We start from the raw sequence: 144179 nt of genomic DNA on the forward strand, positions 1-144179 counted from the left end.
CCATAGTCCACTTTGGACTGGATGAATTTCATTTCATTTAATTTCAAACCTTTATTTATACAGATAAAATCCCATTGAGATCATTGATCTCTTTTCCAAGGGAGACCTGTTCAAGTAGTTCCACATGAAACATAAAAGCATAAACAGAACAACAAAAGGACATCATACAGCATCATTTACATAATTATCCACATAAACAGGTACCAATAGCTTCCGATTGACTAGCATCCAACCGAGCTTTAAAAACATTTAGTGGCACCAGATTGTTCAGTTTCCATTTAATTTGCAGACTGTTCCAAGACAGAGGAGCTGCGCATCTAAAAGCTGTCTTCCCTAAGACAGTCCTAGCAGTTGGCACATTTAATAAAACCACTGCATTCGATCTCAGGCAGTAGCCACTTACAATTTTCCGTGAGATCAGGGATCAGATATAAGATGGAAGTTTCCCTAGCATGGCTTTGTATATAAAAATGTACCAGTGACTGAGCCTCTGTACAGTTAGTGAAAGCAAACCAGCCCTTGCATACAGGGTACAGTGATGGGTTAATGCTTTACAGTTTGTCACAAATCTTAGTGCACTGTGATACGCAGCATCTAACTTGACGAGGCAATTGGCAGGTGCATTCATATAGACCAGATCCCCATAGTCCAGCACAGGTAAAAAGGTCACAGTGACTAGCCTTTTCCTGGCCTCAAGCGAGAAACAGGACTTGTTTCTGAAAAAGAACCCTAGCCTAACCCTCAGGTTTTTTTTGCAGGTTATTGACATGAAGTTTAAAAGAGAGACAATCATCAAGCCAGATACCAAGGTATTTGTAACAGGCAACAACTTCAAGTTTTGTTCCTTGCGTAGTTACAATATCTAAAACAGGCTCTGGTGTCTTTTTTTGCTGTTGAAAAGATTATTACCTTGGTTTTATCCACATTTAAAAGAAGCTTTAATTCAGAGAACTGAGTCTGAATAGTGTTAAAAACAGCCTGTAATTTAACAACAGCCTCCTTAACGGTGGGACCTGCACAATACATCACAGTATCATCCGCATACAAATGTAAAGTAGCTTCATCCACATTATCACCTACGCTGTTAATATATATGGAGAATAAAAGTGGTCCTAAAACAGAACCTTGTGGTACACCATTAGAAATGTTTAACCACTCAGAAGACAGTCCATCAAAATGAACACATTGGGACCTTTCAGAGAGGTAGTTCACAAACCACCCCCCTGCAAGGCTGGATATGCCAATACTGAGTAGCCTCTGCTTTAAAATGCGATGATCAACGGTGTCAAACGCTTTGGAAAGGTCAATAAACAGAGCTGCACAACTCTGCTTATTATCTAAAATACTAGTAATGTCATTCACCACTTTCATTGTGGCAGTGATGGTGCTGTGTTTCTTTCTGAATCCTGTCTGATGCTTAGACAGGATGTCATTTGTACATAAAAACTCCTTTACCTGTTCACTCACTAGGCGTTCAAGAACCTTAGCCAGAACTGACAATTTCGAGATTGGCCTATAGTTATTTAAAATAGTTGCCTCCCCTCCTTTCAGTAAAGGCAAGACATAAGCAGACTTCCATACTTTTGGAATTGTATTTGTGCTGAGGGAGAGGTTAAAAAGAGAAGTGAGAGGTGGAGCAATAAAATCTGCAGCTATCTTTAAAAAGAAAGGTTCTAAGTTGTCCGGGCCAGCCGGTTTCCTAGGATCTAGCTTAGATAAGGCTTCATGAACAACATCAACAGTAAAAGGGGTAAAACTGAAAGGGTTTTCCAGACCACGTTGTTCAGAGTCACAGACTGTGGTGTTTACAGAAGCAGAGTTAGTGACAGAATCAAATAGAGAACCACAGGACACAAAATGCTCATTAAAGCAATTTAGCATAGTAGCCCTGTCCGATATAGGGCCAGATGCTGTGGTAAGGCACGGAGGTAGCTCATTACGGATCTCACCGGTTGATATCGATTTTATTGCTTTCCAAAATTTCCTAGGATTATTTAGGTTTTCTGTGGTAACTGACAAATAGTACTTCGACTTTGCACTTTTGACATTTGAAGTGAAGCTATTCCTTAGCTGCCTAAAACGCAGCCATTCTATCTCTGAGCCATGAAGGATTGCACTTTTAACACACTTTAAATGTTCTCACTTGCTTGGTTTCAAAACATAACAAATGCTACAATCTGTTCATTGGGGACCATAACATCAATGCTATTTTTCATTGCTGTTGCCGGCCGCTATTGCTCACCTAACCCTACTACTGCTGCACCCCCTGTAATCTCAGATGCACCCCAAAGTCATTTTGTTCCGGGCCTGCAGCTAACCAATCAGAGCAGACTGGGCTCTGGTTTCAGACAGAGGGGGGAAAGAGGTGCTGCAGCACAGGCAGTATGAGAAAAATAAAGAGCTTCTTGAACATTAAAGCATGCAGACATGTCACAGTACAGGCACAAAATACAAATATGAAACCTGAAAATGAGCATTATGTACTCTTTATGCTTCAGTATTTGTTTTTCAGCAATTGCTATGAGTTATTTATCAAGGTATGTGATACAAATTGCCACTTGTCCAGATGGATTACATTGCAGTAGAGGGCGCTAAAAGATGAGGCAATTTAAAGAGCGTGAAAACTATTTTGAAAGTCAAAAAATATATTAATGTTTGTTTTACGTATTAAAGTGACCAGATGCAATCTTTCATTTTGTTCAACAGACGTTTACTTGTTTGCTAGATCTGTTTGAAATGCACTTTGTTGTATCTAACTTTTGTCGATACACCAACTTTTTCACCTCAGTCGAACAATACCAAACTTTTATTTTATTTTGTATGCACATAAACTGTCCAACTGTCAAACACAACATAGCCACCCACCCTTTGAGTGTTCTGCCTGGCCACGGCCTTACTGTCATCTGAACCTGAGCCTCATTAATGTCACAACAGGTGAACCCATGAAAATGTTATACACGCTGCCAACACTTTGATACCGTTTGCCAGCATATACCTATATGACTGTGCGAACTCACAAAAGGTGAAAAATACAAGACACAGATGCACGTCCGAATATTTGATAAACAAACGCAGGTCTATTACCTGATTGGATGGAAACTATGGTGGTGAAACAACATAGGGCTCTTGAGGACAATGCAATTCGGTCTGAGAGAAAAAAATCTGAAAGGGGGATGAATTTTCAGCCAACAGAGAAACCTTTTATATTCGGATATGTGTAACCCCCCTAGTACCGCTACATGTCTCTGCTTTCATCAATGATGCAAGACGTTTTTTCAACCGCTAACATTTGTGTATATGCTGCTTCATGATTTCCCCTGACTATTTCCTGGTCAGCAGGACATCTGTGTGTGGGTGTATGAGTGTGTTGCTGATAAGGTTAAAGGCTGATTAATAGAAAAAAATGGTAAACTGCAGCCCTACAGTAGTAATAAATAAGATTGCAAACTGTTAAGAGTATTTACTCTTACATTTACAAAATAGAAATAGAATATCTTTATGAAAAGTACATATTTCTTTCCCCTTCCTGCAATTTGTTACACAGCTTTATCATTTTAGGGCTTAGGAGTCATGAACAAAATACTCAGACCTTTTAATTTGGCAATAATGTCAGTCCTTTTGAAATGTCACTGTGAAGAGATCATGGGCAAAATGTAATTAGATTATCAAAAGTCTTCATAGCAGAAAAATGAATCCTGGGAGTCTGCCTCACCCGGTACTGCACTTACCTGCACTATATTTATACTTTCACACATGTGTGTATTTAAACTACTGTATCATACCACCAGCCGTTACCTCACATGTCACTATTGACATAACTTCTATGCTTCTTATCTGCATTGTATATCTGTTTGTTATTTGCTCATTATTCTTTACATAACTATTTTGTTGCCCTTCTGGTTGGATGGTAAACTGATATATTATTTATAAATGTAGTGGAATACGAAGTAACATATTTCCCTGTGAGAGCAGTGTAGAAATATAAGACATAGGAAGTAGCATGAAATGGAAATATAACACTCCATCGTCGGTGCCTATTACTGAGCAGAGTTAGTGAATTAAACCCTTAAATGTGTATTGTGTTACGGAATGCCATTTAATTTACTATGCCATAACAAAATATGCAAAGAGATTTGATTTGATTGCCATATTTATTTATTTCCCACGCTTACAGTATTTATTTATCCGTTTAATTAATATTGACAGAAATGTCATTCTTTATTTTGGACGTTATCTTTCCACTAATCAGGTTTAAGGGGACAAAACAGGCCAAACCCTTAAAATGGACCAATAGATGAACACAAAACATGTTTTTTCCTGAAGTGTCCTCCCTCAATTACACATCATTGAAATTGCCTTTGCTGCTGTAACACTACAAATATAAAGTATTATCTAATCGTGTCTGATACTATGACTAAGGAAATAGTTTGACATGTTTTTGAAGCTATCAGACAGAAAGTATTTTTTTTGTAACTATTACTCTACGATTACCATTATTTCAGTTTCAAAATCAAAGTGATATTGATATATGTTTATTAAGGCCTGTATCTATTTAATTAATAGATATATTAATCTATTCAACTAAGTTTCTCTTCCCATTAATTAGAAAATAGACATGTTATGACTGCCTGTAGTAGCCTCATTTCACACCATGTAGGCTATACTTAAGTGTTTGACAATGTTTTTTTTGGGGGGGGCTTGCATATTGTTTAACACCCCCCCCCCCCCCCTATCAGCCCACACGTGCTACGTGCTCGCCCCCCGACCGTCCCGTGCGCTACGCCATTGGTCTGGGATGATGTCATCCACAGCAGAGACAATAGAGCCCCCCCCACGTCAGTGTCTCCTCACACGCGCACCGCAGCTCAGAGTGACACACGCTCCGACGTGACGCCAGCTGAGTGTGCCAAGCACTCCTGATGACATGAATTAATTCATGTGTCCATCTGAACTCCGGCAGAGCTGTGCACCTTCTATCCGAGCCAGCTCTTAATTTATTTTATTTTTGAAATACATGAGCAAGGCAGGGAAGGTGTCACACATCTGGAGCATCCCATCGCTGCGGCTCGTGGGCTACTCGGGCCACTACAGACATGAGGATTTGTCATTCCGCTGCGCATACATGAGGAGAACACTACGGGACTGCCACGCTTGATGTAAGTGATGTTTCTGTTCAGTATCGGTACTTCTAGCAGCGGTTCGCTCCGGTCGGCCTCAGCCTGAGACCCCGTCACGCTCAACGGCTTCACACAGCACTACGTGTTGGTCAGCCTGGGCTCTCAGCACAGATAAAGCGCGTCCTCAATGTCTCCCTGTGTATGTTATTGTACATACGAGTCCGTGAAGACACGCCAGCTGGGAAAGGGCCCTGTCTGTCGCACACATCAGCTTTAGTTCTCGTCATGGTAAAAGGTTTAAAGAATGTGCAGCGAATATGCGATTTAAAATAAAAGATATAACAGAAATTAGCCAGTGCGCCATCTAGCGACTGCAGAGACACTAGACAGGAACTAATAGCTTTTCCATTTCTAATGGCCCGCAGAATAACAACAATGCAGTGGAAGATGGAAATATTAATACCTGGTTTATTTCTGTTTGAGGTAGTGCTGATAAGAGGCAGGGCAGGAGAAATGTGCAGCCTGAGCACATTACTTTAAATCGCAACAGTTAAGCTTTTAGTATCTGTCGATATTGAAAGTTTTCCAGCAGAAACAAAAGGTGGTGAAATTATAAAGATGCCTGGAGATTAAGGATCTCGCATATGAAGGCTCCATTTACATCAAACATACAGTGTGTTAATGGTTAAAGCATACTCATTTGATTTAACAAACATGATGAGACTATGGTAGCTTCATATCACACACACAGAAAATTCACTGCAGTGCATTTGCTGCAAGACTGAGCAGTGTAAGGACAAATACAAATCTCAATTAAACCTGCATTAAACTATATTTTAAATGCCTCTAACATGACACACCTAGTTCAGATGTAGGTTTCCAGGCCTGAATTACAGAGACTGTTGACTCAATGCTTTCATCAATATCAAACTATGGCTGGCCATTTCCGGTGACGGTGTACGGTTTCATGGAACAATAACTACATTTACTCTGATTAAATCTCAGAGTAAACATGGAACATTTTTAATTGAACTGTTCATAATCACACAAAATGCAATGCTCTCATTCAAAGGGATTGCTCAGGGCAGATTAACCCTGAAAATATAACAAGATATTTACGATATTTAAAATATACAGCTAAAGATATCTCTGAATTCAAGAGAAGTCAAGATCTAACACAGTGCCAATGATTTTACAGAAATTAGCTTGAGTGAATTAGCTTTATTGAAGAGACTCAAGGTCCATTTTAAATGATGGCATTGTGTCTTAATAAGTGAATACAAAAGTCAGGATCAAATCTCATTGGAACACTATTATGATGTGTTTCACCTTTAAATATGGCTCATCAATGTAAGGGATTCTCCGTCAGTCAACTAATTGTTTTAGCTTGCATATTCCACCCTTTTTGTGTAAGACTGGTGGCCTATCCTGTTCCTCTGTCTTTTAAACTTATAGTCTTTGATGACTTTGACTAAGAATGAGCAGATAGACAGTTCTGTGGCGCTTAGTGGCGGAAATTAAAATGTTCCCTCAAGCATTTCATTATAGATTCACTCCAACCTTTAATTATGACAACAGCATTACGCACCCCCCCTTCTAAATGCTGATGCTGCAGGCCGGCTCTGATAGCCTCGGGATGTCCTGCTTTGTTGTTTTCATGCATGCTTCCTAGGAGGTTTTCTTTAAAGGATATGAAGATAGTATATTCCAGAGGGGGAATGGAAACACATTGTTTTTTACCACACTGTTACAAATAACAGATGTTGTTTTTTTCCTGTTTAAGTTGAGCAACCTTGTGTCGCAAAAATCATTTCTGGGGCTATTTTTCTGAGATGAAAGGCCTGCAGGGGGAAATGTATTTTGAGGACTAGCTGGAAAGACAAGATCCTGGATTTCTACAGAGCAGCAACTCCTTCCCTGGTTCAGATCAAAATACACTCTGATACAAACATCGATCAAACACTGCCACAGAGCGCACAGTGTGTAATATTAGAGCACGTTTGTTCAGTTGTTGTCGACACCAATTAATCAGAATGTGTTTTTCCTGCCTGTCTGTCTTTTTGAATGCTGTTTGCAAGTTACAGCTTGTCAGAAAATGACAGTTTGGGAGGACATTTGGTGGATGGAAATGTCTTGCCACGAGCTTCATAAAAACATTTTTGGTGGGATTTACAATGTCTGCTGATTACATAGCCATCAATAACCATGACAATGTGCTTTTTTAAGGAGATCATTCTTCAAAGATTTAAAATATATTCAAAGCCTATTACTGTTCTCTGTATCTGTGTGTGACAGAGAGCTCAATCCCAACCAACCACAGAACCTTTCTCCGAGCTGCTTCTGACACTTTCTATTCTTAGTATTCTATTTCAGGATTTAGTATTTTCTTTGGATTCAATTGAACAGCGGTCTTATTCTTTCGCATTACAATGCACCATAACATTGTGCTGGCATTGGGCTTTTTAAATCATTGTGCTGTTAGAGGTGCTCTAACTGATTAGCACTGGTTTGCTATTTGATTAAAATATTAGATTTTTCAATCTCTAAATTTGGGGCACATCCAGGAAATCTGGGCCACCCTGAAAAGATATGGCCCCGCAGCCAAAGTGCAACTGATCCCATTTTATGTAGGCTTATACAAATTAACAATTGCCTAACTCTGGATGTGGGTGGATGGTGATGTATGTCCTAAAAGTCAGGTGTTAAACCAGTTTCACTGAATCGTGGAGGGAAAGAAGAGATAGCTCAATGTTCCCTATCACGCTGCCATTTGATTGGCCGGTTTGTGCAGTTGCTTCTTTCACTTTCTGTCTGCTGACTGTGGAGATTATGTGATGTAATTATTTTGACTTCCCCGCCTGTAGTGGTGTGAGCTCTGATGACACAGTGAAACAAAGCAGATAACGCTGAAAAAACAAATTCACCAATGTGCAGTTTAGCAGTACAGATGTACCAATCGTAGAATAGGATCCAATGGGAGAAAAGACCAGCGTTCTAAATACAAAAAACAAAGCAACATTAAAGAAGGCTAACTCAGCACAAGCCTCATTCTGGTGTGTCATTATTGTACCATTATCATGACAAAACACTCGTATGTGCGCATCTGAGTCAAAAGCAGGTCATCACATGAGCAGGAAATCAAGAGGAAACTAATTTCCCTTTGTCCCACATTATCCATCATTAGTGTATGACTTCAGCCTGATACACTCATGCTGACAGTCATTTTGTGTTGCATACATAGACGGTATATAGGTGGACATAGTCACCGTGGTGCCTCTCATTTGTTTGTTGACTATGGTTTTAAAGCCTCAAAATTGGCATTTTGGCCATCATCATCAAAAACACAAAGAACACTACGGTAAAGTCCTGTCAATCACAAGGTAGCCAAGCCCTAGAGCACACGCTGCTTTTTCTATCTTCTCTTTCACTCTAAATTAGACCATAGTTTACACAAAGAACATCATGCTGTGTTGAAGAGGACTTTAAACTAGCAATTGGAGATCATAAACTCATTAGGAGACTGTTTACTTAGGTACTAAATCAAGTGAAAAGTAAGGTCATCTTTTCATAGACTTCCACACCATTTTTAATATTTGCTACAAGTGGTGTCCCTCAGAACCTGAGGTTGCTGCTTGGTTGAAACTTAGATTTAACCTTATGTCCCACTCCAATGATTGGGTAATTATAAAACACTTCCCCTAGTTTGTACTAATCATCAAATTATTTCCAATCTGTTTAAAACATTTCTTATGAAATTAGATTCAGATCTTAACAGTTTTGGAGTACTATTCTGTCAGAAACAAAAAAATGAATGGCTCGAGTAATGGCTCGAGTTTAAGACATTTGGCGAGGAATATCTCATTTAAATGTGATTTTTCAATCGGTTTGGCAGGTAGCCATCTCTAAAGGGTGCTTTAGTTTAGTAGATACTATTATTCATATAATATTTATGATGGGCAGGAGGAACTCTCTGCCTGCGTCACCTATCTACAACCCATTCTGCTGCAGTACAAATTACCATTTACACCCCGTCTGGAGTTACAAGGGAGACTACGTGCTGCTGGGACACCAGTGTCAGGTCACACTGCAATGGTGTCCAGAGTATTTGTATTCCTTAGAAGTACACTTGTGAATTTGCTAGTAATTTGAACACCCTACAAAGCTTTTGTGGTCAGACGAATACATTTTCAGTGTTAGGCAATACATCAGTCGCTTGTTGGATGTCTGGCTTTATTCCAAATCATGCCCGATTGTTTAAATCCTGATTAGCTTCATCGTGTTCTGCTTCTCTGCAGATCTGAGAATAAGCCTGTTATTTGATATCTGTGCAGACAAAGAAAAGTATGAACGGGACCGCCATTTTCTTTTAGCTACTTTACTCCATAACATGTATAATCATTTGTCATCTTTGGCTTTATGTCAGAGCATTACATCTGCGAGTCTAATGGTGCACACTCCTGAAGAGTATACAACTACCATCATATGAAAACACAAAGGGACAGCTTGCATTTATTATCTCTTTAAGATCCTCATCGATCAAATGGTCTGAGAGTAGAAAGTGGAATCATCACAGCTCACACAGGTTATTCTGAGTCAGCAGGGCAACACAGCTAACCTGATCAGCCTACCAGCACCTCTCTTATATCATCCAAATAATGAAAAACAGAAAATGGTGCTTTAAATCATGTTTTTCTGTTTTATTCTTCAGTGCCTGTTTCATTCCTATGCGTTAGCTGGGAGTCTGCAACTCATGTCACATTTCTGACAGCAGAATATCCATCAACGTACTTGTTTTACACCCCCCGCGGCGGTCCCGTCTGCAGGAACCTGTTCATTGATTTTCAGTCAGACTAGCTGCCGCATGTGGATGTGTAGTTTCATGATCTGTGGCACCAACTGTTTGAACCTCAATGCTGTTAGGAACATCCTGGTGCCTTTCTCCTTCAAGTGCCCATAGCTCTGGCTGTCCATCTGTCAGCTGGTTATGCGTGTGGACCGATACTGTGTATAAAGAGAGAAGTGAAGCGCCTCCCTTTCATTTTGCGGCAAACACGAGAAAATGTGGAGATGTAAAAAACGGCTTGCTCATCAGCCTCTAGTAACATACAACTGATGACTAATCTTCCTGCCATCCACTATCTCAAGACGCCTTGTTACTGTGGCGGAAAAATGATCATGCAGCAGAAGAAGAGATAGTCTAAACCAAAGCATATTTGCGAGGCAGTAATTGAGTTGCACCTCCTCACATCATTTCTTTTTTGTGTAACTCTGGTGCGGTCCGCTCTGCAGCAGCGTGGGTGTTTGGCTGTCAGGTGGCGTTGTGATGAAGGAGCTGCATAAAGCCGGGGCGGGGAGAGGGAACAGGAAGGCCTCCATCGATCTTGCACAGCCAGACGACCATCTGTTCCCAGAAAAAACATCAGCCTCTTCAACAGCTTGTCCCAAAAGCACTCCCTGCAGCTGGAGACGCCCTGAGCGCCATGAATCTACTGTACCTGATGAGATATCATAAGTCATGCACTGTCCTGTATGCCAGGCCCTTACATGTCAACATCAGCATAATGAAGTTATTTTTTATTGTCCTTCAAGTAAAATGACTTCTACCCTGATTGGATTTTGTTTTATGATATGTTTCACAGTTCAGAGTTATCTTGGTGCAGCTTTGGCTCAGGTGTTTTTGAAAGAGTTAAATCAGATGGAAAAACATTAGCATGTGCTCATTTCTCCTCTCTGCCTGTGTCTGTTAAGCTGTTCTATGTTATTCTGCTGGTGGGGTAGCAGTGCGCGAGGGAAGGCGTCATGATCTCCCCAGTATGCTTGTGCCACTCTCGCTAACAGAATCTGAGTTATCTTCTTTTTAAAAGATATTTCTTTTCCTCCTTGCGGGTTTGCGTTCACACTTTCATGCGCTGAATTCTGAAGCAGCTAAAGCGTATCATACCTTTTGCTTTAATATTAATAGACACCTAATCATGCGCATACTTTTGCAGTCCTTGATCCATCCTGCCACTCATCCTAATATAAGTGGGTGTAATGCCTCAGTTTCTCTGAAATGAGCTCATAACTTATTCACACTTTACTGTAAACATCTGAAGTCATATATTTGCCTGGTAGATCTGTTATGCAATCCCACAGACCGAGTTGTCTGATGTATAACACTGCTGCAGTCATGGTACGCAGCTGTGATGCCACGAAGCCATGACACATCCATTTTGCCGACCGAACTGAGCAGTTTGTTTTCTCTGCGGTGAAGGATGCTGCTACCCCAGTGCTGGGATCTGGTCATTTGAGCATTATATTAACAAGGGGGCAATAATGAAAAATGAAACACTTTGTGGTGTTTGGCAATAACACCACAAAGCCGATTGAGGCAGCTCACGTTGGAAAGACAATCACAGCAAACACGCGGGACAGCACGTGTGCTTCCTGGCAGAGCAGGTAGCTTAGACCCTTTTATCAGATTCCATTAGAACAACCAACTGGAGGGATTTCACATGCACACAGTTCATTAAACACCCATTGAATTAACCTCCTAATCAACAGTGCTCACACCATTTTGCAGTTATATTCTCTCAGGTGATTCCTGTTTGCAGCAGTCTGCCAACAAGACATGGTATTCAAAATCTCAACAGTCTTTGCCTGACCTTAAATAAAACACCAGATCAACTGTAACCCTGTAGAAGAAGTACTCAACTCATTTACTTATAAAGGGAACACCACCTAAATAGAATCTTCCAGTATGTGATTTCCATAGCAGAGGAAAGTTTAATCAATATCTGTGAACATGAGTGTTACAAAAAGGGTTGATGAAAAAAACTAGTTATTAAATAAGATGGCTAGAGTCACAACAAATGTATCCTGAGGTGCTTTTATTAACAGCCAAAATGCTGAAAAAACACAAAGTAACAAGGATCTACAGAAAGCAAACCTCAATATATACAGGTCGAGGACTTATAACTGGTACCTCTCTGTTCTACAGCCACAGTCAGACTAACCTCAAAACACAGAGGGTTATATATGTTAAGCCCCTCCCCATAGGACAATCCACTATTTATTCAATTCAATTCAAAACCTTTATTTATCCAGGTAAAATCCCATTGAGATCAATGATCTCTTTTTCAGGGAGACCTGCAGCAGTAGGTTCCACAAGAAGACATAAAAACATAAACAGAACAACAAAAGGACATCATACAGCAAAATGTACAGGGATTACAATTTACATATTGAACCACATGTACAGGTACCAACAGCATCTGATTGTGTAGCATCCAACCGAGCTTTAAAAACATGTAGTGGTACTAGCTTGGTCATTTTCCATTCTCTTTGCAGACTGTTCCAAGTTAGTGGAGCTGCACATCTCAAAGCTTTCTTCCCTAAGACAGTCCGAGCACTTGGCACATTTAATAAAACCACAGCATGCATAAAGAATGCAGCATGTATACCCTTAATTAATGTTATTCTTATCTACAAACATATTCAAAATGTAAGGCAAATTATTTAAACACAATAAATCAAATATGTCAACATATTCTATATGTCTGACCACAGAAGCCTTAAACAATAAAATGTTTACACTTGGAAGAAAATTGCCACCCGTGCCCATGCACTACATGGTATGCTCCAATGAGCACAGGTGTTTACACTGATTGAGTCTCTACTTAAGGCTGCTTCTTTCTGTTGCTCTGTTTGGCCTTCACAACCTTGAAGGAGAGGGTAAGCAGGTTGCTTTGGCACAGCATAGTTGTATATGACTTCAAATGAATCCGTCTTGAACAAACAATGACTTGGGTTTTATTTGATCAATGTCCAGCTAAGTGTTTCCCTCAGTGTGCCTTTTACCATGCCCCTATGCCAACTGTGATGAAGGCTTCTTCTTCACAATGAGCTACTCTCTCTCAAAGCTGGAAACAAGAGAAGTAAGTCTCAAACGTGTGATGTCATCAAGTATAAGGTCTATGACAATCAATGGAGACTGATTTGATTGGATCCACACAATGCTTTACTCATTGTTTAATACCCAAATGAGCTTTTTGCTTTGACGTGAAAACCCGCAAAACCCCTGGCTGCTCATCTGTAACATCTTTTACAGTTCATTGTCTATGAAGAAGTCCCAACCTTTTATATATCCAAACATCTCTAACACCTTTAAGATTGTGGATTTGAGTGAGAGTTTTTTGAGATGACTAATATTTGAGGACCGTCTTAAACCAGAGGAATAACATGTATTTTTAAAATGGGCATTGTTTAAAAATACATCAATGAAAAACTCCTGTATTCCCAATTCTACTTTCACAATTGATAACTGAAATGATACAAGTTCCCCCAACCAGACACTACATATTTATGTATCATAAATTATATTTTCTGATGTCCTAATCTAAACTAGTTAATTATTCTGCCTGTAAAAGCATACTACAATAACAGAGTAAAAAGTACGGATGCAGTCCTAGCACAAGTAGATGCATGCACCAGACAATTAACCATAAAGACATTAGAAGAAATGTCAAAACAAAAGTATTTCTCAGATTAAGATAATCATTGTAATGTTTGTATTTTTTTCCTCATTTAAACATGTTGTACTGACTGTATGCTGCCAACACAGAAAAGTGTACCGTGGCCATAGCGCATCAGATGGTGTAATGCTTTCAGCCTTGTCTTAAACTTATGAGTTATTATGTCAACATGTGGCAGTGCAAATTCAAAAAGGCTCCTCTCTTGTTATTGTGTTTCCCTTCTATCTGTGTGGCCTTTCCTGTCTGCTGGAGCTGTGAGTGAGTGAGTGAAAAGGCCACTAGCCAGCCTGCAGTTTACAGTGTGTGAGAGAAAAGTGATCAGAGTGATAGTGACTTCCACCATGATAAAACTGGGTCAATGTAACCCCCACCCCCTCCACCACAGGCACAGCTGAAAAAGGAAAAAAAGATGAGGATACCATCACCATACTCTGTGCGAGGATGTAAGCACGGGGACACTCCATGGGTCGGTATCTGTGTGTTGTGCTGGGACTGAAGGCATCCCCAGATTATTTTTGACATGTACCGTCACCCCCTGTAGTCAATGGTGTACAGTGTCACGTTATAATCTGTCCCCCTTTATTTCCTCTCTACCCACTTTGTATCTGTCAGCCAGTGTTGTCCTCAGTATCTGTTCCTCCCACAGTCTATGGTTCCTCCCAGTTGTTTTGGTCTTCAACTCCCTGGGAGATTCTCAATAAATAGGGCTAGTCTTTAAACATTTAAATCCACCCTGAAGTTTAATGCAATTACAAGTTTGTTTGTTTGTTTGGTGGCAAAATCCAAACAATGTTATGTGATATTTTGTAGATTGTAACTTTATTTAAATCAGAACATAAACAATTTGTTTTACTTATACTCATGGTATCTTGCCATGCAAATGTGCTGTGTTTGATTTGTATTAGAAACGTCCATCTCCATCCAATGTGATGGAGCTGGAGACAATGGACTATTTGATGTCAACAGTTCACATCAACAAAAGCATGACATTACTGTTTCTCAACAGGGATTAGCATGCTAACATCCTGCCATTCCATTTGTATAGCCACCCTGCAGCCATAGCAGTAGGTCGGCAAAAACTAAATTAAAGCACTTCATCAACCAAACAGCTGTTGGGCGCTGAACATCTCAGATCGATTGTTTTTAGCAGTGTGTGAACCAGGAGGAGGATTTTTTGCATTAACGATAGCAATTTTCCCGCTTAACGTTTGAGAGCAGCTTTATAATGAATGTACCGAATTAATCAAAAAATGTAAAGTCTAAAGTCTTAGTAATTACCTGTTATTAAAGACATTAATCATAAAGGCAAATAATTGTATTACAAAGTGCATATTTATTAACTACATTCAGTTAATCTATTTTTGCTGTGTCATGGTGAGAAAGCTTTCTCTCTAGCGGAGTTATATTATTGTGTGTGTTGCGATCTTCTGTTTATACCAAGGCCTGGACAAAAATGCTCATTTCTAATTGGCCCAAAGGATTTGGTTAATTTAGTTTTTTCCAGAGGCAGGATAAACAGATGGCTGGGAGCAGCAAGCATTTGAGTCCTCCTGCATTAAACAGTCTTCACAGTGAAGAATCCCACTGAGCCAAAAGCTACTTCAGAGAGGCAGTGGGTTGTTTTTAAGTGTAAATGCAGCAATGTAAGACACTGCCACTTTTAAGGGCTTAACTGTATCACAGTAATATTTTAATACAAGATCAGCAAACATGCGCTGTTCAGTTCATGTTGTAAAGTATATTAACCTTCTTTTCCCAACAGCCATGACTTAACTTATTATCTTAGGTGTCTTTTTAAGAAAGGCAACTCAGTGATGAAGGTTGTTGCAGCTCATTTTCAGCTTTCGTGGCAGAGCTTTTAAAAGCGGCAGTGCCATCAGGATTAGCTGGGATTATGTGCTGCTAACAGCAAACAGGTACACACTCTTGCACCTAGTAATGATATTACTGGGAAACGGTACAAATAAAGTAGAGCATTAAAGCCGGGCAAAGGGCCCTGGTATAAGCAGGTTACAGATTTTGATGTGCATGTTGAAATGGATTGGCAAACGTAATGATTTACAGTGTTATCCATTCAAATCAGACATGCACCTCAGTGGGTTTTCTCTTTATATAAATTCTCCTTTCATTTGCGGTAAATGTGAGAGGAAATAATATTGAAATGCAATATTGTTGCCGTTGGTGGTATTTGTTGTGTTTAGTTGTTTTTTGTAGTTATGTGTTTTGCAAAAGACATCCAAGATATGAGGACATTTTGCAAAACACAAACAAATGTGTTGTGGTGGATTTGGGGTTTTACTTTACATTTCACAAATAATTCACTTGTATTCTTTTTACATTCAATTACACAAAAGTGTGATGTACTATATTAATAAAGCACAACTATACTCCAAATTATGCACTCTATTATATTAATATTGAATAGCTGGATGTTTGTTCATTGTTCAGTTTGATCTAAACTGATGGAATGTAAAGTGTACCACATTTCCAGTGTGTATATTATATAAATTGTTGTGAAATACAATCGTTTCCTAATTTTTCTCTTTCTGTTTCTCTCTCCGTCTTCATTGGACAGCTTTGCACAAACCCAGATGCCTCCCCTTCCTCTTGATGAGCGCATAGTGGTCATCCAGCGCCCCAAACACCCAACCCTTTGTGAGGCTTCCCCACAAACCATCCCGCAGCACTCATCTCAAATATCAGCTTCCTCCAATGGACACGCTCCTCATCTCCACCCTTCGCATTCCCATTTCTATCCACCAGCCTGCAAATCTCTGACTCGGGAATGCAAGCGCAGATCCGCTCGTGTGCCCAAATTCAAGATCGATCAACCGGTCGTCCCAGCAGATGTCAGCCACATCCCTAGTCACTGCCATAGCAATGGGACAGTAACTCTCGGCCCACGACTGCCCTCCCACACACATACTATTGATATCAGGGTGACGGTGGACAAAGGAGGACAGGGAGGAGGAAACGGCAACTCTTTAGAGCGCAGCGGAGGTGCAAAGGGGAGCAGAGGACAATGTGCCTCGTCACAGATAGATCAAGGACAATGTGAGAGAAGAACTGGAACAGCAGGGAGGCCAGGTGGTGCCGAACACAAGTCGCAGCAAAGTCGCCACAGTCAGCTGTCAACTTCCCCTGGAAGCATCCTACAATTCGTCCCAGCTCAGGCACAGCAGCGACGGTTCAGGAGTGAGAAGGAGAACACGAGTTTCCCTAACAGAGACCAGGAGTTTCCCTCTCTCGGTCACAAGAAGAGTTCCAAACTGGGAACTGTCCATCAAAGCCACAGTCTGCCCTACCACCAAAGCTCCGTCCCTGTGCCCCATGCTGCCATACTAAACTCCAACTACCCGTCACCCCCTCCCTCCCAACCCACCCATGCCCCAGTCTCCTTTCAGCAAGTCAGCCAGCCGCACCCTTCCCGCACCAAGGACCCCCGCTCTCACCTTCTTCATGGTCTACCCCTCTCCCCCTGCACCTCCAACGCCGGAGGCTTCCCCAGCCCTGACCATACCTGCACAATCGACTGCACCCGCCCATTCAGTTGTGGCTGCTGGAGGTTGGTCAAATGCAGAGGTTGTAAGGGACACACTGCAAGCTGCCAACGAGGGGGAGGAAGCACGTCCACGTCGTTCTCCTGTGTTCAGAATGCTGGAGCAGTGAAGAGAGGAAGCAAAGAAATGGGCCTGAGAAATCTGGGGGGGTGTCTCTCCACCACCTCCACCTCCTCTTCCAACAGCACTGTGTCCGACTGCCGGACAAGCCTGTTCAAACCTTTCCGCTGTGCCTCCTGCTCTGGAGAGGGCGGGAACTTCGAGAGTCCTGCTATCCTTCGCAAAAAACTGGTAGGGGGATGTCTGCCCTGTACCCCGCTGTCCTCTTCGGCCCCTCTCCGGGCGATACAGAGCTGCGTCACAGGCTGCAATCCCAAAGCCTCTCAGACAGGCAGCTCCACCTGCAGCTACTGCAGCAGCGACCCCATAGTGGTGACGTTTAACCCTCGCAGAGGCAAACCCCCGGGGAGAGCAGCTCATCCGGCAGGTGCGTTCCAAGCCGATGACGACGACGACTACAGCGTGCGTACTATCTGGCCTGAAGAACTGGTCAAGAAGATGACCCATTCTAAGGCCCAGAAGAATCACTGTGCCGGGATGGGAGCAGAACTCGGGAACACCTGCGCAACCCAGGCCCAGGACGGTAGCAACGGAAAAGGCCTCGCCACCCTGGACTGTCAAAACCTCCCGGAATACGCGCATTCTCATCTTACAGACCGCGCTGGCCGACGACGTCTTCAGCAGGGGAAAATGGCTGCTTTAGATTTTATGGGCCGCAGGTCAGGACCTAGTTATGACGAAGGGCGGAACTCGCTTAAGAGGCTCCTGAATAAAGCTGAAGATGTAGAAGCTGAGCAAGACGGAGATGCAGCATATCGACGTTCCCCCTCTCCACGCTCCGCCTCACCGCCGTCACCAGTGTCCTTTTCGCCCCCTCCGTCTGCCCCTAGCACACTCATCAAACCGAGGCCCTGGCAGAGAGACAGGGATGGAGGACATTCGCTGCCCACGGCTCACTCGCTTCACCTGGCCCTCAACTCTCTGAACAGAGACCAGGACGAGGAGAACAACAGAAGTAAGAATATCTCACGATTCAAGTGCAAATGGTACAAATTCATAATTGCTATTAAGCAACTCAATCACTGACATACAGTTGGTTCGTGTTGACTGTTATTTAGCAGTTTCCCCCCATTTATGCTGAATATGTCAATCAAAAAATCCCTGTTAATTAGCTTTTTAAGTAAGAGTAGTGCCTGGCTTTGCTAGGAATATGCTGTCATAATTCCGATCCTGTTCCCTCAGCGTGTTAAATATATTGCAGTTCTTTCTGCTGTCGCATCCACATTTGGTAACATCAAGCATCTTTGAAGTTATTTAATTTAAGTCAAAACAAGTGATAATGGCCAGACCTCTTAAAAAAAAAAAAAATACTGCTTGTTAGTGTTCAGACGAATATCACACCTTTCAATGATTGAGTTGGTAACTTTGAGTGTTATTTGTTAGTTTCTCGCCGTATTATTCTTGTCATGACTTGTCTTTGCAGACCACGTTACAAAACCTTCTCTTCTTCCTTCAGTGCACCTTTCTCTACCGCTCTCGTCTTCCTTGCCTGCCTCTCTGTCCGATGAGACCGCGATGAGTCCCGATGCGGAGAATGCGGTGATCAGTGCCATCTTACCCTTCCTGTTTCTGGGGAACGAGAGAGACGCCCAGGACCTGGACCTGCTGCTGCGCCTCAACATCGGCTACGTGGTCAACGTGACCACCCACCTGCCGCTCTACCATGTCAAGTCTGGACTGCGCTACAAGAGGCTGCCTGCCACCGATAACAGCAAGCAAAACCTTCGACAATACTTTGAGGAGGTTTTCGAATTCATCGGCGAGTCCCACGTCCGATTGCATTTGTCTTGTCTTTGAGTCTTTTTCAGTGACAATTTCAAAAAGGAAAAATAATCTAAATTCAATGTGATCATCTTTTCATATCCACAGTTGATATCCTCTCACACTGCGTTAGTAGAGACTCGTCTTCAGACAAGTTACTTTATTGACTGGCAGAACTTTTGTTTAGTGTTAAAAAAGAATTGTGGTGAATAAAATAAAATGGTGAGATTCTACATCAGAAGGAAATGTTCAGCTTGCATTAGCTGTAACTTTCTACAGCAATTATTTGCTGCTAAAGAAACCCAGTTATTAACAGTGCATATAAACAGAATATAAATAAAGCAATCCTTTGGCAAAATGCTACATCACCATTTTGCGATGGATGGTGACTAGACTAGATTTTAGTAGTCAGGGATGTTTTAAATATAGAAACATGCATGGTAACATACTAAATGTTGGTAATTAACTGGCTTAATTACATGTTTTAGGATATATTTCTTATAGGCTTTTTTATCTAAGTTGTACGTTTTAATGAGTAACGATACCTTCTATATTCCCATGCTCACAGTGTTAAGCCGTTTTTTTTTTTAATTGAGCTCATCGCTCTTGTCGTCTCATCCACAGAGGAGGCATATCAGAGTGGACAGGGAGTGTTGGTCCACTGCCAGGCAGGCGTGTCCCGTTCTGCAACCATCGCCATCGCTTACCTTATGAAGCACACCCTCATGACAATGACAGACGCCTACAAATACGTGCGGAGCCGTCGTCCCGTGGTGTCCCCGAATCTCAACTTCATGGGCCAGCTTTTGGAGTTCGAGAGGGACCTCAACTCCGGGGTGACTCCTCGTATCCTGATGCCTAAACTTAGCGGCGTGGAGACTCAGGTGTGAGGCAGGTCAGGGGTCAGGAGCGTGTCCGGTACCTTCAGGTAAAGAAGACATTAAAGTGGAATGGATGAGCATCAAAGAAAAAGTGCAGCACATTGTAGAAGAGAGACATGCTGAGAAATATTACAATTGGGAAATGGTGGCAATTTGTGCACTTTTAATACTGTGATACAAAAGACTGGATGCTACATGTAAGTGGTCATTCTTAGACATGATCATCATCCAGCACACTGTTTATAAGATGACGTGCCAATATTTTGTATAGACCTGACATCAGATATCTCACTTCTTTTTTTCTTCTCCTCCTTTTTGTTCCCGTTGTTTACATTCACAACCACACACAGAAATGCAATTATTTTGTTGGCATTCATCTCAAATGCATGCAAAGCAGGTACGCAAACAAGACCATACTTCATGAACATCACCACTCTAGTTCCCACCACATGTAGCCGAACACAGGTCATAACAATGCACTTTACCTTTGATGCGTGTGTTTCTTTATGACCTACTGAAATGTCACAAATGTTTGGTTCATATAATTGTGTTTTTTTTATATTTGGAAACTGCAATAGAGCGGCATGGACCGAGCAGAAACAAGAGTAGCATTAACCTAGGCAACTTGTAGCAAAATGGAAATGTGTAAATGTATTCCAGTGAAGTGGCCTGTTTGTTAGCAAAGAAAAAGGACTGCAAGATTGAAATGAGGCTGTGCACTCACAGGGTCAGAGTGATGATAAAACACAGTGTTAATATTTGATTGAATACAGGTTATTACACAAAAATATGCTGATCATAAATACATTTACTGCAAAAGCTGAAACCCCAATGCAACAGTACTTCCAGAGGTTTCTGTATGCAGTATTATTGCAGTATATTTGAACGGAGTTGTGGATTGGTTCCTTTTGTCCAGCTGTAGTGATCTGATTTAAAATAACAGACCTTGTCCAACTGTGCAGTATTTATTTTGAGTTTAATTCATTAGAGAATTGCAATATTTTATTTATTATATAACTGGCGTAAAACAGTCCTGTCATGGTGCATGGACAGATATTGCTCTTAATATACAAAGCACATGGTGTTTTAAAATGGTTGGAGTTAACAGATAAGATGCGACATGTAACATCCTGCTTAACTTGTGTGGTCGGGAACATTTAGATTATAGTTTTGGTCAAAACTAAAAGCTGTTATTTTGAAAAGTGTTAATTTTCCTACAGTACCAGAAAAGGCTTTTCAACCAAGTAATAATTTAGAAAGTGTATAGTATTAAGGCTACACCATACCCAAGTCATGAACACTTGAAATGCCAAATCTACTTATTAGTGATTTAAAACCTTTGTGAATGAGTATAATGACATCACTGTTTTTCAGAGATGGTGATGTCTGGTAGCTGATTGGTTGATGTCTGTTACTTCTTTTGTCTTACTGTCCTTACTGAAATCCTTAGCTGTTCCCCCATACGATGCATGACTTTTATTATGAAGCGTGGTTTTATTAGAGTAGGTGGACTCGCTGTGAACTGTATTATAATGGTCGAGGTCTGATTCCCATTCAATACAGATGTATGTACCTTTAGAAGTCCTGTGTATCCAGTCTGCACAGTCAATAGTGTGGTTAAAACACTGAACATAGTTGATGTGAAAGTAGTTAGAAATCTTTGGCAGATTGAGACTTTAGATGCAGGGCTGTGAAAAAGTATGATACAAACTGCAGCTTTTCCTAGCTTCCAGTTAGGAATTCTATACTATATCCATGTATTCACGCCATGTCAAGAATAAGTGAACGGTGGAGTACTGGTGTTGACTGATCTGGTAGCTAAGGATGACAATTGTTTTGCACATTTTCTAAACTGATGCCATATTAACACATTCTTCAAAGATGCTGTAAATATTTAAAGTCATTTAGGACTTAAGAATTTGAAAAAAAAAGTGTTTTGCTAGCATCAATTCTTGTGAAAAAGAGTTCAGGTGTTGTGAGTTGTTCTTATTTTGTATTTATTTGTTTTCTCTTCAGTTAGACAGAGGAAATACATGGTTGTGCAGGATTTGTCACAGATACATTATTGATTAAATCTAACACATTCGATTAAAGAGAAAAGGTCCCACTCATATGTTCATAAAAACCCAAACAAATATAAATCAGTATGTGTATACGTGACTAAATCTAAATGTATACACCTTTTCCAGATTTGAACAAAATGCCCTGTCCCAAGTTTCTACAACCAAAATGCCTTCAGTTTAGCCTTGTGTGTAATCTGGTCCTGCTGTGGTGTCATTATAGATAAGACTTTGTAAAATGACCCTGAATTGTGCTTGTTGGGATTTATTTTCTGTTTAAGTGACTTTGATATAGGCCATATATTTTTCTACAATCAAAACCTCATCATGTTAGGTTAACACAGTTACTGTAATTGTGCTTTTACAGTGTTTTTTTTTAACATGAATCTTTGTTTTGTATGAAAGGCTGTTTGGACAGAATGCCATCTTCCAACTGTGCATTTGCAGTATTACAGTTTCACTGTTATCAGACCTCCGTTACCGTGGGTCAACATACCGTATTCCTGTTTTTACCTCTCGCCTTTATTTCAGCTGGAGAGACTTCAACGTTTCTTCCTCCGGTCTCTCCAGCTATAAGCTCACAGTAGGTGTGTTATTAACCTTGAAGAGGGCCTGTTGCTATTGCTCCTTGATTTTTATACAGACTTTATATGCAAAATGGCTGTTGTAGCAATTCATTCTACCCTGAATGGACTTGCTGTGCAGTCGAGTCAGTGCTGACCTCAGACGCTTGTTCTCGAGAGACACATCTAAGGAAACGTTTTCTCTTTAATTCAAATAAACTGAAGGGCCAGTCTCTCCTTGAGTGTTTGTGTGTGAAGAAAAAAAATCAGTTTGTTTTCTGCTCTCAAAAAGTTGTTAAAGTGTGTATGATAAGGTTTTGAGGACATTGTATATCCGTGCATTGCTTAATTATTCCTGTTTGTACTTTACTGCTCATTTTTAAAACATTATGTACATTCCTGTACCAAATATTGAATTCAAGGATATTAACTCATAGGACTGACGCTGATGAGACGATTCAAGAAAAAGAAAAAAAGCAGATCACCTCCTTCCTTCCTAACGGGGGTAAGAACTCTTCAGGTATGATTATCATAGTAATGCTGTGCTGTTTCACCCCCCCCGCCCGGCCTTCCTCCAGAGACCCAAAAACTCCTGTTATCTATCCAACCTGTGATGCTCTTCCTTTTCATGATGGATTGTTTCTCTTAAGCAAATGTAATATTTTCATATTGTAGTAACTGGTCCTTGTATCTAGACAATGTTTTTACCTTCATGTACCGATTATACTCTTCATAATTCTTCGAGGTGCACTGTGACTAATACAATGCTGCTATATCACAAATACTTTTATTTTGTAAGTCATGTTAGTGGTGAATATCGCTAAAGGTGTTACAAAGTGGGCTCCGATACAGAGGAACCCTTGCTCAAATGTTTTCTTCCAGTTCTTTCCAGGCTTTATTATTGTGCTGCCTCGCTGCAGTGTGTTTAAATCTGTAGCTGTCCCTGAGGGTCTTCCTTTACAAGCATGATAAAAGAAAAGAGAGAGTATAATGTAGCGGTTACAAAAAAAGCCTAACTCATTGCTTCCTGTCAATATAACTGATGTTGCTTTTTCTGCAACCTTTTTGGCAGAATTTGTTGTCAAGGTATTGACCGTAGTTACAGTAGGCCTATACGAGAAAACAACCATAGGAATATTTAATTAGGCTCTGTATGTATGTATGTATGTATTTGACACAATCTAGATGATGTCCTCTGAAGAAATCAGGAGTTGAACATTTAAAAGTGGTTGGGTTTAAACAGGAATCCTGCAACTGAAGCGAGATGCATTTTTGTATCTCATGTTGCTATGTCAAATGTGGCGTTGTTACATGCAGAGTTTAAACTATTTGATAGATGCCATGGCATTTTGTTCATACATTCATCCACCAGAGAATATTTAAATGAATGTAATTCCCCTACTTCTTCTTCATCTAGTAGTGCAATCTGCAAGTCAAAATGGTGTATGACAATACCTGCTAATGCCATTCAAATAAGCCTTAGTGTTTAGTGCTAATTTGCTAATATTAGCATCCTGTTACTAAATTAGGATGTTAAATAAACATGCTAGGCAATTGATCACAGGCATCGGTAGATTAAGATGTAACAAACATGCTAGCACTATCACTGCTAACTAACATGTTAGGCTGCTGACATTAGCATTTAGCTATTCACCGTTTTTCTTAAGCTAGCTAGCATGGCTGTACATAGTCTTTTTTCAGACCTACACACATTCTTAAGACATACAAAAACTTCATTACAGACATATTTTTCTGTCAAGTGAATGTTGCTGCAATGAATAACACACTTGTGATACAAATCTGCATGTTCTCTCGCGCATTTCAGTTGCAAGATTTCAGTTGATTGTAAGCTAAAACTGCTTGTCATTGTTTTTTTTAGCCATTAGCTCACAATACATGTAGTTGATCTCATGATGTGATGTCAAGTAGCCTATAGGCCTACTTATAAAAAAAAATCCATGGGCTACTAGAAATAAGTATTAGGGGTCTTTTTTATTTTGTATATTTGCTTTTAAGGTAAACTACTTAAAGTCAAAGCCTGTGAAACACTTTATTTAGAATTGATTGGATCTAATTGATTTTTGCTAACAAACTATTTGCTTGTGGCTTTAGACACTACCAACTTTGAAAATCTGATGCCGATCTCAGACAAATAAGCCCCAAAAACATACATCTATAACTCATCTTGTAGCACACATAAATATGCAAAACTTCAAGAGGAGCTTTACTTAAAGTAGGCCTACCTTCAAATAATCTAGCAGCCAGTATAAAGATTATAATCTCAAATATACACGGGCCTTAAATGCATCCATATAGAAGAATTAAGTGTATACGTTTAGAGGGCAGTAGCATCTGCAGTTAGAAGGATGTCAAGAAAAGGAGTGTGTGGGAATTGATTATTGGTTTACATGTGAACACACTCTGTTGGCATGACGTCAAACTCCCATTCAGGCAGAACAGTTGTGCAATACATAGACACACTATAGCTTCATAAAGAGGTTTGAGGATCCGCTCTAGACAAATATGTTCTTTCTCTTCCATTTATACATGTTTGACTCACAGCTGCTCTGAGTTATAAGGTTTCTATGTTGGTGACATGACTGATGCTTTCCCCATCAAGTGATTTGACTGTTGTATTGTCTTCTCTTTTGTTGGTTATAGCTGAATATGATAATGTTACCATAATAGCATCCTAAAGTGTGCAGTACAAAACCTGATGGCTGGATTGTGAAGTTGTTCTCTATGTTCATTTCTAGAAAACACACTGGAACTGGCTCTTTCATTAAAAAGAAAAACCTGAGAAAACAATGACTCGTTATGATTTGTGTCTGTGAGTGAGCTGAAAGCTTTGGTGAACTCAATCGTCCAATAAAAAGCAAGCACTGTGATAGGCTGCAGCTCTCTCCCCCCACAGATCGCCAGCACTCTCTGAATGAAGTCAGGAGTGTCTATTTGGAAAGTATTGAGCCGTTACATTGCCATCAATAGAAATGGCCAGTTTCAATTGACGATTCAGAGGATCAACCCACCCCATTCTGCTTCGCCCACCATTGCATAAGAGCCGGTTTGTGATTCACAGCTGTGTGATCGAGCACCCGGGGGGGGGGGGGATCGATCAGTGAGAGAGGTTAAAACAAAACCCACAGCCTGGCAATGACTGCTGCAAATAAAAATGAACGAGCATCACTGTATTCACTTTCATGTGTGGAGCATGCTTGTATTAGGCTACATATTGACTTCTCAATCTCTAATTATGAAAATCTGTGCAATCTGTTATCTCGAGTTTTCATTTGTAACCATGTTAGGAGCGTCGCACGAGAGGCAGCAATGACACTCTGCCTATTGATCCACCACTTTGGTCCAGATTGAAAAATCGGAATGTTTGACATGACATTTGGTGCAGTTATTCATGCTCCTCAAAGGATGAACCCAACAAAATGTGGTGATCCCGTTTTCCTCTAGAGCTTCAATGAGGTTGACATTTGATTGGTTTTGAGTAAAATGTCTCAAATACTATTGGATGAATTGTCATGACATTTGGAATATGTATGTTCTCCTGAGGATTAACTGTTATAACTTTGGTGATCCCTTCACTTTTTGTCCAGCGGCATCATCAGGTGAAACGATGTACTTGCTTGTACAATCCTCATGCCAATGCTGATTTAAGACCATTTGCTAAACTGCAATGGCACAGACTTCAGACTATCATCATGTAACTTCCTTTATCCGAGTCTGTTAAGTTCATAGGGTTTTAAGTTAAGTTGGAATGTGGAAACAAAATTGACGCGAGAAGATGTGTTGCAATTTCTTGCTCTGAGCTTTTAAACAACATGTTACTATATTTTTCCAAGTAGTTGTTTTCGACACACTTTTTCAGATTATTCCCACAACACATGAATGCAAGGCCTTATCTCACAATTTTACTATAAGTAAACATAATTTATGTATCTGCCAACTTCTGCAAAATGAAATTGGAGCCCATGCAACACTTTTGCCCGATTCTAGAGTGGGGTATTTACTGACAAACAAAAACAGAAAATATTTTTTAAACCACAGACCTTATTTCAGGCTTCTAACCAAAAACACGTTCAAAACTAGACTAGGAAAAGGAACATTTATAAGATGCCAACTGATTTCCAGGTTCTAGGACTCCTACAGCATTTGATACCCTCAGCTGTACACCACACTGCCTCTTTTGTCAGATTTGCAGTCAGACTATCAAACAGCCTAGCTTTTGCCAATTTAAATATGATGACATTTCCTCCAAAGCATATATGTCAAAACCATTGACTAGTATATAGGAAACAGGTTTACATAAACATGAATTTGTCAACAATCTAATTATGAAACAAATCATATTTTGACACATGCATGCCCAAGGGACAACATATGAGAAACTTTGATCTACATAACATCACAATTTCCTAAGTCGAGATCATACTGCACTTTTCCATAGTTACGTTTTGTTGGCAGTGGCACACACCTGGCTCCACTAGCTCATCAGCCCCTGCTGCATGATTGGTTATTCTAGTGGATGTTTCACTGTGGGAATATTAAGATGCAGCAGCAGTTAATTGCATGACTATTGCTCAGAATCACACAGATCATGCATCATCCTGAGTCATGGCTGTGCCTGTTTCTGTGGTCCTGGATCCTGAGTCCTGCATCCTGAGTCCTGCATCCTGAGTCCTGCATCCTGAGTCCTGGATTTCGAGTCGTGGCTGAACCGGTCTCTGCGGTCCTGCCTGACTCTCATCACACTATTTCCCTGATGGCTCCCACAGGATTGTTGACATCCTCGTGGATTCATCTTCTTATTATAAACACATGCATTTCCAAACATTTGGACTACCTATGTTGCAAATGTATTATCTTTTCAATTTACACATGGTATCTATTGCACGTCTGTCCGTCCTGGGAGAAGGATCCCTCCTCTGTTGCTCTCCCTGAGGTTTCTCCCATTTTCCCCTTTAAACTGTGGGGTTTTTCCTTCTTTGGAAGTTTTTCCTTGTACGATGTGAGGGTCTAAGGACAGAGGGTGTCGTATTGTCATACTGATATTGCGTACAAACTGTGAAGTCCACTGAGACAAATGTAACATTTGTGATATTGGGCTATATAAATAAACATTGATTGATTGATTGATCATGCCCTGTGTTTTTCTATATCAAAACCACGGTTACCATTGATCGTGAAACATGTCCACTTTGTGTTTCTACCATTGGGTCCAAACATGGAATCAATGGGCCAAATAAATGAATAGCAGCATTGGTTCAATAATTTCTACATCACCCTTGAGGCAGAGAACTGCACTATTTTCTGCATGAATAACATTAAAAATGTAAAAAAAAATCTTACAGGATCACGCAAGAATAATTTAAAACAGCGGTTGTTTGAGAAGGTAATGATAATCTGACAGCCTCACACTGGTAGTAGATAACAAGGGAGCTTGAATCCTCATTCTAACTTCCACTCTGTCAAATGTGCCCTCGTGTATACATTTAAACAGATTTAAGCTCCATTTTTGAATCAAGTGAGTGAGAAATGAAGTGCTGATTCTCAGCTTTGAGGTCTCCAGACTTGAATGCTCCAGTGTGCCACGACAGTAATTAGGTTAAATGTAAATAAGGATTATTAATCAAAAACAAAGAAATGTATAGTCGGTTAATTAACTGGAATACATGTGGCACAATAGATGAAAGTAAGCTAATAATTGAATTACAACTATGTTATTTTCTATAAGCATTGCTGGATGTATGCATTAAGCATTGTGGAGTAGCTTTATAAGAAATAAGTCTTCACAACTCCTTGGCTTTACCATTTACACTTTTAACTGTGACATTTTGGTCATATGGCAGCCTTTTACAAAATGATGTATTTGCTGGATGGCAACGGTGTCTGCACCCACACTAATTATACCAGAGGAAACCTGCAGAGATGAAACAGGAGCGTTTCATGGACCATCTGGGGAGCGATTCAGTTGATACAGCCCTTGCAGTCATGTACTGATTTGTACCTGCTGTCACTGTTTTTTCCAGTTTGTGCCAGGACCAAAAAAGGTTCTCAAGGATGATTAAAAATAGTTTAAATGTACAAGCCCCTTCTGAATTGAAACCGGGATTGGCTGTAGATGTGTTGCCTTTGATCAGAGTAAAATGTTCGGTAGTAAAACTACCTGTTTCTCTCTTACAGTTAGAGACATGAAGTTATGAACAATGATCAAAATATTGTAGGTGCAACTTGGTTGTAACTTGCTCCGAAATCTTAGATGTTCTGCCCCAACCAGTAACAGGTCTGTAAAAAATCAGTTATTCAAAGCATCCTTTAGTGCTAAATGGAAGTCATTTGATCTGGACATAGTTCATGGGATAAAAGCTGTCAGACTGCCTTTGCCACTTGGTAATTTTCCAAAATATCAATTGTGGTTCACTTGAGTAACATGAGTTTTATTATCATTGAATACATTCTACCCTTTTTCTGTAAGTTGTACTGTCATTATTGCCTAGTGCCTACTGTTTGTTATTATTAGAATGTGGGCCATTAAATGGCACTTTTTACCTCAAAAGAAGCTGCAGGGTTCAGATTTCTCCTGGGTGGTTCATCAGGAGCTGGGTTGTGTTCACTGTGCGGACTTCACAGATCAGTGATGGGTCAAACCTGCCAGCATCATCCAGCAGATGGAGCCCTTAAACTGCAGATGCCTGTGGCTTCAACAGCCAAAGATGTATACTGCTCTCCACTCTGCCATCATGAAGTTTCTCTGCAGTACCTGGTAGAGCAATTAAGACAATCATTTCAACACAATAACAAGCCATTTGTTTAACTCAAACTACGAGTATGGAAAGCAGTGTTCTCTTTGCTTTCTGATGTTTATACCAAATCATCAACATTTTATATTGTCATGAATTTCTTACAACTTTTTAAAAGACAATCTGTTCATTTGCAAATCTCACATGCATATATAAATTACGTGTAGGCTATTGTTATATTTTTGTGAAATTCTGAGGAGTTACACTCTAATAAACAATATATCTGTTTATAAGAACCAATAAGAACTGGTAAACTGTGTGGAAATCAGCTGAAGAAAGAAAGAAAGAAAAAAAGAAAGAAATATGTATGTCCTTGTTTACATTTGTGTATGGGACTCACAAAACAACTATTTTCGTTATTTCATTCCAAGATGGTGGATACAAGAAAGATAGAAAATAAAAGGTTGCTAAGTGTGTAAGGAATGTTCTCAACGATACTTACCCACCAAGTACAAAGCCACAGCTTCACATTCAAACATTTCATTTCAAACAGCACTGTTTGAGAGGACTATACGACGGCAAGCACGATGGACAAATAAACAAGATCGAGAAACTACCTCCTAGTTACCAAAGATATTACTAGCAAAAGATAGGTCACCGCCGCTGGAGACCACTGTGGGACACAGTCGTAGGGCCATTAAAGCAGTGGAGACCATGGTGGAGACATTAGCCTAGCATAAATGGCGTCGGGTAATTTTTGCGTGTTGCCAGATGCCTATCTTCCACTTTGTATTACATTTACTTCGATGTACGTTTGTAAAACAATCTTTATTTAACATTTAAACTAAGGTGGTTATTCATTAAAATAGTGTAACGATTTGGGAAAGAGCTCTTTTGTGGCATTGGGCTAATCTTTCCTCCACAGAATCTTTGATCTTAGAGATACTACCACTACATTTCCTGTTTATTTTTAATCACTCTAATGTGTACAATGCAGACCTTCTTTTTATCTGTAGCACATAAATAAGATTCCCATTTAAATAATAACAGATATTTTCCATTTTAAACTGTCAAACTGTGTAAACCACTAATAAATCAGACTGCTGCAGTCCCCATAGCAACAGAGAAGAGGGTGGGCATCACAAAAGGCAAAGGGTCACGTCATGATTCATGCCTCTGGAGTTCACATCCAAGGCTGTTTATAATCTTTAAGCACTAAAACCCAAATGCACCCACAATACATTATAACCATCCGCTTCCCTATCAAAGATTAAAACCTTAACATTCCCCTAATTTCCTACAGCACAGACATGGTACAATCTGCCTTCATAAGAAAACCATCACCAATGGCTTCCCCCCTCCCTCCGTCCGGCAGGTACCACTTCCTGCCGAGGGGGTGATGATATCCATCCACCCCAGATCTAGTGCTCATTGTGGCAGAATTACAGTGCACTGGACTGTACAGAGCAGTGTAGCATCCAGGCTGCTGTCTGTGAGGGGTGGGGTCCAGCTACACTGATACCACCAAACGAAAGCTAACAGAGAGGCAGAAAAGGAGAGGAAAAATAGAGCGCAGAGGGGGGAAGATTGCACCTAAAGAGGACTATAAAACGGGTAAGGAGAAAAGGGGGTGGGTGGAGATAAAGGGGAAGAGACAATGGAGAAAGGTCCAGAATTGTTCAAATAGATCCTTTGCTGCTTCTGCATGCTTCCCCCCTGTTGAAAATACATCTTTCTTGATTCATTTTCCATATGACACCTTTTTGTTTAAATCATATGTATATTTATTTAACATTTCATGAATATATTTATGTGATTATTCCATTCTACATTTGATTTTTCTGTGGATATTCTTGCTTGTGGTGTGGGCCATGGTGTATACATCTGACCATTTGGCCCAGTAATGATTATTTTGCATTTGATTGAATACATAGACCCATGCTTTTGTTCCTATTTACAATTATATATTGGAGGAGGGGTGTCAATTCTATAATACAATGTTGGCTGATATTCATACTTATTCATATTGGAAACTGACTGGTTTCATGGCTGTGCAACCAACATTTCAATGTAAATAAGAAATATATGCTATACGTGTTGAGCATAGCTTTCATCATGTTCTGTATGACACAATAGTGCTGAAAGAATGACTTCATTTTTTCAGGAACTTTAAGGTCAGACAGTGATTTTGATCAGCCACCTAGATGTGTATAAAAAAGCTAACTTTGCCATCAGTAACCCAATGTGTATGAGCAGGAAATACACACCTCCATCTTCACTTTTCAAAGCCTTTACATATTAGGAATACATTTTATTTTTAGAAAGATGGCACACTTAGTCCTAGTATTGATTTACATTTTTAAGATTTTTGGAATAATCATTTTCTGGAGAAATATAAGGCAACCAATTCAATGGAAAATGTCAAAAAGAAAAAAAAGATTTACAGAATGTATTTGTATTTCTATGCCATTATTATCCCTGGAGCTTAAATGTTGTTGTGTTGGTGGACAGGATGAAAGGAGACACCCCAGTGAACAGCACCATGATGAGTGTCGGTCAGGCCAGGAAGCTGGTGGAGCAACTGAAGATAGAGGCTAGTTTCTGCAGGATAAAGGTACAAGGATAAAGGTTTTGTCTGTCACATTCAGACAAAAATCATACACTAAACCCTATAATAAAAAGGGGAAAAATTGAACCAATGTATGAGTTAAATCCAAACAGTCGACTAAATACATTTCCAATTGGCTTTTTGAGAAGCTAAAAAAATATTTGTTCATGCAAATTCAAATAATGTCATGCCCAACACTGAAATCAAACGTGTTACTTGCTCATGTCAAGTACATGCCCACACAAAGTCATAATGATACTACATTATTTGTATTGATTGATTAATACTGCTGCACAAACTAAAACCGCCCTCAGATTAAACAAAGTCCACGTTTGATTTGCCCATTGATTTATAAAGCATCTAAGTTGAAAGAGCAGCACTAAATGATCTTGACATTTACATCTGTTTTGCAGTGGAAGAGAATCACAGGTGACTATCAATGCACTCTAAGTCCATGCTTTCCATGGAGGAGTTTCTAGTGGAAAGCATTACTTTTGACCAGAAAACGGGTTCGTTTTAATGCTTTAAAAGGCGTACTTCTCTTTACTCAAAGACTTCAAGAACCAAAACACATTTAGAAATTCAACCTTTAAACATTTAGATATAGAACTCTTTATAGCGATACTTGAAGTATTACACTGGGTAAAATCAAAGTAAATCCATATTGCTATTCCCACACTTCCCGCTCAGACTCTTCTGTTATTGATTCTGTATTGTTTCATTCTCTGTTTTGGTCCTAATGATCTATTACCCCGATGTTATGGCTGTACTGTGAGACCATTGTTACTGCAGACATCTAGTCTTCCTAACATGAATCAATATTAAACCTGCTCATACTGTTGGTATTATTTATAATAGTATACCAATTTACCAAATAAATACAATTAAAAAAAACTGCTAAAGTGAATGAATCCGTGGATTGATAGAATACGTTAAATTAGCTCTGCTTCAGTTGGCTAGCACAATTTAATGCAGCTTAAATTAATAATAATAATCCAATTGTATACATTTGTACACTGAGACAATTTGTGTATACTTTAGGTACATTTTGCAGACATTACTAACACATTTTACAGTAAAGTTTAGAATGCAGGACTTTTATTTGTGTATTCACATTTTTTGGTAAAAAAAAATGGAAATTGTATTTCTTTATTTCTCCCCTGTATTTCCAATATGTACACAATATTGCAAAAGTCCTCCAGTGGAGATCGTGAATGTCAAATGAAAACAACCTTTGATTGCAACGTGATGTTGAGTTGTCCCTGATTCGGACCCACCTCTCAGGTATCGAAGGCCGCGGCGGACCTGATGGCGTACTGCGACGCTCACTCCTGTGACGACCCCCTGATCAGCCCCGTGCCCATCTCAGAGAACCCCTACAGGGAGAAGAAGTTCTTCTGCGCTCTGCTTTGAGACCAATCAGGGATTGCTGTGATTAAAAGTACAACTGTACAGTATGTACAGTGTGTACTTCTGATCTGAATGAGACATCAATGTAGCCTACTATAGGAACCGTGCATAAAAGCTGCCGATGTACAGTAGCCTACACAATCAACTCTGGAACTAAATTATTTCACTGCTAAAGTCTCAATTTAAGAGGGGGAAAACAAATATAACAAAACCCAAACATTTAATCGATAGAGTCAGAGTTATCATAATCAAAAGTAAATAAACGTAGGAAACAGCTATTAGTTTAATAACACATGTCATGCTTATTTATATTATAGGTAACTGCCAAAAAAGGATAATCATATGGATCAGATTTAACTGGGAGGCAAAGTCCCACGCTTTGGATTTAGCTCGGTCAGATGCTGCTCTGACAGTTCAAGGCTGTCACTTCGGCCCATTATAATGTTCATACATTTGTGAAAAAAAGCCTATGTTAGGTAAATTTATGAAATGTCCTATCTTGGTTGCTACGTGTAGAGGTAATACCACTCTTCTTCAGATTACCGCTCTTTCAGTGTTCTGTCTCCATCAACAGCTAGCTTAGCTTTAGAGCTACACATTCATTCAATAGAGGAACAAATCCAGCGGAATGAATCCTAAAACCCCAGAAATGAGTTGTACTTCAGGTTCCGTTTGGAAGTCAATGGGTTTTCAGTTAGATGCCTGAAATGAGTTGTGTGTCAGAAAGAGACTTTACCGTTTTGTCACCCTGCTTGTGAATTTTGAGGCTTTTACATGTTTAACAAAAAAGGGGGGGGGAAAGGTCTGGCTTACGCTTCTAAAATCATAGTGATGATAATTTGTGAAGAGCATCTTACTAACAAGACAGGTGGTATGATAACCCTTCGTTGGCCAGGACTAATTTTCCACTATAATCGAAAAACTAAAAGGAACATTAGCTAAATGCTTATTTGTAGGACTACAAAATACTTCAACCCTGCAGCACTCAGTTCTCTCTTCCATGTTTTGGCAGTTACTTGTATCTACCAAGTCCAGGCTGTGTTTATGAGTGGAGCCATTTCATTCACGGTTTATTAGGATGTTAGCATTTTGCTCATTTCTATACTGTTGCCGTCGTGTGTGTGGAAACGTGTATGTGTATGCAAAGGTGCTACTGTGAAACTTAAGCCACAACCCTGAGTCAGATCACGGTCGGAAAACATGTTATATTTCAATAGCACATAGACTCGAAAGGAAAAAAACATTCCTAGGGCTATGAACATTTAATATATAATCTAAGCCATTAAATCAAAATCAGCTATTTTATTGAGTCTGTCACAGGAACAGTTTTATATTTCTGCAAGGTAAACAAAATAAATGCAGTCGTCAAATGTACTTTTAAAGTGTACATTTTAACCAATCAGGTGTGATGGGCCCTTCAGCCCAACGTCTCCTCTCATTCATGTGAAGCAAGGACGAATGTGAATGACTTGGGAATTCCTTTCATTAATTAAAATCTGTCGCTTTCTCTGTGGTTATTTCTCCATCTGCAATACAGGCAATGACATATTCATGTTAAATGTCTGCAAGAAAAAGAAAATTGCTGTAATTTGGAGTTCCCCTCATCTCATGAGCTCCACAGCATCTTCAACACGATAAAACATATGTTCGAAATCTGAAAATAACAAATGTGGTGCTTTGCAAAAAGAGAAACCATGGAACATGAAGAATTGAAATAAAACCTCCTGGTATCAAAGATGTTTTCGCACTTGTGATTTTATTTGATAGAAATTGAATCTTTAATGAACATGTAAGAGAAAAACACGTGTGGAATATAAAAACTGAAGAGTTTTCATACACATTAGCGAGTGTTTCACAAAGAACTGCGACACAACAGGTACACCTTCAAACAGCTGGTGGGGTGTGGAAGACTCAATGGCACAACCCAGACGAGCACATGTTTGGAACGGCATGCATTCAGGCATCATGTCAGAAACAGTCAGATAGTGTGGAGCTCACTGCAAACTAACACCATGTGATCTAGTATTGTTTAAAGGTTAGTTAAGACACATATAACCAATAGATTACATCAGTTTTGTCACACGAGATTCTACTGAAGCTGCAAATGGTGTTGTTCCAGGAGAGCACATGAATACTTGAGCAGCTTCACTGTTAACGGACACACAGGGGTTGATTTACTCTATCATTGGATTTGTCATAATATTCTAACCGTGTTTATCCAAAACTGGTAGCCATTTACGACAGTGTTTCATCAGAGTCTTCATTTATACACTTTCCCCCCATCTTAAAACCAGCTTCGACCAGACGTGGCCATGGTGCTTCTTTATTTGCAAGATCAAACATAAAAGGTGTTTCCAGTACAAAATGAGCTTCTCTGCTGAGACCAGTGTCACATTCATCTTGAGGTTTTGTTTTTGGCTGTCGCATCAAATCAGTTACATCTTCAGACTGACAACCTACAAGAGATCCTTAAAAACATTGTCCTATAGTGACATCGTGCACAATTATGAGGGGGAAAAAAGAGCGCTTACGTGGACTTTCCAATGGCTTTAAAAATGGATAAACAGGGCAAGATGGCAACAAAGTTAAAGGCTTTAATCATAGAACAAAGTATTTGAGTTTAAAAAATGTCAATTCCTAGTAATCGACCAACAATTCATGAACCATTCGAAACGTTGACCGTAAACAAAATGTAAATGCAGTTTTCCAATGAACCTAGACCAATTAAATATAATGAACATGAGCACTCTTATCCCTTAACTGGAGACTTGACAGTCGACTAAATGTTATTACAGCACAACATTAATAAAGTTATATTCGTGTGTCACTGTGCGACAGCCCTACGAGGACATGTTCAGATGTTCACCATATAAAGGCCTACCGACGTCACAGCCAGATAAAATGTCACAGTATGAATATCATTTTAAAGGAAGATGAATCCTATTTGTGAAAGACCATGAAAATGGCATTTGTGAATTTTGTTTGGGGTCAAGAAATATACGTACAGCTTTGAGTGTAATTTAAATATAAAAATGACTTCAATAACTTCTTTAGGGTGGTGTCAGTTCGTATTTGTGGTATAGCTGAATATAATGGATAGCACTGAAGAGGTAATGTACAGTTTGGACTTCAGAAGTAGAAAACGAGGACTGAACACTTTATAAGAAGGCGTCACACCATTCTTTGAGGCACCCAAAGCAGTCACCTTGTTGTTTGATATTTGCAGAGCAAGTGTCTTTCAGCCAGTCCCGGAAAAGCTCCTCGTCTTTCTTCAGCACCAGAAACTGTCCGAGGACCACGTACGCCTGTGGAGGGAAAGACAGACACACACGGAAATATAATAAAGACAGGAATGCAAGGGTTTCCCACATTAACGTTGTTAAGAAGCCAGTGTTCAATCACATCTCGGAAAGCATGAAGAGGATACGTGGAAAGGCCTGTTTAATAACGTGGTGTGATTTTAACCCAAACACCGTATTATTGGAACCCTAAATATTACCACTCCTTATTCATGGCGCCTCACCAGCCACTCAGGACATTATTCCCTGTGATGTTTACACACTGCCTTGTTCTTTTTAAGTGATGATCCAAGATTGCAGCTCTTTACTTTTCTCTGAGACTAAGCCTGTCACAGCCTTTCACACTCACCCCAAATAATCATTGACTTTTAAGAAGACAAAGACAGTGTGTGTGCTGTGCTGTCTTTGTCTTCCTGGAAGCAAAGGCACTAAATTGCACATGGCCTTTCCGTCACAACGTTGATTCAATCAAAGAGGTGCCATTTAAAGTGTAGTATTATTATTATTATATGACAATCCAGCAACTGCTTTAACACTAACCCTGTTTCTTAAATGTTCACATTACAAAAACTAGAATATTCATGATACTTTGATAAGGAAGGGCAGTTACGAAAACTGATATGAAAATAGTTACTAAACTTAAAATGACAACATTTTATAAGCCTGTGCATTACTAATGTTTTTTCTTTCATTGATTTCAAGACACAAATACCATAACATTGATAATACCACAATCGCAGCGATGTTGGCACCCTTTATAGTGCATCGTATATTTGTGATAACTACCACACGTGTTTATATTGAATACAAATCAAATCCCAATTACCTTGTCAAAACCCTTCTCCTCCAGTCTTTTGCCAAGGACCTCTCCAATGCCTGCCAGAGCGTTCACAGGCTTCTCGCCCATGGGCTCGGCCACAAAGTCTTTATGTTTCTGGGATGTCGACGACATGGCTGTTTCGTAGACGGGCAAAGATCACCAACTAATGAACTGTAACACAAACAAGATAATATAAATTAAAAAGGCAGTCAAATTCATGTAACAGATATTTGCCCTATTCCATAATTCATGTTGTTTTTTCCATTATTTGTGTGCATGTATTTCTGAAACAACCATGAGGAATTGACTGTAGGGTTAGACTTCTGACTGCGTTTTGGTTTAGGTAGTTTGTGGTCAACACCAACTGTGAAGCTTTGTAACCAGTTACGGTGTTTATTTTTAGTTTCAAATAAGTCTCCAAGACATTTGACGTTTCCCAATGAGAGTCTGCCAGGGGCCTGTACTGCGAACCTGGTTCAACCTAACCTGGATATGTTTGAGTTAGCCGGTTGGCCTAATCCAAAACATACGCGCTCTCGCTAAACTGTACTACGACGCTGGTTATCAAGTGGATCGCTCAAGCCAGCCGTGTCCTATCTAGTTAGGTGCGCGTTCACATGAAAGGGGTGGTATCTGGAGCATTCGACCAATCACAAACATGGAGAAGCGCACTGACAGCGCAGCATCATACTTCCTGAATGAAAAGTGAACTTTAATACTAGTCAAAAATGAAGAAGTTGAACTTTAAACATCCATGACTTAAACACTTTATCCAGGATCAAAGCCACAGAGCTGCACCTGCAAGGTGAATACAGCTGGAAAAAGAAAAAGTGTTTGAATGCGTACATTAACAGGTTTATGATATCACTGCCCCGTCTAAAACACGATCTGACTTCAATTACATTTGTCTCGAGTGTTTCGTCAACTTATGTGTTGCTTAAAATAATACTTCTGCATACAGTATGTGACACTGTGAGTGTTGCACGGCCAGATACGGCTCAGCTGACTCAGATAAGGAGATATATGATACATTATGAAGTGATATGCCGCAGACTGTACTTAATGTACTTTGATCCGGTTACTTATGTTGTGGCCGATATTTAAGTAAGCTTTCTTAACGCTAATGTTATAATAGTCAGATTGCTCTGAAGATGGGAGGTGATATTCTATTAATGTTCACGTTCACACAGTCGGTGATTTTTGCCGGCCGTCTTTCCTGCGACGGCAGTTTTTCTGTATTTCCTTTCTCCTGTAATATGACTTGATCGCTTTAAACTCCGCACACTGAGCTCTGATTGGTCAGCAGGCGGTGCTTTCACTGAGTTGAGCTCTTAGCCTGCAACCTAACCTGGTCCCGACCAGGTTAGCTGCTTAGCATATATTACCATGGAGATCTAGCCTGCTAAAAAGAGAACCAGCTTCGGATGACCGGAAAGCCGGAGTTTTCCCTGAATTTAGCCGGCTAAGCGAAAATCCTGCTTCGCAGTATACCCCCCAGGTCTGTTGTAACACTAGCTTATTATGTACTGTCTTACTCTTGTCCATACTGGGCAGCAGTCCTAAACTAACAGGAGAATGGGCTATAAGTCATTGTGCACACCCAATAAGCATAAGCATCCATTCACACAAGTGAATCGGGTGTGTTGAAACTAATACAGTACGTTAGGTTTCGATGTCAGAGTATCATGTTAAGATCAGTGTGATACATGCTACATTACAATGTGTAGTGATTCTAAGCTTGGGTTCAATACAAAACAAATGTATATCACCCCCTTCAATCAATTCAGAGTTGTCAGATTAAAAATGTAAATTGTAATCAGCATATGATTAACACCAACCAACATATGTTATTGGTATCAAAGGGCCTCTTGTTATTACTTATTAACCTTAACCACTCCCTGCTGCAAGTCCTTATTATTTATCATACTTTTAGCCTACTTATATTTAAACAATTCTACACACTGCATTGGATATTTATGCAGGAGTTTACCATACTGTGTATATAAAAGCTGTTTACGCTTTGACACACCGACTGGCTAGCTACAATACGGTACACTTCCACCATTGAATTGCGCGGGTAACACATCTTAGTGCGAATAGCTTTAGCACAACGAGCTAATGCTCAGTAGATAAACAGTGTTTTTGTTTATTGCACTACGAGTGGCCACTGCCTAATTCAAGGTGGTCTTAAAACAGTACGTGGGCCTGAAGAGACCCTCGCCATATACGAAGTTAGCGCAGTGAAGCTACAGAGTTTCTCAGCATGTAGGCGCCTTCATAACTTAACGCTATAGTAGCTTCAGAGGTAGCTAGCCAATACCTCCGCACGTTAAAGTAGTGCTCGTTATCTTCTGACACTACTTTTTTTGTACACAGCATATTTTAGCTAATGAAAACTTCATTATGGATGAGTTTCGACTTACTTCTTAGTGTACTGTCCAGGCTGATACGAGTGTAGTTCGGTGGAGAGCTGATGCTTTGCTTTCTGTTTCTGTGCAAACACCGGCGACCACAATGCAATGCGCCTGCTTCTTGCGTCCTTACGTCACTGTACATCAGCGTTTTCCCCCCTGATTGTTGACCAACAGGATAAACATGTCTGAGCCATGGATACAACATCCAGGCCTTAATCTGTTACTTTACAACTTCTTAACAAGGCTGAATGTTTTACTATCTACAACACTTTACCTGTATAATTAAGAAAGATGTACTTTTGAATGTTAGATTTAGCATGGCGTCTTATTTTTTACATCGTATGCATGTTTACTTTGATTCAAAATGTCATTAAGACACATTACGGCATGCTGTCTTTTTGCATTGGTCATCATTATTCGCTGACGGCTGTGTATAAAAAAAAATATTAAAACATACAATAACTTAAACTATGAACAATACAAAAAACATTGAATATTGCTTTACGGTTGACTTTTATTTTCTTACAGGTTATCAGAAGACAGAGATCAACACTAGTTCCTTTGAATTGATTAATCATTTCACAGTTGTACGCGTTAATGCCTTCCAGCTCTTTACATTAGCATGCAAGTTACTTTTGCATCCATTGTTGGGGGAAAGGAAGAGGCGTGAGCAGGGTAGAACTTGGTTTGGTTAGTGCAACTTTAACAGTAACTGAGTGTTTGCAGTTTGGTTTAATACTCTCTAAATATGCCTACAGTTCAGACAGAACATTAGAAGCCAAGCTGCAGGTCAGCCCAGTGCCGTCTGGCTCCACATTGATCTTCTTCACAACTCCATCTTCCACCACCATCGCATATCTGAAACACAGGATCAAACACACACTTCATCTCTGCACCATGAGAGTTACATGATATTGCAAAACAAAAAGGGTTTTATATTTATTTAACAGGGACAGTGCACATTATTGCAAATGTACCAGAGTTACAAGAGGCTATTTTCATATGCAGTCCCTGAACAGATGTTGTGATCATCAGGTTCATCGTATGTTGCTATGCTCAAAATCACACCCTTGTTCACTCCCTATATAATCATTTGACAGTTAACTCTATAGAGAGCAGTATATTGAGATTTAAAGAGCACACTCATGTATAATTGTAATTTACTATACTTATGTATATAATAATATAACTGCTTTTTATCACCTATAAAATGCAATTCTTTGAATAGTGGGATTATTACCAAATCGTGTAAATAACAAACATTACTTTGTTTGTTACATTTTCAGAAATGTTTGGAGCAACAAAAGATGTAAGTAATGGGAGTGATTTACAGCACAGCCTGAGTTTACATTGTAATTGATCAAACAAAAAAAGATTCAAAACAAATGCAGTCAAATCTGATATGAGCAAAAATGATCATTACCTCTTGGATCGCTTGTTCCCAAGTGCCTGAACAATCTGATCACTGTCAAGCAGCAGATCAACCGCCTACGGGGCAGAAAGAAGCAGAGAGATGAGTACAGGTCACATTTAATAGAACGGAATAATACCAGAAATATAATCTTACCTTTGTAAAAGCTCCCGTAGGATCAGCCAGCATTCGAATCTGCAGAGAGGAGTGAGCTCAGCATTCTTAATATCAAACAGTACATTTAATGAATTATGAAATCTGCTGTGTCATCAACCTTTCTTTTCTTAAGGAAGGCTACTAGGAAAAAAGGCTGTTCAGAATGTGGAAAAAGCGAGCTAACGTAGTTCAATATCACAAAATATGTAACCAATAACTTTGCTTTAACTAACATCAAAATCCCAGAGTTAAATAATGCCTTTTTTGTGCAATGTTGACATGGCAAAGAACATAAAAAACATATATATAAAATATATATTGTGAAGCCATAGGACTAGGAGCAGTGGGCAGCTATTGTACAGCACCCAGGGAGCAATGGGAGTGGGGTCAGGGGTTGTCCACGGCAGGGCCCAGGAGGTGAACTGGGACTTCTCCAAGTACCAGTCCACACTCCTTATTTAGGTCTGGTCTGGGACTTGAACCGGCGACCCTACGGCTCACAGCCCAAGCCCCTACCGACTGAGCCACTGCCGGACTACTGATAATGAGCCTTTTTTTGTCACCAAAAAGTTGTGTGCAGTTTATTATGAGGAGATGTTGTTGTTGGGTATCTCACGATCTGAGTTGAGGTCATAAAAAAAAGAAGCGGATTGCAAAAACATTGTCTTCCATACCTTGCCATCTGTTCCGTGCTCCTTTCCCCAGGCAGCCATGACGAATGCGTCATTGACAGAGATGCAAGCGACCTCCTGCATTCCTTTACTCTTCAGGTCCGCAGCCTGCTCCACAAAACCTGGAAGGTGAGTCTGAAAGCATAAAACAAAGACAACGTCAGCTGCCTGATGCGAAAGGGAATTGTGCACAACACACAGTTAACAGGGATGAAAGTGTGGACTCCACCTTGGAACAACCAGGGGTAAAAGCTCCAGGTACAGCAAAGAGGACTCCTTTCTTCCCCTTGAAGAGCTGATCCATAGACACCTTATTCCCTGGCTCCCCCTCCTGGACCTCCACTGCAGGGAGAGATTCTCCAACCTGATGGGGATTGACAAGAAAAACATGAAAGAAGGTAGACCCACATTCTCAAATGACCATCAACACAATTACCTACCAGCTAATGACCAGCAAATTGTCATGTAGTGACGCAAAGACACTTAAATGAAGCATAGCTATTTTTTAATGCTTTGGACTTCTTGAATGCTGATAACTCTGTAATGTAAATAATTGAACAGTACTATAAAGCAATACAGCTACTAATTAAGATTGGAAGGGGATTTAGAAAATGATGAATAGCAAATATTGGCTTTTGCCGCTAGAGGGCGACACATGACCACAAAAAGACGCATGTGTCGCATTAAAATGGCCGATTGCTTTAACTATTGAAAACATCAACAGTGACGGATTAATCATTTACACATAAAACGCATTTTCAACAAGATATTAAACACAAATTACACTTCAGTTATGGCCTTAAAGATATTTTAATAAAACAATACGTATACAGAGCAGCTGTGAAGTTCAGGCACACTCGGATAATCCATTTGTAAGGGAACTTTTAACTTGGAATATTTTAAAACATACTTTTGTGGAGGCAAGACGGAGCAACGCAAGTCTAATTTGAACTTCACTGGTCTTAAAAAAGTGATATCAGTTTCCGTGCGTCGCTGTATAAAAGGCATGGGGTAGCCCGACAGATAGTGTTACGTAAATACTTTACTGTTAGCATTATGCTTCATTCAAATAACCAGCAGATGTCGAGAAAGCAACTGGCGAAGTACCGAGAGGATGGGGAGTAGAGACAGTCGTGATAATCAAACAAATTGCTTATCATCCTAGCTAGTGACTGTCATGGCGATGGGCTTCGGAGAGACCGTTAGCACAGCGAGTTACACAGAGAAGGACGGAGCATTGTCGTGCAGTTTAGTTCATTCTACAGTACATTTCAACGACACATTCACGTCCTTGCACTAGCCATGTAGCACACACAGCTAACCCCATGAAGGACTTACCTGAATCGGCATGTTGACAACCGGAGAAGTGTGTAAGAGCTTGACGCACTGGAGGACACGGGTGCTCTTGGTGATAGTGCGTGTGATGGAAAGCATTACGGCTCGCTATTTAACCAGCTAGCCAGTTTTCTGTATGGTGTTCCTGTGCTGCTTTCCTGTATGGAGTCCTGTGTATGGTGTTCCTGTGGTGCGTTCCTGCTGTCCGACAGACACACACCTCAAGCGTCACTCAACCTTACCACACCGTTAACCTACAGCAGTGTCCCACATTGACTTTGGCTGTTGGGATTTAACCTAGTTTACAGATTTGGGCCTGTTAAACCTGTATTTACATGGGCCATCTGCTAGCTAAAGCCATGTATAATGTAAATGACTAATACATGTGCAGTAGTGTTGAAGGAGTACTAGAAACACAAGTTTAAATAGAAAATGCCATGGTGTAAATATCAAGGTCTAAGTAAAAGTCTAGAGTCCAGTATTGTCGGTAAAATGCACTGAAAGTATCAATGCATAAACTATCAAAGACAAATAATGCTATATTATTCAGTTTGTATCACTAACACACATTAAAAAGCGATTTCATGTTGTCTAATGTGGAGCCAGTTTTAAATACTACAACTATAGATGAATAAGCAGTGTAGTAGGCCTACTGAATCATATTTGAGCGTCACATAAAATGTAGTGGAATAAAACGTACACTATTTCCTATTGAATATTAGTGGAGTACAACTCAAGTATATAAAGTATTATAAAAAGCAAATATTTGAGGTTAGTACAAGTATTTCACAGGTATTCTTATGTGTGGTAAATTAGTTAATTGCACCACTGTTGATATGTAATTTTAAATAAACAAATAATCTATATATCCAGTGATTTAGATGACATTTATTTTCTTTCTTCTTTTCGAAATCCTATTTATTTACCTTAGCTTGAACACAGCACACAAGTCAGCAGTCCTACACAGACACACTTGACAGGATAATGTAGGTTAAAACTTCAAATGCCTTGCAAGAAGTTGCTTTAAAATGAATACACAAACACATGGAGAAAATTGTTTATAATGGCAGCATGCTGGAGCTTTATGTGAAGTATGCTCCTCAACATCAATTAAGATTGTCCAAATGTGATATGTGCACTGCATGGTCAAAAATGTTTTAATTATGAAGTTGACAGTTTTAACAGTCATCACACTATCCCCCATCCAATACACACACAAACACCCATACATAAATACACACAGGGAGAGATGAGACCGATGATGTGTGGTGGTGGTGTGTCCATTTATTACACAACACAAAGCACCTACAATAATCCACTCCCCGTTGCGTCAGACAGTGGAAGATCTCACTTTTTTCACAGTGATTTGTATGTGGACATGTTTAGACAAGGACATCAAACTGGTTTATCTAAATGAAAGGGAAAAAAACTACACACAGATATTCACAGCCAATATCACACACAAAAATAAAGCAGTGTCAACAAACGACAGTAAATTGAGTAAAAAATAGAATTTAATCATTTAAATAGTCTTTCAAAATACAAACATTGATTTGAACTTCTAAATAATATAACGTTAAGTAGCTATGCTTCATTATAACTGGCAATGTTAAATGTACACTGTGGCTATACAAGGAAATGTGTGAGGTTTGGTAATTTATTGTATTGCTCATTTATATTTATGCGCACATATTTATTAAAACTACAAAAGACTTTAACATTTTAACAGTGACACTGCATATGACCCTGCCTTCACTCTAACCCTCCGCACCCAAGAAATATTCGTATGCCAATAAATAATCTATTATTGTATGTATGATTGAGTTTTTATCAGCTCCAATTTGACCCAGGCTTTTATTTTACATTGTTTGCTAGATGAACGTGTAAGCTGTAACTTACGAACACCAAGACAAACCGGTAACTCAGTGTCCTTGATGTAACACCTGTGTGTTAAAAGTAGAACTATTTACTGCCATTTATGAACTCCAGTGTTTTTGAGCTGCATCATTATTCTTGTGAAACCGTACCATCATCTAGTACCATGGGGTATCCTATAAAGCAAGATTAATGAGCCATTTACAACTTAAAGTTATAAAAACAAAGTAATAACCAATAGCAGGTGTTGTTTGCAACTCAAAGACATTCAATAAACCCAATGTTAAAATTTAAAATGACAAATCCAAAGATCAATAGTTACGTTTGTCTCCACAGTTATTTGGCCATCTGGCTTTACACTGCCTCCTGAGGTAGCCCTCTGTAGCCCGCCGCTAAATCTATAGAGCCATGTAAATTGATCCCTCAAATGACAATCAGCTTCAGAAAATGCACAACTGCTTACGTGAAACTAAAACAATTCATATCATTCTGAATAGAATGCGTCATTTCAATACCAAACCCACAACAATGTCACAATGTAAATAAAATACCCTTAAATCCTAGAAAGGAAAATGTATGAAAAAAGCAAGTTTCAAGTCTTTACAAATGTTAGAACACTGTAAGCTGCACACATATTTTGTAATGGGGGGGGGGGGGGGGGGGTTCGGATCACATTTGCTGGCTTTATTATCTTCTACTATAAATTGCATGTTTGTTTCTTTAAATGGAACTGTACATGGCCGAAAGATGAACGGCCCCGTATGGCCACTAAATATCATATCTGATCGTGACATCAGATACTGTAGCGTTGCATTGCATGTGAAGCGTACTACAGTGATCACTTCTATCTAGGTGTACACACTTGCTGATCAATGAGCAGGACTTTCAGGATGTTGCCCGACAACACCCAAAAGGAAGATGTTTCATATGTTGCGTTTCTTGTTGTCCTGAGCCCGTTATGGGCACTTGCAAGTTAAAGTTGGAACTGTCCGTACACAAAGGAGCGATCTGTCGTTGAAACAATGGAGATCTTTAATGCAACGTTCTTCACGACTGCAGAAAATGCATATCATACACCAGGGTTAGTGTTAGAAGGTATAGCCCATTACTCAAACAGGTCAGACCATTATTTCTGAACAACACTGAAGTCAGACGTTAGATCTAACGGAGGATTGTATATTAAAAAAAAAGCGGATGAGGCATATGCATTTCAGTTCTTAGCACTGTTGTTGCCACACTTTAATGTCAAAGAGTAGTGTCCTTCCCTGATCTCAGCTCATTGGTTTAGACTGCACACTCACGCACACGCTTGCTTGTATCGAAGCCAGTTTTTTTGTGTGCCGATTTACAAACAACACCGAATATGTAACCTTCCACGTAAATCTTTCTGTGAGCGCACAACCTTCATATGCACTTCTCGTCCACTTCAAAACAATTGCACAACCTTTTATAAAGAAAGCTGCACCTACTCTGTACAGCAGTGGTTCCCAAATCCAGATTTTAACCCCCAACGTGCTTTTTGTTTCTTTAAAAAAAATGAGCACTTGGGGTCTGGAAAGTGGAGGACTACTGGTATACTCACACAACTACCATTTTATCCACATTTTAAATGTGACAAACAACAATCGAGTCATTATATTGCTTTAAACATATTGCAAGTAATTCCTATGAATTTGCCTACAACGGCACACTAAACTATATTAAATACAAGCACTCCATGTGCATGTCAATCTGCCCCTTTACTGGACCCTCAAAGTCTTTCGCCGGATATGTTGTTATGGCTTTCGTTGCATGTGACACGTTGCTTTATTTTGAAAGAGTTCAAAAGCAACATGTTTGCAGTCTGTTCTCGGGTACCTTCCTGTTGTTCCTCAGTGGTTATGTAAATGCAGATCGATGCTGTGATGGAACAATTGTTTTTCGTACTGAGGCATTCACATTAAATGTTTTCTCACTTTGATGTCGGAGCCTTTTACCAAAGTGTGGCAGTTACATCTCATTCTTTATTCCCATTTAGGGACATGAGCTTTTTTATTGTCTCATTTGTTTCCTTTCTTCGTGTAGTCTATGGGAAAAGGGAAAGAAAGGACCATTTCCCTCATTATAAATTCTCTAATAAAATCTTCCTCACAAACCACTCGTCCACTGTTCAGGGCTAGATCTCTGTTGGGTCTTTCTCTGCATCCTATTCACTGCTGCTTGCCGCTCTAGGGAGAGTCCATCATGGCTTCCAGCATCTCCAGGAATAGTTTGTGCATGGGTACACCACCACGGGTCTTGATGCTGTAGAAAGTGGTAAGGGCGCGACCGGCAGTCTGTCGGAGGAGGGGCAATGTTAAAAGGAGGCGTCCGGCGCGCTGGGCGTCGTCCGGGCGCCGCTGACACTCCATCTCCTGCAGGGCCTGGTGGAGGAGGTCCCGCAGCTTCTGCACAGCCTCCATGTCCTCGATGTAAACAGAGTCTGACAGAACAGCAGGGAGCACATGGTAAGGCAATGTGTCGGGGGTTTACATTTTCTCAAAAAGAGCTTGTTTTGCCCTGTTACTCACAACAAATACAAACGTAAGGCAACCTTTATTTACAGACCAAACAGTGGAGCAGGTAGCAGCCCATGCTACATGATCTGCTGTTGACAGTAACCTTTAGTGAATCTCTATGACTACATACAGGTCCAGGCTCGTGACCTTTCAACAGCTAATGCACTCGAATCAACACTGGATGTTTTTACAATAACATGTCTGCCTGCCTCGAAGACCATCAGCAATAATGTTATTGTGTGTTGCCGTCATCATTAGGGGAGGACATGATAACGGGCCTCAAGATACGTGTCGCCATACATTATTGCGATTTCAAAACATCTTCCATATGTATAGTGATAAGTTATATTCTTATAAATGCAAAACTGCAAATTAAACTTGTTAGTCAACATTCTCTTGTTTTTCCATATCATTTTAGATTAGATTTGTTCTTCCTGTCATGGCAATTGACTTGTAATCTTTAAAAAAAGACAGATATTGTGTAAGATGAGAGGCAAGTTAACACTGCAGTTAGTGAGTGGGGGTCTGTGTGCCTTCTGCCAGGTCTACCCCCTGCAGAGCATAGGTGTGGGATGTCCTGCTTACAAAGAGGACACCCAGCACAGGGAGCGTTGTAACAGCTTGGTCTGAACTAATGGATACATCTCAATGTACCCACTGCTACTCACTGGGAGGGAAGCCCTGTGTTCACACATTACAGATCTGTAACAGGAGAGAAATACTATGCGGGTGCGGTCTATGCCCCCACTCATGTATCTGATGTTAAGTTCATTTGAACTTGTATCAGCAATATAATTATATAATAAACGATCGATACTTGCCCTTTGTGTATAGATGTAATATTGCCATACTTTGCAATACAATCGCCTAAAAACTGAAACTAAAAAAAGCACTAGGTATTCCTAACAATACAAGATCTTTCTCCCGTTGTCATGTCAACTCCTTCCAGCTAATCCACTGATTGTGTTGCCACCAGCTACTCACAAATGGAAGGACATACATATTCTTCATTGTCACACCATGTCTAAGATAGGAAAGTATACACTTCCAGTAGTTCCTAGTTTAGCTTGTACATCTAGCTAAATGTATTACATTTTTGTTTAAACTGTGTCAGAGGTGTAATTGAACTTTTTGGGTCAGTTTGGTGTCTGTGTTTTGTGGTGATGTTAAACTGCAACATGTTAACATTATATCAAAGAGGGTATACTAAATATTTAAAAACTCCTCTCGGTAAACCACAACCCAAAAATCAAGTAATGACCAGTCTGATCAGGCCTATAATATCTCCCCGATTTCTACTACGCTAAATCCTAGAGACAATGCCGTCTCTACTTAAATCTGATGATTCAATCTTTGCGATCGAGGCCGAATCATTTCGATTATTCGATACCAACTGTTCTCGTAATAAAACTGCAGCGCCGCAAACTGCAGGCTTCAGAACGATCGTGAAGTTAAATGAATATCACTCTGAAACTGATGGTAAATGTAATTGCTTAGCTGCTGTAATAGACTGCATTAGTTTAAACCAGAAAACGACCTAATAATGTTCCTAACAAACAGGAAAGGGGGTGTCGTTTTTCAAATCAATTGCACTTAGTTGTGTGGAGGACAATTGTGAGCAGAGACGGTGAGCACTACCCGTTAATAAGGATAATATTATATTAAGCGAGAGACAGAACGGATACATTAACAAGGCTCTGATGTGATTAATAATACCACTAGTAGTACCTGAGTTAGTGAGTGCGATGGCTTTGAGCATGACAAATTCCTCCCGGTCCACGTTTAGTGACCTGAAGCGGCGAGCGAGTTGACTAATGGCTGCATTTAGCTCCGTCAGTCCAGCAACGCGGGACATCTCCTCGTCCAGGACAAAATCCTCGGCGAACACCACCTCGTCCTCACAGCCAAGCGAGCGGTACGCCACGCCGAGCACCAGCACCTCCAGCCACACGGACTGCAGCACGGACATCTGGTCTGCCAGGGACAGCGACAGGAAGCCTGCAGAGGAAGAGACGGACAGTTAGTTAGAAACTTAGACTGTAGGCTAACTGGCAACACATTTCTGCAAGCACTTTGTTTGGTAGGATGATAATGGGTTACATACTGTAGGCAGCTGATGGTTGGGCCTGTCACAGTAATTAGGTTATTGACGTATCGTATGATAAATGGACATGACCTCGATTGGGTTTCCTGACCTGGATATTGGCTGTTGTGTGTTTGTTTACATGAGATGTCACTAACATTTAGGCCGACATGTAAAAAGCAGGGTATTCCCTACCATTATTAAGACAGAGTAGGAGAGTCCAATTCATTTAGTGTTTTGGTTGGGTGGTTTATTTTGATTTTATTTAGAATAAAATAAATACTTTTCTTCACATTTCCAATTCCTATGTCTGAACATTTTAGATTCTCAACATATTAGAGAAATAAAATGGTCTTAAAATGATAATACTATATTCCTGGGACGATAAACCGTCCAACCAAAGTAGGTATAGTGAGAGGCCTACTGGTGACTCAACTGTCAGCTGACATTTAGTTTTACTTATTCATTTAGTTGAACCTATCATTTAGGCTCCTCAGCCATCAGTATCAGGTTCATATCTGCCAATTACATTCCAGTTCTGTCAAAGATAAATCCAGATGTACAAAAGTGTATTTGTTAGGTTTCCCAAGTCATCGTCTGGACGAAACATGCCAGATGGGATCTCCCTGCCCCGCTGCCATGCCACCCAGCCTCTCCTCCCCTGGGTTATCCTCTCGGCGTCTCCTACCAGGAATGTGTTTGGCCCAGCCGATGATGACGACCAGCTCCCGGTCCGCGAGGTCACACAGGGTGGTGAGCGTGCGCTGGGCTGTGTCGGGCTGCAGGGGGTCGGGCATGGCGAATAGCTTCTCGGGCTCTGCCACTAGAAGGTGGGACACAATGATGCTGGAGGAACCTACGCCACAAAAACAAAACATTCAAATGATGCACAGGTAAGACACAGGCAGACAAAAGGCACAGATACTGTGCACACTGCACCAAGGTAGCCACTCAAAACTAAAACCTTGTTTGCGACATGCTACACTGTAAAGGTATATCAACTGCACTGTATTCATACTGCAAGGCTTTATGACTTTTACTTGAATTCATTATGTTTGTATACATTTGTATTCTTTATTATATATTGCACATTACTCCTTCAACTTCTTATGTTTATGTAAAGATCTTTAGTTTTTCATTTGATTTATCTTTGAATCCAAATGGAGCAACCTAATTTAACCCGGGGATAAATGCAGAGTTTTGATTCTTATACTATCACACACTTGTTCTTACGTCGATGAGGACAACAGAGAGATTAGGCTTTTAACTCCTCACGCCTATTTATGTAAATCATCTCCAGGATAGTTGATCTAATTCAGCTCAGATAAAAAGCAAAGATTTGCAATGATCAATCTTCTTGGCAGCAGAGGGCAGTGTTCAATAATTCCATCATATTTTTTAATGTTTCTGCATGCTCCCGGCAGCAAGCTTACTTTGGAGGTACATTAAACTTGCCGGCACATCATCAAAAAAATAAATACACTAAAATGATTCCCTGGTGATTTCATGCCTTTGCCGACCAGTCTCAACAGATCCACGTCTGTCTACATCATCATCACTACATCATTATTTTTCCATAAGACATGTTGTGTGCTCAAAAGTGACCTTGACCTTTGAACACCAAACTGTAATCAGTTCAACTCGAGTCCAAGTGGACGTTAAATGAAAGATAATCCCTGTTGGCCTTCCTGATGTATCTAGTCCACCAGGACAGATGTGACGGACAGACAGAAAAACTGATAGACGGAAACAATGATGCCTCACGCCGCTGACACAGAGGCTTCAAAACAAATCACAAGACAGGGAAATGAATCCCACCTTTTTCACTCTCCTTCGTCAGCGGGAGAGGGGCACTCTGGTATGTTGCATTCTCCACCTCTGGACGTCTTTTGTACTTCTGCCTTCCTCCTCTGACTCTGTCAAGACGAACTCCTGCATCGGGAAAGAATAGATTAAACATTTACCATATTTAAAAGATCCACACAAAGCTATACTATCAAAGCCTGAACACTCACCCTCTTTCAGCATGCCTACTTTGAGGCACTTTGTGAAGCGGCATGCCTGACAAGCCTTCCTGCGCCTCTTTGTGATCTCGCACTCGTTCGATGCAGGACAGCTGTATTCAATGTTTCCTTAACAGAAGAACAGAACAAGAAATAAGAAGTATGAATGAGAATTGTATTTCAATGAGAACGTACTCTTTGAATTTCTTGAATCTTACTGATATTGTAAACATACAAGGTGCTCAAGTTGGCAATCATGCCAACAAAGCAATTGTCAAAATGTTTTGTTTAACAGACCATGCATTAGCCAGGAGGGGGACGACATTATACTGACACATGTTAAAGATTAAATACATGTTTAGTATGTGATGTGGGTCCTTCTTCTGCAGGTACAGTGTGCATGTCTATTGTGCTGTGTACTCCGGTTGGTGTGTTAGTTTGCCCACACACACACACACACACACACACACACACACACACACACACACACACACACACACACACACACACACACACACACACACACACACACACACACACACACACACACACACACACACACACACACACACACACACACACACACACACACACACACACACACACACACACACCAGGATGAAGTATGCTCTTTGGTTGTATTCAATCCAAATTGGCCACCTTCCAGATGTGTTTTTGCATGCATGAAACAATGAAAAATGGGGCTTATTTGAACGGTGTGTTTATGTGACGGAGCGGGACAGAGTGACTGACTCCGTCACTGACAGCCTACACACACACACCACACACACACCACACACACCAAACATTTCCTGCTCTCTTCCGTCAAATGAACCATGCAATTTCTTATTTATTTTACGGTTGTTTAATTATGGGGAATGATTATGTTGAGAGGTGGTTAACCTGTTTATGTTTGGGTCGGATTCCTTTGTTGAAATGTGGCTTTGAGTTGATTGTGTCACCTGTTGACGGTGAGCCTGTGGGAGGGGCTATGGGGTCAAAATGGACGGTGTTGGTTCCTTGTATTTCTTCGGACTGTGTCACTCGGAAGAATGTTGCAATGAAGGCAACAGCTGGGACATGTTTGGGAGTTGGTTGCAGAGAAGGCAACCCAGAGCATGTTTACTCGGAATGAGTGATGGACGGCCTGTTTTTGTCTTTTATTTTGTTTGTTGAAGGTATGCTGGTTCGTATATTTTTTGTTGCTGATATAAATAAAGTTTTTTTTGGAGCTTAAACAACCGACTAAGCCATGTATCGAATGGACGAATTGAACCCCGTCACAGTTTACAAGCAGCAACCAACAATGCAACATATTATACCTTAAGGAAAGCCTTGAATAGAATAATAGAAAACTGCCTGCTCTAAAACCTCACCACGACACACACCTTGGATGGTTCTCTTGAAGAATGCCTTGCAGGCCTCACAGGACGCCACGCCGTAGTGGTAACCTGAGGCCACATCCCCGCATACTAAGCACAGCCTCTTGGGTAGCGTGCTCAGGGCGTACTTGCATCGCCCTGCACCATTTCCAGTGGAGCCCTCCTCTGCCCCATCCCCCCCCTCGTCTTTGAAGTGGCAACGCAGGGCCGGTGTGTAGAGTGGCGGGGAGTAACGTTTCACGCCGTCTCCTCTGATTCCTCCACCTCCACTTTGAGAGGAGTCCGAGGAGGCCCCGCCAGGGCTGTTGCGGCCCCCCCCGCCCCCCTCCGGACTGCTCGGTTCTGCCTTTATGTAGACGTCTGAGCGGCGCTCCCTGGAAGACATGATGCCTAGAGGGGGAAAATGAAAAAGATACTAAGTGAATAAGGGAATACAACCGTTTACCTTTACATTTATTACACGTTGAATGGTAAACACGGACCAAATTCTGAATGTGCTAACACTTGGCAAAAATCAGATTATGATTGTGTAGACCAGCAACAAGTAAATGCAATCTAATATTTTCTAAATGTTGTTGAATAAATCTTATGGGAGTCAGATATCTTTACATCCAAGAAAATAAGGTCAGTTTCATATTTGCAATCACTGCAATTCATTTGTTCAGTCTGATTTCTTTTCCTTGTTGGCCTCTTGAGAGTAGAACACACAGCGCAGCAATGATAAGCTAATATTTGAACTGGGAATGCTGGTGACAGTAACACCCACAGTAAAACAACAACTCCGATGCATTCAGACCAACGTCTTCGCTCAGTTTAAGCCCAACTGACCTACTCCTATCTTCCCCAAAAGACTTCTGATTAAGAAACGTGTGCTTATGTCACTTTAATATCATGGGCCGTTTTCTTAGCTGGAAGCAGGACACATTTTGATTCTGCATTATCAGCATGCTAACAAGACAAAAGAGTTGCTTGTTCCCTCTCCAGTTCTTTAACACAACTCTAGTCTTTACCTCAGTTAGGCTTCAAAAACATCTTAAACTCGAAGCATAACCGTTCTCGCTCAAAGGAAAACTGCACAGCCCTTGATTCATCCCCACAGCGTGAAGTCTTTGTCTGGGACTCTTGTGGACATTAAAATAGCCAAGGTGACTGGATGAAGGTCGCTCTGCTCATAAACAGTGACCGCTCTTCCCTATTCAGAGACATAACTTCAAGTAAGGCAGTCTGAGTACTGCGGCATCCTGCTCGCCTGCCAACGGCTGTCTGTAGTTCTCAATGTAATTACAGACATGCACAATAAATACTTGTGATTGCACGAGTGTGCCTTTTTAAAATAATTGTAAACATGTAGTATGTTTACAAATCCAAATAAAAGGCACACCAAAGGCTTATGATAGCAGAATTATAAATACAAATATATACATTGCAGCCATACTTCCTTAAATGAGGAAACCGGTGGCCCAATTTCAGCACTGCAGTGGCGAGCAGAATCTTTTCCAGCACATGTTTTCTCTAAATCTATCAGTAAATCCTTGCATTTCCAAATGTCAGACAGATTCAGCTGGGATTTGGAGGTCAACATTGCCATACATGTCCACATCTTGGTAAAGAAGGCTTAATGATTGAATTCAATCGATTGAAATGCTGCCCAAAAGTAGACTTTGGTTGAAGTAAGAAGAATATTATGACGATTAAATGAAATGATTTAATTAAGTGAAGCACAGTTATGATGACCTTCCTCAACAAAATGCAAAGCCAAAACAATGTGAGTGGTTAGTTTGCCGAGAGTCATTTGGTTCATGCTTTTACGATTGCGACTTAATGTCAATCATACATTGTGTCTGAAGCGTGTGGCGCAGTGGATAGAGTTGGGATCAGGGGGTTACAGGTTCAAACCCCGCTGCAGTCAGCATGTCGTAGTGTCCCTGAGACACTTCACCCCAAAGTGCTCCTGTGGGGATTGTCCACAGTCTTGAGTATGGAAGTCGCTTTGGATAAAAGCGTCTAACAAGTGACATGTCATGTAATGTATCTTTTATAAATTAGATAACTTGCTTTCTTTGACATGTAGTATATTAAATGGGCATCAGTGGTTTACCAAAGCCCAAGTACACATCCTCAAATGACTTGTTTTGTCTCTAACTGAGGAGTCACATAAAACATATTAACCTTCAGGAGGCTATAATCCAAGAATGTTGAAAAAATGTAATCAAACTAATTAAAAAGTAGACATCTAACTGATTGATCAATTATTTTCGCAGCTTTCATGTAGATTAAATTGTTGTCGATTTGACTTTGACAGCAGCCCTTAAATGATCAGGGTAGAAGGATAAAAGGGGATAAACAGAGGGGCATTAATTGCAGTGTGTGCCAAGGGTCTCCTGGCTCAACTGCTCATCCTCTGGTTCCGCTGTGTGAAGACGATCGCTGCAGCCTAAATAGCCTCAATCCAGTTAAGACCTGAAAGTAACTTGGGATTTTCCTCATGTGTCCTGTACACCCTGGCAGTACACCGCTATTCCCGAACCAATTTATGTTTCACTCCTTTATCAGTTGAGGCTGATACACTAGTTGCTGCCCATATATTTACCAAGTGTTGCAATATTTAAAATGCATTTCGTATGGTCAACGCTCCAATCCCTAACCCTGCCCACAAAGACAACATTATCCAGTTGTATTCTATGTACCTAATGGTGTGGGTTAATACCACGGTACCTGTATAGACCAGATATAAGATAATTTACAAGCAAGCTCTTAACATATTAACTACTACCCAGACTCAAAAAATATCAGCCAACAATCAGAGTTTATGGTAAATAATCAATGAGAGCTCAGCCGTCCTGACCTGTGGTATATGCTTTGTGTCCGTGCCAAGCTAAAGGACAATGGTATTACTCGTATATAATGAACAGGCCTCTAGTGACAACTTAACATCCACATATGCTTCACATCAGAGCATTTGTTTGATATAACTCTAAGAACAAACACAATTCTATGTGTCTCATTGCATACTGCTAATAAGATGCTGTCTTCTAACTTATCTGTCAAATACTTTGCCTGCATTCTTCAGTCAGAGCATGTACATGAAAATGAGATTGTGAGGTTGTCAAAGCTGTTAGAAAACAGGCATATACACTGGGTTCAAGATAGTCTGAGAAAAAAGAAATGGGAGGAGGAATTATATTTGCTATCAACTAAGTCTATCTTGTGCTTTACATTATACAAAATACAATATGTAATACAGGGAAGTGTAGCTGTAGAGAAATCATTTTAGCATTGTGGGTTTCAAGACACTGAGCCAGGAGAAGAAAGTTATAATATATATATAATATCACTCAATGCAAACCAAGTGTGCCTTTATCATATGTATTACTGCAGCTGATAATCCAACCCTGTAGTTGCTGGATGGAGTTTGCCCCCTTTGACTTGTTTGGCAAGCAGCAAGGGGGTCACAGCGAACCTTGCCTGTTACAAGTTTAGCTTGCTTGGGCTGAGTTTACAAGCTCAATAAATGGCCAACAACACCAGGACTATCTGAGCCCAGATACTGTTATTTACTTCTCCTTACAGTTTAAGCACAGTACAATCATACCATGTGCACCACTGGCCGGCTCCACATCTCCTTTAGCAAATGGGGAACATCGTTTTCAGTACAGCAAACGTTCAAAGGCGAGCCATAATAACGACATTATAACTATTTCAAAGCAGGTTCAACAGTAAGTACTCTCAACTGAGGTTAGCCTTAATGGTGTTGACTCTCCATATACACATGTGTGAACTGTAAACTGACGTACCAGCATGATTTGAGTAGCGTTAGCATTAGCTTCACAAACAGCATTATGACAACTGCAGGTTAGCTAACTAGGCTAACAGCAGCTAGCGTTAATCATGACTGACCAGCTCTCTCGTGCTGGGGACGAGGTGTATTTCTATCACTCTAACCCGGACTAGGCTGCATCTTACCTGATAACGGAGACTACTACAGAGTTTAAGTCTCTCCAAGGTGTGATATCATGGCACAGGTTCAATAGAAAATCGGTTTCCAGACTGCCAGCGCCTGCTAGCTTGTGTGTGTTGAGATGGGCCGGGCTACAATCGGCTTTCTCTAACAGCTGGTACATGATAATGGTGGGATATAGGACTGAAGCTAAAAGACATTAGGTCCAGGAGCACTCTGGAAACAGTTTTACACTGTTACCCAACAGCAGTATTGTCCAGCTTTGACTGTCAAAGAAACTAAATTATACTAAACATAAAATGGAATAATAGAAATAGAATAAAAGGTGATTTTGGATAAATATTTCCAGTGCTAATTCTACATTTGACATATAACTAAACAGACTGGCAGGGTCCAACTGTTTCACTCACTCTAACTGTCAAAATACCTGTCAGATATCCTTCATACATTTGTTTGTGTTCATCTGATTTGGAATTTAGAAAATGTCAGGCTTCTGAGCCTACAAATGTTAGGCAAACACTATGATTGTGCTTGAAAAAAACAAAAATATAAATGTAAAAGTTATGGAATCACAACTGATAATTTGACTGCTCCTCTCTTGGATGTTCTCAAACTGATTTATAGGCTACTTCTCAAGAAGGGAATGATACTTTCTCCCCTTTATACATAACTTTTCCATCATGTATCATTTTTAGATATGCAGAGCAATCACAGACCTCCTTTCAACATGCCCATGAGTTGATTGCAACAGAATGATAAGCACTCTGTTATAGCCCATCGTAATATTTCAGATTATGAAAAGAGAAGCCAAAACCTTCATAATAGTTTTCCTTTTTGGCTGAATTTCTCCCCTCCACATCCCTCTTTTGGCTGCATGTTTTTCCAAAAAGTTGTTACACTGCCAGCTAAAAGTCCATCATAAAAATGACCTTTACAAATACCAGGCATAGCGCGTGTTTCATATAAGCATATAACACAATATTTCATTAAATGTCACGTGAAAAAATTACCTGTTTGCTTAGCTGGAGTTTGAAGATTATACACGTGTGACTCCCAGATGAAGAGCAATGAAGTGATGCTGCTTTGGGTTGAGGTCTGCCGTTATCAGGACACCTGCAAAGTAAGCAAAGGTTTATTTTAGTACCGTCACAGAATTTACAACCAAGTCACTTTTCAAGGTCCCTCCTGCATCTGTCATTTTAACGGTCAGTAAGTCAGTACAGTACATATTGTCCAGCCTCATCATAATGTCTGAGAACAAGTTGTATGCATCAGATTAATGGAATTATTACAGGGCTAATCTTCAGATGTACTCATATATATTGGAATTAGTTTGGCAGGTCTTGTGTAATCGTAGTAATGACTTTCCCTTCTTAAAATACATATTCCACTGTATCTATCCAGATTTCTGCACGCTGCATGAGTACCCTCCCCCCTGTGCTGCGTGACACACTCCAAAGGTCACAGTTACAGGAATGCTTGAAGGACAGACAGAGTAAAGCCAACACCTTGTCTTTCACTCTCTCATGCAATGTCATAAGCTGGAGTTCGGTGATAACAATCTGTAAATAATTAAAGAGACCAGTTTTAATTTAATTAAAAAAACACTGCATGAAACCGGAGTTATGCTAAGTTTTTTTTTTTTTTTAAAGCAAACTGAATCTTTAATATTTCAAAACAAACAAAAATGTGCTGATCTGAACTGATCAGAACTTAAAACTGACCTTTGAAACAAGACAATACATTTGAATTAACACTGTAGATCTGGATTATTAATTGGTAGGCTATAAACTATAATAATTCCTGGTATTGTTATCTCTGAATTAAATTGCCCAACACAAATATCAGTGAGTCCTTCCCTCGTTTTAAATGGTTGAAAAGCTTTCTTATCATATTGTTAAGGTGCATCCAGTCTCTGTCACTGATAGTGCATCCCACTGACTGGACATAAACTCAGTTAGAGGCTTTTGAATGCGGCGCGCTGTGGAGGCAGCGAGAACAGCACCCAGGGGTGACCTTGTCTACTGATCTCGGACCGGTGAAAGGTTAATTGCCATAGTGGATTATGCCTTAAAATCAGTGACCTCAATCCTGGTCCAGCAGGCTCTGTGTCTTTCATAGTTCAGTGTGTTAAAACAGGAAGAATAATAACTAGGGGGCGTTGAATTACACCAATAAATAAAGTGTGTACAGTGGGAGAAGTGCGGAGTTTTATCAGCCCATGCAGGATTTACATACATTGCGAGTGAGGACCTACAAAGACAATTCTAAGACTGCATCTTATTCAACAATAGCCCTGCATTCTTCATTTACTCGATAAGTGACATCAGATTTAAGACATTTTGTGGGGGGTTAACCGACGAGTACAGCTTTAGACATCCGTGTTATAGCATGTGTTTTCGTTGGAATGAGTCAGTGGATATTTTTTTAAGGGGGAGATTACACAATTCAGCATACTAAATGTTTATTCGCCGAATCGTGCCCCCTACCCCCAATAACGTGGCCAGGCGAACTTAGCTCTGCTAGGCGAACCGTGCGTGCCCATCAGCCTCCCGTTAACACCGTGACATCTCCGCAGAGAGATTAATAACAACCTGAACACACGATATGCTCTATCTCTGCAGTGAGGGTTAGTAAGGCTGGCCATACTTACTGGGAAATGTAAAAACATCGCAGGGTTGTTGCCTTTTTTTTAATCTGGAGTCAGGCAAGTCTTTGCGGCAGGCAAGTCCACGGTCGGTTTAACCGGTGCAACGGCGCTGTCCAAGCCTTGCAGGGTGACTCACATCGCATCCCTACGTTACCGGATAATGAGGCGGTAACAACAACCGGCGACACACTGTCTTATCCTACTGCTCGGGTCTGTACACTGGCGTTATAAATTATCGTCTTCCCCAGCCAACGCTGAGGTTGTAGTTAGACATCAGCATCAAGACTTCAAGGAGGAACAACGAACATCCGGTTATTAAAAAAGTTTCAAAAATAAAACTCGACTCAGAAAACCTTTTTAAATTTAGCGAGCAAGCTAACCTCTTAAAGCAAATGCAACACCGAATATAAGGGACTCGTCATTTACTAAATATATGTCAACATTGCTCCACAGAATCCTATAACTGCTGGTTTATCTCAAATTAACACAAATCACGTTTTTATTTTGGCAAACTAAGGAACTTCCGGTTTCTTCCTAGCTCCCGCTCGCTAGCTTGAGGCAGCTCCGTGACGTCACCTATATCCCGTGTCTTTCCTCCTCCCTCCGTCCAATTTGCGTCCGCTGTGTCTCCGTTACGTCCCACCGTACGCACCTTCCAACAGCGTCATCAGCATTATAATAAAGGCCTGCAACTCGTAAAAATACATATATGTGACCCAGTCAACGTTATTCTTAATATACTCAGGTACAGCCTATTTATGAAGATCCGGCGGCCTGAAGAATGTGTCACATTAGCTGAATCCGTTGTGTCACTAATCCAAAACTGTTCAATATAAATAAATAAAAACATGAAATTCCCACAGGGGCATGAATAGGCCTACAACGCATACATGTACAATGTATTGGCATTATTATTCATTGTATTAGCTTTTGTATTTCCTTACCTTCCATTCAATATCAGAATGGCTTTTGTAAAGACACTTTTATTTGTATTAAGGCAATGCCACAAGCTTTAGGGGAGAGAGAATGAAAAATAATGGTATACATGTCGCTTGCAGCACACCTCTATGGAAAATGTTGACATGCTGTTGGTCTTGTGACACTGACCCGGCTCTCTCCAGCACTAAACTATGTGGACAGGAGCCAAGAAACAGGAGGTCAGGGGATCACTGCAATGGGATGAGAAGAGGAAATAATCAAGGGATAGTAGTTTGAATTAAAAATATATAATATTTTTTATTTTCAAGACGGTTTGCCATATGCGTTATCAAAAATAAAATGGCATCATCAAACATGTCTAAAACATCTCTTGTGTATGCTACTACTGTTTATTGTAACAACAATTAAATGCACGTTTATTTTCTAACTTGGTAGCCTGTTGCTTCTCGAAATAGGCAGTCCCCCCCCCCTCCCCCTGCGATCTCTAACATGCCTGGTAACAGCTGGCTCGAGAGAAGAGTTGACAACCTTGCACTAATTAAAAGAAGTGGCATGAAAACAATGATTTGAAAAAAAGGGAAAGACAGTAGCAGCCCACGGTATACTTTGGATTGCCTAAGTGAGTATTTCCCCACAGAGCCCAGCATTATCCATCTAATTATAGACCAATAAACGTTAGTCTAGTCTGTTTAAACCAATAAGCCACACTTGCACTTCCCTCGCGGTGTGTGTGTCCATCAGATTTGCAGGACACCAGTGTGTGTGTGTGTGTGTGTGTGTGTGTGTGTGTGTGTGTGTGTGTGTGTGTGTGTGTGTGTGTGTGTGTGTGTGTGTGTGTGTGTGTGTGTGTGTGTGTGTGTGTGTGTGTGTGTGTGTGTGTGTGTGTGTGTGTGTGTGTGTGTGTGTGTGTGTGTGTGTGTGTGTGTGTGTGTGTGTGTGTGTGTGTTTCAATTTGGTCACATGCAGGCTGTGTGTGCAGTAAGCTCGGGACAGTTTTTTATTACGTGGTGCGCGCACGAGAGGAAAAACTGACGGCAGTGTCATTGCGACCTTGAAGCAAGGTCATTGAGTCTCTGCTGCAGACACTGCAATTCTGCGGAGCTGCATCATACTGGTGCAGAGTCTGCATTATCATCCTGTTAGAGGTAAACCGGCCATATTCATTAGATTCACTCAAAAGCTTGTCCAATTTGGTTTGTTGGAGATTTAGTGCATTATGACAGGACTTACTCGGACTTCCTCAGGACAGTGAGTGGGAAAGGCAGTGGATATATGTATTCAAGCTGGGCACATTAGAAACATACTGTGAAAGACAGCTGGGGTCCCCAGGGTGCTTCTTACAGGAGGTCCTGACCTTAGACAGGTGTCAGCTGATAGGCTTCATAAATACCAAGACGCCATTGTTTGTGATACACAAATAGCATCTGGCACGGCATCAGTGACTCATGGATAACATAAGTGCCTCCACCTTTACTACTAAAACGAACACCTTGATCAGCATTAGCATAGTAGACTAAAAGGGGGGTGGTGTGTAGGATATAACAGCATTTCTCTCAGGAATTATCTATTATTATTATTATCTCTCAGCTTATCCTGGTGCAATAAGAAGGCTCTATGTCAGAGTTAACATATCCAAATTGCATTTATATTAAGTTTAAACATTCACCGAAAAATGGGCATTTGACAGTTGTTTCACTAAATTGGAGATCAGAGCATCTTGGATTGATAATCGAGATGTTGTGATATACTGGTTTTTATGATAACTGGGAGATTTATAAAATGACATATTCTTAAATATCACTATCCATAGGTGTAACTGTTTTTTGTTTTACAGTTAAAGTACCTGCACTCTTATTTTAAATGTATTTCATTTGTCAAAAAAGAGACAATTTGCACAATTTAAACAGAGCTAAAGAGGAATTACTGATAGCAAAAATAAATATGTTGCCACAGTAATCAAGTGGCTTAAATCTGATATCTTAACGACCCATACTTGATAATACCATACTTAATTGAGTGAAAAATGACACATTTCATGACAGCATAAAGCTCTTGAATTAGACAATTTCCCCATTATTGATTTGTATTTAATAGACATGATAACTGCAGTTGTTCTACGACAGCTGAAAGACACACTTGTGCAAATCTGGAGTGTGGTATACTGCAGAAATAGCTTATTGGGATTCTAGATAGAGGGGATTTTCCCTTTAACTGCATGCATGTTCTTTATGAGCTCTACACACACTATGACACAGTTATTTGCCAACTAGTGGCTGCACAGTGATCTGCAGCAGCGGCATTGATGACGTTCCAGCAGCTGAGTGAGTGGTTGTCCTCCACTGAAAGGTCACCCACTGCCACAGCACATCATCACTGCCTGCTGACTTCCTGATTGCAATGCCAGAGCACTGCCTTTACTCTTTTTTACATATCTTGCAGTAAAGTGTCAGATTTCTAAAGGGCAGATGACTGGTCTCCTTTAAAAACACTTTGCTCACTCGCCATAGAATTTTGCTCACTTGTCAAAAAAAAGTGAGCAATTTGTTTCATCTCAAATCATCAAGAAGGTCACTAAAGAACAACGTAAGACAACTATGTATGGAAGTATAAGTTAGACTTGTTCTGTCATAGAGAGGGAAACGTGTCAGTGTATGCCATCTGCTGGTTGTGTTCAAAGACATCCATTGCATCCATTTACCCAGAATGGATGGGTTTTTATTCAAATTAGTATCAACTTAAATTTTATGAATCTGATATTTTGTGACACGGAGGAACAGCAGCTTTTCTTTAATAGAAAATACAGACAACAAAAGAACTGCGGACACTGCACCATGTTTGTCCTCTACCAAGGTAGTGTTTCCAGCAGCGTATCACTTACATGGATCAACTGAGGACCGACAGCACATACTAAAAGGGCCATATTGACAATTTGAAGGGCATGTATACAGGACATCTGCAATACCGTGCTTTATGCATGCCTTTCAATTCCTGTACCATGTGTAAGACCTGCCTCCACATGACTACATTCTCGCCTCTTTATCCGTGCACAAAGTAAGGCCTGCATTTCGGACTACGGACAAAACCCTGAGAAAAGCTCAACTTTATTGAGAAACAACTTTAATTGTTTAGAATGACTTTAAAGCCTAGCATTGATTCTGGTGTTTGGGGTTTCTCTAGGGATATACCGGTCACGGCCAGACATCACTTCTGTCTGAACTATCTAAGCAACCTTTTAATGGATTGTCTTTATATTTCGTTCATTGTGATTAGAGGATGAATTTGAATGACTTTGTTAATCTCTGATTTTCCCTCTAGCGCCATCATCAGGGAAAGCATGGCTGAAGACTTCTGTCTTTGAGAAAAGCTATTCTTCTTCATATTTAGCCAAACAAGGTGATTTGTTGGTGGAAACTACGATGGCCGACACGTGCAAACATGCTGCAATGCACACCTCAAATTCAAAGATTCAAGATTCAAAGATTCAGAGCCACATGCTGCATGTTCACAACAAAACACCAACTTGCCAAAACATGCGCAGCGTTTCCTAGAAGTGATGCATAATGAAACACTGCAAATACAAAATTCCGCAAATACAAATAAAAATGATAGAAGAAGCTCAAAACACCCAGCAGCGTGTAGACGTTGGGTTATTATAAAGTGTTGTCAATTTGGTGAAAATGTTTGTGTTTTTTTGTTTACATTGTTTTTCAAATTGCAGTGTGTTTCTCCTAATGGAAGTGTCGGCCACCGTATCAATCTGGTGATTGGAACCACCATAATCGCTGCAGCCTATCACCTATAAAAGGAGGCGACTGACAGACTCTGACAGACTCTGTGAGCAGCACCTTTTCGCCAGCACAGACCATAAAACCTCCAGGAACATTTGACATGAGTTATTGAATCATCTATGAAACCTGATAGCATGTTCCAGTCCATACCTATGATCCTCATATAGCGGCACTGTAGCTGCTGGCGCACTGAGAACACCTTGTAGCCAGATTGGTGTTTTCTGTGTTTGCTTGATGTGTGTTTGATCTCTGGAGAAAGATTTAAAACCCTCACTGTGATTAAGCACCCCCTAATGCACCTTACTATGCTCAATCCCTGTTTGACATGTTGACCCGACATACGGGATAAAAGATGATGTTTGTTCAGTTAACATCATGATTCCTAGAGAAGCTTATGGGCTGAAACTGAGTTATGCTATGCCAAACATTGAGGGGGAGGGGACATTGATTCATGTAAGAATCAAGATTCCTACCATTTTGAATTGATCCAGAACTCCCCAAAGTCGTTTATCTTTCCTACAAAATACGCTAGATATGTCTATTGATGGCAGGGACCCACACACCATTAGTATCATTATTTTGTAAGTCACTGAGAATTGAGAAACGCTGAAAACCTTTTTAGAACAATGTGTTTATTTGTGCGAGTTAAGCATGAAAAAATGTCACCTTTTTTCTAAGGGTTGCATTTCTATTTTTAAAAATAAATAAATGACGAAATTGAAAAACTCTCAAGTAATCTGCTTTCTTGCCAGAATTTTCCAAATCGCTAGTATGACTGCACAGAAGACTGGAGTAGATCTTAAAATTAGCCCTATTGGATGAAATGATAATGTATTTTGAATGGAATTGTTTTTATACACCATGACTTGTGTGTGACCACCGGTTTGGGAGATACCGAAAGATTTACACCCTGAACATGCATATAACACACAAAGCCTCTTTTATGTAAACACATCTTTATTACATATGCAGTTCAGTATAGGATTAATGGCCATCAGAATGCTAATATTATGGTATACACTGAATAAAAAAAAGTTGTTACATACCAAAAATGTTCAAGAGCCTGTTTGAGTACCCGTTTAATGATTGGCAGGATTAAAGTGTTATTGTCTCAGACCAAAGCAACCTGGAGCTCCACACCGCTGTGGACACTTCTCACTACCTATCTCTCTTTCTTGTTTCTGGATTAGTAGAAGGCGGGAACCCTCGTGTGGAGAGGGGTAGAAGTGCATTTCTGTTTTGGCCCAGTAGAGAGCAGTCACTCCTCAGAAAGTAATGGGAACTTTGGCATACAAATCATCATCTCTGATTGAGGCATACACACACTTGCATGCATTAAAAGTAAACCACAAGTGGCTAAGGCATCTGCAGCATTTAAATGTTTAGTGTCTGTAAGTAAGCAGTACATATACACATTAATTGATACGTTGAGAATTACTCTCATATGTCTCAGGGTGATACTTGTGTGAGCACCTGTTATCAGCTTCAATCCTGAGGCTTTACTGGCACAGCTGGAACTGGTTTTCCATTGGGTTCTTTCTTGTCAGGGTTTGAGGAGCGGTTGATTTTGGGGCTTCTCGGGGGAACAGGTCTTCTTTGGCGTCTCCTCCTGGCCGGACGATGGCGTGCAGAGTTTGGTTGTGAAGTATCAATCAGAGGATCTAAGTGTAGTTTCCCACTCTGGGCATCTGAAGACTCATCGATGAAGGCCAGGTTCTCCCCAAAGTAGTCCAGAGGCTGAGACAGGTTTGGATCTGGAAGAGTCGTCTCCTCTTTAGGCTCTGCTGCAGTTTTTTCTCCGGGCACTCGCTCCGTCTGAGTGGCCTGGGAGTCTGACTCTGATTCAGACCCTGATTCATTAGAGCAGGAAGAGGAGGAAGAGTAAGACTCAGACTCTGTGTGACTCTCACGCTGCTCCTCTTTGCCATCGGGGCCCCCGTTAGCTGACACACTGTGACCATGGACGCGAGGGCCGTGGTGGCGCTTTCGTCGACGCCGTTTGAAGGGGTCATCGATTTTCCCTGCAATGCGAAAGTCCACCGACATGTTCTGGATATTTTGAGTCCAGTCTGTTGCGTGGGCTCGAAGCTCTTCCATCTGAGAAGAGGATATAAACAGAGATTATTGAAAGGAATCTGGGCGAGATGTGATAAAAAACAGACATGAGAATGGGGAGTACCTCAGCTCTGGTCTTCTTAGATAGAACTCGAAGCCAGTTACCAATCATAGACAGGATAGAGGCAAAGTAGGCCAGGCCCAGCAAGATCCAGAACCACACCAAAGGCTTGTACCAGTGCTCACTTCCCCCATTTGCAGAATCCCCTTTAAGAAGACACAGTATACAGTGTGTAAACGCAACATATTCATCCGTCCAAGTAAATAAACATTTAACAAAAGAGACACTATATAGCATATTAGATCATCAATAATTAATTCCCACACACAGCCCTGAATAATTTATGAGGGAAATGAAAATGGTCTGTGCTAAGTGAACTTAATGCATTACAACTGACACTGATGCATTTACAGATGGCTAATAAAGTCTTCTCATCTACAGGTCGATGAATTCAATGAAAAAGCTAAAATATGTAAAGTCAGATTTAAAACACATTTTCACTTGAAATGCATTTTCACAAACATGGCAATGTCACTAATACATTCATATTGATCTGTGTATTAAAGTGTGTCCAGTGGTGACAAGACAGTGATTGTAGGAATGTCGTTTTTTGTATAGATTATAGACACTTTGATGCCCCTAACAGAGGGTTAGGCCCTCTGGTCAGCTCAAGTTCTGCTCTGACGTGACCTCAGGGCAAACATAAAACCTAGCCTCTTTAAGAAAGGGAAAGGACAGATTTAGAGATTTAGAATCCAGAAAAAAAGTCAGCTCAACAATTCCCTACTTTTTGCTCACATTTGACAGCTTCATTACCATAAAAGGTATTGTATATTTGCTTTAAAATCATATGGCCAGTATACATAATGTTGTGCAATATCAAAATAATGAGCAATATACCCATTTATTTTGCAATACATTATTATTTTCACTGGCTGCTACTTGACTACTTAAGACAGTATACTACTATGTGCAATATATACTTTCTTTACAATGTTTTGTTACATATTGCTACTTTTATAATGCTGCTACCTATTTATACATTTGTTTAGCATGGATGTGACCTAATTTGATTTGCTTTTATTAAGATGAGCTTGCTTCTTTATTTAATATGATTATCTCGCATTTTATTTGGCCCTTAATCTGCACTGTCACTTTTCCGTAACAGTGTACATTTCCCTTTGTGAAAGAAACTATTCTGTGAAATGTGTTAGCTGCTTTTGAGTAAAAAAGATATCTCATTTCCACATTGCAATATTGATATACTATTGTAATACTGTTAGCGTACTATTAAACACGTGTGTGGTCGTATACCTGCAACATAATCTCCGAACCCCACCGTCGTCAGGGTGATTACCACAAAGTAGGCCGACTCAAGAAGAGTCCAATGCTCAACCTCTTGGAAAACGAATATAGGCAAAGCCATGAAGAGCAGGCAGCCCAGCAGGATGGACAGGACGGCAGAGATCACTCGTACGAAGGTCGGGCTAACTCGCCATTTCTATCAGCAGGGTAATAAATAAATAGGATGAGGCGAGTAAAGGAGAGTATGCAGTGCAAGCAAATTAGACATTGAAAGCTCTGTTGAGGGTCTGACCCGTAAGAGAGTCTCTATTTTGCCAACAGCTTTCCTCAACCCAGTACCCAGATGGTCTCCGACTCCAACGAGCAGGATACCGAACAACGGGATTCCCACCAGGGCGTAGAAAATGCAAAACAGCTGCCCTCCTTCTGTCTTGGGGGAGATGTTTCCAAAACCTGAACATGCGAGGGTCAAAGGTGGAAGATTAAGATACGTTGAATTGATCCCATTGAATATGAACTCAATTGTATCTAAATGCTCCTATTGAACACCCACCGATGGTTGTGATGATGGTTCCTGAGAAGAAGAAGGCACTGGCCAGATCCCATTGGCTGACGAAGGTGAAGTTGCTGCTGGGATCCACTCCAGCACCAACGGCCTCCACTACTTCCTGTGATGGGATGGTGGAGAAAAGAAGAGTTCAGTCATTTTTATTTAATCAGATCATTAAAAAAGCAAAACCATAGAAACACATAATTTCGGACTTTTTGGGAACATTTTCCATGACAGCTTTGTAAATAATGCATCATACAGACCATCAAACATGTATACATAATATGTTAAAATCTGCTTATAGCACTGCATAATTATATAATAATAATAAACATAATACATGGGATTTTTATAGCACTTTTCCTAATGCTCAAAGACGCTTTTAGTGTACACACACTGTATTCAAAGTGCTGTTAAATAAATAGTCTCCTTAATAATAATAATAATAACTGGGATTTCTATAGCGCCTTTCAAGGGACCCAAGGTCGCTTTACAGGAATTGGGGCGAGCACACACAAAACAAAACAAAACAAAGGTCAGACAGACAAAACAACAGATCGATTTAAGGGCCGAAAGCCTTGATGAACAGATGGGACTTGAGGGCCCTTTTGAAGGCGTCCAGTGTGGGGATGTTGCGAATCTCCGCAGGGAGAGCGTTCCAGAGGGTGGGGGCTGCCACACTGAAGGCTCTGTCCCCGAAGGTTCTCAGTTTGGTGCGGGGGGTGGTGAGCAGGCCAGAGTCTGAAGACCGCAGGTTCCGGGGTGGGGCATGCGGGTGAAGGATGTCCGATAGGTACTGGGGGGCAAGGGCATGGAGGGACTTGTAGGTCAGGAGGAGGACTTTATAGTTTATGCGGAACTTGACCGGCAACCAGTGGAGGTGGATGAGGGTGGGAGTGATGTGCTGCCAGGGCTTTGTGTGTGTGAGGACCCGAGCTGCACAGTTTTGGACATACTGGAGCCTGTCCAGGGTTTTGTTGGGAACCCCGAACAGGACACCATTGCAATAGTCCAAGCGGGTCCTTGCAAAAAGAATACCAATGAGTGACCATCAATATTTAGGTATAATGATACATCGCAAGTGATTAAATATAGAATATAATGCATTGTAAGTATGTTTAGAATGAATAATAGACCTGGGTGTCATAAATGTTACACAAGATTCAAAGACACACACACAAGTAGTATATTTTTATTATCCAATTATCTGGGGCAGTTATGTTGGAAATGCTGTAAAAATGCATTGTCATGGCATCAGCTGCAGGCAGTCAGTGGCAAAGAAGTGACTGGTGATGAACAACTGTGACGGCTTCATTCTGTCCCGAGTGTATCGAACCCCTGCCACCACAGATAATCTAATTCTCCATATAATTATCTGTTTTGTGTCAGTTGGTAGGTGAAGACATTTGTTAACTCAGAATTGATATCTGAGTATGATAAAGTTGCTATTTAACTTTCTCTCATACTGCAGCACCTCTTTTCACCCTTGGTCTGAAACCAGAGCCCAGTCTGCTCTGATTGGTTAGAAATAGAGATGTCCCGATCCGATCACGTGATCGGGGATCGGAGCCGATCACGTGATTTTCAAAAAATCGAGGATCGGGATTTTTTTTTTTTTTATAATTTTTTTTTAATTTATTTAATGTTACAAAACAAAAATGACCATGTCCACGTCTTAAAGTCATCCTGAGGACTTAGTTTTGGTTTAAAATTATCGGCAGATTGTCAAAATCAAATGATCGGGATCGGATCGGGAGCAAAAAAAGGTGATCGGGACATCCCTAGTTAGAAAACCCCAAATAAGCATAATAATTGCAGGTTTAAGGCCGACATATCTCTAGGTGGCAACATGGTTTTCAGAACCAGATCTTCCTTCTAAGTCAGCAGTAAAAAACTGTTTTTAGAATTCAGGGTCAAAGGCAAAAATAAGAGGTTAACCAATGTGCGTGTCAGCTTCTGCCGCTGCGTAGTCTTCTGGGCCCAGGAGTTCAAAACTTGTAATCCTTATCTGATCAAATCAGATTTGGATTTTGGGGAGTTCAAAACCAAAAAACAGGATTAGGATCACTTTGATATCCGATCAGATCATGAAATCCAATCCAAGCTTTAATCTGGATCAAATCTTCAAAACAGTTCAAACCGACAACACAGGTTTGGGATCAATTTGATCCCAAAAAACTGGATTATCCTGATCCCACCAGAGAGGTGGGTTTCCAGTGGATTACCAGAGCAACATGTACTGTACAATTTATTTAAAAAAAATATGTTTCAATTTAAATTAGATGGCAAAGTTTGTTAACTGAAATAATACACAATTTTTAGCCTTTATGGGAAATACATTTTATTTTCCCATTTTTGCTCACGTTTGTGGTGGCCTATTTAGTTTATTCAGCCTAAGGCACACCTGTGCAATAATCATGCTGTCTAATCAGCATCTTGATATGCCACACCTGTGAGGTGGGATGGATTATCTCGGCAAAGGAGAAGTGCTCACTATCACACATTTTTTCAGATTTGTGAACAATATTTGAGAGAAATGGTTATTTTGTATATATAGAAAATGTTTTAGATCTTTGAGTTCATCTCATGAAAAATGGGAGCAAAAACAAAAGTGTTGCAATTATATTTTTGTTCAGTGTATATTGATAAGCTCCTAGCAATAGCTTCTTCATTCAGATTTACCTCTGCAGTGTTCTGAATCAAAATGAGAGACACAACACTGCAAGGAACAAAAATACAGTGTGTTTCCCTGTTGTCGTTCTCGCCAAAAGGAGGTAGCTAATAATGCTAACACAGGCTCTCCACTTTGATACTGAATAATAATCTAGAATCACAAGCTTGTTAGCCTTCTAGGTAGGTAGCATATGAAGCCTAGTCAAGCTAACGTTAAAATGGTTACTTAAGGAATATAACTTGACTTGTTTTTAAGCTAGTTTTTTTTAAATTATTTTAAAAATGGTTGGTAAACTTCCATATATTTTAACCAACCCTTGTTTAAAGACCTTTTGAAGATTAAGAGGTTTCAAAATAATCATCAAATCAATATTACTTATGAACCATGAAAGACGTTGCCTGTTTAGAGTACCTCAGATCTCTTATCATCTTTGTATAAATAAGGTATTGGCCTGCTTTGGCCTGCTTTGGCCTGCTTAACTTCCGTCATGCATCTCTGCTTGTCTAGCGAACATCTCTCAGTGGATGTCTACTCACCACCTCAAGCTCAACCTTGACAAGACTGAACTGCTTTTCCTTCCGGGAAAAGATTGTCCCACTCTTGACCTGACAATCAACATCGGCACCTCTGTTATTTCCCCGACTCAGACTGCAAGGAATCTGGGTGTGACCCTAGATAACAACCTGTCCTTCACTGCAAACATCGCTGCTACAACCCGCTGCTGCAGATACACGCTTTACAACATCAGGAAGGATACGTCCCCAGCTGACCCAGAAAGCGACGCAGGTTCTGGCCCAGGCTCTCGTCATCTCACGCCTAGACTACTGCAACTCCCTCCTGGCTGGTCTACCTGCATGTGCCATCCGACCTCTGCAGCTCATCCAGAATGCAGCTGCTCGTCTGGTCTTCAACCTTCCTAAATTCTCCCACACCACGCCACTCCTCCGCTCCCTCCACTGGCTTCCGATAACTGCTAGAATCCACTTCAAGACATTGGTACTTGCGTACCATGCTGCGAATGGATCTGGCCCTTCCTACATCCAGGACATGGTTAATCTGTACACCCCAGCACGTGCACTCCGCTCTGCATCAGCCAAACAGCTCGCTACACCCGCACTGCGAGGGGGACCCAAGTTCCCATCAGCCAAAACACGTGGGTTTGCTATCCTGGCTCCTAAATGGTGGAATGAGCTCCCCATTGAAATCAGGACAGCAGAAAGCTTACACACCTTCCAGCGCAGACTGAAAACTCATCTCTTTCGACTCCACTTCGATCAATAGAATTACTAACAAAGAGTTTCTAACAAAGCACTTATATACTAACAAAGGACTGGCTTACCTAAAGCCAGTTGAGTAGCACTTGAAATGATTAGCTCTATGAAACCTGATGTACTTATGATTCTGTTTTCTTCAAGTTTGTATCTTGTTGGTCGAACGCACTTATTGTAAGTCGCTTTGGATAAAAGCGTCAGCTAAATGCAATGTACAGTAATGTCATTCAGTTCCTTTAACCTTCCTTTGCAAATGTCAGTTGCTAAAACATCATTTACAAGTTTCATTCTGGAACGAAAGGCTGAAGGATAAACATCTCAAGATTACAGCATGGTTGCCAACCCTGCGCGTAACACTCAGCTTTCATGCACTAGCAGTGACTACAAACTCGAACATAGCAGCTCTGACCACACCCAGGGCCGGAGTGGGACAATAAGTCAGGCCGGGAATTATACACCCAGCCAGGCCACTACCAGTTTTATTTTGTGCCATTTTCCTGGATTTATTTGTCAATATATACAGCGTTGCTGTGCAAATCTATTTAGGTGTTGCTGTGCAAATCTATTTAGGAACCTATCCATGTGAACATATTTTAAGTGGAGGTGGACCTGAAATCCTCTAGGGGGGTCCGGGGGCATGCTCCCCCGGTAAGATTTTTTTTTTTTTAAATGTTGGACTTAAATGCATCAATCTGGTGCACTTTGAGGGGGAAATAAAGAGACAACACCCATATTAAACAGAACTGTATACATTTAAATAATCATAAAATCATAAGTACATGGCCATAACCAATAACATACCATATCCAATATGAAAAAACATTTAAACTTGTTTTTGGTTCATTTATAGTTGTGAGTGTGTCTGGGCTCCTGAATCAGCCTCACCTCTCTCCCTCCTCTCCCCCCTGCTCCTCTTTGAGGCAGAAGCAAAGACTAGTTTTAGCTCTCAACAAGTTTTTAAAGTTTATCTTACCTTTTTTCACCTAGTTAAACAATTTTTTTTTTTTATTATTCATGCATATTTTACTAATCACTCCCCCTTCAAATGGAAATATGTGTTTACATAAATGGTGACCAAACCGTTTGAGACCCACAGAGAACTTAGACTAAGTTAACTATCTAAACAGAGTCCTACCTCACCTGAGCTGTAGTTATCAGTCTCTCAGTCTGACTGGAGAGGACTCTCCCCCCACCTTGTTGACAGCTCATTATATCCGTTAGCGCAGCTAGCTACTGTAGCATCAGATGGTAACAACAACAATACACGTAACCGGTGCGCGCGCTTTCTCTCGCTCGCGCCACACATACACACACCCTCCCGAGCTTGAATGACACACAGAGACCAATCGAGGGCATTAGTGTATGGTCTGTATGAAAGTGGCCATGTCGGCAGGCCACATCATGTAGACAGCCAGTCACCCTCTGTGAGGCAGAGTCAGACCCACATTTGCGCAGCATTGCGTTCACAATACATACATTAACAACCTGACCACACCTGTTTCTTTGGCCCACAGTCCCTGTACTGCTCTACAGCCACTGCACAGCTTCAGTGATCAGTTATCAAACACTCTACGCATCTGAAGGGTCACCCTGAGGACCCACACAACTGATTCAATATGATAGGATGGTCAAACAGGTTCCCAATGAATATAAAAAGTGATGCATTTAGTGTGGGGGAAACTTCTGAAGCAATTGGAAACAGGACTCAGAGAGACACGAAGAGAGCTGGAGCATTGATGGCAAACACTGACGGTTTATTTGGAGCTTCGGCCGGAGAATTGACAAGACATGTCACGGGCCACGAGTTGGCCACACGGTTGAGATGCCACATCAATTCTGAAGAACCCTCCTGTAGTTCCAGGTTTTAACTAGTTCAGAGTGTAATAATCAACATTCTTCAATAGATAGACTAAACAGCTGAGCAAACTCAAGAACCCCGAGAAGGATGTGTTCCAGGTGTCCCACAACAATAACTATCTCTGTCCGAAGTTACCCGGTCATAAACTGGTAACAACAACAAAATGCTTGGGCAGCCCCTCCTTAAGGGAGATAGCGGCTGACGCTAGCGGCAAAGAGATAGCGGCTGACGCTAGCGGCAAAAGGTAAACATGTATACAGAATTATTCCCTGACAGTTAGGTTTAACTGTATTTATGCCTATGAGAGCTGGCCATGTTTAAGGCCCTTTTATGTTTCAGATGTTAAAGAAGATAGAACATCAAAAGTTCTGGTTTAGCTTATTTTTGTAATATTAATGGCATGACATTTTGCCTTTTCGACAAAAGTAACGTATTGTCAACGTATTATACAGTAGCTATTGTGTTTAGGGGACAGTAATAGACATTTTAAGGGCCTGTTTCTCTTCAAATAAAGAAGTGCAACATAAGCATTTCCGCCAGGATTAAAAAAAAAAAATGCTCTGTAAAGTGCTAAACTGAGGGCATCACTTTGCCTCTTGATTTGAGTCGCTATGAAGTCTGTCATTGAGTAATGAAAGTCTGGATGATATAGCGGTCTAACTTTAGCAGGTGGGCTACACGTATTGCCGAAACCACAACAGCATAGATACACCTTGTTTCTCCTGCTAGGGGGGCAGCTCAGGCACAGAGGGCAAATGGGGTCTTGCTTGGTGAACTCTGTGAATAAGCCCGGTTTTGTGCACCTCTGGGTCAAGACCCCCAAAGGTTACAAGACAAGTTCACAAGACACAGAATTTCTTTTAACTTTTTGGGTTAAATTGCTATAAATTACAAGAAAATAATATGTTGTCAAGGCCATCAACTCTGTTGAGCCAACATGTATTGTATAATTTAAAGGGGTCACATGCCCAACAAAAGGCTTTATGCAGCACAATATTGAAACAACAGTATTTGAGGTGTGTCACTAATATGCCCATTTACAGACTAGGAGCAACATGAATGTTAAAGACTTATGACATTTAAACTGGACATGGTGTCATGGGCTGAATTGTACCTCTATGAGGGTCTGGAGGTCATCTGGGCCCATGCACGTGAAGTTCAACAAGAAGTCCCGGCGCGTGTCCTGCAGATGATTGTGCTTTCCCTCTTGTCGTGGAGTCTCTAAAGCACGGAACACCACGGCTCCCAGCACCAAGTAGAGAACCACCCCCGTGAGGATGCCGAGTAGGGTGGAGCAGCGCATGGTTGAACCTCCACCCAGTCCGAATGAAGGCTGCTGTTTCCCTTTCCCAGACTCAGCGGGGCTGGTATGGATTGGATCCCAGCTGAAACATCAGCAACCACATGAATACAACGTTTTCATACTGACCACAACTCCAGTCTGACAGCAAACCCAGCACTAGACAGCAAAACTATTAGCTGCACATGAGGCATTAAATGGCTTCCCCACACTGCTGACACTGAGTAAATGTAACAGCAGATGAAACACCAGTCCACCAACACTTTGACCACTTCGACTGCACAAGTGGCTCAGTCATGAATGCACATAAAGAAGCACTCATAATGGCTGAGCTTACCTGTCAATCCGCCTTAGTTGCCCACGCCTTCGTCCTTTCCAATCCTTCTCTGCTCCAGGTCTGAAGATGGAGTCCCTGGATCCGTAACCACTGGGGAGTCCGTCCACCTCACACTCTGAAGGAGGGGACACTAGATCGAAGAACGGACACTTATTTGATTAAGAAGAACAAATGTTGTTAGACAATCCTTAATGACAGGCAACAACAAGTTAATTTCTCAGGCATGGCTGTGTCACTCAGGGTTACACGTATAGTGTGTGAATCCTTTAGGTGACACATATAAGCATTGAATCAATAATTAAGTTGAAGTGCAGGTCCCTCCAAAAACAGCAGATAATGAACTTCAGAGGTAAATGTTAGAGGTGAGGACGTTTTTGATGTACAGCCGTTAAACCCAGTGTGATGCGATGATGATGGTCATTGTCAGCTCAAACCAAGAAAGCATTCTCATATAAAACTGAAACTAGAGATTCAAGGCTCTGAACTCTGATACTTTGTCAAAGAGTTGAGAAACTAGACGTATTCAACACTCCCTTTCCCTGAATATCGTAGTGAAAGATCTTCATCATTTGGATCAGGAGCGTGCCACTTCATCACTAGACTGCAAGCTAGAATTAAAACAAGAAACAAGAAAAACGAATTCTCCTCTCCCTAAATTCAGTGGGTGCAGCTCTTGAGTCAGCAGATCTGTTGATCTTGATCCAAAATCAAGGCAATAAGCTGTCCCACGGTGACAGCTAAATGTACACTTCTTTCCAAACAGTTTTACAGCTGCTGGGAATACAGGAGACTGTCCACTGACCAAATTGAACACAGCCAAAATGTAGCAGTGTATGTAAACTCTAAATGCCTGGTACTTGTATTTACTGCATGTAAAATAACCAAGAAAAAGAAAAGAAAAACAACAACACATTTCTGTCCATCTGTTATTCCTTAAACACATTAATCTACTTTTTTATACATCAAACACATATTGCAGCAAATTCTGGGCTGTATATCTAAAACATATCAAGAAGCAAATCAAGTATCAACAGCATGGTATCTGCTGCATACCTCAGACTGCAACACCAGACAGTTTTTACCACACTAGACCAGAGGAAATACTAATACGGCTTGCATTAAGTGCCAACAGTGCTGGTCCGACTGCTGCATACCTCTTTACTACCACTTAGGGTACTTGATCATCAAATGTAAAATACTGACCAACGCGCTATACAGTCCAGCTAGGAGTGTGCTTACCTCAAAATGAAGGAACAGAAGAATCCAGAGTACCGGTCTCCTCATGCATAGTGTTTCAGGAGGTTGGCAGCCTCATACACGCAGGTTTGTGTGTGTGTGTGCGTGCAGTGCGTGCGTGCGTGCGTGCGTGCGTGCGTGTGTGCGTGTGTGTGTGGCGTGTGTGTGTGTGTGTGTGTGTGTGTGTGTGTGTGTGTGTGTGTGTGTGTGTGTGTGTGTGTGTGGCAGTGAGGAGAGTGGTTGTTGCTGAGCACACAAGAGAGCAAAAGATAGTCAGTCAAACTCACTTGATATGGAGAATGTGAGAGTGAATTAAAGAGAGAGACACATGAATAGAGCTGGAGATGACTACTGACTCCAGTTAGATCAGCTTGTTTAGGTAAATATTTGATGATATAAAGACATAAGGAATATAGATCATAAAGATATGATGATACAAAGGGATAAGGCAGTTTTATTTGCTTCATTTTGTAAGCAGAATTATGCATATTCCACAGTTCCTTCTGTGAATAGGTCCTGGATGGATATCCTCGTGGATTCATCTTCCTATTATACACACATGCATTTCCAAACATTTGGACTACCTATGTTGCAAATGTATTATCTTTTCAATTTACACACGGCATCTATTGCACGTCTGTCCGTCCTGGGAGAGGGATCCCTGCTCTGTTGCTCTCCCTGAGGTTTCTCCCATTTTTCCCTTTAAACTGGGTTTTCTCTGGAAGTTTTTCCTTGTACGATGTGAGGGTCTAAGGACAGAGGGTGTCGTATTGTCATACTGATATTCTGTACACACTGTGAAGACCACTGAGACAAATGTAACATTTGTGATATTGGGCTATATAAATAAACATTGATTGATTGATTGATTGATTGATTGATTGATTGATTGATTGATTGAATTAGTGTCGAATTGAATGTGTGTAATGAAGTTCAGTGGCTATAGTCATAACAATACTTACAAAGCATCAATGTTTGAGATGTATTCAGAGCCGATTGGTGGTACACTGTCGACTCTGCAGGGGGAAGCCAGCTCAGCCCACTCTGCTTTAATATCCCATCTTCTACACAGTCTGCTCCACACAACTGCTGCTGCTGTATTTCTCTCAGTGTGTGTGCGAGTGTGTGTGTGTGTGTGTGTGTGTGTGTGTGTGTGTGTGTGTGTGTGTGTGTGTGTGTGTGTGTGTGTGTGTGTGTGTGTGTGTGTGTGTGTGTGTGTGTGTGTGTGTGTGTGTGTGTGTGTGTGTGTGTGTGTGTGTGTGTGTGTGTGTGTGTGTGTGTGTGTGTGTGTGTGTGTGTGTGTACAGGGGTGGGGATAAGGTGTCTCAGGCAGATCCAGGACACTGTAGTAAATTCTCACATGTTCCTCTCATATATCACAAATTACATGCCGGTCAGGATGTTTCTGGTTTCAATCTTGTCATTAGATAAATTACGACTGTCTAGAATAGATCAATAAAAAGATTATCCCTGGGTTTCTATTTTGTGTTATTTTATAGTCAGCCTTTTTATGCTGTAGTAAGGGTTGCATCATTTTTGTTGTCAAATAATAAGAATATATGAGTTGACTGCATTTTCCTTCCTTGTGTTGCTTAACAGAAATAAAGAAAACATGTTGTTCTTGCTTATGCTCAGAATTTACCAGTTTGTTTCGAATGGGTATTTTTCTATGGATGTTGCTGTATATAATTATGGTCATGCTAATAAAGCGGTTTGAATTGAATATAAAGAAGGAAAAAAAGGTATGATTCATAAATGAAGAAAATAGCTGAAAACAATTAACTCTGCATGTGTGTAACCCTCCATCACACATTCAGTAAAGGTTGTTCTATGAACAAGGAATTAAATGATCATTAAAATGACCAAATAATTATTGTCTTAACATATAATAACAAAGCTTTGAGCTAAATGCTAGTATCTGCATGCTAACAGGTGCACATGTGGAGGCATACTGCAAAGCATGTGAACCAACTTAGCTTAGTGTGTAAGCATGCTAACATTATCTGATGGTTATGAATACAAATGTTTGTTGCTAATCTTCTTTACATATTTTGTTGAACACAAAGAGAGTGATGCTGAGATTGAAAAGTGGCTAGTATGACATATGACACTATGATTCAGCACCATACACAAACAATAGAAAGCTGCGTTGATTTGGAGGGTCACATGACATAGAAGCTATTGAAAAAAGCAGCGTACGGTTACAGGGATTTTCATATGTTGCTGAACCATAGCAGCATACCATTAGCCAATTTTATTTCTTGGCGCTATGGTAACAGATGTTCTCAAGTGTCAAGGAAAGATGTTTTATATATACACAGATATTACACACAAATATAAGACGTTAATATGTCTTAATGTGCATTGATTTAAATAGCTAAATTGCCTCACAGACCTGACATTAACAAATTACATTTGTAAGAGGTAAAAATGTAAATAAATATATTAAAATAAGACAAATAGACAGAAGAAAACTAACAATATAAAGCTAAGGTGCTGAAGACCCCAGCTGTGACCGTGTTGCTCAGTCAGGCTTGTCTATGGAGATAAAAATATAACTCAGATTAAAAAGCAATTCTAAGGAAAACGCAAACCAGCTGAGCAGCTTGCCGCCTCACCTTGTGAATGCATATCATCTCTAAGCTAATTTGGGGGCATGAGGCTTGTTACTTGAGAAAACATCAGGTTGCCTTCTGACAGAATCAATGTGGTTGCGCCGACCACAAAGGATGTGAGGAGTCTTTTTCTAAGGCTGCTGGGGAGGAGTTGAGGAGATGGGGATCAATCCATAACTAGAGAATGCAATTCCTGAAGAAATTGCTAGTGGGAATGCTTTATGCTATGCTGAAATGTAATGTGTAAGAAGAAAGTGAAGAATTTAGATTGAAATGATATATGAACACTGGGGGCTTGAATGTGTGATGAGAGAAGAAAAGAAAGTAAAAAGGCTTGGAAAAGCAGCAGAATATTTGAACTGCAAACTTTTGAACTAACTTGATGGTGAATGATCTGTCGCCATGCCAACGGCATTTGATGACATCCCATAATACGCTTAGGTGAGTTGATGGCTGCATCGTTACCAAACCTGTGGAGTTTTGGGCCATTTGGAGCAAGTTATGAGAAAACCGTGTTTCATGGCGAGCATTGTGTTGCCATGGCAACGACATTTGAAGAAATCTCAAAACTGTCCCGTAGATGTCTTCAAGGCTGGACTGTTAGCACACATGTGAAGTTTGAGCACATTTTGAACATTTTAATAGGAGTTAATGTATAACGACATCGTCTTTTATGGCGAGGGATGCATATGATGAAACCCCATAATTGACGTAAAGCTGTTGAGGGCTTGACCGTCAACCATTATCTGAAGTGTGGTGCTGTTTTGACCCTTTTCATAGGCATTACGACAACATCGTGTTTTATGGCGAGGGAAACGGCATATGGTGAGATGTCAGATTTGACGTAGAGCTGTTGAGGCATGGAGAGGTGCTATACAGGTGAAGATTGTGGGATGACCGGACCGTGTCCATTGGAGCTACAGCGACATCGTGTTTTATGGCGAGGGATGCGTTTCCATGGCAACAGCCTATGGTGAGATCTCAGATTTGGCGTAAAGCTGTTGAGGCATGGACCGGTGATATACAAGCGAAGTTTGGGGGACGATCGGACCATGTCCATTGGAGTTACAGCGACATCGTGTTTTATGGTGAGGGATGCGTTTCCATGGAAACGGTATATGATGACACCCCATCATTGACGTAGAGCTGTCGAGGGCAGGACCATTAACCATTATCTGAAGTCTGCTGCTCTGAGCATGTCAGTTGGAGTTATGACATCATCGTGTTCCATGACACAGGTGTTTATATTTGAGCTAACGATGTGTCCTGAGATCAAATGTTTCCATGGTGATCAAATACATGTGGCAAAGGCTCAAATTTGTTGAACAACACATTTGCAACAGGTTTGTTAATTGACCAAAAGATATGAACAGTTGGAAGATTGAAAATGGGATTATTATTAGGATTATTTGTAGGTCATTGAAAAGTAGAATCATTTTGAAAGATGTGAACATTGAAGTTTCTATTTTAGAAAAGCTGACACTGTAGTGCATCGCTGGTTTTAAAAGTGATTTATAAGAGTCATGTTTAAAGATGTGCAATACTTAAAACGTTTATAAAGATCCTCTGAGTGTGTGTCATTAGTTAGCTGATCAAATGTTAGGGATAAATACCTTGACATATTGACTACAAGAGCTTGAATCAAACAAGCAACCTTGTATTTGAAAGATTAACTCACATAGCAACAGTATATACCTGGTATATAAATGGTGTGGCTGAGTACTTTAAAGGGTTCATGAATAGAGGGGACTTGAATGTGAAATAAGAACAATAAAATAAAAGTCTAAATGCATTAAAAAGCAGCAGAATATTTGAACTTAAAACTTTAGAACTAAAAGCATACGTCACCAATAATGTCTAAAATATGTGGAACATATTGAAGTCAGTATGAAGTCTCCATCAGACGGAAAAGAATAGACTGAGACAGTCTGTTAAACTCCAGTGACCACGTCATTAGTTTGCTGCTCTAATTATGTCAATTGGAGTTATGATATCATCGTGTTCCATGACACAGGTGTTTATAATTGAGCTAACGACGTGTCCAGAGATCAAAGGTTTCCATGGTGATCACTGATCAGTGAGAGGAGAGCATTTTTATTGTTCTGAATGAGAGATAAACCTGTTACATGTGAACGTTTTGTTGAAGAACCATAACAGATATCGGTGAAATTTCAAAGCCTGAAGCATGTCAAGGAAATTGAGCATCTGAAGTGTAATTTGTGTGTACTTTCGGGTTAATAATGTGGCCTTTTTGGCAGATTAACTAAAGGTGTGCGGCTGCTGTGGTGGGGAAAGGTGAGGCTGAACTTACAATGGGTTTGAATGGAGACATGTTGAAAGTTGTTGTCACTTCATGCCCTCAAGAGGCATTTTGTTGAATTATTATGCTTAATCTTTTTTTTATCTTTCAAGCTACGAGATGTTTTCCTACGTTTCTCATGAAAAATTATGTCTCAGGAATGTAGGGTTTGGGAATTATGGCAGGTTTAAAAGAAAATATGAAGGCAAAATTAAATCTGTCCTCCACTCTAGCTGTGACATCACGCACTCTAAAATCTGAAGAAGGCCTCTTTACCAAGGTCTGAACAATGTTTAATATCTCTAAAAGTAAGAATCAGATTTAAAAGTTGTGTTACACGAATAATGGCAGAAAGATTTGTAACATTTTAAAGTTGAAATGAGGTTTCTGAGTGAAAGTATGAAGGAGCAGTTAGCAGTTGAAGAAGGAGCAGTTAGCAGTTGAAGTTGCATGAAGATTGTTGAAGTCTGAAGAGTCTCTCCATTGACTTCCATGTTAAAAATGTGATGAATTATGGGATGTATCCCTGGAATTATGAAAGTTATGAATGATAAAAGTAATAGCTATCGATTCCCTTGCTGTATCAGCATTCCAACTAAATCAGTCAAACTGTCCTGGACATCTCTTTCTATTAAAATGTTCCTAATCCAGAGTGGAAATAACTGATTATTACTCAGTGACTGTGTGTTTGTTGGACATATATGGTTAATGTCTAGACTTAGCACTGACTGTGAACAATAATTCAGCTCGTCCAATAAAGCCTGATTTAATGCTCTTGGTACTCTTTTCCATCTACATCCAGGAGGCTCTGCTGACGTTCCTGGCAGCCACCAGTATATTCTTATATTTTTTTTTGGACAGCTGAAAGAGGGTATAGATAATAGAAGTCCCATCAAACAAATGATACCTAACTATATTACTGAAATTCAGAAGAAGGGGTCTGAAGAGCTCTGTGCTGTTTGTTCATCAACAGCCCTTAACAAAAGAGACGTCTGATTTTGAGAAGATTTCACAGCTGTGGCAGTCCATGGTGAGGCTGATATGACTGAGTTATGAGGGTTGGATGTTCAGCTGTCTACCTCCAACTACCTGTTTAAGGGCCAATATGAGGGTTTTAGTGGGCGGTACCTAGCAGTGAGGTTGCAAATCAAACCAACTGAAACCCCTCCGCTCACTCATCCCTTTCTAAGTGAGTTGGAAATCTTAGAGGGCCTTCATCCAGAGTTTGGTTTGTCCATTTTGGGCTGTTATAGAAACATGGCGATGCCTCATGGCGGACTCTATGGAAGAGGACTGCTCCCTATGTGTATCGAAAGGGCTTATTCTAATTTATGTAACTTATTTACTCAAGTACTGTACTTAAGTTTAACTGTTGATCATATCTCAGACAAATGTTCACATGTGGCCCTAATCCTCTTCCAGACAACATTGACATGAACAAATCAACAATTACGATTACATGGTTCAGGAACGGGCCGTACTGCTTAATGAGTACTCTGAGTTTTTGTACTTGATGTATATTTTGATGCCAATAGTTTTGTACTTTTACTTGAATAACATTTGAATGCGGGACCTTTACTTGTAGAGTATTTTAAGAATGTAGTATTGATACTTTTACTCAAGCAAAATATCAAATAACTTCTTCCGTTTGCTTAACTTAGTATGCACGCGAGTCAAACAAGAGTTCATTTGGGAAACTCAATTTCAGTCAGACTTCAAATATGAATGAGCAATAATGTACGCTTTATACTGTATAGGTAAAACATATCCAATGCCATTATGAACCAATGTTAGCATCTTTGTATTTAGATATTGTTTTTTATTTCAAGCATTCAGTGAGCAAGTTTAACCAGAAGAGAGATTGTCATTTTCCTCTGTCGAGTAAAAGTTTTCACATATTTATTATCCACATCCAGAGCCCTTTAGGAAGTGAACATGTTTTGAAAGTGACGCACTTGAACACCTTGCTCTATGTTGCTCTGTCGATCAGCTGATCATCATCTCAAATCTGATTGGTTGGAATGTTTGACACACCCTTTGAACAAGAGGAGTCAGCAACGATACAATTTACAGGAACTCAAAGGGGATTGATTTCATGTGACATACACAGAGAAGATCGATGCTGTTTTAAAATATTATATACTGATGTTTTTATTATCGTGTTTCTTTGAGTAAGGGAAAGTAGATTTTTCCGCAGTATAGTACAAATAATGTATTTAACAGAAATTAAATGCAGACTGGTATTTGTTAATTAATTAGTAATATATGCACATGTCACCTATAAACAGTGTTAAGTGTAATACACCGATGCATTCTTGTCCATAAGAAGGAAACTAGCAAGCACATAATTGTATTTGGGTTTGTCATAGGGGTTTAACATCAATGTTATAATCAGTGGTGGAAAGTAACTAAGTCCATTTACTCAAGTACTGTACTTACTCTCCTGCAATTAAAAGGAATATATTTTAACTTTTTCCCAACTGCATTTATTTTATAGCTGCTCTATTTACTTTAAAGATCCAGATGTTTACACACAGCCATATGAAGAACCTTTAAAATATGATGTTTGATGTAGATTAAACTATCCAACGATATAATTAAGTAAGACCTAAAACAATTATTCTGAGACAAAGCCTTCTCTGTCGTATCTCACCATGTTCAAATCAGAATTCAAAACTCCCCTTTCAGAACCGCTATTATTATTATTATTATTATTTATTGGCTGCCATTTGCTGATTGTTTAGGTACTTTTTGGTGAATAAAACGTATTATAGTTCCAGCTTCGCAAAAATTAAGTTCTGCTGCTTTTATTTTTTGTTTGTTTCTGCAATGGGTACTTTTACTCCTTTAAGTATATTCTCCTCATACTTACATCATTTTTCTTGTGTACCATATTAAATGCAGTACTTTTACAGTAAAGTATTATTACTTATACTTAAGTAATAGATCTGAATATGTTTCCCTCCTTTGGTTATAATGTATTTTATGCATCTGTGAAATGAGTCTAATTCGAAGAACTGAAACCATCTTTCTCCACATGTTCCTGCTTTGTGCTTGGTCTCTGCTCGCTGAGTAGCAGGATTTGATTTATTCATGCCCTCACCAAATAAACTCTTAAACACATTTTACTCCTTCAATTCAATCTGTGTGAGAGGAGCTGTCTCTGAGCTCTCACACAACCTGAACACTGTCCAACCCAATGAAACTGCTCTCTTGTGCTGTGTGCGCATACATCAGGATATATGGTGATTATTTATAAATGCAGTTATCAATGCTAATCAGGACGCTCTATAGATTGTACACTGGGAGAAAATACTGCAGGAAAAGCAATTAGTTGGTAGCTTTTGCATTGCCTGCACAAAACATTTCCCTCCTGCTTCATGAATCAGTCAGCAACTCCTGACTGCTCATCGTCAGGAGTTGACAAAATATTGACAAAACACTCCCGAAAGATCATGCCGCTATCAGAAATTGACATAATGTGATCTCTCTTCTTATGATATCACACCGTATAAACAATATGGGCCTTACTTATCAGACTCCTCCTCACACACTCATGGAACGAAATGTGAAAATCTGAAAAACTTACTTCTCGTAGATTGACGGCTTTAATTCCCTTGACCTTTTTGTTGAGCTGGAAGTATAATGATACATGAATTAATGTCCAGGCAGTTGAGAGAACAAACGAGACAGCTTTTGGAAAGAGATCTGATAAGGGAGGACCCTCTGAAGGGTAGCTACACTTGAATAACAGCTCAAATTGATTGGGCTGATGATAGATGTGCTTAAAATGTGGTAGTAAACAGAAGAAAAGGAGGGAGGGGGAACGTGTGCGTGTGGGGGGGGGGGACGGGGGGGGGGGAGGACGACACTGCTATTATGAGCACTTTATTTTCAATTAAGCCTTCATGCTCATGCTGTAAACTCACTTTCTGCCAATTCTGATGATGCAGGGACTTCTTGGACTGGAAATTGATTGGTGAGCAAACGTCTGCAACTTTGCTCATTTAACGGAACACACACTTGCAGCAGAAGAAAAACATCATACAAATGTTTGTTTTTTATAAAGGGGTAGCGGCACAAAAACAAACAAGTCTCTATACAGCTCTGAAAAAATTAAGAGAACTCTCCAAATGTTTTTTAAATCTCAATCTCTTCATGTATGGCAGCCATTCCATTCCAGTGTCTGTTGAATTTAAGTAGTTTAAAGAATAAAATGTATATTTTTTATTTTACTTTTACTAACGCATACCTATAAATAGTAAAACAAGAGAAACTGATCATTTTGCAGGGGTCTCTTAATTTCTTACAGAGCTGTAGAATAAATTAAAGGGGCCCTATTCTGCTTTTTGGAGTTTTCCCTTTCCTGTAGTGTGTTCTATGGTTTGTGCGCAAACGCTAAAATCCCATAGTTCCCTCCAGAAGGAGTTTCTCTCCCACACACTCCCCCCCCCCCCTGCCTGAAACACCTCCATTGGACTCCTTTGTTTATTTCCGTAACATAGTGACATCACTACCAAACAATCGTGGTTTCAGACAGAGTGAAAAGAAGTGCTGCTAGCACTACTAAAATGAACCTGGAAATGAGCATCATATGTCCTCTTAAAAGGCAGCTCCAATACAACGGTCAGAAAGAATTCATATTTCCTAAGGACATTTTCTGTTTCTTATCCAACAAAGATTCCAGTTGCAGTCCCATGTTTTCATTTAACAAACTTCATCATTTCCAAGGCCTCGTCAGCCAGAAGAGGAAAACACCTGTGTGTGTGTGTGTGCAGGGTCTAACACATTAGACTGCAGTATCTGAGAAGCCCTAGGACAGTTACACCTCAATCGATTCACCAAGGAATCCACTTTACACTTTAATCTAATACCTCCAGGCCCTGAAAAGCTTTTAAATCTTGAGAGGAAGTCAGCTAACTAAGGAGGGTGTAAAGGAAGAAAGATTGAGAGAAAGATGTTACAGGCTGAAAGGTGTGTGAAAAACAGTGGAGAACAGCTGACTATTGACCTCTACCAGATTCAGGAAACATTTTTCTGACAAATTTAATATCAAGTGATCTTCAATTTAGCAGATGTTCATTTAGTACGTTTCGATCCCATTTAAATTAAAGAGGTGTTTGGTTTAGGGTGTGGCTACCTTCTGATTGACAGGTCGCTACAACAGTGTTGTATTGTTTGCTTGTTTTCATCTTTAACCTTGTCAGTTTATGAAAGTTAGCTTTTGGTTTTCTAAAAATGTCTTATTCAGCGTTGAGTAGTATTAAGCTCCACCCTTTGATGTCACTGCTGGTTAAAAAAAGAATCTAGATTAAAGTGGCTAAAAAGGCTAATTCAAAGCTTAAAGGTCCCCTATTATACTGTTTTTCATCAATATACACTGAACAAAAATATAAATGCAACACTTTTGTTTTTGCTCCCATTTTTCATGAGATGAACTCAAAGATCTAAAACATTTTCTATATACACAAAATAACCATTTCTCTCAAATATTGTTCACAAATCTGAAAAAATCTGTGATAGTGAGCACTTCTCCTTTGCCGAGATAATCCATCCCCCCTCACAGGTGTGGCATATCAAGATGCTGATTAGACAGCATGATTATTGCACAGGTGTGCCTTAGGCTGGCCACAATAAAAGGCCACTCTGAAATGTTCAGTTTTATCACACAGCACAATGCCACAGATGTCGCAAGTTTTGAGAGTGTGCAATTGGCATGCTGACAGCAGGAATGTCCACCAGAGCTGTTGCCCGTGAATTGAATGTTCATTTCTCTACCATAAGCCGTCTCCAAAAGGCGTTTCAGAGAATGTGGCAGTACATCCAACCGGCCTCACAACCGCAGACCACGTGTAACCACACCAGCCCAGGACCTCCACATCCAGCATGTTCACCTCCTAGATCGTCTGAGACCAGCCACTCGGACAGCTGCTGCAACAATCGGTTTGCATAACCAAAGAATTTCTGCACAAACTGTCAGAAACCGTCTCAGGGATGCTCATCTGCATGCTCGTCGTCCTCATCGGGGTCTCGACCTGACTCCGGCTCGTCATCGTAACCGACTTGAGTGGGCAAATGCTCACATTCGATGGCGTCTGGCACGTTGGAGAGGTGTTCTCTTCACGGATGAATCCCGGTTTTCACTGTTCATGGCAGATGGCAGACAGCGTGTGTGGCGTCGTGTGGGTGAGCGGTTTTCTGATGTCAATGTTGTGAATCGAGTGGCCCATGGTGGTGGTGCGGTTATGGTATGGGCAGGCGTATGTTATGGACGACGAACACAGGTGCATTTTATTGATGGCATTGTGAATGCACAGAGATACCGTGACGAGATCCTGAGGCCCATTGTTGTGCCATTCATCCACGACCATCACCTCATGTTGCAGCATGATAATGCACGGCCCCATGTTGCAAGGATCTGTACACGATTCCTGGAGGCTGAAAACATCCCAGTTCTTGCATGGCCAGCATACTCACCGGACATGTCACCCATTGAGCATGTTTGGGATGCTCTGGATCGGCGTATACGACAGCGTGTTCCAGTTCCTGCCAATATCCAGCAACTTCGCACAGCCATTGAAGAGGAGTGGACCAACATTCCACAGGCCACAATCAACAACCTGATCAACTCTATGAGAAGGAGATGTGTTGCACTGCGTGAGGCAAATGGTGGTCACACCAATAAAGCAAAAATGCACGTTTCAGAGTTGGTTGGTTATTGGCCAATGGTTACACATCATAAAGTGGCCAAAATCTGATCAGCTCAGCTCATTTTCAGTTTTTATATAAACGGATCAGGACAAAAAGAGAATCTTTTTTTCTTGAAACTTTCAGAATCTCTTTACACAGAGGGGACATATGTTATAAAAGACATGAAAAAGTGGATTTTGCATACTCGGTGACCTTTAAAAACGGTATTCCAAAAACCAATCATTTCCCCTCTGCTAAAAAAGGAAACGCTCATTAAACTTGAGGGAGAATATGTCCTGTGCCTTTTTTACTATAAGGGACTCCTCTCATATGATAAATATTGATTTCATTCATTCATAGCATACAAATATTGATTGGATTCGACTTACATTTTGTTATAGACCTTCAGAGATGCAGCTGAATGGAATCTCACACACATCTTCTCAGGTGCAGATGTCATATGGGCCACCCTATACAGCCAGCAAAGGGTAATGCGTGCATAATGAATAAGACCAGAATGGTGGCAATCGTCTTGGTTACCTTATTTTCCATTTTAAATGTGACCTTAACGCAACAACACATTTTCCAGACCCATATTGTCTAAACCACTAATTAAAGGTAGAATGAAAATGACAAAACACCCAACAAATGAAATGTTAGTTTCCTTTTATTGATAACAGCAAGCCGAGTAAGATTCTTTTACATTATTGCCGAGGAATGAAATGGCGTAGGAAACATATTGAGATACACTCTGGTACATTACTGCCCATTGCCTTTACATTGACACAAACATTTCACAGACCAGCCAATGACTCTGTGTTGACGTGGACATTTCTACTTTTCCTCAATAATTATGAAGAAAAACATCCATTTAAAGTCAAGTTGTGAATTTATCCATTTTCAAATATGATTTAAAAAGCACTAAGTTCATTCCAACAATCATTATGAAAACATTGTTACAAACTTAACCAAGATGCATTCATGCGTTTTAAAATTGATCAATAGAAAAGTTCAAAATCTGATCGACCGATGGCTTTCCATCATCTTTCCAAAGCCTGGAAATGATCTCTAGTTTTATTGTGCCCTTTTATATAAAGGCTTTACACCTGCTCATCACTGGCTTTTCAAATATGTAACAAAAAAGAAATGGAGAACAGATATGAATTAAGGTAAGTAAGCTTAAGATGCTACAAAGAACCAGAACAACTACATGTAATAGAATGATCAATCCATTTGCACCAAGTCTTTAAAAATGAACACCCTAATAAATATAGCGAACATTATGTGGAATGCATAAATTATATCTAAGAGGAATCTTTGGAAAATGTGATGCAGAAGCAGCAACTAAATGTTTCCCAAATAGCCTTGCTGGTGACGTGATTCCTGTAGGAGGCTTTTGCATTTGAGACTCCTCCGGTGATACTATAGAAACCTGGAATTATGGGAGTGGACGTTGCGAAGGACTACAGGTCCCATCAAAACAGTTTGACCATGCTCTCTCTGGACTTGCCTACTCCGGCCCACTTCACTGAAATGAGAAAGGAAAAAAAGGCAAGACGTGACTGGCCGGTTTGGCAAAGCGAGGAACAGTTCTGCTGCCGTCTATCCATTAGTGGAAAGAGCATATTTACAAACCTGGCACTTGCAGGAAGTCCTCGATGAAGCGGATGTATTTCTGTGCGTTTAGTGGCAGCTCCTCGAAGCTCCGGGCGTCCTCCGTGCTGCAGCCCCAGCCGGGCAGCGTCTCGTAGTCCACGCACACCCGCGTCAACACGTCCATGTTCGCTAAAGAAGCACAACCATGACAATCATTTTTGATCTACTGTTACGGATTTAAACAGGCCGTAATACGCTTTCTGGGGTTTCCCCTTTCCTGTAGTGTTACATCGGTTTGTGTGCATGTAAATGGTCTGCAAAGACTAAAATCCCAAAGTTCCCTCCAGAAGGAGTTTGTCTCTGACAACAGTCACTTTAAGTTACACTGTCGCAGTTCCAGCCGTTGGTACGCGGTGGAACGGATTACTTTTTTCTTAGTTGAAGCAAGGCGATCATTTTGAAATCAATAACATATTTTTCTATCAATACACAGAGTCGTGTTGTTGGTTTATTTAGAACAGGGGTGCCCAACTAGTCGATCGCGATCGACCGGGAGATTCCCAGTCGATCACGAGATGCGTCTAAAAATAGAACAACAATATTCTGTTTTATCGTTAATGTCCTATAACATAATATTCCTGTGCCAGAATAATGCACTTGAATGCATCAAAGCTTTGTGATTGGCCGGCGTGACCCCATATGTCGAGGCGTGGCTGGTGGGCAGTGCACTATTTCGCTGACGTTGTCCGTGTCAACGGGAGTGACACACAAGACTGCAATTATGGCAGAAGCAAAAAAGCCCAAAATATATAATTTTCACTCCGAGTGGGAGGATGATTATTTTTGTATCTATTCCAATTCAAAGTCCATCTGTCTCACCTGCAATGCGAGCGTGGCTTTATCGAAGAAGGGTAATTTAGGAGCGGCATTTCAAAACAGTGCACAAACGCTACGAGACGGAATTCCCTCCTAATTCTGCCCTACGCTCCCAAAAGGGGAGGGGCCTGGAAGGACAGCTAAATGCACAGCAGTACATTTTCACCTGGCCCAACAACAAGAGCAAGGCTGCGACCATAGCATCTTATCGTGTCAGTCACGTTCTTGCGAAACACATGACGTCTTTCAAAGACGGCGAAGTTGTGAAAGAAGCTTTCCTGGAGGCTGCGACGCGCTTTTGGGGGACAGTAAAAATAACGGAAGCATTTCAACAGGTTTTTGATACAATAAAAACTCAAGTTAGATACCGTTATTAATCAGCTGTAAGTTTTAGTTTGTTTGAACATATTCAATAATTATTGTACAAAATGATATAAGAATGCAAACTTAAATTGATTATAGTCTATTATCAATTCAGGTTAAGAAACTAGTGTTGCTTGCATCCTATTTTAAAAAGGCATTTCTTTTTATACTCGACTAAAATGCAACAAAAAAGGGTTTGATTCTATTAATTTTGTCTTTTTTATTGCACGTTGGCAGCAGATTCCTGAGTAGCTTCAGATCTGAGTTGTCTTATTAGTAAGCCTCATTTATACTTTTGTAGCAACACTATTTTTATATAATGGCAAAGAAAGGGTTCAGAGTCTTTTCTTTTTCCCTGTGTCATATGTGGCAGCACTGTTCAATGTTTCTTGAAAACATTACCCACTGTAGTGACGTGTGAATAAACTCCAACTCTGTATCAACAACACTGGTGTGTAACTTCAGTTAAATACTTGTATGTGTGTCGATTAGAAAGAGGTAAGATAAAGGATCTGCAGTATTTTATGAAGTATTGATCGTACAAAGGTCAGTTTTATACAAGTAGAAGTGTGTATGTACCTGGCAGTAGGCTGTCAGTAATGGCTACGCCTCTCTATTTGGACTGGTAGATCTCGGCAGACTGGCCACTTTAAAAGTAGCTCTCGGTTCAAAAAAGGTTGGGCACCCCTGATGTAGAAGGTAGCCGTGTTATAAGCTTCGCGTCAGGATCCTCATCATTTCTGTGTTCTTTTTTCATTAATGAGCGCATCACATCGTCTACTATAAATTCTCCATTGCTGTATTTGCCTCAGTTCTCCGTCTTTACACACAGCAGGCATTCGGCCTTGGGTCCCCTAGAGCAGTGGTTCCCAACCTTTTTTCCCAAGAGCCCCCCCAAATGACTCCTGTTGGAAGTTGCGCCCCCCCGTGTGTGTGTGGGTACACAACAACAACAGCGGTAATTAAAGTTTAAAAGTCTCAAAAATGCTACAACTACTGTCACAAACTGGATGAATGTGACGTATGTTGTTAAAGGAGGATGAAAGCGTAATTAAGGAGCACTATTGGAGTGACTTTGATGGTTATTGGACTCAGGATTAATTCATTTGGATTCCCGCTGTATGAAGAAATTAAAGGACGGCGCGGAAGTGGAAACAATTCACAAAGGGATTAAACTGTTTAAAACACATGCTCAAAGTAAGCCGGATTTTGCCGATGTGTTTATGTGGATTCAAAAGTCGTAAATAATCTACAAAATGGAGGAGACCGATCTGATCGGAGCAACTGTGACAAATAATCCAACTGAAACCGGCATGGACAATGACTATGTTTTAAAAATGCGCTTATCCAGACAAGCCTGGTTTGGACACTTTACGGGCAGAAGAAACATTTCTATAGAAAGAATTATACATTTCTGTCTTTTTATGCCTTTAATAGCTATACACCAAGGACTTCTATCACAGTATGCAAGAAAGATTAGATTTAATCTAATATGGTGTGAGGCTTCTTAGTGCATGTGATACTGTTCAAAGAAAGGCACTCCGGATCAGGATAGGAGCTACTTCATCAAACATCCAGCACCATAAAGGTGATGAACATACGAGGGAATGAGTGAGGCAGAGGCGCTTTTATCATTCTCCTGTTCATTAGCTTAACAATTCAATGTGCTCCATTTGGCTGTGCAAGCAGAGGGAAGATAAATGCATCCTTATCTGCTGCAAAATGGATTTCTAAAGCCCAAGATGACGCATTTCCAGCAAGTAAAAGCTGACCGCTGTAAAATAAAACATTAAGGATCATAAAAGCTATTCACCTTTACCCAAGTCTACGCCTCTGAAAATGATAATTCCTCAGAGTATATAAGAATCCTGTCTCTGCCGTTAAAACGTTTGTAGATGAATGTACTCTTAATTGTGAATAATTTCCATTACAGATAGGAACATCGAGATCCACTATTTTAAAGATTGTAACATAACAGGATCATTTAGCTTCTTTTATTTATGTAAAAATAAAAATCATTTGTTCCAGATTCTCAAATGTGCAAAGTGTTGCTGCTTTAAATTGTTTTTAAAAGGTGCTGTATCACATCAAAAAATAACATATATAAAAGGATATATATTTATTTTATTTGACTTTGGATAAATAAGAATGCTTAATAAAATGTTATACGTTACGATATGGATTTATTTTCGGCTGTGAGCTACATTTGAAGATGTAATGATGTGTTTCAGTATCCTGTCAAATACATTTCAAACAATTGTCATGTCATTTAAACAATTGATTGAAAAACTTGTATTGAATAGATACCATAATTAGATTTAGATCTATATATTAATTTAAATAATGAGTTGCTGCCCTGCTCTCCATGAAACTCCTACTTCAAGTTAATAAACGAATGCTTGTTGTCGACTGCTGACTCCACGACTGTTTTTCTGGTCAATGTAACATCTAAATGGGAGGGACCTACCGGGGAAACTTAGCAGAGGTTTTCCGTCAACCTTATAGGCCACGCCCACCTGAATCTCTGGCAGCGTGTCCAGAATGTCCAGCTTCGTCAGGGCAATGCTGTGAGAAAGAAGTCTGTGTTAAATTGATGACTGTAGATGGTCAGTGTGCAGCATGGAGCTTACCAGTAACCTCAGTAAATAAGCTGTGGGACAATTTAACATCGGGATAGCTCCTTACGCGGAGAAGCCGTTGACCATGTGGGCGTATCTGACCAGAATCAGGTCCAGCCAACCACAGCGCCTCTTCCTGCCCGTGGTCACGCCGAACTCTCTCCCTCTGGACTGTAACAGATCTCCGGTCTCCTGAAGGACAACAAACACACCGTCAACTGTGAACGACAACTAGTTATGAATAACTATATTTACTTTAGAGGTCCTGTTCATGCTTCCTGTTTTGACAGGTTCATTTTTGTAGGGACAGTCAGCTGGACTGGCCGGTTTCCAGTTTACATCCTGCTTCAATTTCACACACTCACATGAGGAAGCTGCCCAGTGTCTAGTTAAAGAGCTGGCAGACTTCCCAGCAATCTTATAGATTTGAACTAACCAATGTCTGACCACCAGCTGAAGCTAACCATTACAGCTTGAAAACTGAAGATGCCACTGAGGCCCGTTTGGCTTATGGGGTCAATCAGAAAGGCTGTGACTTTGCAGCTACGGTAGCTCTGTGTGTTGTGGCCGTGTCTGTATTTTGAACGTTTTATGTTGAAAGCATTTTTCAATTGACAGAAACTACAAAGTGACTATTGTGTTTTCAAAGTTATTATCATACTCGAGCAGATATGACACTCTCAAAATCAGAACACAAAAAACCGACCGCAGGCTGCCATTTTACTTTAGTATTCATCGTTTGTGATAATGTAAGGTTTATGTGCGAGTAATAACTGCAATGTATTTGACATTGCTTGCCATCTCTGCAGCACTTTCATATTTTTACACCCCAGTGGGTTCTAGTTCAGTAATATATTGTTATGAATCCATCTTTTGATTTCTTAATAACTACCTTTAAAAAATATTTGGTTTATTTTGAAATAATTTCAGATAAAGTGAATGCTGTCTGCGACTCTATACCTGAATGTTTGTCTAAATATACCTTTCACACAGTGTGCGGAATACGGGGGGTCCGGGGGAGCTCGACCCCCCTGATTAACACCTGAGCCCCCCTGAAAGCCTCAACAGCAACATTTGAGGGGGGTCTCAAATTATAATATGTATTTGTCACTTGCAAAGGTCACTAAAATGTGTTTAAGCTTCCTATGTCCAGTATTCATAATTCAAAAACATTTATTCACAAATATCTTCTATTTAAAAGCATTTCCTCGCATAGAATCCAAAACAGACGGCTCTTTAACGGTCACGTATTCGTTCATTCATATGAACTTCAGAATATAGAATGATTTGAAGGCACCCCTGAAGACGCCAGACCGGTTGAGAAACGCTGCTATAGACTACTGATAGTCTTGGCTTGCATCCATGACATATTGTATAGGCCTACTGCATATTGAGGAATCTATCTCCGACCGGTATATTACGCAATAAACGGGAGATGGGGACCCCCCCGATTATTGACGGGTATTTGGCACACTGCTTTCACCCCAATCTAAACATGCTTAGCTGACAGTGTGATCATTTGATATCACACATTGTCTTAAACCCAGTACGTTGGCTATTCAAATCTGCCTGAGAAGCCTGTGATGAATTGAATGCTTTAATCTCAACATCGACCACTTCTCAGCTTCTATCATTAGCGAGATATTTTTCATCAACACAATCGAAAATCTGTCTCCAGATGTGTCTGTACTAGGGATGGGAACGATTAATCGAATATTCGAAATGATTCAGGTATTCGAATAATTATTCATGTATTCGAATATGAGTCATGAATTTTTTTTTTTTTTTTTTATTAATTTTTTTTTTTGGGAGGGATGCCTAAGTTGATTACATATTATCAAATTGAATAATTCAATGTATACGACAGTGCCATAGCTAAATGTGTGAGGTGACGTCTAAAGGTGTGTTTTGCTCCGCTCACCGGTCCCTCACAGGGGCAGAGCTGCAGGTGCTGATCTCTCTCTCTCGTGTCCGGTTATACTTCACTCGCGTTTATGTCCAAATCCATCAGATCTAGCTAGTTCTAGCCAATGACATGGCTGCTGCCCCTCCCTACACGCAGATCACGCAGACTCAAACCTCATCTTAGGCCCAAATGTGGCGCAAATGAGCTCCGCAGCCATTGTGAGGTTCCGGCGCTAACAGTTCACGAGCGTGCTCCTCCGCCCCGTCAACACTCGCGACACATGAGTGGCCAGCCTAAACAACAATAAGCGCTGCTTGGCAACCGTGTGTGGCGGCAAAGTACATAGACATTTTGACAGGAAAGATTTAGTTTTGCCGGTATTCAACATATTTTACCAGTCATAGTCCAGTAATTATTTACACTCTAAGACGAGTCCTACACAACAGACATGGCGTCAAAAAGGAGTAATGTGTGGAAATATTTCAACCAGGTTAGTGAGTGCGGTGTAGAGGTCAAACTATGCGAAATTAAACTTATATATACATGCTATACCGCAACCTGCATTCCAGCTGAGAGGGTCTTCTCTACAGCTGGCCTGATTGTGAATCGCCTCCACGCCTTCAAACTGTGATCACCAGTTCAATACATTTGACAAATTCGACGTGGCTTCTACACTTATTTGAACATGTATGTATTTAAAAAAAAATATTGAAAAAATATTGGGTAAAAAAAAAAATCCCGAAAAAAAATCCTGAAAAATTTTTAGCCAATTTTTTTTTTTATAGGATGTGTACATTTCGGTTAACCGGTTAACCGTTTTTTGGGGGGTCGAATATTCGAATATACATTTGCTTTCAAATTCCCATCCCTAGTCTGTACTCACGTTAAGCTGTTCTGTTGGGAAGGCACCGACGCCCACCCGGGTGGTGTAGGCTTTGACCACACCGTACACCCGGCCCACGTATGATGGAGGCACGCCGAGGCCGGTGCACACCCCTCCCACGGTACAGTTGGAAGAGGTCACGAAAGGATACGTCCCTGAACAGAGAAACATCGGTTAAACTCAGGAAGAAAAAAAACATCTATATTATTAATTCCACAAATCCCGTGTTGCTTACCAAAGTCGATATCCAGCAGAGCGGCGTTGGCTCCCTCCACCAGGATTTTCTTAGTGGGACCATTAAGAGCTTTGTGCATGAAGTACACGCCATCGGTCACCATAGGGCGCAGCCGCTCTGCATATTCCTGAAAGACAGACACCATCAGATGCTTAGACAACATTTGTTTTCATAGATATAGCATCTTTAGTTAGCTCCTGTATCCTAATGAGAACTCGATTCAAAAATGCATAAATTGCATGAAATCAAAATACGGCAGATTTAGCCATGCAAAGTAATCTGTATCTCCACAAATGATCCTGCAGCTATCATATTTTTTATATATATATATATATATATATCTAATTTAATCATTTATTTGGCAGGGACAATGCACAGTAATGAACACTTAAAACATTAAAATGTATCAAGTGTAACAGTGCCAGATTTAGCTTTGAGCTAATTTCAATCTGCAGTCCCTCACATAAACATTTAAGAACATTACATTTTACAAACATAGCAAAAACAAAATACATGATATGCAAAAAGTGCAAGAGAAGCATACAGGTGGGGTGGGGTTGGGATATATATTTTTTAAATCCTCTGGAGCAGAGAGAGGAGCTGTGGATTATTGTTATTGATTAAAGCATCGGTGTTTCCTAGGGTCAAAAACACAAGATTCACAACTTCAAATTAAAGCGTTTAGTATATTTAATAAAAGAGCGCATGTTCAATGTGAAAAGTGACAGTAGATATAGATTAGTTGCAATTTGGTGCTATATATATATATATATATATATATATATATATATATATATATAAAAAAATTATATATATATATTTTTATTAAACACCTTGAATTTCAGGCGGGGCACAGCGCCCCTCCAAGACAATGGTAGGGGAAACACTGGACATATAAGTGCAAGAGAGGATACAAGAGCTACATAAAGTGCAAGAGGAGATGCCCCTGTATTAAAGTGCATTTAGCGGTGATTGCCCGTCTGTTTGATTCTCAACCATTCTTTGAGTTGACCTTTGAAGCTATTGAGAATGGGACAATCCCGTGTTTCAGCTGGGAGGCTATTCCACAATGAGCTGCCTTTAATGGAGAGGACATTTTGTCCAAAAGTGGTCCGTCTGCGGTGGACCTCAGTCTCCTCTGGTTTCTGACCTAGTGCAGCGTCCAGTGTGTTTTTTGTGAATGAATTCCCCTGAGGGGGGGGGGGGGGGGTGGGGGTGGGGGCAGTCCATGTAAACATTTAAAAAAAAACATACTTTTAAAACTTTAAAACTTTGTGTTTTTCAAGGATGGTACAGTGGTGGTATGAATGTAGCTTTCTGTCAAACACCTTGATAGCTCTCTTGTACAGCTGTTCCATTTGTTTCAGGTTTGTCGCACAAGCCAACGACCAGTTTGTCAAACAGTATTCAATGTGGGATAGAATCATACAGTGGAGGTATGACTTTGCAGCATTGAGTTAAGAAAGGTCTAAGTTGTAACATTTTGTAACATTTTGCAAGTTGAATTTAACTTGCAAAATAAAATAAATAATATATATATATATATATATATATATATACACACACATATATAAATATCAACCCAATAATTATATGTTTTCATACACAAACTATAGCCATTTCCCACAGCAGACATTATAAATGATCACAGTAGTAAAAGCACTGCTGTTCGTGAGAACATTAACAATGTCTCTGTTGCCATGACAGTTAGGCAGCTTGCACAATAGCAGGACCTTGAAACTACAGCAGCTACATCCAGCCATCATGCATTGCATTATTTTACACCTGAGCCTTTTCCACTGACATGTCTAGGTGTCCACGGTGAACAAAGGGTCCATCGTCCTCATATCAAGGCCAAGTGAGTCAGAACAAAGTGTGACAGTCAGCATTTCCTGACTACACGATAACCGCACCTTCAGCTGCTGCAGCTCACTGTCCACGTCCACGTTCAGGTTCGGGTACATCGTGAGGAAATGTTTTGCCAACATGCGGAACCTGCAAAGAGACAGAAGGTAAGAGTCTGCTTATGTATGCAAAATACACATTCAAAAAATATAATCTCACAACATGACATACTGGACAGAGTAAACACATGTGCACCACAGCCAGGTGACGCCATCTGGTGGCGAGAGACACTACAAATAAAATGCATTGAAACACGAAATGTATTTTATTTACATATTTGTATTTTACTTTTGTAAATTGTTTATAAAAAATGTAATATCAGTAATGTTATCCTTGTATTGGATTATTATATTTTTTATATTATTATTTATTTAGTGTTTCTTTTTATTTATGATTATTATTGTACTCTTTTTTACTTATTATTTATTCCTATTAACTCTCAATCTTTCCATATTCATTTACAGGTCTGGAAATGGGCATTTATTCAACACTAAACTGCTGTGTCTTGTTTGAAAGATTCAATAAACAAAAACAGTGAAAAGATGTATCTGCTCTTTGTGACATTAGGCTGTCCATGGTTTAAGAGGTCTTTGTCGAACATTCAAATGTGCTAAAAATTAACTCCTAACGTCAAACTTGTATCTGTGCAGGGGCTGAAAATATTCCCTCAACACACATGACTTTATTGATTATGAATAAAAACTATAATTTAAGCAAATGATATGAAAAAGAAGCTCAACAGAAACACTCACTTGCCCTCAAAGACCTTGAAATCAGAGACGAGGTCACAGACCCTCAGACCGTTCCGAGCGGCTTTAGAGGAGTAGGCCGGTCCAATACCCTTCTTGGTGGTTCCCAAGCTGAAGATCAAAGAAACCACAACATTAATAATCATCACAAACATTATAATATACACTTCAAAGTAAAAGATATGCAGAATTACATTTTCCCTTCTTGCTGCTGCCGCTGCTGCTCCTGGATTCCATCAACAGCTTGATGGAAGTTGAACACTAGAGGCGGATATAGTGACTGTCAATAGGAGGACATTTCTAACCCGGAAATGTGAACAAATTAATGCTTACTCACCAATATGGGCACGATCAGAAATCTTTAATCTCTTCTCCCATCCTTGTAATCCTGCACTCAACACAACAGAACCCACATGACATTTTGTACCACAGCAAACACATATTAAGCAGGTGTTACAACATCCTACACATATTTTATTCAAGGTTTGGGCCATATCTATGTTTTAGAAGCAAATACCAATACCCAATGTTTTTCCTTTCATTGCATCTGATCATGTTGTACATCACTGAATGGTTCAAACTAATGGAAACATTTCATTCTAAAAACCTGCCTATTAGGGTAAGTCCATATTTATAGACACCATGAGTTTCACTGTATATTTCTAACCGGACTATAATGGCGCATTTCCACGTAGGCCTCGCCCAACTTAGTATGGTTTTGTTAGGCCCGGCTCACTTTAATGCTGCGCTTCCATTACAGTTTAGGAGCTGGGGCAGTAACTATAGTAACGCAGTGTAGGCGGAGCCGTGACCTTCAATGAGAACCACAGAAAAACAACATCAGCTGTTAGATGTTAGCACTCAGAGCTCACAGCTCTTCATATCTGTTCAGAAACTAGTAGGGGTGTAACGGTACACGTACCGAAATTATTCGGTACGGTACACGTGTGTACCGAAGTGTACCGAACGAATATAACGTTAAACGTAAAAAATTGAGAACGTGAACAACTTCTTGGAAGTAATCTCAGGTGCTGCGTCGCAGCATTCAGAGTAATTTGCTCCCATTGTGTTCAACGCGTCATAGAGCAAACAAGTCATTTCATTGGACGAGCTGGTCAGAGGGATGCGTTCAAATGTAGTCAGTGATTTGAGGAACTGTCGAAATGGCGAACGCAGATAAAGTTGAGCTCGAAAATCCTCCAGCATCATTGAAGTCTCCGGTTTGGGAACATTTTGGTTTCGCAGTTACGTACAAGGATGACGGACAAAGACAGGTGGACCGAACCAAAGCTGTTTGTCGGCATTGTTCAACTAAAATTGGTTACGCGGCTGGCAATACATCAAACTTGCACACTCTTGAAAAGGCATCACCCGAACGTGAATATCACCGGTACCAAAAGACTGAAGTGCAAACCCAACTCCCACTAGCATTTAAGCCTCCACCACTCGCAAAAACTTCAGACCGAGCTAAAGCTATTACAAACGGCAAATATCCTTATGTTGCCATGTTAGCAAAGCGCTACCTGGCTGTATCTGCTACCTCTGTCCCTAACGAGAGGGTGTTCTCCACAGCAGGAGACATTGCTAGTGCCAGCAGATCTGCCCTTTCGGCAAGCAATGTGGACAAGTACATTTTTCTTTAAAAAAACATGAACATACAATGACAAGCAAGTCCTAATGTCAAACTGGCTGCTTAGGTAGTACAGTTCAAATACAGATGATTTCAGTTCATCGAAAAGCTGCACCTTAATGTTTATTTTATTATATTTTATATTTATTTGAGTGAATATTCACAGTTTAATAATAATTAAAAACCCAAAACTAATAGTTTATGTTTTGTGAGCTACTAGTACAGTAAAGTTCAAATACAGATTATTTCAGTTAATCGAAATGCTGCACTTTAATGTTTGTTTTATTATATTTTGTATTTATTTGAGTGAATACATTATTCACAGTTTAATAATAATTTTAAAAAAATATGTTATGTTTTGTGATAATTTTCTGCTGTACCGAAAACGTACCGAACCGAACCGTGACCTAAAAACCGAGGTACGTACCGAACCGAAATGTTTGTGAACCGTTACACCCCTAGAAACTAGACAAAAGTTAAACAAGTAAAAACCCCAGACTGCCTGTGTCATGGCGAATACAGTCGCTGGTTTATTTATGTCTGTATAGGCCGTTGTTGTGAGTGTGGACGGTCGGAGCATATACTGCGTTAGCTTAGCCGATCTCCATTTAGAAAACAAATCAAGTTTTATTTATATAGCACATTTTTAAACGATTTTTGGTCGAGCCAAAGTGCTGTAGTGTACATATAATAAAAATAGCCTAGAGTAAAGACACTTTACAGCAAATACAACAACACAGTTTGTACAGAATATCAGTATGAGAAAACGACACCCTCTGTCCTTAGACCCTCACATCGTACAAGGAAAAACTTCCAGAGAAAACCCAGTTTAAAAGGGAAAAGGGAGAAACCTCAGGGAGAGCAACAGAGGAGGGATCCTTCTCCCAGGACGGACAGACGTGCAATAGATGCCGTGTGTAAATTGAAAAGATAATACATTTGCAACATAGGTAGTCCAAATGTTTGGAAATGCATTGTGTGTATAATAGGAAGACGAATCACGCATTTTAAAAGGTTTTTCGCCTGCCGTCTGTCTGCAGACTTGTCAAAGCATTAATTCATGGTTTTTACTAACCGGTATCAGTATGTTGTTACTTCGGCATCATTTTGAAACGTGTATTACAATTAAATCACGGTCAAATATGTTCATCTTGTTGTAGTTGTAGCCCCCTTGCCAGCGATTCTCTCTCTAGTTTAGCATACTCAGCCCGACTCAGCCCTGTTTGTTGGCCCCGATAGGACCACGATTTTTATTGGGCCAGAAAAAAGGTGAAAAAGTAGCTCCGACACGGCACGCTTAAACCGCGCCATGGTGGAAATGTGCCAGAAGTGACATACAAAAGAAAAACAGGAAATATACATAAAAAAAAGGTGCTAGGAGCACAATATATCTTCTCACAGGACACAGTGTAACTAGTCACAATAAGGAATAAAGGCATTTACAATAACATGGCTCAGCTTAAATCAGCTGTCCCATGAAACCATTATTTACCAGGCCCCTGATCGACTAAATGAACAGCCATCTTTCTTTCTTTTTTATTGACATGTGCCTTTCCTGCTGTGCCATGTCAAAACATGTTCTGTTGAAATGTCCTATTTACTGACAGCGACAATAGGTACACATCACTGAACTTTAGAAAACATTACCTTTGCCTTTCTGCAGGTTCTTATGAGCCTCTTCAAACAGACCTGGCAGGTGTATCACGACCCCGTTGCCTGTAACAAAAATATTATATTTCAAGATTGTTTACCAAACCACAATGGAAATAACTCAACATGCCAACTCTTGAGCAACAAGACTGCTCGTGTTTTCCTTGAGGTTTTATTTTTAACCACACAAGCCATCTTGTTACGGATCACTTTAACCCTCTGAGACCCACATAGGACATTTCCGTTTTTATATATTTTTGTGTTTTGCCTTATAAATTGTCATTTATTTGCAGTATAATCAAGTTTTACACATCCCATAAATCAGCTCAACCTCAGACAATCTGACTGCATCCACTCAAGAGTGTTCGATTCAGAAACGTGACTCTTAGGTTGCGTTCCAATAGTCCATTTAGCTTAGGAACCTTCCTAACGGAGTGAAATGACCCGGCAGTCCCTCAGTGGCAGCCATGATAAGTGCCGTTCGAATTCTCTAAATGAAAGGAAAGGAGGTTTCAAACTTCCTTTATAACCTCCTTTAGCTTAGGAACCACTGGACCTCCCTTACCGAAAGGAGAGGAGAAAATGCTGCCCCACAATGCCTTGCAGCCGCAGCATTTGCAGTCACTCAACAGTCGGCCGTTCACGGAAACAACCGATTATGACCGAGAAATGATATCATGAAAGTTACGGTGCTTATTAAGCATTCTAAACATAGGTGGTAAGTTGTCAAAGTGCTTTGTTTTGAACGTTCATCAGTATTATAATCAAAAAGAGAAATATGAACGTTAGTTTTCACTGAAATTATCAAATAAAGTCAACATCTCTCTGTCTTTACTGAGCTGTGTGGGGTTTGTTCAACTTTTAAAAGATGTTTGAATGGTGATATACACAGTGATAGATGTTAAGGACTAACGTTTATAATAAATACATTTGTATTGATTTTAAATATTTCCATAGTTCATACAATCATACGTATTGGGATCATTTGTATTAATGTGGACCGGAGGGAGAGGGTGACGAGCATATGTTTCACTTTCTTTTTTTATTTCAATTCCAACTTTGGTCCTGAAGAATATGTTTCTCTGTTGTCCACGTTCATAAAGCAAAGCAGCAGCATCAGAGCACGGTGCAGAGTCTCTCGATGAGTCCGTCGTTCTTATTAAACATCCATGTTGTAGTCCGCTGTATAGAAAACTGTGGTTTCCATAGTTTCCCCACAGCAGCAGACGCACACAATGACGTCCGCTGGCGCATCATAAACACGTGATAGTGAAAGTGCATTCGGATTCTCTAAAGTACCGCAGTCTCTTCTCCTAAGTCCTTTTGAATTCTCCTGTCCACTATCCCTTAACCCCGTGACGTTTCACTCAGAGGTCAAGGAATAGACGATAGGGTTAGAATTTAGGAGCTGATCTTTGGATTATCGGAACGCAACCTTACACTCTTAAGTCACAAACAAAGATGGTGGATGAGAATAGATCTATCAAAACGATAAGAAATGCGCCAGAATCAAGGTGAGACTACTATCCGCATCTTTTAAAACTTTACGCACATTCGCTTCACCGAAATAAGTAAACGCCTCTCAATGAAACACTTAATGGAGTTGTTTATTGCTATTGTTTCTGTAGTTTAAGAGGAAACACACGGCATGTCTCTGGCTCAAACAGCTGAGAAGTTATGACACAACGTGGTATTTGGGATGGTCTACGCCCCGTGGGTCTCAGAGTTAAGAGTTCTTCTTTGCTTCCTCTTTCCATGTTTTCATCATACTGGAAACAAATCCACTAAAAAGAGGAAATGCAAAATGAAGAGAACTGTGTTTCCTTTGTGTGTTGAATGTAGCTGTTGTGCTTCGGGCAATCATTTCAATTACCATTTGATGAGTATTTTTAGTCTCTTACGGGCAATTTGTGTTGATTTCTTCTTTATGTACCAGTCTGATAGAACAGCAAAGCAATACAAACTACATTAAAGATGGTTCTGTTGAAACTGTTTTGGAGGTGTTGATTCGACAATATGATCATTTTGGAGGCTTACGTTTGTATTGCTGTTTCTATTATGCACTCTAGCCTTATTGATATACATAGGGTGGAAATATATTAGAAACAAAATGAATGAATGAATCAACACCAATCTAGATAATTTCCAATACAAACAAATACAACAGTAGGCTTATGTAAGGTAGGATTTCTTGCAGCGTTGGCAGTAGTTGTTAGCTATACACAACAACACTTCATATTTACATTACAGCTGATAAGGCTGTCTGCGGAGGCGCTTCTGATTTCTGCCCTTATCTCGGTCATATACTTTAGGGTCCTTCTCTCCGTGTGAAATTATAATCCTTAAAGATACAACACAAGGATGGTCTCATACCAATGAAGGAGGTGGCACTCTTGTTGAGCACTCCGCTGGGCAGCAGGTGGAAGTCGTACTCCACAGAGTCCACCACCACCGTGTGACCTGCATTGTTGCCTCCCTGCAAACAGAACAAAACATTCACAGAAACATCGAGGACAGTTGAAGCTTCATGGTCTTTTTAAACACTTCAGCCTGTGTTTTATTCGAGAACAGGGTCACAATTAGAGGTGGGAGAAGAACTCCTGTGAAAAAGTACTCAAAGCAAATTGGCCATTTTCCAAATGATATATATGATATGTTTTGATTATAATCATTGATGGGTTATATTATATATAATATACATTAGTTACACAAGGGTTATTAAAGCTGGTGAAGATGCAGCTAATTTGAATTACTTTGGATGCTGCAGGGTAGAATGTGAATATTACTCCAGGTGCAACTAAAGTCTGATTTAATCAAATCATTAATGAAAATCTGCAAAGGTATGTACTACAGGTATGCATGAATATAGTGGATATATGAATATAGTGGAGTAAAACCTCACTATTTACATCTGAATTTTCTTGGGGTAGAAAATACAAAGTAGCAAACACTGAAGTAAAGTGAACAATTACATCAAAATTGTACTTAAGAACAGTGCTTGAGTAAATGTACTTTGTTACTTTACACCACTGGACTGCATGTACAGAGTGTCCCCAAAATAATGCTCATGCCGCTGGCTTGACTGCAAAGAGGTAGAGGAACAGCCGGGTCGGTCAAACTGTTACATGACGTAGCATTCACTGAGTAAGGTTATCAGTATTTGGAGGTCATGTGCTGGATTCAGTTAACATTTTATCAGCACGGAAAATGAATAACATCCGAGCAGTTCTCACTAGCATACATTTACATTTCTACATCCGGGAGGTCAGGCAAGGTTGTCGGAGCCCAAGCCCCCAGGAAGTGCGCCGGAAAGCGAAGCATATGTTCGTAGTGGCCAAACGATTGTTTCCTCATTGACTCACATTGGGAAAGAGACGTCTGTAAATCTGCGGATATTTTTATTTGAACTAAATCAACCACCCAGAACGAACACGTATATGGCCTTTATCTGAATCATTATGGTCTAAAAGTTGTAAAATATGCTGAAAACTGAATCCAGAGTTATTTTCCCTCATTAATCTGACTGAGCCGAGAGTGGGAGGTCGGAGGCGGGGCTTGAGGAAAATTCAAGTGCGCATGCTCTATGAGCCCACATACGGGTACTTTAGCGTAATGTTGGCCTCATACGCCAGTGAGCAATTCTCATAGGAATGAACGGGGTCCCGCCTCCGAAGCTGTAGCCAGATACATCCATGTCGGAACCCCGTCATTAATATTGAGCTAACGGTGGCTAAACGGTTGCTACCAAACTCCCGTGTTCCTGTAAGCGGACGTTTTTACTAACACCACAGTTGTCTGGAGAAGCCAGTTTCAAGCATATTATGAAGTTTAAAAGACAGTGTAGTGGGGTACCTGGCACCTGCATACAATATCCGCATCCATGGCGAGCAAGTCCACAACTTTCCCCTTGCCCTCGTCTCCCCACTGCGCTCCGAGCACCACGGTCACTTTGTTGAGAGGCTCCTTCGGGACGCGGAGAGAGGTTTCCTGCGCGACGCTTTCCCGGGGCCGCTTCACGACCGGCTCCCCGTTCAGGGGGACGGGCTCTCTCCCGTTAACGAGGTTAGCCATGGAGCTGTTGTCGGATGCCATGCTGCTTCTGCCCTCCTGCTACAAACCGGAATATCGTTTTACCGCGTTTCTCTGCGTCACGGGAAGTGCTGGTCGGCGGTGTCACCGCTAGATGGCACTGTTTTGCTTGTATGTCTTCCGACTTTCAAAACCCATATTTTGTATTTATTTATTTATCTATCTATTTATTTATAATTCTTATTTCCTACTTTATTGAACACTTTTTAAAATACATCAGAACAAGATTCAGTGTTCATTCAATGAATTCAAACGGAGGGCATTATGAGGAGGTCAATCAGTAATTCAAGTGTGTAGAAATTGGTAAGATTGTTGGGCTTTTAAAAAAGGTTTGCATCATTTAATTCATTTTTATGTATAGCTCCATGTCATTAAGAAAGCCAATAAATACTGGAGACATTTCAAGGAAGCGACATTTGTCGATGTAATATTTTGCTAATAAAATCAAATTACTAATTTTAAATTAATTTTTTTGGTTTTCAAATTCAAGGCCAAATGTTACATCATCTAAGATTGGAATGCTTTCTCATTGTAAGTGAACCCATACTGGAAAGCACCCACCAAAACCCATCTATTTAGGAGCAGTTTTTTTAAATGTATTCTCCCTACAAATGTGTTGTGCTGAATCTAATAAATTCACGAACACACATGGGTTCTAGATGTCTTTGTTCTGTTGATTTATCAAATACAGACCCGTGCTGATGAAGAGACAGCACAATTTAAATAGAGTACACATATATAATGCTGTTTCGCACCTCCGCCTTTGCTTTAATCCTACAGAAAGCCCAGACTGTAGAACTTGTGTTATGTCTGAGAATCATTTTTTGAACAATACTTTTTAAGAGCTTAAATGCATTATCAGACAAAGAAAGCAACTGCATTTCTTTAACTTTGGCAGTTCACACATTTGTCCTGTTGGTTTACTGAAACATTTATTTGATAAATAAAGACTTTTGAAGACTTTTCTTTTTGCCGCTGCATTTAATTGAACTATTCATATCTTAAACTGCACTGTAACTTTTATTCATGTATTTTTTCTTATGTTTATTTTATTATCTTTGTTTTTTAATGCCATTTTCTTAATGTCTTTCATTTTTGTGAAACACTTTGAATTGCCTTGTGTTGAAAGGTGCTATGTAAATAAACATGCCTTGCCTTATAAGAAGGATTCTGAATGATTCTGGTGATTTTTTAAATGATTGAAAATAACTTCAATAACTCCACTGTTGTACATAAAGTGCTCCCAAACTCCCTTCACACATTAACGGTCTCCTGTTGATAACACTTACTGTGGAGTAATAATGTAAATGCTTTATAGATTTCAAGGATAATGTGACTTTTGTTTGCATTGTTTCCAACACATAAGATTCTTCATACCATTTGCGAGAGCGGATTTATTTGTGTGCACAGATGTGTGTGTTTGATGATTGAACAATGTGTGGACTGTCTGAAGTGATTGGACCAGAAACATGACCTTTATGTCTCCCTCTATTGTCTCCATGTATTTTGAGACAGAGTTTACGTAGGATAAAGTAAAGCAGCAAGAATTTTATCTTCAATTGATAATAAATGTATGCTTTGTCATACAGGTCAGATAAGGTCCCAGAATTGCGATCAAAATTGCATCTGCCCATTGTTGCACATCCACAAAGCACGTGAAGCACACACACAAAAGTACAAGTTGTCATAGAGATACTGTTTTTCCAATATACATATATTTCATGATGTTCATCAATATAATAAGACATTGATAGATTTACACTACAATTATTTTATGTACTTTAGTTTTTCATTCAGTCTCCTCTTCTTTACGTTGAGTCAGCCTTGTTTATTTCTAATCCCATACCAAATGACAGCACAATAAATCTATCAATAAATAAAAGCAAAGGGGGAAAAAAGATCAAACGTAGCACATTGCCCATGATCCTCCAGTCTTGTCCCTCCTGAAAGTCCAGAAGACCAGGGGCAATATGGGCCTTCATTCAAGAAACCCAAGTCCCAAAGATAAATCAAAATCGTTCCTCAAAAATAAACCGATTTAAACAAAAAAGACATCTCATAGATACAAACAGCAATCTGATGTAAACTGTAGAATCATTCTAAGCATTCTGGACAATTTAAGGTAAAAATACTTTTTTTCTCCCATTGACTTCCCATTTTCTTTACCTTTACCCATCAGTGTTTACATACAAACAGTTCAGTGACATCTGGAGTTATTACTTAATTGATGCGAAAATAAAAACACAATATTTGGTTTGAAAATAAAACATATATTGAGTAGAATATTGTAACATTATAGCAATCCAGTGAACATTCAGAGACTCAAAAGGTTCCCTCCCATTGCTGCATTCAAGCCATTTGGGGGGGGGGGGGGTAAACGTTGCTCTGTACGTTTACACATGTATAACTCAAACTTTCGTAGATGGTCTGCACACTTTGTGGTGTTGGCCATTTCCAATTGCCTCCCAAATGACATGAATGCAGCGTTTAAGTTTCAATGAACAATTCTTGAGGTTGACATAAGACAATATTCTCCACAGACTCGTGTTCCCATCCCACTCAAACGGATAAACCACAACAAAAAAAGTGCCACGGTGTTAAAATAGATACGCACTCCTTTTCGAACAGACAGTAAAGTAGCGGAACAAACGAGAGCACTCACTTCATTTTCACCACTGTGACCAAATGTGTTGAGCACTCAACCGTTGGATCCATGGATAACACGGAAGTCCTACCCCAATCAGTAGTGTTATTTCCCTTCAGCCCACTGTGTGGTTAACTACTGCATGATGGCTAAAAGGACCGCATTTGTAACCCTATGGTGATGTTCTATTGCCGAAAACCCAATTTTACACTTTGCTAATATAGTTTTGTCCTCATATATATTTTGGTAAATTGCTAATACCTTAAACCTGAGGATATAGGACCCCCTACCCCCCAAAACACCCCCATATTACAACACCAAACAATGCAGATTTTTTTTAAACGTTTTTCTAGGTTTATTTGTAATAGCTATAGTTAGTTTATGTCTTTTCATTTTAGAACTTGGCAGCACTATGGAGACAAAAGAAGAAGAGTTGTGCTATTATTAGTTATAGGATCATGGGTCGGAATATTTGTTATGGATTAAAGAGGCTCTCCCGGGGCGGACTGTATTTGAGATTTGAAGCACTCGGCCCTTGTGTTTTGGTTTAACTTGCATATTAGAATGGCACACTCACAAGCCAAACTGACACACCATATACATAGTGTGTAAAAGGTCCTGTAATCTGTGGATAAATCGGGTATAAGCTAGTTCAAACAGACTTGTATAGTAAGGATAACCTGTTTCTCTCCGCTTGTTTTTGATGGCAATTGGCAGCGTAAGCATGGAAATCTGGTCTTTGGTAATCTTCTGCAGTTTACTTTTGCTCTGTCGGGAGGGGGAGGAGGGGGTTTGCTAAGGTCAGGGTCCTAATAGAATGGCCGGCAGATCTGCGACCTGTCTACTTTTGTACTTTAGTGGTCAAGGAAACAACGTGCACTCACTCTGAGATTTAAGCGGCCTAATCTGTCGGGATAAACTAGGGATATTCCCCACACAGAGCTATTCTAACACACACACACACACACACACACACACACACACACACACACCACACACCCGCGCACACACACACACACACCACACACCCACGCACACACACTGTAGGATTCTGAATCAGTAAGTAAGTTGAGCAAAAGGGGGGCAGGTTGGTCTACTCAGCTGGTGAGGAAGGTAAAAAGTCATGTTGAAAAGAGACAAGGCTACCAAGGCTTTACACACACGTTTTGAAATATCGTAGTGTTTTTTTAAAATAGTTTTCCAAAGACTCTTGTCCATCATTTGAGTTGACATTAGTGGCAGTAGGAGCATGAGCTGAGTTGCTTCCTGTTCAGTATGTATTAATGCACACTTAAAAATCCTCTGTTTCATGAGACAGAAATGTTATAGAATAAGTGATTTCCAATGTTTTTAAGGTCTTAGATTAGATCTTAAAATAGCTTCAAATCAACACACGTGTATGTGTAGGTTCATATCATCTTGTATACATGTGTACAAGGCCTTAGTTTGACTCTTAATAACCAGGCGCATCATGTTTCCTGCTCAAGTAGCCTACAAGGTAGAACACACAGGAGTAGATGCCGGAACATGTAAAACAAAAAGGTTTTTTAAGACTAGACCAGCGAGGGCACCAGTGAAAGAAAGAATTGCAATAAGAATAAAAGCCTCTCCCTTGTTGCTTGGCAGTGTATAACGCACAGAGCTGAATTACAAAAAACACACCAGACAGAGGTAAAGAGGAGCTCACTGCTGTTGGCAGCAGATAGCACTGATTGCACACTTCCTCTTTACCTGTCTGTATCACACAAAAATATACTATAATAAAAATAGAATCTATTATATTTAAAAAAAGAAAAAAAAGGCCTTAACTATAGGGAGAAACACTGAGACAGAACCACTGCGCTAGCACGACACTCTTCTTCGGAGTGCTACTTTTATATTTTTTTTGAATAATTGCTTCTCACGTTTCTTGTCGCTAAACCTTAGACAGTAACACTTCTGAGCCTACCCCGAAGTTGCTGACCTAAAACTCAACTGTGAATCTGACATTCTCCTCATTCACCTCTGTCCCTGTTTCTGGATTTGCAAATAAGGCTGAATTGTCTCTTTTTTCTATGTGCTCTTCAAGTGGAGAGGTTTTGCTGCACGAGGATCTCCTTTGGCCAGGCTATCGGCCAGCCAGACAGCGCCATCAAAAACAAGGTTGTTTGTGCATTTTAAACAGATTCCTTTTTTTTACGCAGTCAGCCACTCCTCCACCGCGCGAGGCTATGTTTGACTGGAACTCTTCTACAGTAACTAATAGAAGTGACTGGAGACGCGTTTCAGTGTCCATGTAAGTAATGGGCCAATCAGAATGAACATTTGCTGTATGGATTTGTTTTCATTTATGCATCGGCCCAATTTGATCTCCTTGCATTTCAAGCCCATATCCACACGAATGACATCTCCACAGTAAGTGTAATGTTAAGATGACATCACCCATATTACAAAAAAAATCATTTGGACAGATTGAAGGTCTGATCCAAAACTGACCCTTACAGCTATTAACTATAACTATTATTCTCCTATGTTTTGTATGACCGACGTTATAGACACGAGTTCCGTCGCACGTTTTTTTTTTTAAAGATACTTACACTTACATGTGCTACGGTAAGACCATTTGTACTAGACTGCAATGAAGGAATGTTTTCGAAATAAGACACTACGTAATATTTAAATAAAAAAGAAACATCTACAGACATTGGTCCAATCTATGGCAGTTTAGAAATGATCAGAAGAAATTGACGTGTTCAAGCATGCTGACAGACAGAAGAGGGATGAAGATGGAAGGTGTTAGAGGAGCGAAATGGAGAAAGAGAACACAGATTCTGGGAGGATGGAAAGGGCTGAGAAATGATGATGAATACTCGGGATTAGTTTAACAATTCATGCATTACTTGTAGGTTTGATCAATATCAGTGAGCAAAGAAGCTAAGACTTTAACATCAAGTTATAGACATCTGGGGAAATCTCAAGGGCAGTTGTGTCTGTGTTATAGCCCACATTTCTGTAACTTGATGATATTTCCTAACACATTTTAGATCTCCGACTTATGTTGGACTTTCAAAGTGGACACGAGTAACACGGGTGAACTCTAACATAAAATAATATTTCCATCGTGAAATGGAGACGAACTCCACTGTGCAAAAATACACCAAAAAGAGAGAGTAAGCAGGGGACAGACGGATGATGATATCATGCAAGATACACACTTTGATTAATAGGCAGTAGTTAACGCTGAAGCATACGTAAAATTAATACAAAAATTAAAAAATACAAAATGCACACACACACACACACACACACGCACACACACCTACAAAACAGTATATATCAGAATAAAACTCTACAAAGAACTATATATATCAGTTATGTAACAATTATCGCCAACCGTTGTTTCCTTTTCTGTTGTTGCATCGTCACAAGTGTTTGATTCTCAGTATGGCAGGTTAGAAAAGCCAAGAGGACCCAGAAAGGAGGCGGGGCCACACACTCACAGGACAAATATTGACGAGGGTCCAGAGGCGAGGTTGTGGAAGAGGGGGAACCATGGGGCCCTGAAGGTTTAGGGGGGTTATATCGAGGCTATTCGGGAGATATATATAATAAATTAGGGTTAATTTTGTGATCAATTTGAGGGTTTCTTTTCTGTTGCAAGGAAAAATTAGACTGGGGTAGGAGCGATTCTTCTTAGGTGCTGAAGTACACTGTAAGAAAAGAAAGAAAGGAAAAGGAGTGTTTGATTCATTCTCTGTAAAGTAATGCATAGGTCACCAAACCAACATTTGCTAACAACTTACATTGTCCTGCCTTATATTATTCAACATGTAGGTGTACAATGAGACATTCCGTTTTACAGTTGATTAAAGGGGATTAATCATTCTCATTGTTTAGGTTCATATATGTATATTGAGTTGCTAATAGAACATGTGTACATGCTTTAATGTCAAAAAACACATTTTAGTTATCAATTTGTCTGTCTGAGTATACAGGTATTCAGCCTTTGTCTGAAACGCTCTGTTTTAGCACCTGTCTCTTTAAGAACCCCTGTACAGCTCTGATTGGCTTGCAAAGAAAATAGGCCACACCCATAGAAACAGCATGAGAGGAGAACAGATATTGAACCCATTTGACTAGTTCAAAGAAAAATGGCACTCCGACTCTGATTTGCCAATGGAAATAGAATGAGTTGCCCACTTAATATAGTTCACTATCTGTGTACTTTTTAAAGTCTTTGTTTAACATGTTATGTACGCACCATTACATCAAGTCAAATTGCTCGTACGTGTGAACCTACCTGGCAATAAAGCTGTTTCTGATTCACCTCCCACAGTTCTTTGCAATGGCAACGGTAGACAAAAAATGGCCGCTGCTCTGACCATCCTGCTGCCTTGATTCAAATGTCTGTTCTACTCTATTTCTATAGGATGTTCTTAGCAATGAGAGTTCTCTAGCCTTAGTGGCATTACTGAAACAGATGGGGCGGTATATTCTTATGAGCCTGCACATCTTAATGACTAGGCAGCCACTGAGAAACTGACTGGATTGTCTTATTTTACAGTTTGGGCCTTGGAAGGCACAGGTTTTCGCACAAGCAATGAAAAAACATTTTCATAACATGTGAAGTCCATTGAGATTACAAATCTGTGTTGATTATGGATGGTTTCTTACCAATAATGACGATGAGGACAATCAGGCATATCACACCCAGGATAATCATCATCTGTAGTCAGGGGGTTTCAGAAAAGTTCATTAGAAACGCAGTCAAAATGGTCATTTCTTTCGGATAGTATTTCTATCTAAACAGTCATTTCATCTGTTTCTGTCTTGTTAATAAATCATAATTATTGTTCTCATCTGTCTGTAAACAGGGACGCTTAAGGCTGCTTTAATAAGCAGGCACTTGCTAGTCGAGTAAGCGTGCCTGCATGTTCTCACCTTGGCATTCTTCCACCAGTATTTATTCTTCAGTTTAGCAGCGCTGGTCTCAAACTGAGAGGCTCCAGCCTGCAGGGCGTCGGCCCTGTCGTCCAATTCTGACAGCTTCTGATCACGCTCCAGAACCTTATCCACGTTTACACGCATGATATCCACCACCTGGGGAGAGACACCAGATAACCATGTCGATTATTCAGCTATCGAGGCAGAACGAGTATATTAAGTTACACCAAATCATGTTGAAATGTGTATCGAGTGTGAGCAATAAGAGAAGACTAGATTACCAACAGGTGACTATTGAAATATGTTTGAAGCGTAAATGTTGTCACAACATGTCTTTGGGTTTGAGGAGAGGTGTTTACTCACCTCATCCACCTGCGCCTGCGTCTGCTGCAGACGACGGTTGCTGGTGAGGTTGGGGGGCTGATTCGCTCCATCAGCTCCAGGGGCTCCAGCTGGGGCAGACCTAATGATACAACACATTTAAAGAATCAGTGGTTATATTAAGCTTCTGCAACAAGATATGACAGTAGGTTTCCCATGTGTATTCTAATACAGAAGAATGATATCAGTTTATTAAAGTTAAAGGCGGGGTAGGTCATTTTGGAGAAACCAACTCGAGTGTGTTAGAATTTGAAAATACACAGCGGGGAAAAATCTGCCCCTTCCTCACAGAGCCCCTCCTCCAACACACACGGACGCGCACATGACCAATGAGGGCACGAGATAAGTTAGTGCACAGATGGAAGGCTGACAGGCAGGTAGGCCATCCAGTTACTTTAGCTAAAGTGTATCTCGAGCCGGTTTCTCAAACTTACCTACCCCACCTTTAATACATTTTTACATTTAACCATATCTTAAATGTTTGATTTTCGAATTTTTCACAAGAAAGCTCATTTGAATTGTTTCAATGTTTGATTAGGTGTCTTACTGTGCCCTTCCTAATTACAGTTTCAGAGTGAAGTGCTCATATACTGCAATACAGATTTCACATCCAAGCACACCCTATGATCAATACAGACACCTTGCAGCCTGCATTACGAGTCATGCTATATCCTTTTGAAAAGCGTCTGATAGGAATCACATGTATTATGTTGTCTTTGAGGCGGTATGTGGGAAAACAAGCTACTATGAGAATGATAGAAATGTGTTGGGTTAAGACGATTCATGTTGACCATGTTTCATACAGTGACACATAGGAAAGATTACTATATGAGAATCGTAAATGTATGTGTGAAAGGTAGCGATGTGTCCACTATGTCACTACAATTGGGTTTATGACTGTATATCAATACATGGGTACCTTGCCACGCTCCTGCTCTATGATATTTGATAACTGTTACTCATACGTATGTTAGCAAGGGGCTACACATGTTAATGTGTGGTGCTTCCAAATATATCATTTGAGCAAACTGTTTGTTGTTTTGAAATGACTGAGTTAGTCTATTTGCTCACAGATTGTGGGGTGTAGCTGTGGATCGAACATTGCCTGGAGCTAACAGAGGACGGCGAAATCATGGAAACACAAGATCTGCTACTTATGAAAGATATGGAAGATGGCACCCATTTATGTTCAAGTTAGAATCAGATCTCATTTGTAGGACGTTATATTTTCTGAGTTTGAATAACGAAAATATCTGTGTGTAAGTGCGAGAGCCCAGCTAAGGACCTACTTTCACAAAGATAATTGACTACCATGCACCACTAATGACCTCAGTGAGAGCAAGGCAGTGAAAGCAAGAGCGGCATTTACATTGAAAAGTGAAAGCTGAGAAAAAATGTCTGGTCATTATTTTGACACGTACTTATTTGCAGCAGGAAAAACACATCACCACAAATATTCAAAGTATACTTGGTATATCTTTATTTCTTGATTCTCAACCGGTTCCATCGAGGCCCCTGTTGGTGATTGTGTACATCTTACATGATAGAATAACAAACTGTGTTGAGTGACAGCAAAAACCACAGACCATCAAAAAGAATCATGTTTCAGCCGAGGGACAACCTACCTAAATAAACGGTATTGGCATCATTGCCCTTTTAGTCAGATTCAGGAAATATGCATACATAAAGAAACGCTCAAATCCAGTGCATCTTGGCATTGAATGTTGTCTCATCACTAAGGTGAAATCGATCCCTGCATATCACTACAGCAAGCAGAAAGACAGTGTGACATTCTGTGCCCATATTAATGACGTTATATCATCATGCAATTCCCTCAAACACGATGACACTTCCTATAGCAGCAGATTGATACATTAAAAAACAAATGAAGAATGTTTAAAATACTTAAATATTTAATGAAGTAGTGGAGTAGCCCAGCAGGCTACATTCTGCCAGCTTTATTGCTATCTATCTAGCCGGAGTAATCAATACATTAGACAATGAAGCAGTTTCTAAAATTAGAACGTGAGATTGACTAAGTCTGTAGTATCTCCCGGCAAAGTAACCTTGGTTGTAACTCAGTGTGAATAAAGGTCTGTATAAAGGTCACCTTTACACGCTCACACATCACTAATCCTCTAACAACAACACATCCCTTTCAAGAGGGCCCTGATGGTGCCAGTAGTCCCTGTCGATGCCAACCAGCCCTAATAGAAACCCACAATGTGAAATACACAAGGCTGCTTGCAGTGTACGGGAGGATTTCTATTAGGAATGTCAAATGAAGATATACTTCATGTGTTGGATGCAGAATGGTTGACATTCCCTGCCTATACATTACACTCTATCTCTTCGATGTAATCACAGTGTGGTTCATTTCACTTGTCTGCAAAGATTATTACCACCTCTGAATGAACACCTCAACCAACCAGGACCAGTCATCATTGCACCGACAACATGTCCCCCCAGGCTCCACTTCCTGTGAACTCTGCCTACTGGGTTTGATGGAGGGCAAACTGGGTGTTTTGTAACTGTTTTAATCCTTGCCACTTTGGTGCTTAATCCTTACTTGAACATGATGAGGGTGGTCTCTATATGCTCCACCTATGGCATATGTAATGGTGATACCACCACCTCTTTATTGATAGATGTATTGATTACAGTGATGTGTTCAGAAGATATTGGTGATCAATAAAGCCTGTTCAACCTATTTCCCTTGATTCAAAATGTCTACCACCATTAGGCCATAGATGCCCATCTTTTGACAAAGAAATCTGCCTACCTGCTGGTCAAATTGCACGTGGAGGTAGCATAATAGAGGTTAAACAACAGAACAGTAATAATAGGAATTCACCTTTGAAACATAAAAAAGATTCATGTTTGTCATGAAGATGAAATAATAAAAATGGCTCCTGCGACACCTGTGCAAGGTGTAAGGACTCACTGATATAATGGTGTATCTCATTTTACACACCTTACATTTACATATTTAGATAAAATATCATAGCATCATTTTTTATTTGATTATTTGTATGTGACACTAGCTACTCTGTTCTTTGACCCTGAGAAATAATGTTTAGAAAATGCATAATGTGCTTGGTTTCAGATATTATTACGAATATACGTTGTGTTTTTTTGTATTCCACCTGTGCATTGTCGTAGGTTCTGTAACCCTTTTTCTTTCCTCATCATACGCACACACAAAGACATAAAGAATGGATTTCTGTCTGTTTGCTCACTGTCATGGGAAAAGCACCCTGTCTGACTTTGAGCACTGGAGAGCGACATTTCAGCACTGGACAGCGCCTCAGCAGCCAGACCAGAAGCTGTCTGATCCAGCCTCACTGTCCCATTCTGTCTGATGTCTCTGAACCTGACCCACACGACACTCGCTTTCTCCCCTGTCTGACTGTATACAGGGACACACAAGGCATACATAACGTCCTGTAACACATCACGACGAGGCCTGTAAATGCAGTGCAAGCCTACAACATAGAGGGCGGGGAGCTTCCTTATATGGGGGGTTGGATTTCAAACACTTGGATGAAAAAATACAACCAACATGTCGGTGACAAATGTAACATACAGCCCACAGAGGGAGCAGACATGTCGCCCCAGCTCAATGACATGTCGTGTGTTGGCAGCAACGTTTTAACACAAACTGACAGGCGAGGTTGTCACGGCTCTTCTTTCCTACCCCATTTATATAATTGTACAAAACAAAAGGGGAGAAACGATCGACAGGGAGGTGGACATTTGACAGGTTCCATTTCCCCCTGAAGTCTGCCTGAAATATGGTGAGATATATAGCTGTACGCCCTCGCACGACAATCGACGACATACAGTAGGAGGCTAGGCTATCCCCACCCCCCGCTGTGGGTTGCAAATATCACGTAAACTAGGCCTAAGCCTACTTCAGAGCTAATAATATAATCGTCTATAAGCAGGTCTTTGGAGTGTTCGTCGAATAATGTCGACGCGATAAATGTTCAACCTGGTGCCCTTGCTGTTTCTTGAATTAGCTTAATCGTCACCTGTGGTTCAGCGAGACTCAGAAAGAAGAGGCCTGTAAATGTTGAGTAAGGACAACAGGGTTTTTGTACACGGTGTATTCTTCATGTGGTTTTAATTAGCCTGTGGGCAATCGCACACATACGGTGTCCTTTCAAACCAAACCAGTCCAAACTGGAAAAGATGCGCGCGTGCTGGCTCCGGTCGGCAAAAAGCACGAGACGGTTAAATAAAAAAAAGGCACGCGACAGACAAGGAACTAGTTTATCGTGTAAAAGCCGAACAAATAAGCTTATAATGTGTTTAAAGGCGATACACCCTCCTTATGCTCCAAGGTTAGGCCGACGCTTGAGCCTCTACATTTTACGTTCGGATCATATTGGATAAATAACAGGTGTAAAATGAAATTCAACAGCAGTATTTAACAAAGATATACTGACTAACGTGAGACCTTTTACATAGCCCCTGTATTTAATGGAAAATACACACAAGAGACCATTCAGACATCATCAATCCCACGTAGCCTGACAACATCCGTCGTGAGGACGATATTCATTAATAAATTAGTATTTAGAAAAAAAGAGTGCCTTAACGATGTTGTACTCACATTTTCCTGGTTGTATTGGCTGGACAGCTGTGCTGAAATCCGGACTGGAAATGTAAACGCTTAGTAAGTGGCTGGCTGGCAGATGGATGTGGATTGCCTTCTGCGCTCCTCTCTACCCTCTGGCTCCCTTTGGTTGGTTATCGTGCCGTTTCCCTGCCTATATAGCCTAGGAGGAGCACTGGCTTGTATCTGTACAGACTGAGATGCGTTTCCTCCTCGCTAAAAAAAAGCTATTTTCCTCTTCCTATTTCTACGGCCGATGAGGCACCTGCAGGCTAATTCCGGAGCCCGGCGCTGTCAGAGTCCGTGCAGTAATGAAGGAGTAATACGGAGCCGCCTGGATTAGGTGGACAAAGATGGCTCAGTGACGTCAATCGCGGCGAGTTTCATGTTGAAATGGGTGACTACCGGAGACTTCAAACACACCGTTGTATAGTCCAGAACAGCACTGTTTTTATATATTTAAGTGGCTAAGGGGACTCTCAGCACATTTCCTTTGCATGCATTACATGTCATGGTCTTGTTTGGGTTTAAAGCTTCATTAAAGGGGCTTATTTTGACTACAAGTCTGTGTGACAACAAAATGGCGTTCCTCAAAAGGGGGTGTGGCCAGCTTCTCAGTGCGTGTTTGGTTATCATTCATAGTAAATATGGACAGGGATGTAGTGGAGAGTAAATCCACCTGCAAATAATTTACCAGCCTTTTGGTCGAGGAACAAGGCTTCATTGTTATTTCAGGTTAATCTGCACTAACATTAATTGTGCTGCTGTTAATTGTAAAACATAATCCTGACATAATTATATGTGGGGGTCATAGGTTCCATTTCTGCTCCTTTAGTAGATCCCCAAGCAAAGCAAAACAAAATCACACAATTACTCATAAACAATATAAGGCAAGACAAAAAACGAGAGGGGTACGTTTTCATTAATTTTGCATTTTGAGAATAAAGTCAAAAGGTTGATAAGGCAACATTAAATGTAACCATGGTGTCCTTGAATCTTTTACTCTTTCTTGTATCGTGGAAATTAAAATCACAAATTTTTTTTCCCTTAATGTCCATAATCAAAAAAGATGTTCACTTGAGTTCAACTCAGGTCTGTACACAGTGTCCTTTGTTAACTAATATAAACTGTAATGTAACATTTTCTTAATAACAAAGTAAAATGTTGCTTCACTAGCTGGTCAAACAAAGCGTACACATATCAAGTTAACAATCCTGAAGACCTTTTAAGGCTAAATGTACTTTTTTTCAATTATGATCAGTTAAGAAACACACAAATCAAACTCTCCACCTGTAAGTTAACCCTTACAGAGGTTGAGGCTGTAATGTATTCGTTCGTTATTTAGTAAATTCAAAATGAGCCAAGATTGAGTTTTTCAAAGAAGCAGCACTAAACTGGAGTTACTTCTACATGCAATTGTAGCGCAAGTTGTAAATAACATCACTTAAAATACAAATACACATAACAAGGGGTTGTCCTGCATGTCACTGGACGTAGACAGAACATGTATGCACACTGGCTCCATATGCATTTCACTTTAATATAGAAATGGAAATGGAGTGTGCAACGTTTGTGTCCTACTTAGTATTGTTATGTCAAAACTAAGAAAAAACATTTGAAATCAGACAGGTGATCTTTTTACTGAACATGTCTGAGTTCCTCTCCTGCTTTTCTTTGGCTATCAACAACACCATCAGCTGCTGTTTGTTTTTCACCTTATTTAATCCTCAATTTTTATAAATTATTCAAGCCATACAATTACAGAGCTTCACTGCAACTTTTTTTTTAACCATATAATGCAATCTTTTAACCATAACAAGTGTCACCTGAACCCTGCCTGTACAAATGATGGATATTTTGTGTGGTTCCAAGGAGGAAGTAGTTTCAGTCTTTTGGTTCATTGGGTGAGTCACACTCTTAAGAGCCCACATGGTGGTGCTATAGGACAGCTCTGTTTGAAAGCCTGCAACCAGTGTTGTTGTTTTGAAAAGTGTGCAGTGTTACACACGTTCTGTATTTACAATGTCACACTTGTCAGTTTGTCTTCTCTTCGGGGTTATCTGCAGAAATCCAACCCTGTTCGAGTATACTGTCGCCTTGAGAAAACATCAGGAGAGAATGCAGCTGGTAAATGTTTCGAGAAGAAATCTGGAATTATAAAATCCTTTTGTGCAACATATTTTATATTTTTATACCTGGTTCTGAATGTGGGAAACACAATGCTAAGTAAACATTTTATATATTGTATTTATGGAATCCTTTAACTCATTTTTATTCTGGGACATTTCAATTGAAAACAGAATAAAGCTTTGTATATTAATATACGTTTCCTAATTACATATGCTAATCATCCATCTTTTCTGAGCTTTATGGCAGGAAATAAAGAAACCAATGTAATTATTAAAATGATGATTCAGAAATAATTGTTCACGTTGTGCTCCAGCATCCGTTGTTATTGCACATCTGTTGGCAGTTAGTCCAACACAACACACCATAACAAAAATGAACAGTTTCTCGAGGATGTTTTTTCTTCCATTACTCAACGTCAATCACTTTAATATACTTTATTTAAAATGCATATTTAAAAAAGAAAGTCATTCTTGAATTTGCAAATCTGTATATATATATATATATTTGGATTTGAGCAAGTTCACAACTCCCACAATGCAAACAGGAACTGGCAACACTGAGAAAAAATGCATTGTCATGTATAACCCGTAACTATGTCTCCCACACTGTGATGAGGGGAGAATTGTAATGTGTGGGCAATCCAGCTACATCACTTTTATTGTAGAGCTCAGATAGGCAAGTCTCGATCTATAATTGATCAAAGCCCTGAGCTGTGACCACACACACACACACACACACACACACACACACACACACACACACACACACACACACACACACACACACACACACACACACAATGTGAGAGAGATTTGAAGTGGACAGTAAATGTAAAAAAACAAAGTTTAGTCTACTCTAGACAAACTGGCAATATGTCATCTAAAACTATAAAATAGTATAAATCTCACATTACAGTCAGTGACACTGCCATGTTCTTTCCTGTCTTATGTGGATAAAGTTGAAGGAACTTTGAAGATTTGTCTTTGACATAAAACTGCCATATTTGTCCTAAAAGGCTCCAGAGAAGATATTTTCACACAACAGTCAAAGAATCAGTTTCAACAGAGCTGGGACATTTATTTTTTATTTAAAAGTGCCTTTACAGTACCCCATGAGATATACAATTTTGATGAGACAAGACAAGTGAGGTTTTGAATGACAGACAAAAAGGCATGGTGGAGAAGACATTATAGTCGTATGGAGTTACACACACTGAACACACCGTTTCAGGATCTCAATTTCATGGCACAATCTAATGAGAAAACAAAATAACAGACAGTGACTCCAGAAATATTGTTTAACATGATAAAATCCTCATTTAAAAAGATGATTTCATTCACAGTTGTGGTCCTATTTTGCATTTTCACACGTTCCGCAACAATCGCAAAGATGTGCATCACCAAAACTACACAACGACCTTCAAAAAAACCTGAAGCACACGTGCCTACACAATCAAGCAAAAGAACCCTGATGAGGTTCTAAACATCTCCACATATTGCTTTTTTTTGGTTGCATTTGTGCAAAAAAGAAAAATCTCAGTGACAATTAAAAAAAGTAAACCCATACACACCTGGGACATCACTAACTCGTGTCGTGTAAGGAGTGATATTGCACTGCTTTTTTAAAACAGAAAAGGTATTACTCTGGTGCCGGACCTCTGTCAGTACACCCAGGATACAGGCACCCACTGGGGGGTGGAGGTGGCCTGCTCCATGGCCTCCTCCACACCTTTCACGCTTTCATCCACGTCGTTGTTGACGAGAACCACATCAAAGAAGTGTCTATATGTGGCCAAAATGGCGTCAGACTCTTTCTGGATCATCAGCAGGTTTTCCGTCTACGAGGAAACACACAGAGGGTTAGCAGATGCAGGATGGTGTTAAAATGACTCTAGTGTATTCAGATAAAGATTTAGCACCTGGGCAGATGTGTTGGTCGGAGCGATGAACACCACCAGAGGTGCAAAGTCAGCCGTCCGCAAGACTTTCAAGGTCTACATGTTGAAGAAAGGGAAAAGAGAATTTTGTTAGCATCATTTACCCTTTTACAATACCTCACCAGTTTCAAAACTCATATCATTCTTTTCATTTTGGAAGCTCAACCACAGCTCCTATTCTAATGTGTCAAAACATTTTTGTAGCTTTTTCTTTTCAATAAACAACCTACGTGGCCTTTAAAGGGTTAAAATAAGTAACATTTGGTAGGTATTATCCGGACTGCTGTCGGAGCCAGAAATGTCAGTGTTGGGATTTCTGAGGTATGATTTATTTGGGTGCTTGATTGTTTATCCTTTTTGCATTGGGCTTTGTTTATAATCTTATTATTTATTATTTCTGGATCTATTATGGGATAGATCAGTTTGGTCATATGGGTATGGGCGGCACCCATGGGTAATATAATCACCTATTCATCTGTGTGAGGTGTGTGGGCGAGAGAGTCACTCTATTTTTCTCAGCTCGATTATTCAGACCGTATATATGTGTGCAAATTACAATAACTTGGTGATCTTTATTAAAGTAAGCTTTTTGTTCAACGCATTTTGGATACCAGACTTCATTTGTGATGGCGTGTCTGACAAAGGCAACCAGGCCCGACTTCAGCCTCTCAGCGACAAATGTCTGTTCCTGCTGACGCTACAACTGGTGTTAAAGAAAAAAGAAAAACAATGAAAATAAATATATCTAGTATTTTTATGGTAATTTAAGATTTTCTTCTAAGGTTACATAATATGCATTAAGGCAGTGGTACTCAACCTTGTCCTAATCAGGAGCCATATTGACGAAAAAATATTTTTGCAAGAGCCACAATCCAAAAACGCTCCTTTCCTCCGTGAAACCATTATGCATTTGAGAATATGGATAATAGTAATATGTCACTAAGCTTTTCCGCCCTCAACTCTCCACCTTTCGGAAAGTCGGTACTGAACTTCGGGTGTTTTGTGTCGTGATGGCGCTGCAAATTGGACCTTTTAAATTGTGAAATGACGTTGTCACAAAGCAGGCAGATGCATTTTCCTGAACCGGTGGAGACGAAGAAAAACTCGAGTTCCCAGTCCTCTTTAAATGTTCGATATTCCTCTTCATATTTTCGTTTCCTATATTCCTTTACCATTTTTGCATAGTGCTGTAAGCTAGTTTTCCCAGTGTGACGGAGCAATTATCTCGCGCACCTGCAATCAGAGCGCGAAACCTGAAATAATTTGTGATTGGTTGTTCAGAGGGATGGGGGGGGCGGCTTAATAGACTGATGTGTGTGATGACTGACGTGTGACTTGTGAGTGATAATGAAATGTTGATGAATTCTGCTGACAATGTTTTTGTTTTTCGGTTTTTTTTTTAAGTAGGACTTAAAAGAGCCTCAACTAGTCTTAAAGGAGCCGCATGCGGCCCGCGAGCCGCGGGTTGAGTATCGCTGCATTAAGGTTAGGGTTATGAACTAAATGGAAATGCATTAGAAATAAATGATCTTTGTTTAATCTTTAACACATAGTGTTCAAATTCCCCATAGTATTTAATATTTTCTTTTTACATTTTATGTAAACAAACTGGCATTAAAATAGTTAAATAAATACATAGTTTGGTAGTTATGATCAGGACTGAAGGTGGATCCATTATTTAACTCAGTGAACACATATTTTAATTTATAAGTTTTGTAATGGGATATTTTTTCTTATTAAAAAGTGAGGAACAAACTGCTTATTACATGGAAACATATTTAGCGTGCCATTTACTTTCACAGGGTGCATCTTTTTATCCATAACAAAGATGTTGGGGGAATTTTAATATTGCTTCTCAGGTTATGCAAGTTATTATCCTCTTTGAAAGGTCACCCTTTAACTTTATGTAACTCTGGGTAAAGTAAAACAAAAAGTAACATTTCCCTCCATCACAGCTGTGTCATGTGATGTCTTCAGAACAGTCGATGAATGCGTACCTGCGGCTCGACATCCAGCAGAGAGATTTGGTCTTGCTCGTGGATCTTCTGGATGGTCTCAATTTTGGTACCGAACATAAATCCCTGGTGGCTGCCGTACTCCAGGAACTCATTTCCTGAGATGCACTTGGTCATGGCTTCGTTGGAGATGAAGTAATATTCCTGTCCATCCTCCTCCTCTTTACGTGGGGGTCTGGTGGTGTCTGTGGGAAAAGTTCAAAGACTTAGCTAAAGGACTTTTCAGCAAATGTCGTTCATCTAAGGAAAGGAAAGTGGTTATACATACGTGGTGCAGGGTAGGAAAACTTCCCAGGGTATTTGGTCAATAGTGCATTTTTGATATGGCTCCTTCCTACGCCAGGTGCACCTAAAAACAGAAGCATGTTTTTATTTCCAATGACATTTCATGTAACATTTGAGGTTTAATTAGAGTGATGTGCATTTTCAAGTAATATTCTTGAAACATGTGTTCAGTGTTGATGATCAGAAATACCTTATTAAGCCTCTTAGAATGTTATACCACTAATAAATACTGTAGCTTACCGATAAGCACCAGTGTTTTCCTTTTGAAAGCAGGGAGCCGAACAACCTCCTCATAAGAAATCACATCCAGCTTGTCAAAAACTGCAACAGAAAATATTTAGTTTTTTTTACAGACAAACCCACGCTGCAGTATGACTAAAGAAAACGTATCAAGATTCCTTTGAGACACTCACTGGAGCTGTGTTTGGCCAGGTACTTGTCTTTGCACTTCTTTTTCTTTCCAAACGGGCTGCAGGACTGGCTGCCCTGCCTGGCCTTGCTTTTACTCGCCACCCTCCTGCATGGGAAGAGAGATTTAGTTCAAGGTCAATCAGTGCTATGCTGATGTTGCACTAACAGCCATACTATACATGGAGTAAAAAGTCAAACATTTGCTTTGAGACAGATCACACACCATTTGTTATCACAATCATGCATAGAGTTAATCATTTGCCATTATTAATGTACTACCAATTTTAGTATTAGTTTGTACTGCAGTTCTCTGTATGGTTTATCCAAGTAGATTTGGCGTCACCCAGCAGAGGCAGACGCTACGCTGCACACACTACACTACACGTCACTACACGTCACTACACGTCACTTGTTAGACGCTTTTATCCAAAGCAACTTACATACTCAATACTGTGGACAATACCCACAGGAGCAATTTGGGGTGAAGTGTCTGAGGGACACAACGACATGCTGACTGCAGCGGGGTTTGAACCTGTGAGCCCCGATCCCAACACCAACGCACAACCCACTGCACCACACGCCTCCCCGCACACTATACTATATTTTCTACCTCAGTATTAAGTTAACATTAATTTATGACTTCATTCTTACATTTTATAACTTTATTCTCATTGAATGAGGACTTTTTTTTATAATATTGTCAAAATATTACGATATCTCAGAGAACACAGATATAGAGGATATATTTAGAAAGTGCAGAACGTTTTGACTATTATCTTATTTTTAGCTGGATCACATGTTATAGCTATAAAAAGTGTTTATAAAGTATTTTAAATGAACTATTGTATCGTTGTCATAAATAGGTGTGAGTCACATTTCATTGAAAGTGGTTTCCCCAGCTAAACTACAAACACAAAAGAGGGGAGCCATGAAGGATGCTTGACATTTTACTGTCACCTTAATTTGTGTTTTCGCATTGCGTAACTAAAGTTATTTACAATTTAAATTGGTGACTACAAATTACCAGGACCCCAGAAATTAAGCATTTGATGCTGTTCCTAGTGCAGAACCCCCGGTCCAATATGTGCCCTGTCAATGTTTAAATGAGACCTACGCCCTTGACACATTACATTAAGATGCAGATGGTTTGACAGAGCTGTGTACCATTCCTGCAGCTCCTGGGAGGGGATGAGTCCGGCGAAGTCAGCCACGCTGCTCTCCACTCTGCCCTGCCACCAGTTAGGGTCCTGCTTGTTGATGATCTGGATGATGTCACCCGTTTCAAACTTCAGACCTGCCTCTTTGCACGGGATGATGTCATCCTTAGCGGGGTCATAGTGAAACTGGGCCCGCATGTACACCTGTGGATGAAGAGTGGTGTTACAGTTGGTTCCACTGGGGCAAAGACAACCATCATATACCTCAGAGCTTCCAACAACTAAAGAGGGTAAAAAGATATTATCGTTTCGTTGAATTTTATATGAACAGAAGATTGATCTCCTTGTTCCTATGTTGTTAGCAACATGGCTACCGCTAGTAGCCTAGCTAACGTTAGTCCTAAAGGCAACCTAAAGAATCCCGAAGAACAAGAAACCCAGAACTCAGTGCAGAGAAAAAGACCCAGTAGTATTAATAAGTAGGCAAGTTATTTATGCACTCGCTTATTAGAAATACAAATGTTTTATCACCAACTCTTTGCCTTTTCTTCCTCGTAAGCTCTTTGGCTCTGTTGCCTGGGAGAGTTAACATTACTCTGGTTGTTCTTAACTGGGGATAGCAACCATAAACTAAATTGTCGAGTTGGCCCCTAACTAATTGCTCTGTTATGATTAGTCACCCGCAGAGATGTCCCACCCCTTAGCCTATCAAGTACAATGTGTTGGAGTGCTAGCCAATAGAAGAGGGAGAGTCACGTAGCGATGTCACTATGTTACTGAAGTAAACAAGGGACTACAATGGAGGCGTTTCAGGCACGGGGGGAGGGTGGTGGTGGGAAAGAAACTCCCTCTGGAAATAACTTAATAAATAACACACAAACCTATAAGACACTCTACAGGAAAGGGGAAACTCCCCAACACATAATATGGCCCCTTTAAAGGTTTGGTGTCATTATTCTACAGCCATTACATAATTCCATCAACAAAGGAAGAATGTCTCCGGCACCTGTGTACTTATTGCTGCTGAACAAAAACTTTTTGTAAGTACGTTTCAGTGAACCATTTCATTCTGAAACACAGCACATCTAGTTTGTCTGAGCTCTATTAAAACCCTTTGTCCACATTTCATTAAATCTGGTATATTTGTCACAAATGACGCACTGCTGTGCCAGATGCTTAACGAGCACTTTCTTTGCATATGTGTTGCATAAGAAGCAGATATTTTGCAGTTGAGCAATACACAGAGAAAATACTTTGCTCAGTCAAGAAAATACTCAGTCATGATGGACGGTCATTATTTACACCACTCTTTAAAGTGAGCTTTCGCGAAGCTTGAAATTAAATATGTTGTTCTTCTTCAATGTTTAAGCCATAAAGCTTTGTGGAATATATATTCAAAATATCAACCTCAGCTATATTGTGATAGCTCTCATGTGCAACTCTCCATTTAACGTTGCACCAGACGTTGTAACAGCTTACAAAATCCACCTATATTGTTTTATTGAGAGCTTATCATTATGATGTTTGAATCAGCAAATATTGGACTTACAGTACCTCAAGAATAAACTATTATTTAGGGACATATAAACAGAAAACATTCAGATTCTGAAAATGTTAATAGGGAAATCCACCCTCACACAGAATTCAAATGCTCATGATGTGATATTTGACAGCTTAATTCACTAAACCAAAAAAAACATAACCGAGTAAACTGAAAATACATTTCTTTACCTCCAATTGAGCATTTGCGTAAAGCTTGTTAATGCCCCAGATTAGAATACCATCTCTACTATTGTTGCCTAAACTGTCAAAGATCACAGCAGGAACACATGTCAATTCTCTTCAGGGTAAAGTAATACTATTGTTAGTAGAGTTCAGAAACATTTGTGGTTTCGCCAAGTTACTCCAAGTGGAAGCTGTACACAGACGAATAAGTACAACTATTTTTTGTCACCAAAGTGGGTACACTGGAGTGGTCTGGGTCACCAAAAATGATGCTCTACGCCTATATATTAATGGACTAGAAGCTTTTAAGTAGACTGCCATCACTGACCACAGCAAAGTCCTAACTTAGAATTCGGTATTCATTTCCTCTTCGTGGCAATTCAATTCAAGCCTTTTTTGTTATTCCAAATTGCCATCGACTATTGTTAAATGTTGTTCAAATAAGCAAGCTGCCATTCTTAATGCACAAAAAGCACATTATCGGCGGGTGGAGAAATTGTGATATGGTCAGTAGATGGCAGGAGGAAATACACGACCAAAGTGGTTCAGTTGAAACTAGCAACACTAATGTGAGTGACTTGAAATGTAAACTCATTGTATAGTCACCTGGGTTGTTCATTGCCTAACAGTAGGTCACCTGATTCACAGAGAACACAATCCTTCTTAAAGAGTGATTTGTAGATCGAAAAACTGAAAGAAATGCAATCAAATGCCATCTACGTGGATTATACTGTACCGCTAGGTATCATTGGATGTTGAGCTAATTCTTCTTGGTTTATTCATGCAAAGTTAAACGATTTTGGAGAAAAGCAAAATCAAAACACAACAAATTCTTCACAATCAGAAGTGCATACTCTGCCGGGCATGTCATTACCTCACAGGCTCGGGATCGACTCTGCACGTTGGGAACGATCTTCATAGTGACTACTCCGTTTGTTTCTTTCTGCATGGACAGATGATTCAGTTAGACTTGTATATCTAGTTGTACGAGTGCAATACGTTCATAAAGATTTGCATCGAATTTAAGATCCAAGTTAACAAATGTTAACTTACCAGGATCTTTTGGAGCTGGTCTACAGTTTGGTTCATCACACTTTTCCCGTTGATCTCTGCTATTTCATCCCCTTCGTGCAAGGAGCCTGGTAAGAGAGAGGAAACAAGGAGAGCTGTAGTCATTCTAAATATAAGTCCTACATTGAAAATGTGTCAGCATGTATTTGCACTTGTCTGCTCCCCTTGTCTCAAAAGTCTATGGATTTAGAAGGTTTTTATTATTGGTTAAATGCTTAAAATCAGGTTTACAGTTTACACAATTTTAAGAGAAGTTCAAAAATCCCAAACTTAACAGTCTAATCTCAATAATGTCATTTACAATTCAAATATTTAAACTTGAATATTTTGTGTATGGCCTGAGATACAGTATAACTTATCTGTTGCCCTACTTACAGACATTATATTGAAAAAATAATAATACAATGTATTTGGATATAATACATAGAATGCCATGTTTGAACACTTAATAAAAAATAAGATAGTTAAAGATAAGTAATATTAAATAAAATAGATATCTTGTTGTACAACCTACGTAAAGATGTAGAGAGATAGATGGAAAATAAAACCGACTGATTAATAATTCAGTACCCACAAATCCATAAATATACAAAGCAGGAGTCACAAAATGTCTCCTTTCTCTTTCACTCGTTTCCCCTCGGGTGCACTCTCCACTAATGCCTGGATAGATTTGCTGTGACTGGGACGGACTATTAACTAGAGAACTTTCCTTCCAACACACACACACACCAGGTCGGCACACTCACACACTTGCACTCAAAAGAAAATGGGATGAAGTACCTTGTCTGTGGATCATGCCTCCGTGCAGTATTCTGGCCACAGTGCACCTTTGTTTGTCGTTCAGCTTCAGAGTGACCCCCTGCGGACAGAGACCACAGTCAATGGGGAGGCATTAGCAACACAAATATTAAAATATAAGCGCGTGTGTGTGTGTGCGTGCGTGCGCATGTGTGTGCGTGTGTGTGGGGATAGTATACCATGGGCTCTGAATGACCCTTTTCAAATTCCACTTCTTTCATCCTGGTCAGTTCTGTGCCATTCATGTGTCCTGCACTGCCGTTGGTGTAAACCTCCTTGCTCTCATAGATTTGCATAGAAGCCTGTTAAAAAACAAAAACACACATTAATAGTCATTTTTTTTTTATCTCAATCTAAATAAAACGTTCCGTCATGCAAGTCATTTAACTCAAGATTTACAGTCAGTCAGATAATTATAACATGCATTTCTAATAGCTGCTACTTGTTATGCTAATGACTTGAGTGATAACAGCCACGTTTCATTTGCAGTTTCAACATATGTTCGAGGTTGAAAATTAACCCGATGTTATAAACACCTCATTAGCCACGTCCATTGATCTGGTCCAGCTGGTCCATGTGGTCATGGATACCACCCGAGTCATCAGGTGAACACATTTAAGAGTAGCAATAATGCAAGCAAGGTTATATTTTCTGAAGAGTCTTAAAAGCCATATTAAAAGTTTGGTGCAGGAATCTAACGACTGACCAAAAAGCAGGTCCACAAACAGGAAATCTCCAGTTATTGTATTGTTTAATTACATTACTGTTATTTCCAAATGTAGAGAAACTATTCTATAGTTTACATACAGAAACTCATTCCTGCCAGTAAAAGAAACAAATAAAATAAAAGCATAGACTTGTGAAAAGATAAAGTTCCAGTAAATCATTATAATGATATAGTAAAAATATTTGTTCTTAAAACAACAACTTTGTATGGTGGCAAGAAAGGTGGTCTTTGTCCTGATCACCGTCACAGTTAAATCCATATATTTATAAAGCTATACGAGAAAAGTAAAACACAATGGCATCACTGAGGACCCACATGACACAAGGTCCTGATCCCTGGGGGGTAAGCTGGCCTACTGTGAATATAACACGTATAATATAGAACCATGAATGAACAATATAAAAAAGATATATAAATTGGTCTCTAAGCTGAAAAAGATACAACTTCCTAAGTCAGCACTTATTTTTTTGGCCGGAAATAAATCATAAAAACACAATTGTTATCTATCTTCTAGCGTCAGCGCTACAATAAACCAATACATATTATTACCACATTCCTCCTCCTCCCCCTCCTCGCTTACTGTAAAACCTGGGCCCTAAAATACTGTGCACACCGTGACAGCAGTTTAGAGTCTACCACAGGCAGGAATGACTGTGTCAAGTTTTTTCGATTCGTTTTATTTATACCCTTTTAATACACATATGTGTTCCTGGTAACATTGTTATAATATAAAACTAACAATTGTTTAGTACACCATTTTCAAAATGAATGCAGGAGCTTGCAACATGATAGTTATTTATCAATCTCGTGCTGATAGATTTCAGGATTGTTCTGTACCAGGAGGGAGTGTTTGGCCGGAGTCCCAGAAGGAACTGATGAAATGACATCCTCTGAGGAAAGGAATCTGTCCAGCAGTCTGACTGCAGATCAATATATCCTGGAAACACACTGATTTCTCTCACTGAACTCCCATTAATATTTCTAAAGAGCTGCTCTAAAATACATTAGGAAATGCATGTTGTGGAACCACACATTAGGGATCTAATGACTGTTGTTAATACACTTCTCACAAGCGCCACAATTTGTATTGAATTATGACAACTGTGGGGTTTTATTCGATTTAGAGAAACTACTTTATATCATTATCGCCAGGAATAACTGTAAAATACGGAAGCCCATTTGTGCCAGTAATCAAGAGAATGTAATCAAAGTAATGAAATAATGAGAAACCTTGTCAAAATACGAAGTCACTATTTTGAGATAATAAGTCAATATTTCCAGATAAATTATTCATTATCCAGAGAGAGAGAATTTCTAATTATTTTAAGATACCAAGTCTTAATTCTGAAAGGGTTTTTATAGTTTTAGGATGTTCGGTCACCTTTCAGGTAAACCTAAATAGTTTTGAGATATATTGTCATTATAACGGCTCAAAGGATTCTTACTTTCATCACAATGGTGGAAATTTGCTTCCAAAACTAAACCTATAGACAAATATTGGTAGTTCCCCTCTAGACACATAGCATATTACTTTATTAACTAACCATCAGAACTAGGCAAGGAACCTACAAAGGTTACATCGTAAAGCATTGGCACAAAACAATTACAACTATCTGAAACAAAGGACAGCATCTTTACAAACAGTAGCCAATAGGAATGAAACGTGATTAGATTTTGAAGGGCACTGAAAGGCATTTTTAATTAAATGAACATCATCAGCATTTTGACAATGAGCCCCATCAGATCAATCACTCACACTGTCAGAGTGTAAAGGGCTAAATGATTAGGGAGTATTACTTTGCCTTGTCACAATGTGTTCCAATCACTGTTAACAGTCAACGTGTTACAATGATGTCCCTTTCAGAAACTTGGATGCCAGTATTGGGAGTGAAGGAGCAACAAGATAAGCAAACGTCTGAGTGACCGGCTAAACCAACTCAGGAAAAGAAAGCAGTGTTTTTTTTATCTTCGGGCTGAAGTTGGACAGAGGGTGATATTCTGTACAAACTGCGCAGTCCACTGAGACAAATGTAACATTTGTAATATTGGGCTATATAAATAAACATTGATTGAAGTTGCTTTTTTCAACAGATTCCTTCCAGCCAATCTCTGGATAACATTAAACACTATTAAGATGTATATCCCTTGTCTACCCCCCCCAGCAAGAAAAGCCAAAGGCCCCTTAACCTATTCGGGTGGTCCACGCACCCACCCCCCCCTCAAATAAGAAAATACATGCGAGTTCATGGCTACTGTAGACAACATTCTTGTTGCTCTGCGCTGCGTTGTTATTGAGTGAGACACACCGGAGTTGAGGATCTGTGGGGTTTATTCTCCCAAAAATATAATTTACAATTTAGGCATTTAGCAGACGCCTTATTCCAAAGCGACTTACAATGAGCAGTTACAGGGACAGTCACCCTGGAGTAACTGAGGGCTAAGTGCCTTACTCAAGGGCACACTAGTAGTGGTGTTCCAGGCGGGATTTGAACTCGCAACCTTCCGATTATTAGCCCACCTCACTATTCATTAGACAACCAAAATAAAAAATCAATGTATGGGAAACACTGGACTGAATACAGAGATGATTTGCCTTTTAAGCCAAGACATCATTTGTTAGTAATTAGGGTGAGTCTCCTGCCAGAAGACTAAGAGATGACTCTGTTGAAGGAACACTAGGAGATCAAAAGGTCTGACCTATGGGACTGGATTAATATGAATCGTTTACACAGAAATAGCTAGGAAGGCTGTTAAAAGCTATTCCTTCTAGGACCCATCTGCCTGAAGACTGACTTGCGTAGACTTGTTTAGTTCTCAAAATGACAAAAAATGTGGCTCAACATTCAAATTGTGTAACTGTCCTCTAGTTGAAATGCATTATTGGTTATGTAAGGCTAGTCCACAGTAATTGAAGTGTAAGGCAGAACAACACTACCTAGCATTACCAAACTCAAGGTAGAAAGGTAAAAAGTATGGTAGCCAGCAGACGGCGACTTCACTGGTTGCAAAAATAAGTCAAATTTGTATAGAAGTCTATGAGAAAATTACACTGACAATGACTTCATGATTAGTATAAGTCTTATGTGAAACAGCTTGATGTTTAGTGTGTAAATAATGGTTAAATTAAGAGGTGATAAAACAGGGCGTGGCTTCTTTTTGAATATACATTGGTTTTTCATGTATCCTATATGATGGTCCTGGTAACTATCATCCGTAAAGTTTACGGATGACTATAGTTGTACAATACGGCGTAAACCTGTATTGCTATGGAAAGAGGGCCATGGTGGAAAGAAGTAGTTTAATACTTTATTGCTATCCTTGACATTATAAATAAATGTATTTTGCTGTCATTTGAAAATGTACACTGTCTACCACATTATGAGCAACATTACACATTACTGCAATGTGCACTGTGAGATAATGGACCACGTGAGTCCACTTGAAGACACCGATTTCACAAATCAGCAATGAGTAGAAGAACACGTTGTCAAGATTGCAATTCAAGGCTATTGAGATGCAAACTGCTGATGTCAGGAAAGAGTTTCCTTCCTTTAACCTTTCCCTCAGCAGCTCAGTGCTGACTTTTCAGTTTCAGAGAAGAGCTTTAGGACACAGAGTTCCCTGGGTATTACAAGCAGCCAAGCTTATGCCTGGAGGTCGTCAAGGATTTAACTTTCCAAATCATTAAAACTGTTTGTGGCCACACATATCAGTTGTTGCCTAGCTTGAAGGCAAAGTCAATGGTTTCGCAACATAATCTGGCCTCCACTTGAAAACAAGTTCATGCCTAAAACTCCAACCTGGTATAATGTGATGCAGTAAACAAGCCCAGATAACGGTTGACTCTAAATCAACAGCAGCCAAGCACTTGTAGCTGTAGGCTAAGTTACATAGAAGCACTGTTAAACATTTACATAACTTTCCATCTATAAACCTTCTTTGATATTGCCTAACTTTGATAATAAGCTTAATGGTGTTACTTTATGCTGACTTGAGTGTCACAGTTAAACGTGACTATTATAGGATTCATACACGGCATTTGTATATGGCTATATAACACTGACTGACATAGTCAAAGACATATTATACGTGACAAAGCCTCGTTTCCCTAATTCTTCATAAGATTCCAATGTAGTTTTGGGGGGTGAATGCAGAAGTAAAAATGCCAATGTAATGTCTACTGGGGTCCAACTATGGCTGACTGAGCAATACTGAGCAATGCAGAGGTTAATGACCAGCTGAGTTGAGAAACATCTACATATCTCATTGTTTCAGATATTATTCAGTTTTTGTAATATGATTAATACACAACTGGGTCTATTTTTAGTGGGACAAACAACGTCCATGTGCCCCATATCTACTTCCCGGAAACAAACACCAATATATGGGGGAGCAACAACAAAAAAATGACCCCTACCTTGTCAGTCTTTGGTTTGTTCTGCAGCAGCTGCTCCAGGTACAGGTCGGAGAGGGCTGTCCGGACGCTGCTCACCGACTCCAGGACGACAGCGGGTTCGTTTTTATTGGAGTTTAACGTCATCTTTCCGTTAGCTCGAAAAAAACACCCTGTGAACCCGACGTGCCCCCGCTCAAAGGTCCGCAAAGGGGCCGGCTGAGTAGCGCTGCGATAGAGGAATATGCTGATAAAGGGCCCTGCCGGTGTGATAAGTCACTCTGAGATAAAAGTCCAAGGTTTGGAGGAGCAGCACGTAAGGTCCTGAGATGTGCTGCTGCGGGGACACCACAAAGCAAGTAAACATGCGTCATAGGGGCAGGTTTATGATGCCTTCAAGTGCGCTCTGTCAGCTCCGAAATCCCACTACTCGAGATGTTTTTTGTTGTTGTCATGCATTGATCAATGACTGGTTCTCAGAAATAAAGCGTTGTCTGTTGCTTCTATTAAAGGCCACATAAAGGGGTAGCTACTACACTGATATGTTTATATAAGAGCTTAGCATATGTTCTGTTCTACGCTGTATTTATTGTCATAGCATATCCAACTATCTTATATAGGGTCATTCCATGTATAGGCTGTGTAGATATACATTTGTATAGATTATTAGACGGTTTTTCTCAGTAACGTCTTAATTGACATCTATTGTCAACAATTTAAAGAGGTGATTTTACTTGGTTCTTTGTATAAAACACACCTGTTGATTAAATCAACTAATCAATAAATAAAACAAGTGTATATTGGCCAATAAACTATTTTTAGGATAGGCCTAACCTTTTACTTTTTATATGAATGAACTCCTCGTAATTATAGACTGAACTGATTTTGTCACCGCTAGAGTCCCAACCATGCAAAATGCAGTCATGAAAATGTACAGATATATAGTTGAGATCAAAATGTATTTGATGCTTTTATTTGTATCCATTCAGTAATTAAGACAGTTGGCTGTAGTCTGGAAACATCTGAAGCACACTAATACATGGTTTGGTTTTTTGGTGTGTGTAATTTTTCGTTCATCTTATTATCATAGTTGTATGAAAGCCGACAAAGATTAATCGAGACGTACAGTTATCAAAGATTTGTCTCCATAGTGTTGAAGGCACCCTCATATTACATTATGATTTACATTCATTTTTCTCTTTTCAAGCAGGTCTTCGACACCCAATGCAAACTTTCAAATTTCCGAGAGTACATGAATGCGGCATTACCGCAGCGTCCTCAGCAGGGCTGCATTGCCAGGCTTCAGGAAGCACATAAACGGAGTGCTACTGACTGTGATCCCAGTGTACTGGATGAGATCTCCATTATAAAACAAGGTGTCAGGCTGCAGTATGTTATACTGGGTGCTAATTACCGATCATCAATGGGAGAGTACCCAGATCTCGTAATTTATTAATACACCGGCAGACACCAAAAATACCCCATCATTAAAGGTGGGGTAATTCACTTCAGAAACACGTTTTGTTATATTCCATGGAATGCTCTTAAAGGTCCCATGTCATGATTTTATTACCCGTCCCCTTGTGTGTTATGTAGCTTTGTATGCATGTAAACCGTCTGCAGAGTCACAAACCCTCAAAGTACACCCTGTAGCGAGTACAACTCTTACACAGAAAATACCTGTCTGCTGCCCCAGAACGCCTCGTTGGAGATTTCTCTTTTTCCATTGTTTACTTCTTGGGTATAGTGACGTATTTCGGGTTTAGTGACGTTTGCACAATATACATTTATTTTAGTATACCAACAATGGAATTATGATCAGTAGAAATGGCCATGCCATGGGACCTTTAACATCCCGATACCAATGAATACATTAAATGCTTTGACAATAAATACATTGAAAAAATGTTTCTGTGGAAGCCGCAGTCCAGTTATTTTAGCCGGCACCTGCCTGTCAGCCTTCCATCTCGTGCACAAACTTATCTCATGCCCTCATTGGTCATGTTCGTTCGTGTTGGAGGACGGGCTCTTTAAAGGAATGGTCCACTCATTAGATAATTAATCAAAACTTCAGTATTTAGTGAAACGTTATGTTTAAACCATACCCTGAAGAAATCAGCGATATTCCCCGGTAAATAATTATTGTATAGCTCTTTTTTATCAAGACCTGTATATTCCGTCTAGCCGTCGCCATGTTTGTCATTTTCAGTAGTCACGTGATGGTCGTGACGTCATCCATGCGTTCACTTTGTCAACACACGGAAACATGGCGGAGTATTTCAGTTCGGACTCGTCAGCAGAGGAACAAGTTTTGACCAATGTGAAGAGATTGGATGGGGGAATTCAGCCATACATATCAGTATGACAATACGACACCCTCTGTCCTAAGACCCTCACATCGTACAAGGAAAAACTTCCGAAGAAAACCCACAGTTTAAAGGGAACATGGGAGAAACCTCAGGGAGAGCAACAGAGGAGGGATCCCTCTCCCAGGACGGACAGACGTGCAATAGATGCCGTGTGTAAATTGAAAAGATAATACATTTGCAACATAGGTAGTCCAAATGTTTGGAAATGCATGTGTGTATAATAGGAAGATGATATAAGATACTATATGTATGCATGTAGTACCACCCTTGCTAGCGATTCCCTCCCTTAGCATACTCAGCTTCGTTGTCCCTGGCCATAGAATCACGATTTTATGGGCCCGGAAAAAACTGGGGGAAAATACACACTAGCCGGTACTACGCTATATGGAAAGGCCACCAAAAACTGTCCTGGCCTGGACGCTAAAGGACGTTAAAACGGGGCTAGCCGCTGCAATGGAAATGCGCTATAACATACCTTATTCTTACTCCGAGCACTACTTCTGCTCCTCCGTCCCTTCACACTTGCAGAGGGCGATTTCTCAACTGGCCGAACTGGTGTCCTGGTCGGTGATGACACCAGAAAGACCGATGGTACTGCATCTCCATTAAGTAATGGTTTTTCCATAAATCCCATGTTATGTTTGATCATACTCTCAGAGTAGTCGTCCGGAAATGTGAAATGTTCGCTGCATACATGAGCCTGTGAATCTCTCGGTTCGGGCCGAGCACATTTCGCTAGCCACTGCCTCCGAATGTACTTCTTACGCTTAACTTTTGGCAACAGATGGAACCGAGCATTCCGTGGATTGTTCCTATCAGAATTGTGGCAATATTTCGCGATACAGTGAGGCATATTTGAAGAGAGAAACTACAGTAAATAACATGGAGATCAACGTGTCTTCGAAAACCAAACGCATGGTTTACGTCACGTCCGGAAAATGGCGGCGCCCACAGTGTTGATGTTATTTCGGTATATAATCAGTTTAAAATCACTGATAATGTCATCGGATTAAAAAAAAAAAAAAGAGACTGGCAGAGACTGGTCTGTTTTATCGGATGATAATTATTTAAAAATGAGTGTCATGAGCATACCATTCCTTTAAGGAAGTGGCAGATTTTTTTCGGCAGCGTAGTTTCAAATTCTTGCGCACTCGAGCTGGTTTCTTACCTACCCTACCTTTAAGTAAAGTATTGCCATGTTTGATAACTATTTTTTACGGATGCAATATGTAAAAAATCATGCACTTTATTTTTACATCCAGGCCTGAAGTGGTAGTCAGTGAACGAATATTAATTACATGTCATTTTCATTACTAACATAACTTCATTGAATTACAAAAAAAACTGTTATTTGAAAACTTTTGTCATAATCTTGCTTTTTTCAAAATCATTCACTGTAACCCCAGCTTCTATGAGTAAATGGCGCAGCCCTCTAAGGCAGTGCTTCTCAAAGTGTGGTCCGCGGACCACTGGTGGTCCGTGAGCGCCCCCTAGTGGTCCGTGAGTATATTGGTAACATTTCACATTTTAAATAAATAAGTTAATTTAAGTTTTCCGCACTCTCGCGGGAATATCTCCGCAATGGAGTTGTCACGATCTGTCTTTATGGTGTTTTGTCTTGTCTATATCTGTTTTTGGTTTTCTGTCTGCGTTGTGTTTTGTCTTGTTTAGATCTGTCTGTGGTTCCCTGTCGTTAGTTTCCCTGGTGTGTCTGATTACCCGATTGTGTTCACCTGTGGCCCCTGTGTTTTCTCCTCCCTCCTCACCTGTGTCTTGTTTGTGTGATTAGTCTTGTGTGTATTTAAGTTCTGGTTTTTCTGTCTGTCTTTGTCGGTTCGTCTTGTGTCATGACTAGTTCGTCGGTAAGTGTTCTGTTTTGGTCTTTGTTTATCACCTAGCCTTGAAATAAAGGAATTTTCACTTTATTCTGCATTTGGGTCCTGCCTGCTTCACACACCGTAACATTACGAACCGACCATTATGGACCCAGCAGACTCAGCCCATTTGATGCTACAGGCGGAATGTCTTGGATACTCTCTGGAGTACATTTTTTATACGTGGAAAGGCGCCTCATCTAGACGGGGTAGAGAGGCTGCGTTGAAGGAGGCACGTCAGGAGGTTGCTCGCAAGCCCTGGCTCTGGAGCTTGTTGCCCGAGTGGCTTAGGGTTTTCTCACGTAGCCCTGAGTGCCAGTCTTCATGTTCTGACCCTTTCTTGGGGTCTGGTCTGGCGTTTGGAGGTCCACGAAGCCTCCAAAAGACTCCTAAGAGACGCAAGGCCAGGGTTCCAGCCCCAGTTCCGGTACCATGCACCAGTACCGGCCCACGCAGCCATGCTTCCATTCTCCATTACCTGGCTTACACAGCCAGGGTCCAGGCTTCCGCTCCGCGCTCAGCAGCAATGGTTCCGACTCCAGAACCGGTCCCCACAGCCATGGTTCCGGCTCCAGAACCGGCCCATGCAGCCATGGTCCCTGCTACAGAACCGGCCCACACAGCCATGGTCCCAGCCCCAGTCATGGCCCCAGCAGCCATGGTTCCGGCTTCAGTACCGGCCCCAGTAGCCATGGTCCCAACTCCAGTTTCGGCTCCAGGACTGGCTCTCCGGCCGACGCCAGCTCCCCGTGTCCTGTCGGCGTACCGGCCGACTCCAGCACCTCGTCTCCTGTTGGCTCTCCAGCCGACGCCAGCTCCCTGTGTCCTGTCGGCGTACCGACCGACACAAGTCCCCTCTCAGGTCCCCTCTCGAGTCCCCTCTCGAGTCCCCTCTCGAGTCCCTTCTCGAGTCCCCTCTCGAGTTCCCTCTCCAGTCTCCTCTCCAGTCCCCTCTCGAGTTCCCTCTCCAGTCCCCTCTCGAGTTCCCTCTCCAGTCCCCTCTCCAGTCCCCTCTCGAGTTCCCTCTCCAGTCCCCTCTCGAGTTCCCTCTCCAGTCCCCTCTCGAGTTCCCTCTGGAGTCTCCTCTCCAGTCCCCTCTCAGTCCCCTCTCAGTCCCCTCTCAGTCCCCTCTCGAGTCCCCTCTCGAGTCTCCTTTCAAGACACCCCTCCAGTTCCCTCTCGAGTTCCCTCTCGAGTCTTCTCTCCAGTTCCCTCTCAAGTTCCCTCTCGAGTCCCCTCTCGAGTTCCCTTTCAATTCATCTCTCGAATCTCCTCTCGAGTTACCTCTCGAGTCCCTGTTCAAGACACTTCTCAAGTCCCCTCTCGAGTTCCCTCTCAAGTTCCTTCTCGAGTCCCCTCTCGAGTCTCCTCTCTAGTTCCCTCTCGAGTCTCTTCTCGAGTCACCTCTCGAGTTCTCTCTCGAGTCCCCTCTCAAATCACCTCTCGAGTTACCTCTCGAGTTCCCTCTCAAGCCCTCTCTCGAGTTCCCACTCAAGTCCCTACTCAAGTACCGTTGGAGGTTCCGCTGGGGGTCCTGCCAACCCTTTGTCCTGTCCCGTTGGAGGTCCCGCCGTCTACTCTTCTGCCGGGGGTCCTTCCAGCTCCTTGTCCTGTCTCGTTGGTGGCCCCGCCGACTACTCTCCTGCCGGGGGTCCTGCCAACCCTATGTCCTGTCCCGTTGGAGGTCCCGCCGTCTACTCTCCTGCCGGGGGTCCTGCCAGTCCTGTGTCCTGTGCCGTTGGAGGCCCCGTCGACAACTCTCCTGCCGGGGATCCTGCCAATCCTATGTCCTGTGCCATTGGAGGCCCCGCCGACTACTCTCCTGCCGGGGGTCCTGCCAACCCTTTGTCCTGTCTCGTTGGAGGTCCCGCCGTCAACTCTCCTGCCGGGGGTCCTGCCGGTCCTGTGTCCTGTGCCGTTGGAGGCCTCGACATTACATGTCTCGCCGGGGGTTCTGCCAACTCCTTCTCCTCTTCCGTGGGGAATCTTGCCGACACCTGTCCCACCGGCTCTGGTTACTGTCTGGTCAACACCGGCTCCTGCCCGGTCCCCTGAGAGCTGTGGTATTCGCCCCTCCTCGAACTCTGCCTTGCCCCCAGGCACTGGTCATAGAGTACCGGGTGATTCCCTACCGCCACGATCATTTTCTCCTCCATTCTTTGACATATGGGAAATAACTGCGGTCTGGCTCTCCCAACATACACGCGGTTTGATTGGCTAGTGCTTGGACTGTCAGATTTACATACGAGGGATTTGATTGGCTGACGCGTCCGTCGAGGCGGCAAAAGTAGAACATTGCTCTACTTTTGCAGCGATCACCTCGAGAGAAGCTACGCTTTGCTCCCACAATGCAGTTCGGCGAATCGTGACGTCACCCCATTCAAAGTGAATGGGCAGAAGCGTTGAAGCGGCAACGCACGCCGCCGTGTGTAGGGGCCGTAACTAATGCACAACCAGGTGCTGAGAATGGCGCAAGGCAGACGTGCGCGCCACAAAGCAAGACAGCGCGCGCACAGGACAGAGGCGATGAGACGTGGCTTCTTCCTCCGACCTGTGAGGAGGTGGAAAGAGGCCATCCAAGGTGATCACTCTCGACTCTAAAAGAGCTTGTGATGACCTTTGGCATAAAAGCCGGGTTAGGGTGCAAAACAGCTGAACTGCCATCTCCTTGGATCCGGAGGCATGACGGAGCCACAGGGAGAGCAGACAAATCACTCACCCTTTTCTCTGATAGAGCCAAAATACTACTTTGGCTGACAACAGTTTAAGGGGAACCTGGTCTAAAGGTTCAAATGGGGCTTTGCTTAGTGCGCGTAACACCAAAGCCAAATACCACTGAGGTGCCAGTGCGAGTGACACAGGTCTGAGTCTCCGTATAATTCTCGCATAACACGGCTGCTGCGCTCTGCGAGCCCCTCGGTTCAATTCGCCCGGAATATACATTGCTCTGATAAGAGCAACAGTGTGCGCCCAAAACAGCAGCCACCTGGCGATTGAGGTAGGCTGCTTCCGTGGCCTGTTGTCTGTGCTAGTGATGGGAATTCCGATTCCCTTCGGGGACACGAATCTTTTGATTCAGTTCACTTGAAAGATTCGTTCACTGATTCGTTCACCGGTTCAACGACTTCTGGTGATTTGCACGTTCGCGAACGATTCGTCTTTGTACTTAATTCGTTCAGTGAGTCTTCACTACTGCCGAAGTCCGTACAAGAAGTTTGCTGGCGTAACATTTATCATATTAAAACACATTTTCCACCTCACCTTGTTGCCCCATGAATTATGCACTGGGAATAGGCTACATATTA

General features: G+C 40.5%; 8 protein-coding genes across 10 annotated transcripts; 1 reads left to right on the forward strand and 7 right to left on the reverse strand.

The window, feature by feature from the left end:
• Positions 1-4865: 4865 nt before the first annotated feature.
• Positions 4866-35079, forward strand: LOC117458054 (uncharacterized). Its single transcript, XM_034098291.2, has 6 exons — positions 4866-5156; positions 16206-18265; positions 18767-19069; positions 19696-19957; positions 31836-31938; positions 33217-35079. Exons 2-6 carry the CDS (start codon positions 16222-16224, stop codon positions 33343-33345), a joined length of 2841 nt encoding a protein of 946 aa, XP_033954182.2. The 5' UTR covers positions 4866-5156; positions 16206-16221; the 3' UTR covers positions 33346-35079.
• Positions 35080-39993, reverse strand: banf1 (barrier to autointegration nuclear assembly factor 1). The gene is made up of 3 exons (XM_034098985.1): positions 39885-39993; positions 37468-37632; positions 35080-36647 (listed from the first exon to the last, which is right to left on the reverse strand). Exons 2-3 carry the CDS (start codon positions 37591-37593, stop codon positions 36501-36503), a joined length of 273 nt encoding a protein of 90 aa, XP_033954876.1. The 5' UTR covers positions 37594-37632; positions 39885-39993; the 3' UTR covers positions 35080-36500.
• A 376-nt stretch (positions 39994-40369) lies between these two features.
• prdx5 (peroxiredoxin 5) lies at positions 40370-43721 on the reverse strand. The gene is made up of 6 exons (XM_034098980.2): positions 43452-43721; positions 42343-42477; positions 42117-42248; positions 41443-41481; positions 41299-41363; positions 40370-40733 (listed from the first exon to the last, which is right to left on the reverse strand). The coding sequence occupies exons 1-6, from the start codon at positions 43545-43547 to the stop codon at positions 40628-40630; spliced, it is 573 nt and encodes a 190-aa protein (XP_033954871.1). The 5' UTR covers positions 43548-43721; the 3' UTR covers positions 40370-40627.
• A 772-nt stretch (positions 43722-44493) lies between these two features.
• Positions 44494-60207, reverse strand: esrra (estrogen-related receptor alpha). 3 transcript variants are annotated; one of them, XM_034098884.1, is made up of 8 exons: positions 59940-60207; positions 58297-58399; positions 53335-53718; positions 51959-52075; positions 51762-51875; positions 50632-50799; positions 49589-49858; positions 44494-47784 (listed from the first exon to the last, which is right to left on the reverse strand). In XM_034098884.1, exons 3-8 carry the CDS (start codon positions 53711-53713, stop codon positions 47531-47533), a joined length of 1302 nt encoding a protein of 433 aa, XP_033954775.1. In that variant the 5' UTR covers positions 53714-53718; positions 58297-58399; positions 59940-60207; the 3' UTR covers positions 44494-47530. The 3 variants fall into 3 exon arrangements, with proteins under 3 accessions (XP_033954775.1, XP_033954772.1, XP_033954773.1); XM_034098881.1 differs by having other exon boundaries at positions 53323-53718; XM_034098882.1 differs by lacking the exons at positions 58297-58399; positions 59940-60207 and adding an exon at positions 57292-57432 and having other exon boundaries at positions 53323-53718.
• A 5941-nt stretch (positions 60208-66148) lies between these two features.
• Positions 66149-75740, reverse strand: LOC117458055 (potassium channel subfamily K member 4). The gene is made up of 6 exons (XM_034098292.1): positions 75552-75740; positions 68638-68752; positions 68377-68537; positions 68094-68280; positions 66843-66985; positions 66149-66760 (listed from the first exon to the last, which is right to left on the reverse strand). Exons 1-6 carry the CDS (start codon positions 75738-75740, stop codon positions 66149-66151), a joined length of 1407 nt encoding a protein of 468 aa, XP_033954183.1.
• A 13823-nt stretch (positions 75741-89563) lies between these two features.
• On the reverse strand, positions 89564-107463 carry adssl (adenylosuccinate synthase, like). Its single transcript, XM_034099350.2, has 13 exons — positions 107178-107463; positions 105699-105801; positions 103323-103391; positions 100383-100433; positions 100240-100306; positions 100049-100156; positions 99305-99386; positions 97392-97518; positions 97157-97311; positions 94435-94559; positions 94217-94314; positions 90550-90699; positions 89564-90442 (listed from the first exon to the last, which is right to left on the reverse strand). Exons 1-13 carry the CDS (start codon positions 107415-107417, stop codon positions 90390-90392), a joined length of 1428 nt encoding a protein of 475 aa, XP_033955241.1. The 5' UTR covers positions 107418-107463; the 3' UTR covers positions 89564-90389.
• Positions 107464-109107: 1644 nt separating this feature from the next.
• On the reverse strand, positions 109108-120420 carry LOC117458865 (vesicle-associated membrane protein 2-like). Its single transcript, XM_034099563.2, has 5 exons — positions 119981-120420; positions 115345-115444; positions 114979-115137; positions 114712-114763; positions 109108-113747 (listed from the first exon to the last, which is right to left on the reverse strand). Coding segments are annotated over exons 1-5 (330 nt in total). The 5' UTR covers positions 119983-120420; the 3' UTR covers positions 109108-113730.
• Positions 120421-123165: 2745 nt separating this feature from the next.
• mpp1 (MAGUK p55 scaffold protein 1) lies at positions 123166-136993 on the reverse strand. The gene is made up of 12 exons (XM_034098849.1): positions 136656-136993; positions 131691-131813; positions 131494-131572; positions 130696-130781; positions 130517-130585; positions 127925-128121; positions 126763-126866; positions 126590-126670; positions 126333-126413; positions 126047-126249; positions 124032-124106; positions 123166-123950 (listed from the first exon to the last, which is right to left on the reverse strand). Exons 1-12 carry the CDS (start codon positions 136776-136778, stop codon positions 123774-123776), a joined length of 1398 nt encoding a protein of 465 aa, XP_033954740.1. The 5' UTR covers positions 136779-136993; the 3' UTR covers positions 123166-123773.
• Between the last annotated feature and the right edge of the window lie 7186 nt (positions 136994-144179).

This window comes from Pseudochaenichthys georgianus, chromosome 14, assembly GCF_902827115.2.
Source record: "Pseudochaenichthys georgianus chromosome 14, fPseGeo1.2, whole genome shotgun sequence".
In the NCBI taxonomy this organism is placed as follows: Eukaryota; Metazoa; Chordata; class Actinopteri; order Perciformes; family Channichthyidae; genus Pseudochaenichthys; species Pseudochaenichthys georgianus.

Excerpts from the sequence above, each read along its gene's own strand:
- prdx5 (XM_034098980.2), bottom strand. The coding sequence starts at position 43,547 with ATGCTTTCCATCACACGCACTATCACCAAGAGCACCCGTGTCCTCCAG. Across the intron at positions 41,482-42,116 it reads AGCACGGAACAGATGGCAAG|ATTCGAATGCTGGCTGATCC; the intron begins GTATGGAAGACA and ends TCCTCTCTGCAG. Across the intron at positions 41,364-41,442 it reads CTACGGGAGCTTTTACAAAG|GCGGTTGATCTGCTGCTTGA; the intron begins GTAAGATTATAT and ends TCTGCCCCGTAG.
- LOC117458054 (XM_034098291.2), top strand. The coding sequence starts at position 16,222 with ATGCCTCCCCTTCCTCTTGATGAGCGCATAGTGGTCATCCAGCGCCCC. Across the intron at positions 19,958-31,835 it reads AGCGGCGTGGAGACTCAGGT|GATGAAAGGAGACACCCCAG; the intron begins GTGAGGCAGGTC and ends GTTGGTGGACAG. Across the intron at positions 31,939-33,216 it reads CTAGTTTCTGCAGGATAAAG|GTATCGAAGGCCGCGGCGGA; the intron begins GTACAAGGATAA and ends CCCACCTCTCAG.
- LOC117458865 (XM_034099563.2), bottom strand. Across the intron at positions 115,138-115,344 it reads CGCAGGCGCAGGTGGATGAG|GTGGTGGATATCATGCGTGT; the intron begins GTGAGTAAACAC and ends GTCTCTCCCCAG. Across the intron at positions 114,764-114,978 it reads ACTGGTGGAAGAATGCCAAG|ATGATGATTATCCTGGGTGT; the intron begins GTGAGAACATGC and ends CCCTGACTACAG.
- banf1 (XM_034098985.1), bottom strand. The coding sequence starts at position 37,593 with ATGTCGTCGACATCCCAGAAACATAAAGACTTTGTGGCCGAGCCCATG. Across the intron at positions 36,648-37,467 it reads AGGAGAAGGGTTTTGACAAG|GCGTACGTGGTCCTCGGACA; the intron begins GTAATTGGGATT and ends TTCCCTCCACAG.
- mpp1 (XM_034098849.1), bottom strand. The coding sequence starts at position 136,778 with ATGACGTTAAACTCCAATAAAAACGAACCCGCTGTCGTCCTGGAGTCG. Across the intron at positions 126,867-127,924 it reads TCCCAGGAGCTGCAGGAATG|GAGGGTGGCGAGTAAAAGCA; the intron begins GTACACAGCTCT and ends CTTCCCATGCAG. Across the intron at positions 126,414-126,589 it reads GAAAACACTGGTGCTTATCG|GTGCACCTGGCGTAGGAAGG; the intron begins GTAAGCTACAGT and ends TTCTGTTTTTAG.
- LOC117458055 (XM_034098292.1), bottom strand. The coding sequence starts at position 75,740 with ATGCGCTGCTCCACCCTACTCGGCATCCTCACGGGGGTGGTTCTCTAC. Across the intron at positions 68,281-68,376 it reads AAATAGAGACTCTCTTACGG|AAATGGCGAGTTAGCCCGAC; the intron begins GTCAGACCCTCA and ends CCCTGCTGATAG. Across the intron at positions 66,986-68,093 it reads GTTCGGAGATTATGTTGCAG|GGGATTCTGCAAATGGGGGA; the intron begins GTATACGACCAC and ends GTCTTCTTAAAG.
- adssl (XM_034099350.2), bottom strand. The coding sequence starts at position 107,417 with ATGGCATCCGACAACAGCTCCATGGCTAACCTCGTTAACGGGAGAGAG. Across the intron at positions 105,802-107,177 it reads ATATTGTATGCAGGTGCCAG|GGAGGCAACAATGCAGGTCA; the intron begins GTACCCCACTAC and ends TTCTGTTTGCAG. Across the intron at positions 94,560-97,156 it reads TCCCAACAGAACAGCTTAAC|GAGACCGGAGATCTGTTACA; the intron begins GTGAGTACAGAC and ends GTTGTCCTTCAG.
- esrra (XM_034098881.1), bottom strand. The coding sequence starts at position 53,713 with ATGTCTTCCAGGGAGCGCCGCTCAGACGTCTACATAAAGGCAGAACCG. Across the intron at positions 50,800-51,761 it reads GACGAAGGAGAGTGAAAAAG|GTTCCTCCAGCATCATTGTG; the intron begins GTGGGATTCATT and ends TTTGTGGCGTAG. Across the intron at positions 49,859-50,631 it reads CTGGGCCAAACACATTCCTG|GCTTCCTGTCGCTGTCCCTG; the intron begins GTAGGAGACGCC and ends CTTCCTCTGCAG.